The following is a 107,151-nucleotide window of genomic DNA, read 5'->3' on the forward strand; positions in this document are numbered from 1 at the left end:
CCCCTAACCCCTAACCCCTAACCCCTAACCCCTAACCCCTAACCCCTAACCCCTAACCCCTAACCCTAACCCCTAACCCCAGAACCAAGCCGAGGCTGCGATACAGAAGCTGCAGGTCAGATAAGCTCACAACATTCCGACCTGCTTTGTGAAGAATTCAATAAAGTCTCCCGAACCAAAAAGCTTGTACTCTTCGCCTCATCGCTATCCAGCAGCATTTGACCGCTGCAGCTTCGGTCTTTGACCACACTATCCTTGTTCGATCGTGTACGCCATCTGCACACCGGGACTCATGTGCTGGGGTGTATCAAAACGTTCCGATGCGTGCAACGCAAGGATTGGAGCTTCGATATACGCACCGCAACTCTCGTTTGATACGTTACTCGGACTGATAACGTCAGATCGAATCCCTGACTGTGGCGTTCGTCTGTATTTGGATGTCTCTCGATCAATAGATCGTGCAGAGTGAATTCACTAGTTGACGAGATCTGTTGAAAAAAGAACCGAGACGATGATCTCGCGATCACTTGAGTAACACTGCATTGTCAAACCCTGAACCTATTCCTCAGGACATATGCACAGATTCTATGGGCTTCAGATGGGTTGTTCGATAACAGGCTGCTACTTCAAGACTCAATTTATGCGCGACAAGTGTGTGGCGTGATCGTCACCTTTGCTGTCTTGTTGCACGCTACAGGCGTCATGGTAATCTCGTTGCAGTTTTCATAAGTAATCCAGGCGCACATTCCGGATTAGCAACGTGTAACATCGGTTTCAAAGCCGAAGGCCAATCTTGTTCTTCGGGAGCCTAGGTGAGTGAGAGGCCATCATTGGGATGATCGAGCCAACGACAGGCGGAGACTAGCGGAAAGCTCTAGAGTTTTTATCGATTCTCGAGGTTGCCGGCAAAGCTGCTACTCTGGCTCCAATTCTCGAGGCGCGAGGCGATATCATCGATCCTCCTCGTTCCGATCTCGCCTGCGTATGGGATGTCGCAAGACTCAAGGGGGAAGTGCTGAACATAATGCTCCAGCAACGGTATGCAACATTTATCAGCGCCAAGGTAATGACCTAATAACTGAAGATCTAACAGTAGTCAAGTCACGTATATCAAAGATCTTGCCATCGCCCGCTCCAGCTGCTCATCGACATGTCGCATCTTGAAACGCGCTGCCGAACCGCTTACGTCACGCCGACGCTGGCCGACGCGCTCATACCCACGTTTTTCCATACACAATTGACACGTCATATCGAGTCGAAGATTGTTTGACAAGGGGGACTTCGGAGGTCACCGAGTTCGACCTCTTCCTCTTTCCAACGACGAGTAGATCCAGCTTGGGATCTTAGCGATCCTTCTTCTTCCCTAGATCTATTAGGATGGACTTAGAAAATCGACAGCGACCACAATCACATCTACTATAGCTAATATTGACTGGCTGCACAAGAACCAGAAAAATTGCCGGCCTGATTGAGATAGTCGTTACCGCGCGCACTGCAACTTTGTAGCCCTACTGCCTGCGTAGTGAGTTCCTACCGCAGATCCTGTGCAGCGAGATGAGTGGCTGATCGCTGAGGATCTACTTGCTCCTCTCTCCGCCTCCAGTGGCTAGCCAACGGGTCTCGCAAGGAGATCCGTCTGCTGCTGAGACGACGTCGATCTCCGCTGGCCGGTCTTCGACATAGCAACCATTCCACTTCGACAGTCCAAAACGATCATAACTCCCACCCATATCGTCCTTCATTCCCGTCTTTGGTGGACCAATTTACCCGTCCCAATCTCCTATCTGCGGATTGGTGCTCGAGCTCCTCGCTCGAAAATCTAAATCCCTGATCGGCTTCTCCACGAAAGACGGTCATCAACAGCTCGACCTCGACAATATCACCATCCATCGACCTCTTTCTCCACTTCGCCTGTGCAAAGTCGGGCGGTAGACCTCACAACGCTACCAAAGATCGTCACCTCGACGAGATACTTCAGCAAGAAATTCGCATGTGCCGATTGAAACAAGGCGGATCAGGCATGTCATTGAACGGCGAACGGCGGGGGAAAGAGGCTAGGGTGAGTTGAGGTTCTAAGCCGGCTTTTGCAGCCAGGTGTTCAACTCGACGTTAGACTGACCGTGATCTCCTCTTTTTCTCTTCTTGTTCTTGGCTCTTCCTCCGGCATTACAGGTTCCTCTCGGTACGATGTGCAGCATACATCAAACAAGGTCGAGGCTGCTCGTTTGACCGGACCATCATTCGACCTAGACCCAACCCTTCCCTCCGGAAGGCCAGACCGACAACTTTATCGAACCCGGGAACCTTGAAAACACTCGACGGCGAGCTCGGTCCGAACCCCATCATCGCCCTATCTTTCCGGGGTTCTACTTCGACCTTACCCTGCAACCACTAGCTCATCGTGCCAAGACTTTATGTGTCACTTCAACATGGCTTTATCTTGATACTCGATACGACGCCGCCTATCACGCCCTGCTCGAATTCAAACACCCGATTTTGCAATGGAGCTGGGTGCACGATATGCTTGGCATTGCTCGGCACCAAGGCCGGCATGAGAGATAGGATATAGGATATAGGTCAACCTCGTGCCGTTCGTCGTCGATCGCAAGGATCGAAGAAGAGTAGACCGACCTGCTGGTATCGTCACCGGAGCTAGGCCGAGTCGTCTGCTCGTGCTCTCCGTTTCAACCTCAACACGCTTGAGCAAAAAGCCGTTGCCAGTTCCAGCATCTTCAGCTCGATAACGAGCACCCTCCCGGCTCAGCGATAGCAACAGCAGCACCAACAGCAACGGTAACAATCAGATCGTCCTCATCCTCTTCCTCCTCACCAACGTCATCAACCGCAGCAGACGGTGACTCCGTTTCAGTTTGCGGTTGCAAAGCGTAGCAACGACGTCAACGCTTCCTCGGCTAGTGCTGGAGAAGAGTCTGGTCCGGATCTGAGTTCGGACACAGGTGCGGTATTGTCGAACGTTGAAGGAGCAAGAGCAGGAGGTACCGTTGTCTCCAGCAGGCAAGCGTTGGCATCTGGTCTGGTCAAGGTCAAGCGGTGACGGCGGGGACATGAGCAACGGCGGGACGCACTCCTACGAGCCGGGAATGACGATGAGCGGGAACGGAGGGATTAGTGGTTGAGGCGATAGTTCTGGTGGACAAGGTATAGCCGGGACGATCCGTTGCAGCGGGAGTGGTCCCAACTTCGACCAGCCTTTCGAACGAAAGCGACTATCTTCGTTCCCGGGCGGGCATTCTCCTCAATTTCCGTACGGCAGTAACATCACCTATCGCCTCAATGGTCGAGCGGGCGATGACGGGATGAACGGGGACGGCGGGTTGGACGCTTCGGGGGAGATTGGACGCTTCTGGGGGAGATTGGACGCTTCTGGGGGAGAAAAGAATCATTACCAGAACACCACCCTCGCTACCAAGGAGTGGTCGTATCGTTGGACATCGACGTCACCATGACTTCAGTCTACGACGACTCTCGAGCGCCTGGTGGTGTTGTGTACGACCAGCAAACCTGCCTGTTGTCGGCAGCGGCGTAACAGCTGGCGATACCACCATTCCGGAATCTCGCCCAGCTTGCCTACCTCCGAAAAACACATCGATCGTCACCCCTACCCGTACACCAGCCTTCTATCCAACTCTCTGAACAGCCGACATACCGGCAAGTCGTCCGGATTATCAACTTCTCATCTTAGACCGTTCTCGCTTCCGAGGGTTAGCTCGGGCAATGGATATCTCAACCACAGCGGACCCAATATCAGCAACAACAGCAACGACAACAGCGATCCGGATCGTCATCCAACTCGTTCCGCTGCCCCCGGTAGGCAACTTCAGAGCGGAGGCCAGCTCTATATTTGAGAGAAAGAGACTGCGTTCGACGAGGACGTCTTCGATACCGATGCGCTCGGTCCTTCTCGCGTTTAGCGCCAGTATCGAGGCGAATTTATAGACGAGGAAGTTAAACAAGACGTCGGTAGCTCTGCTATCGACGCCCAAGGTGATGTCATCGACTGAGATGTGTCTGAAATCGACTCGGAGGACTGGCTCAGACATTGCGAGAATTGACTCTCGCGCCATGTCCTTCCCGCCTACGTGACCGGAGATCAAGCTGAAGCGCGGAGGTGGATGAGCTAGATGTTGAAGAGGGCCGCAGAGACTACAAAAGCAGTTATGCGCCTTGCATACGAGGACAGCGAAGGGAACGATCGAGTGAGTTTATTCGTGCTCGCGGTTCTTTGTCGAGGCCCGATCCACGAGCTGAACCAACCGATGCCGTTATGTCCCTGCAGATATATAGGCCAAGAAAACAATCGGCCTTTTCCATTCCAGCCTCATGAAGATCATCATCGCTCAACAAGGTCTCAACGCACAGCACCAGTCTCATGGGGAACCGTCCCGGTCAAGAACAAGATCAAGCGATAGATACAGGGCAGCGTTGTAGAATCGCCATCGCCCACCACGCATATCCGTTAGTATGCGACATTGCATGATATGTCGAGTACATTCCGACCCAGAGCATGTCGTCGGACCAATATTCCTCCCAGGCGAGACGACCTCCAAGTGGCCAGTAAGGTGAGTCTGTTCGAGCAACCTTATTGTCATTCCTTCTTTGCATCTGTCCGTTGATCCGCAATGAAACTTATGATATGCTATTGTCTTCCTAGATATGTAGTCAGCTCCGTCGCAAAGAAAAGGCTCTTCTCAGAAGCGAAGATCAGGTCACTAAGTGACTGGTGGGCATGCAGACGCAGCAGCGACTGGTCGCATCGCTAGTTTCATTGCTAGGCTTGCTGCACCAAGGCATCTACATGCCAGATATCACGCCAAGATTAATGACACTCTGCAGCATAACGGAACGTCCTTTGTGAGCCTCCCCGGACTAGTCGCAATGCAGGCTATCGAACATACCGTAAAGCTGAATCACGGTCAGGTATCCGGGAACATGCTTGGCAGCAGACGGACTAGCAACGGCATTAGCAGCAGTGGCACTGACGGCGGGAGAGCATCGATCTCCGTACACGATTCGTTTGAGCGGTCGGAAGGTTTGCGGCGTCAACATGCGGGAGAGTTTGGAAGTTCCGGGCGTACGGATTTCGAGCGGAGGTGGTGAGAATGAACAGGATGGGGACGGTTCTGAAAACACAGGGAAACCCTCGGCCCTCAAAAGTGCTTCGACGAGCTCGTTCATCATCTTGCCGGTAAGATCCTCTCCGCATTCTTCTGTGAGCGTACTCTTGCGTAGCGTCTGGAAGATGAGATTCCGAAACTTCCTTCGGATTTGCCCTCGCAAAGGCGGACCGACTTTCCTCACTAAATGATACATCAATAACACCACCTTCGCAGCAACTGCCTAGATTGCCACCCAAGAATATCTACCTGCTCGCCGTCCCTGCCAACGCTTCGAGCTCGCTCAGCATGGACTCACAGCAAGAACCAGAAGTCGAGCCGGAAATGCGAAAGGAAGGCACGAGGACGGCGAACATTGTGGAAGCGGGATCTCGCTCGATCAAGCTGCATCGCAAGGGGAAAGCGTGCAAGCGAGATGCTGAAGGCCGTCTGGACGACCCCGCTGCTGTTGAAGTTACCGTTGAGGATACCTTTCTCGGTATCTCGGGCAAGAACGATGGTGTGTCCGGGAGGCGATGACATTGCAACGAGAGCGAGAATAGGCGGAGCGACAACAGGTCGAGCGAGAACGAGCTGCGCGAGAGCAGATCAAGTGGGACACCTACAAGGAGCAGCACATTGCAGAAGAATACAGGCTGTGAGTTCCCCGATTATGGTTGTCACAACGAGTCAGCCGCCTGAAAAGCTTGTCTCCCAGATCCGCTCGGACTAGTCGACTCTTAACCGTCGCCTTAATTCGTTGAGCCGGATACTTCCGAGATCGAGGATACCGTTCAGAAGACCACATTGGATAAAGTCGCACCAGGCCAGCTTCAATCCTCTACTGAATCCGACGTTTCTGCGGACGGGAACCTGCAATAATTGCTCGTCATCGACGAAATCGAGCCGGTCGACACCGCCAATCTCCGCTCACGGACAACCCCACCATCAATAAGATGCACAAGGAGGACTTGACAAGACAATGACGATCGAACATCCAGCTCTTGACCTGAATTCGACCATCGATCCGTTCACCCGGTGACATGAAGGCCAGGGCGGCGTTCGTCGGCTCGAGTGCGAGTTTGCCTTTCATAAACCTCGCAACCTTGATAGACGATAGCTCCGATTGATCGGCGGCTGGGACGAATCTTGGGACGATTCTCTGTTTCCAGGTAACCGGACCAGGCTGCCTTACCTTTTTGTACTGACATATGATTGATGCCGTATTCAATGAGCTCGTTTTGTGGACGATATGCGACTGTTCCCTTGAGGATTTGACATGCCCACATGTGTGCAAGACGACCGGACCGGGATCATACTACATGAAAGTGCTAGACACCGAATGGAACATCTCTGCTCCATGGCAACGAAGAATCGACAAAGGTTAATGATAACATGAAGACATGCTTTGACGGAAAAGCATCGCAACGTCGAGAACATAGAAAGAATGCTCTGACGGAGAAGCATGGCGACATCGAGGCTTGGGCTATGACTACACTACTTCTTCAATGGGGCGACTCGCTTCGCAGGACCATGGTCGAGCAGATTCAATTCTTGGCCTGAGATCGCCCTGATAGGACGTTGAGCAACGTTGGTGATGTTGACCTTGTCGAATCCTGTCCGCCTGGCCAGCCTGCCGATATCTGATTGTTCCTCTTCTTTCTGTTGGATTGGGACTGGGGCGAATCGAGCACGATGAAGCACTTGCAGTTGCGGAGGTTACACTGCAAGCGTTCGCCGGTGGGTTCTGCTGCAGCGAACGTCCGAGAGACCAAAGCATCAGCACCGAGTATCTGCACACGACCCGACCGAAGTACAAATCCCGGACCGCAATCAAACTCACTGTCGTTGGCCTTCTGCGAGAAGTGGCCTACAAGAGCTTCAACATGCTTGACCTTGATCTTTGGCCGCTTTCATCCACGAAGGTTTCAGGACGATACGGCCAGCAGCGCCAGTTCTGACATCACCGCCGTGCTTGATGACGCATTTGCTGATCCTGGCGAGACGAAGAGGGTCCCTCATATGCGAGGCCGCCGACGACGTCGAGGTCAACGTCCTGCAAGGTCAGAGCCGTGGGCATCATCAGCTCTTCGGATGTGCCAAGACAGTACAAGACGCGAAGAGACAGAGGAAGCGGAGGACAATGTAAAAGAACTCACCAGCCTCATCGCATCGATCACGTCGATCTCCTCGTTCCCTTTGTGCGCATTCCCGTCAATGATGACGTTCACTTCGAGCTGCGACTCTGTACCACCATTTCCTTGGTTCTTCCCATCCTCCTTCTTGACCTTTCTTCCCCTCCCCACTTTGCTCTTCTTGCTCGGCTGTGGTTGTTGTTCTGACATCGGGTTGAGTGAAAGGAGGAGGATGAAAGTGCTGTTGCGATAACGATAGTGACGGGTGTGCAGGATCCGGCGCTGCACGAGCTGGCGTGTTCGAGTGCGTAGTTCGATGTCGAAGACGACAGACGGATCTGGCAGGTCCAGAGGTCGTGATAGGTGTCAATGGTAAATTTCTCCAGCGATACGAGTGGACAAGTCATACCTGGACGCAATGACCTTGTAGTCGCTTTGACGCTCGATCCCATCGCTCGGAGAACCTGAGGTCAAGCCGAAATGGGATTCAGCTCGATGTCCGTATACACCATGACGTACGGGTCCGAGTCTGCCTTACGAAGACCGTAGAGCTTACTTGATGGGTCGTTCGACGTCTCAGTCTCTTCGGGGCGAACTGGTACCTCCGGATGTTGACATTCCAGTGCGAGAGCGGTGACATCTTTGTGAGATGGACGTGGCTAGCCGAAGTCTGCCAGCTTGTGTCCGAGCTTACAGGGCCTGAAAAGAAAGAGATCGGGGTGGAGAGTCCGGTCAGCGCCTCGGGTGCATGTCGCGGCAAAGTGGGGGGGGAAAAAGACTCACCCCGATCGATTGCGATATCAAGGATCGCCTGCGTGGTCCTGCACGGATAGTCGAGGATATCCCCCCAAGACATTGGTAGGAACCGACGAGGAGGCATCTGATGAGGGGTTCGGATGTCACAAATCGGTGTCCGAGTTAGTGGCCTGTAGATAAATGATTGTAATGGGTCAGACTATGGTGAAGGGGTGATACCGCCCAGGCTGGTTGCTCACTGACGGATCACCTTTCCAACGCTCACCTGTTCAGTAGCCAGTACTTCAGTTGACGAAGTAGTATCTACGGTATCTCACTTCGGTTCCATTGAGTACGATTCAATCAGCAACAAAAAGGTCGACAAACACGAACTGAATCACTCACGAAACGATAACCGTCCAGGGTCTTTAAGCTGATTCAATGTCGAGTGGAAAAGGTATATCAGCCGCTGAGCTGATTGAACAAGTCCGACTACCAGAGAAGAGAGACGAGGAGCTCACATCACATTTAGATCCTGAGTCGACTCCAGGCGAACCTTCGCTTTCAGCCGAACCCCTAAGTAATCGAAGAGGATGGGACTCTGGGTGACATTACAGGGCTTCTCGATCTCGGCCTGATTCTGGTTCGGTCCGGTTGAAAGAAGGTGACGAGTCAACATACTGCAAACGTACTGTAAGTGTAAGGTACTCACTAACAGTCTTTGAATCGAGATGGACTCACCCAAACCCAACGATCCGATCCAGCCAACGATCCAGCCTTCGATCTTTCACGATTCGCCAAAGAAAAAGTCCGAGAACCCGATTCGCCTCCCGCTCGGATCGGATCGCCTTGATCTGGGTCGAAAGGGACTGTACTGTGTTGTCGGACAAGTGGACGAGTGTCTTTTCCTCTACAGTGTGATTGTATTGTCGGCCCTACTGTAAACACAAGAAGGGAATCAGCCCTTAGAAGGTCCGGAAGAAAACCCTCGTCGGTGCAAGCGGTATACGTATACGTACTGCGTTCGAAAGGAAGAGCTGTAATGTGCTGTGTTGTGACATCGGTACAGTAAGGACAGGCTGATAAGCCAGATGAACCTTCGACGAGATTAGCCGGACTCACACAATAGTTCTTTCTTGATACAGTACGACATCATTTGGCGGGTCTCGATGAGGTTAGGTGAAGGTGAGGTGACCTGCGAGTTTGAGGGCACGGGAAAGGGAAAGAGAAAAGGTACTACGAAGAAGAAGAATCAGCTTACGAGCCTCTAACCTAACCTACCCCGGACCGTGAATCGCTCTCAAAGAAAGGAAGAAGAAACTCACCTTACCTTGCCTTTTATGCAATGTAAGCCACTCTACTCCGCTCATCGCACCCATCCATTTCCTTCCCTTTCCAGTAGGTAAAACCGACAACCCATCCCCATACCCTTCGTCCCTGCTTTGGCCGAACGCGGAACGGACGGAGAAGCGAAAGGTGATTCTTGATCGCATCGCTGGTGATCCCTTTATCGATGTAGGTAGTTCCGGATGATCTGGATCTCGAAAGACGTAGCTTGAAGATGATGTATTGTAGTATGTAGTCTGTTCGGCGCGATACGGGGTTGGGATTGAGAAGTTTCTTTGACTTCTGGGAGTTGGTGCAAGTGGGAACGAACGTCAAAGAGAGAGCCTCTCGTCAGATTCAAATCGGGACCAGCGTAGACAAGTAAAGTGTGTAGAGAGACTATACTGACCATCCACCCAAAGTCCACGCCCATTCGATCACTCTTGCTATTACTGAGTTCTACAGACCATTGTCTTTTCCCCTTCTCTTCTCCTACGTCGCCAGTGATTCCTTCGGTTACTGAGGTCTTCAACGTGATCGTGCTATCGTGATCGGCGGACGAGTGCTGCTCGGGAACGATCCTATCGATTCTGCCAGACTGTCTGTTGTCAGGTGCAATCGAAGTGTATTCCCTACAGATCTAGATCCAACGAGCTTGTGCCTGTGTGTGCTCGACCCTTCACACTTGCTGCTCGTCGTCTACGTGTCTTCGAGCTGAACACACCCCCTAAGGGTACCCGCGGAAGCAAATATCATCCGTCCCCTATTTGCTTCCGCGTCGTCACCGCAGCGGCCATCTCCGGCTGGTTGTTTGTTGTTCTCGTTGCTCGAAATTCCTCTCCTCTCTCCTTTTTGCTCAAATTGCCGCCGTCACATCACATCGACTTCGACCACCCTGCTGTCAAGTCATCCCTTATAGCGCCATGGCAGACACGACTTCTTCGCCTCCGCCAGCGAGACGACTCAAACGGAGGCTCAGCGATCTAGCCGAGAAAGGATGCCAATTGTTCCTCCAAATCCAAAGTCAAAGGAGGTCGACCTCGATATCGCCGTACCATCAGCTGGAACCTCGTCCTACTATTCCTCCGGCTACGACGACATCTTCATCTGCATCTACCCACAACAACTCCACCTCGGAGGAAGATGATGATAACAGAACCCCGGTACAAAAACGGCCCCGATTATCAAAGCTATGGTCATCTACGTCTACATCTAAAGACCATAATCTCGCTGTCGGACTCCTCAACAAACCTAAACCCAGATCTCAATCTCGATCTCGATCTATACCTAAATCTCCTACGCCTGACTTTCTGAAAGACCTACCTTCCACCGCTGCGGTTTACGAGAACTTGACTCGGCCGGGTAGATACGTCGGCTTGGACTTAGACTTAGGGGTGGACTTGGACTTGAGGTCGGGGAGAGCGGGAGGATCGGGAGTGGAATGGTTACGGGACACACCTACACCCACTCGTTCTCGGCCTCTTACTTCGACGTCCCCGGGCCGACGTCTAGGAGGACGACCACAATCCCGTGCTTCCCCGCGACGAGATATCCGAAGTCAAACTCGATCTCGATCTCGACCTCCGACTCATACTCAAACTCTCACTCGAACCCCACCTCCACCTCCGTCCACCTCCCTCAGTAATAATAGTGATAATAACAGCAATAGTCTACTCCCAATCGACTACCTTCCCGGTTACGGCTCAACCCTATCTTTCCCTCCACCTCCCGAGACCCCGAATGCTAGTCTTTGGGTACCTATCGATATCAATCCCGACCATCCTTATCCTTACCATCCTTATCCTTATACTTATACGCCTCTCCACGGTAACGTCAATGTGGATGTGGATAAAGATTTGCCGCTCAGGCCGTTGAATATCGTCAGGAAGAAGGGGTACGAAGGGGAACGATCGCTCAGGCCGCTGAATATCGTCCGAAAGAAGGGGTACGAAGGGGAACGATCGCTGAGGCCGTTGAATATCGTCCGAAGGAAGAGGTACGAACGAGGACAAAGGGGATGTCATGGGTTTGAGGTTCAGGGAGACGAGGAGGAGAAGGAAAAGGTGGAGATGGACGAGAAGGAGGTGAAAGCGGGGGAAGAGGTGGTGGTGATGGTGGGAGTAAAGGAGGTGAAGAAGGACGGGGAAGAGGAGGTCAAAATAGAGGAGAAGGAGAAGCCGGTCGAGCTGTCAGACTCGGCGGGAGATGTGGGATCGAAGGTAGACTCGGGAATCGGAAGAAGGTTGACTCTTCGGATCGATCAGGATCCACAGGTGAGCATATCGGCAGGCTTTTCTTTTTCGTTTGTGATGAAGTCGAGCGTCAGAGCTGTTGCTGATATATCGTCTTGTCTTGTCTTGTTTTGTCTGGTCGACCACTCCACTTTCGGTTATCTCGTACCGCTGCAACCTCAATCCTACCGCCAGACCGCGACCGCTACTACCGCTAGTACTTCGACCACTACGACATCTATCACCACCACCATCGGCACTCTCGACCTCCCGAACTCGCAGGTTCACGATCACAATCCACCGCTCGCGGATGCTCCATTTTCATTTCCACCCTTACAACCGACCACATCCACGTCCATATCTACATCAAGGACTTCTCTTCTCCCACCCATCCTCCCTGAACTGCTTATCGACCAAACCCCGTTCAGCTCGCTCGCCGGTGTTCAGTTGCAAGTACTAGCGACCCCGACCCCACCGAGAAAGACTTCGGTTCGTCCGCCGGTCTTGCCTGAACTTCGGATCGATGGGACTTCACTCGAGTTCGGGTTCTTAGGAGAGTTTTCGGGTTCTCGGATGGAAGGTGCTGAAGAAGATGATGGGTGATTCGGTGGCAGACCATCGGGGAAGATTGACAATTCGGAGCGGGTGGGGTGGGAAGGATGACGGGTGCGGAGAGTCAGGGCTGGATATGGAGCGAGAGATGGTACAGCGGTGAGGATTGACTGAAGATGGAAGAGGGGTCGTGGTGACCGGACGGGATGAAAGAGGACTACCCGGTCTTTGACGGTGGGAGTAGGCGTATTTTGAGTGAAATGACTGCAGGATGTACGCTTTGTTGGCTACTTATAATGAAAAGACTGTATATGAGATGACATTGATACCCGGTGGATTCTTGCGTGGTTGAAGCGGACTTCAAACGGCTTGGTCGACCGCATTGAAGGGTAGCCGAGTTGGATCAGAGAAAGTGGCACAGGCAGGAGGACTGTTGCCTATCATCCGACTTCTGCGATCGCGGTCAACGCTTGCTTTCCCTCTTCTTTCCGGTCGTCCGGTTTATCGGCAATCCAATCCTTCGATTTTCGACAAGACAGACAGACGGGAATGTAAACGTAGAGAATCATATAATATTCTGATTCATGGTGCGTATGCCGCGAGCCGATGTAAGCTAGAGTCCCAAAGGCTGGGTACAACAGACTACGAGGGAAGGAATCAATGCGAGGCGATCGATCCGTTCGTCTCGCGGGACATTCCTGTGAGTTTCATTCTCAACAGTGAGCGATGAAAAGACGGCAGCTAAAAGGGTCGGTCGGAACCTGTGATCATTCCGAACGGAACAATATCGATGCTATATACATGTATTCGTTGTCATTGAATCCGAGTCGAGCGTTCTCCTACCGCAGTACGACGAGCTACATAGGGATGGCCGCAGACTCGATAGTCTATCACCGACCTTTTAGTATCGTCGGCTTAATGGTTGGCTCTGACGAGCTTTCTTCGGATGCCAGATCATCAGATTCAACAGAAGTGGCGCGGGGTGATTCTAGGGCCAAGTATCCAGCCTGCGCCGCTCCGCCTGGTCTTGATCGATGAACGGCGGAGTCTACCGCTTTCCCTCGAGTCCATCATGAGATTTATCGCTGAGGTCTTGATACACTTCTGGAACCTCAACCGGACGGTCAAGTGTGCCTATGACAACATCCGAAAGGTCGAAACTGTCAGTCGCTATGAAAGTGGCACGAACAGAAGCTGCCAAGCGCGTCGAGCAGAAAAAGGCAAGAACCAAGTCGAATCGAAGGAGATCGACGTCCGTAGACCAGAACGAATCTACAGCGGAGTATAGGGCGAGATACAGACATCAAGGGAGAAGTAGGAATGAAATTGGAACGGCACAACCGACTCACACAGGTCGCCCCCTACCTCTCATTATCCCTCTTTTGCTTCTGCGTTTCAATAACATCCCTCGTCAAAGCTTAGTCGGGAGGGTCTTTGCTCCCTCCCTCGCCATGTTCGTATCCACCTGTCTGTCGTATCGTATTCACCTAAGATCGATGCGCCTGTCCGCAGTGGATGTTCTGTTCATGGATCTTGGCATTGCGGATCCGGTCGCTCCACCCGTAAGCTCAGCAAGACCCGAGGAGGGAAAGCACGGCGATGAACTGATGGAGAAGACGAATCGAATGCGGTGAGAGGGCTCAAGGTCGATCTTGGAGGTATATGGGCTGATTGATAACGACCGCGATATGCATCGGGGTGGGAATGGAGCAAGGTAAAACGAGGCGAACCATAGCCAAGCGAAACCAGACTGGGCTTGGATCAGCTTTCGTCCGCCCCATCGATAACGAAGTCAAAAAGGTAGGAGAAGGAGATAGACCGAAAACGACAGCGGATCCAACTCACCCTGTGCCCAAGAGCCTATTCATAAGAGGACCAAGGCCGCTCGCACTATTGATGCAGGTGAGAAGTCCCCTGTTGCGAAGGCTCCAGGCGTACAGTCCTGACAAGTGCCAACCCCGAGTCCAGGATCATTGACGATGCTATCCGAGACTCAAGATCGCGCACAAGGCCGAGGCGAATCCATTATTCATCTGCCGGACTTGTACAGCCTCGAGCGAGTCTTGAAGATATCGACCTGGTGATCAGAGCCTCTTTATCGACAGGAGTTTGGATACTATGGAAGGAGGTCGGATTTCGTCCACAAGTCACGTTTCGGCGGTGGCTATTTCCGTTTCGGGAGCGACTAACTCATGCTTGTGTGGGTCTGTACGAGTAGGCTCGGGAGATGGATAGATGGCGGAGATATTTAACGCTTGCCCTTCACCGGTGTCACTTTCCAGCAATCTTCGCGCCTGCTCCGACAGTCGATTATCTCGGCCATCTTGGCTCGAAGTTCGGTCCTGATCTGCTCGTGAGACCTCTGCACGGACTGACTGAAATCGAAGGGTCCTTCAAGGCCTACATAGCTGGGCGTCTTCATCCAAGTAGCCGATCTGTCTGACTTTCTTACTGCTTGCTATAGCTCGTCCCGGATCAAATTTGCCTTGTCCTGGATCCAGTCCAGTAAATGCTATAGACTCATCTAGTCCTCGTACTTGACGGATTCAATGGACCATCCACTCTCATACTCTTCCATAACCGATACAGGGGGTCCTTTCTAGAGATCTACCAACGGGGCTGCCGATCTCATCAGGCTGGTAAGATCAGGACGTTCAGGGTAGCAATGACCGGTTCAAGCTCACTCGTCTCCGGGCAGAAGAGATGAACCGTGCAGCATGTTCGAAGAGGTAAATGTAGTGACGATCTATAAGTATACGGCTGGTTTGCCAGCAATGATACTGAGGATAAAGAAGGGTGACGAATCAGATGGAAGAGGGATATCGAACCTGAAGTTGTGAAGGTAATTCACTTGTTGGCGAGGAGCGAGCTTCTGCGTTCATCTGGACCGTCGCGCTTACAGTAGATCAGCGCTTACGTGGCGACGCCACTCAAGCTGAAACGGTGTACGAGCGCGCTAGCGATTTACTAATCGATGATGGTACCGAGAGTATTGAGAGCGATGATACCCAGAGAACGCAGAAGTGCTAGCCATGATAATGTTGGGAATATGGAGATGGCGTCAATCTGACTGAAGTAGTATAGAAATGACTAGGGATAGAATGGATACTGTCAGTATGCGCTTCTAAGACCCGGCTTGTTCTGACGCGCGCGCCTGATTTTATATGAAACATTCAGTTGCTAGGTAGAAGCGCAATGCGCAATGCGATGTAGCCAAACAGGCGACAAAACGTAAGGCCATCATGTGTCTCATGGCCATGACTGAAGTGTCGAGATGTCCCTTTTCAGAAGAGGTTCGGCTCGCCGTCTCGGTCACACAGAACCCGCTGACTCAAGACAACGTGGTGTGAAGCAAGCCGCCGGGAACTCCCCGCGGCATCGGAACGTGTTAGCGTTACCCGCCGACGCTCGCTGCATTATTATTCCGGTCGTTCTCTGTGGGCAAAATCGCTACAACGTCGCATCTTTTATCCGAGGGGTACAAGACGTATAAACCGACGTCAATGTCCCGTCTGAACATACGAGCCTCTTGAGCAACACCGCATAAGCGATCGCGCGCATCATCATCATGTCACCAAAGACTTACCGAAATCCGATCATTCCCGGGTTCAATCCCGATCCTTCCATCGTCAGGGTAGGAAAGGATTATTTCGTGGCGACCTCGACGTTCGAGTACTTTCCCGGCGTACCGATTTACCATTCAGTCGATCTTGTCAACTGGACCTTGATCGGCCACGCGCTGTCGAGGCCTTCGCAACTAGACATGAGGACTACCGAGCCGTCAGGTGGGATTTTCGCTCCTACCCTACGATACCACGAGAAGCGCAAGCGCTTTTACATGACGACTTCGGTCGTGCATAACCTGGCATGGGGCAGGGTACGAGTCCTCGGATGACATTGTGCGGGATTCGAGATGTTTGTGCTGACACTCTGGCGCGTCTGTATAGCCCGACGAACATGTCGAACCGCGTGGTTTCTACGTCTGGACGGACGATATATTTCAGGAGGCGCGATGGAGCGAGCCAGTTTATTTCGATACTCTGGGATTCGATCAGGACGTGAGTTCCATTTCTGATCCGATAGCTCGCTCGTTCTGATTTGGAACCGGTGGCCCTCACAGCTCTTCTTTGACGATGATGGCAAAGTCTACTTGTCGACCACCTTCAAGACTCCCTTCAACGGGGATCCCTTCGAATACATGGCCGTATATGCCAGCGAGATCGATCTTGATACCGGACGCAACCTTACGCGACCGGTCCTCTTACGTAGACCTCTACCGGGAGTGATTTCTGCGGAAGGCTCTCACATCGTCAAAAAGGATGGATGGTATTACCTTTTCACTGCCGATAACGGCACTTTCGATGGCCATCAGGAGTGGGTGTCTCGCAGCAAGTCTCCATTAGGACCCTACGCGCCTGGAGACCACAATCCGATCGTGTTCAATGACCAAGATATGCACGTCCGGGCGACCGGGCATATGGACGTGGTCCAGGACACCGAGGGTGGGTGGTGGGGTGTGATGCTAGCTGTCCGGCCGCAGACCGGCCCGGATGGCAAGCTGCGGGGAAGCCAGTTGGGAAGGGAAACCTTCTTAGTGCCCATCGAGTGGCCCACGGGAGGTTGGCCTGTGCTCAACGACAACAAGCCCGTGTCGACGAAGGGTTTGACATTGGGACGGTCGATGGCGGATCAGCGACTTGAGCGAGAATGGCGGGACGATTTTGACAAAGGTATGACGGCGCCACGGCTCGCAGGTCAGCCCTACTCTCCTGACTTTATGTATTTTTTGCATACAGAGACCCTTTCTCTAGGCTGGTATCACATCCGCACACCTTTGAAACAAGATTGGAGCCTTACTCATCGACCTGGATGGCTGACTTTGTTCGGTAATCCCTACACCATCGACAAGCAAGAATGTCCGACGGCTCTGTTTCGGAAACAGACTGCATTCTCTGGCACGTGGATCACCGAGCTCGACTTTTGTCCTTCACAGCATGGTGACGAGGCGGGTACCACTGTGTACTATAGTATGTACGCATTCATGGCGATAGGCATCAGAAAGTCGGACCACCCTGAGGTGGGCAGGTATGTATTTCTTCGGTGGGTCGATCCGGACACCAGCGAGCGAAAGGTTAGTCGTTGTTTGCGTGGCGAACATGAACGTAAACGATTGCTAACAATCCTTGCAGGAAAAGCGCCATGACCTGGACGGGCTAGAAGCTGTACAGTTTCGGATCGAAGCGAAACCTGAAAGCTACACGTTCTCTTTCAAGGTCGCAAAGGATGCATCATGGACCGAGGTTGGCATGTTGCCCATGCGGGTTTTGATGGAACAATCGGCACGAGAGTCGGTATTTACGGGCACACACTTGGGGATATACGCTCAAGGATGGGGGAGCACATCGTGTTTGCAGCCTGCTTCATTCAGTTTTGCGAGTTTTACGGAGAATGACGAGTTGTAAAGCCGGCGTCACCGATGTGACCGAATCGAATACGCATATCATGGACGTTGACAGTTGGCGGGATCCAAGATCACCGCCCGACCTAGGTAGGGGCTTTATTATGATGTGCGACAGGGTGATCGACCGGCAAACTGGTAGAGGGTAGCGTTGGAAATGTGGAGATCCCATCTGCACTTGCCTCTGTCCGAGACGTCTTCAATAAGAGGTACATCAGCCGTACAACAAAGTCTCAACTAGAGTTCAGCTTGTAGACGGCTGTTCAGCATCCGCGCTCTCAAGCGCTGATGTCGAGAGTGAGTGAGTGTGTGTCCGCCTCGAACTTTGTCGCCCGCCCCACAGCTCTCCCGCTCTTTCGTCCCCGCTGGGGACCAGGATTCCGAGACGGGAAAGACCGTCGTCCTACAGGAGAGGCATAAGCGAAGGGTAATCAGAATGGTCCGCATCGGAAACTGCGAGTAGGTCGCGCTTGAATGATCGACCGAGTCTGATGGCAGACGATTCTGCAAATCAAAGACATGCGAGCCAAGCCTTTCGCCGGATCCGGTTCCGAACTGCAAGCAACGGCCCGATTCCTAGTTAACCGTATATCCGTAGTGATACCCAGAACTGAATGTGATCAGGACTGCAGGTCTGTTACGATGTCGGTCGATTGCGACTCCGCACGGCGCAGGGGCAGCGCGGGGCGGATGTGCCGACGGGGAAAGAAGCGCGGACAGTGCTGCGGGTTGTACGTTTGAGAGGGACGGCGTACAGATGGACCATCTCCCCTTTCATCCCACTCGGGTTCTTGCGGGGGATACAACTGGTCAAGGGCCATCCCCGCGGGGTGAGAGGGGACCCCGGGATTCACACATAAAGCCCAGGCGAAGACGATCATTCCTTCATCACTCCTGCCGCCATCATCAACGACAACCTAACAACAGTGGTCTAGATTCCAAAGATGAATACCTCCACCATCGAAGACATTGGCAAGGCTGACGGCCTTGTCCACTCGGACGACAAACATGAGGTCGAGATGCTTGAGCATGAGCACAAGCCTTCTGACGCCGCCGCCACCGCCGGTATCGATATGCGCGGTCAGGAACTCACCGGATACGAGGATTTGACCCTGTTTCAAACCTTGATGAAGTTCAAGAAGACCAGCTTGATATGCTTTGCCGTCACTTTTTCGGCTTGTGCCGAGGGATACGAGGTACGTAAAGACCTACAAGGATCTTTGAGCATGCTGTAATCGGACCTCACCACCGCTCGCGCATACAGATCGGAATGGCGAACAATATCAACGCCAACCCCGGTTTCAATCATGCCATCGGAAGCCAGGTTAACCCCGTCGACGGCGAACGAATCCTATCTGCAAGTCAGTTGGCGGTCTGGACTCCTATCAGTACTACCGGTCAAGTCTTGGGCCAGGTCGGATTCCCTTTGTAAGGCCTGAGATGCTTCGCGACTATAAAGCCCACGCGCTGATCTTCAGCGCTTGTTCGATCGATGGCGGTACACAGCATCTCCTCATGGTTCGGACGCAAGTGGTCCTTGTTCCTCATTTGGTTGCTCGCCACTATTGCCATCACGATGCAGACCATTGCGACCAAGGATGCGGTTTGGGCTGCGAGTAAGATCTTCACAGGGATGTCTGTCGGAGCACTTCGTGAGTGAGCCATGCCAGAATGTTGTTCATACGCGCAGACCTTCTGACGAGACGCAGGTGCTTTCAATGATTGCAGAGACGGTGGTCCCTATGTACGTCTGTGAACTGGCCCCGACCAAGATCAGAGGTTCCTTGATATCTTTTTATAACTTTTGGCAAGTCCCGATTCAAGTCTTGATACACGCCTCTCGGCCTGACCTTTTAAATTGCAGGTTCCAACTGGGGAACTTTTTCCCTCCCATCGTGTTTCAGTGCCTCAAGGAAAGCGGCATGGAGAGAGACTGGAAGTTGCCCATCTATACCCAGGTAAGCCAGTGAGAGCGTTGCCGCTAAGGTCGTGATCATGGCTGAACAGCGGGATCGTACCTACAGTGGGCCACAATCGGAGTAATCGGGGTCGTCTTCTTTTTCGCTCCCGAATCGCCAGGCAAGTCGAATCTTTCTTGGCATTCGGGTCCATCACGACCGTGGGGCTGATGTTGCCAGTTCGAGCAGTTTGGTGCGCTCAAAAGGGCAAGCGGGACCGTGGAATTGCCATCCTTACTCGATTGAACGGCAAGATCGATGGCTACAACGCCGAGAAGCAGTACGATATCCTCTCGAGAAGCGCAGAGTATGAAAAGGCCCAAAACGCCGAGGTCCGGAAAGAATACTGGTTCAACGTCTTTCTTGGATCGAACCTCCTGCGACTCATCATCTCGACATGGACAACGCTCAGTTTCCAGATGCTCGGTCTCGGATTATTCTTATCCTATGCGTCCGTGTTCTACACTGCAGCGGGTGTGGACGATCCGTTCATCATCGTGATCATCAACAACTGTGTGACTCTTGGTTCGATCGTGCCGATCATCATCTTTGCGGACAAGATCGGAAGACGTTGGGTGTGCATTATAGGCCTTGGCCTGATGTGGATCGCCTGCCTCCTAGTCGGTATCCTCGGGATTGTCGACAAGGGAAAGGTCGTCAATGCGTTACTTGTACTATTCACTTGCATCTGGAGTGAGTCGAGGGCGCTTGCCCGCGCAAACCCTAACAAAGCGAGTCTGACTCTCTTCCTCATGGTTTGCTTTACAGCTCTTGGTCTGCAGACTGCCGCCACCGCAGCATACGGATATCTTGCCGAGACTTCCACCCAGAGCCTTCGAGAGTATACCGCCGGATGGGCATACGCTTGCTCTACTATTTTCGGAGCTACTTGGGGAATCTTGATTCCTTACATGGTCAACGAGGCGGAATGGAATTGGAATCTCAAAACCGGGTTCTTCTTCTTGTGAGCTTCGCGCTTTCTTCTCGCCCTGCCCTGCACTGCATCGATGCTGATCCTCACGTATCGCCTTGGCCTCGTCATAGCGGTGTTGGTTCCTTCTTCGCCGTGGGAGCCTGGTTCGTCCTGCCGGAGACATCGAAAAGGACCTCTGCCGAGTTGGACGAATTGTTCGCCCGCAAGATCAAGCCTTGGAGGTTCCACAAGACCAAGACGGCCATACAGTTGGCTGCCGAGGAGGAAAAGGAGCAACAGCGGGAGATAGGCGAGATTTAGTCCAGGTATTCAGATGCCTATCGAGATACCGTATGCGTTCTCGGGAATACTGGCACGGCCGTTCCCATCCCAAATGTGGTATTCTCCTGACTCATCCATTCAAAGACTTGTAAACGGTACTAGGAGAGGTCTAGAGAAAGGGGGAAAGAGTACCGACCGAAAGCAATCAGATCCAATTGTATAGTCTGGTAAGAACTCCTGGTGTGTCAATGCCAATTCTATCGATGTATGTCAATTCTCGGTTGCCTATCTCTGCTTCACGACCGGTACTCTTCGCCAAGTCCAGCGGTTGGCGCTTTTTCCCTATACGGCAAAGACTCGCTCGATTGAAGTGTAGAGTACACCTGGCATACACCTTCACATCTGCGCATCTGATCTTATATCTGTGCATCCTCAGCCCGTCTTCAAAGCGGCAGGCTCGGTTGGAGACATGAGGCTTGCAGAGTCAAACGACAGCACGTGAGCTCAGTGCGTCTCCTTACAGTAGTCGTCACCACGTGACCATACCTCATCTCGTTCTCTTCCATCGCTTCTACCCCTTAAGACAATATCACATCCGAACCAAGCATTGGCATTGGTATACTAACGCCTGGCCATGATCTCTTGACGCTGTATCAGATCGGAGCTCTCGAGGACTCCAAGCAGGGTGACGTCTCCACCTTGTCCTTGACCCCACCAAGAGACTCGACATCATGTACGATATAAAATCATTATCATTACCGAAACGCGACCTTAGGCGGAAACTTGGTTGGCGCGACTCTACCCTTCCAGCTTAACCTTCTGAGCATCAACATCTCAGGGCTGAAACACAACTGTCTGCCAGCGTTACATTACAATCACTTTGCGAAGGCCGGATTTGGGTTGTCCACTCATAAGAAACAGATATGCTTACTGTAGGCCACATATGTAAGAAGTGCCGACGGTGGCGCGCTCAACAACATGCGCGCTTGATGTCAAAATGATGATGATATCGAGGACATGCAGAACAATTGAGGATGTCGCTGTATCGTGATATAGACTCTCACTTCCATGGGAGCGAGTTTTCCTGACGTTCCCTTAGATTATGGCATCAGATAAGAACATAAGGAGTGAGGTGGCGTTGCAGGATCGGACTTCCCTGATGCTGCTCCACGTTCGTTCCTTCTAAATGAAATCCGCACGATTAAAACTCGTCGGGAAGTCTACCCCCATGTAAGATGACGCTTGATGATGATGCTGATGAATCATAAGTGATGCACGGTCCAACCCGCGCCTCAAACCCGGTCTCAACAGATTTCCATCACGCAAACGAAGCTTTCGTCACATCCATATACTAGTACGCCCCATACTCGTCATTTCGCCAATCTCCTCCGTTTGTGAAAGCGCTGCCTAGTACTGTATTCACTTCGTGAGATTCCACCGAGCACGACTGATGAAATGGGGTGACGGCAGCGAATAAATCGGTGATGGTTAGTACGCACATAGCTAACAACAGGTGTATGTTGTTGATTTCGCCGGAGTTAAGTATAGATTCCGGTCCTTGATATATAGTTTGACAGATCGTCTGACATGTTACCGTTTCTTCGTATCGAGGTCTGGATGAAACCGAAGTCGACGCCGGGATTTTCATAGTCCTCTTGTCTTGGAATTTTGTATCTGCGACGGGGACCAAGGTGGAGCTCTTGCGGCCTTGCGGATTGTCCTTCTTGATGCGTGACAGCTGCTACAACCGGCCGTAGATCTGTCAGCTGAGGTCAATAGTCTTGACTAGAAGAACCGTGTCGAGAACAAGTGTTGCAAGGTATGAAGCTGGAGCCAAGCCGTCGGGCATCTGGTAACATCTTTGAACAAAAGCATGCTCTCCGTTACGGGACCAGTCAACGGAGCTGCAGGCGATCAAGAGGAGTAGAGTACGCTTCCCAGATCTACCAGACGCCGGTTCATTCCGCACGCTCCTGATGGGCGTCTCGCTTACGGCCAAGGTGTACAGTGAGCAATTCAAGTCAGGGGTTCAAGCAGCGAAATCGATGGGAAATGTAGCTTGCGACAGGTTTCTGATAGAAGCGTACTGGCGTTCTTGCCCAAGCGCAAAGCGACGTTACGTAATCAAAACTCAGGATGCGCGGATGCAAAAATGGACAGAAGAGGTATGACGAACCTCGTCGCAGCTTCGACCTCTGATGTATTCGTTCAACGGATATGGTTCACTCGTTGTCGTCAGCTATACCCTGGTAATTCTAGTCTTCCGCGTCCAGCCTGACCTACGTATCCTCTCGAAAGCTCGACCATGTCCTCGCCCCTGACGGAAGGGTCAGCCGCCCTCTCGCCGGTCCTCTCGCCGACCACAACGGGCGATGAAGATCTCGCAGCACAGATCGATCAAGCCTTGTCCTCCCGTCGTCACATCCATCATCACAGCCGACACAGATCTTCCATATCTCTCAGCCTCTTCCGCTCATCTCATTTACGCAAGACTCGGTCGAGAGCGTCTTCCAAGCAGGGAGATCTGGCTAGGAACTCGGGCAACGGGGTAGACGAAGGGGGTTCGGAGGAGGACGAGGTGATGGAAGCGGATTCTGAGGACAAGAGGCGTAGACGTTTAGGAAGGTCAAGGAGAGCCGAAGTGGAAGTTCCACCACCTATCAAGCTGCTCGTTAGAAAAGCAGACCCAGCCAAACCCCTCGATACGGACGTCCCCGGACTTCCGCTACCTCGTGCGCAGCACATTCATTTCCCATCCAACGATGATCGTCCCGAAGGGTCCACCTCGCAGCCGACACCTTCCGCCTTGTCACCTGAAGGAACACCGGAGCAAGCCCACAGCGTGGATAAGAAGCAGCCCATACCGATCTCAAAGGCTAGGAATGCGGGTTCTGGCCAGATGGTCGACCTGCTCGCACCGAGACCCGAGGAGAGGCATCAGGCCAAGGCGGAGGTACGCAAGCTCAAGAAGGGTCATACCAGGGAATACGTCTGGGATGGTAAGTCACTTCCGTATGCAAGATGTTTCGTGAAGCTAGCAGTGCTGAAGATCTCCGTTGATCTTGCTTGGAGCAGTCCTCTTCGAGAACCAGAGAGGGTGCGTATCATGCATGTTGTCGGGGAAGGGGACAAAAAAACCTGCTGACCCGTTTTGCCATATCGGATCTCGCAGCATCATGTTCATGGGCACCCCACACTTTTCCAAGTCCACCCTCTTCCCCTTCGACCCCAAAGCCTATACGGTCCCTATCCACGCTCTCAAACCCGTCCGAGCCTTCCCCACAACCGACCGAAGCGCATCGGCCGACCCTCCACCGCATAACACCTTGAAATCTCGACCTTTTGCTCTACATCGCCGCAAGCGTGATCAAGGAGAACATCATCATCATCATCAACGGTACGACAAGGCCCATGCGTATTCCCAGCTGAAACATACGCTCCGGCGGCACGAACACGACAAGAAATCGATGACGACCATGTACGACTTGCACACCTTCCAACCCCCTAGCTCTCATTGGATATGGTTGACCCCCTGGTTAGTCAACATGCGGCAAGACGGCGTGACCGACGAGCGCGGGTGGGAGTACAACTACATCTTCCGGAAACATGGATGGGGCCCAGACGTCGGGCGGAGCGGATGGGGAGGTTGGGTACGGAGACGGATGTGGGTGAGGTTACGGTCGCTCAGGATGAACGAGGAGGGGGAGGAGGAGGAGGATTGGGTGGAGGATGATGATGCTAGTCTGGATTTTGTTACGGATCCTTTCGACGACTTGGACCTAGAACGGGGAGACGGAGACGGGGAGGTCGTTTGAGCCACGTCCCGGGGGCGGTCTTGTACTGATCGTCTAGAGGAACCGCCTATAATCGGTTATACATACATAATTCGTTGAGATTCGAGAGCCGCGTACAGTAGGTACACCGATTCAAGCGATCACAATGAATCACAATGACTTACACCGCCATCACCGCCACATCTGAGTAGAAAACCACCAAAGTGCACGAGTCGATCTCGGACCACAACCTCTTACGCCTTGAAGTACAACCGAACGGTCCAACAGAGACATAGAAGAAAAAAGAGTTGTGCGGTTGGCAAGGTTGTCGGGTCTGTGGGTTGCGGACCTCAACGAACCCTAACAGCCGACATGGACCCCATCAAACAAGGATGGAATATCGAACGGCCCATCTTCGATCTACTCTGTACTCCTCAACGGCAACACTCCCCACATCGGCTCGCCCGAATTAGATTCAGTCGACCCATCGGAGCTAGCTAGGAAACTGGAAGAACTAGCCCGAAGCGAATAGAGATCCCCCGAGATGGCACATGTCGACATCCAGACACGAAGGCGACAATGTCGAACGTTAGCACAGGAAGCTCCAGGATGCGATGGTATTGCTCGATCACGAAGAGAACGATACTAGGCAGGCTCAATCCTCTCAGGCCATTCTGATCGAGGGATCTACGGTTTATCAGTGGCCGTCAAGGTGGAGCCGGAGAGATGGTACACGTCTCCTGCTCAAGAAACCTCGCACTCGCCAGCCAGCGAGCTGGACAAGAACTCGGCAACAAAGATGTCTCCCTAGTAATGGGTGACCTAATTCAGCGCACAAGGATCTTGGTGGCAGCGTCGGGATCGGGAATGTCAGTATCGAGGAGTTATCGGAAACTCGGCGGTTTCAGCTTCATCGATACCGAAGCGTTAGAGACAGCCGCCAGCGAAGAAGGCGGAGACCGCCTGTATCTGTTCGCAACTGGCCAGATCCAATGACAGATCCTCCAAACTCCACCGTATTCGCCTTCGAGGAGCTAAGAAATCTATAAAAGCAAGACGCGGCCCGCATATGCAACAGTCTTTTCTACAACTCGACTCAACCGCGTCGCAGGAATCGACGTTTGGCCATGGGAAAGGCTGTCACACGAGAATATATATTTATGGGAAGAAGAAGATAGGGGGATGCAGTCCAATCGATATGATCTTCCACTACTCGAAAGGTCAGGGCAGACTCACCTGGTCCCTACCGATCCCGGAAACGAACTGAGAATGGAGGGGCGGAGAAGCAACGAATGATTCCCTGACAACATGGCGATAGGGACCGGATTAGCATCGAGCCGAAGAAGGTGGTAGGAGGAGGAAGTATGGGAGTAGGGAAAGGAGAACGCAAGGCGGAAGAAGAGACCAAGTATACAGAAGCGAAGACGGACGACCAGAGGAGGACCATTTTGACTTCGAGTGAGCTCGACGGCGCCAAGTTACCATTTTATCGCACTACGATGCCTATTAGCCGAGGAAAGACAATTTTACCTTGGCGATACCCTTCCGGTGATCTCGCAGCCCGCACACAGTACAAGCCGACAATCGACTAACTTGACTTCTTGTTATGCTACAAGATCGCGACGAGGTCAAAGATCAAAACAATCGATCTTCCCATACGATTCACGTACGACCAGCTGGTACCATCGGATGCGACAACGAACTGCGATGCAAGCATGACCATGATCTCGTGGCAACTCTCTACGCTCCCACATGGCGTAATCCCGAAATTGGACCATCCCGATTTCCACTTTCGGCCTGCGAACGGGTCTCAAAATCACAAGCGAGGTTCCGCAACGCTGTTGTTGATTGTGATTTTCCAGACGGCAAAGCGGAGTTCAACATGAAGTCATCAACTCGCAACACTGCAAACACCGCAGGCTCGCAGACACCGCAGACACCGCAGATACTCCAACCTGTCACTTCCCAGACCCGAGGCGCCTGAGACTGGCCAGTCTTGCTCGGAAAGCCTTGGTTGTGGCAAATCAAGGCCCTTGTAGACTACGGCGCCGAAACCCTATCGATCGTGGACGACGGGAAGACGAACACCTGGAAGGTGAAAAGAAGCGAACTCATGGCCAGTGAAGGAGGCTCCGTCTGCCGAACTCCCGAGACGCAGACGCAGAAGCGACCGAGCTTTCACCTCGAATGGAAGTCGCAGCGAACGACGACCATGAGTCAAACCGACCGGACCTTCCACCTGCACGAAGAACACGCGTTCAAGATATCGCGAGGAAGAATCATCGAGCGTTTGCGCTAGACGTCACAACGGTGCAAGCTTACCTCAGGAGGCCACGCAAGCGATCCGCGAGACTAATGAACACCTCGAAAGGGGTCTGACCATGGACAAGCTCAGGAAACCGTACCACCGGACATCGATGAGGAGGGACGTAGACCCCGCGCTCAGCGTATATTCCCACTGCGTCCGCCTTGAACCCGCGCCTGCTTCTGAAGCCGGTTCTGCGTTTCAGCCCGTTCTCGCTAGTCGCAATGGACTTCGTCTCGATGCCGGTGGGCATGAGCGAGATGAATCAATTGCTCGTAGCGGTGGGCTGCTTTACAATCTACAACATGTTTTGGACGCACAAGGAAGGCCCTGACGGTAGTCGAGGCGTTAGTAGACCCACGTACCAGGTCCATCATTCCTCTGACCGGCAACGGTTCGAATTTCAACAACAAAACCGTAACCAACCGGATCGTCAAACACAAAAGCAAGCTGTCCTTTGCCAGTCCTTACGCACATGTAGGACCAGCCGAAATTGCAAACGGCTCGGTACTGGAGAGATTCCGGAGGATGGCAATCGTCGACACACACCACGTCATCGCCATCGACCCTAAGGGGTTCGACAGGATACCTTCCAGCAGGACTAAGTAGGCGGGTCCGGGCCGAAGGACCTCCTGCTCAGAAGACCAGGAGCAAGGACGGGTGGACACAGAGCGACGGCTACTGCTCTTGCCCGCAATTCTTCCAGATGCGTCCGGGACGTACATGCGGGAACAGCTTGCGAGCAGAGCGAACGTTAAGGAATAAAACGCATACCACCCAGAAGTTGGCGATACAGTCTCGGCCTACGACCTGAAATTGTTCATCACTTCACACAAGCTGAGAGCGAGGCGGCAGGGCCTGCTTGTCCTAAACGAGGTCGGATAAAGGTTGGCGCGGCTCAGCACAATCGACGGAAGGTCTAGGGCGAGATGGAACAGCTGGTCTGCTGTAAAGATGGGCGAAGACGAAAGAAGTGTACGATAAGGGGGCAACGATAGGAGAGGAGAAAGGTGGAGTAGATGGAGACGGAGAATAGATCGAGGGCGAACGTGAGGGTGAGGGCCTGGAAGAAGGAGACGATAGAGAGGTAGAAGATCCCGAGAACGACATCAAAAGGGACAAAGCACTGTTGCCGTCAGGATCGCCCAACAAACATAGATCGACAGCAGCCAAACAGTACAAGGGCAACGGCAGAAAGCACGATATCATTTCTTTCCTGGGCTTTCGCAAAGCAGTCCAGTAGCGAGGCGATGCGAGGGAAGCGCGCGCTCAGCGGGTGCGACCTAGAGAGCCGAAAGTTCAGAGGGACATCCTCCCTAGCACCTTCTATGCGATACAGTCTTCCTGTTTATAATCATCCTCCTAACTTGATGGAAACCGTCCGTATCGCATATCGTATCGCTGCGGACATAGCTCTCATCCTGCAAACTAGACGTTGTCTTCACTTCGCGAACTTCCTCGATCGGACTTTACCCTTCATACAGTTTTACGGCATACATGGCTACGGTGCCACTGCACTTATTACACGCCAGACTATAATCAAAGCTTTCACCCATAACTCGCTCACATGAAGAATTTGAGGAACTAGCTGTTGACGAGCTCGCGCAGCGCTTACATCCATCTGCCTTACTGTGATTCTCATACTCTATCATCTTCGGCTACTTCCGCGCGGCCTTCACTGTACAGTATCACTTCGAGCGCCGCTTATCGAAACTCGGTGTTCCTCGTCAAACCGTTTTCGCTCGCCGGGGCGTCGGTTCGGAATTCAGTGACTTCTTCGAGGCAGCACGAGTGATATTTATATCCTCGTGTTCGGATGCGGCAGTTCCATATTTCGTCCATGCATCGCTTGCCCCCCTCCTTTGGCGAGCGTAGTGTTCAACAACCTTTACATAATTGCCAGCCTCCTTTACAAAAGCACTCGGAGATCCCTTCGAACGCAGTCCTCGGCATAGATAACGACGGGACAACGTTCCCGCGGTGTTGACGTCCCGACGGCCTTCTAGCTTCTAAGAAGATGGTATATGGTGGTCTAGAGGTATATCATTATCATCTTCGTAAAACAGTCGCACGTATGAGTACAAACCTAACAACCTTGTATACACGAGGCCCGCCAACGAGATCGAATGGATTAGTGATGGATCTACTACTTTCAATCAATCTGAACAGGAGGTCTAGGCTGTGCGCTGTTCCCCCGAGTCTCTCCATCTCCAATCGGGCAGATCGTTTAGAATCCTTCTGCTCGACGATGACCCCTCTGAAGCTGCTTTGTAACCTCATCGATTGTCGCATCACTCGCACGGACCTCTCTCTCTCTCTCGACAGCGAAAATGGCTTCTCGATTGGACGATTTGGGCCGGACCTACCGGACGGGGACATTCGGTACAAATCAACAGCCACGTTGAGGAAGACGCGCTGGGAACACCTTCCGACAGGGACAGGGACTGTAATGTAGAAACATACAATCTTGTAATACAGTAGCTTCGAAATCTAAATCGACGGAAGGGTTATAGGGATCATGTCAAAGTCGATCTCGATCTCGAAAATCATCCAGAGCAGGGTCATTTGACTAAAACTGAAATTGCAATCGGGATTGGGTTGAACGATGTTGGACGTAAAGTATTGTATTGTATTGATTGGGTTTTTGGGTTTGAGTATGGAGAAGGAAGTTTGTGAGATATTATCGTAAAGAAGAGCTTGAATCGCAGGTACAGTAGGAAGTAGGAGGGAGTTATCAGTAAGGACGCCGGCCAGTCATAGTCATACTTTAACCTCGAAGCGGGGCGGGACTTGACTTGAATTTAGGGCTGTCGCGCTCGGCTTGTGTGAGCTTTCAGATTGATCAGAAGGAGCAGGAGATAGGTCACACATGGTGTGAGGGATTGATAGATCGTCGATGAGAATATCGAATCGAAGTAGCGCGCCGGGTAGCGATGAATCTTCAAGATATTATCATTAGGACGGCGACGTCGATTCGACAAGCCGACGCGGCTTGACCCTGGCTCATATATACCTTCCCGATTTGCGCGACTGCGGCACCTTATCCAGTCGATTCTGCTAAGACCCCTGGAGCCTCGGCACAACCACGACAAAACCCTCTCCATCTCTTTCCTCCTTGATCTGATGAGCGTTTCGTGTTTCAAAGTGGGTCGCGTGGCACGATGACGGCAGGAGAGCCAGAGGGGACCCTCGAGGACCTCCACACCCCTTCCTGGACGCGCGTCGCCCACTTTGCGGATGCAAAATTGTCCAAAAAACACGTCGTTTGATCCGAATCCCATCCACCCCCATCTCGACGGGGATAGAGCTACCTAGACTTTGGAATCCAAGCTGATTGCTGCTGCAATCGGATCTTCGTCGTAACGTAGCGTAGCCATAGCCATCATTGATCGTGATATGATTCAGTCCTCTTCGATTCATCAAGTTCATCAATCGATCAAGCTGCTAGCTGCACCGTATGGTCCAGCAACGCGAGGCCCGAATCGAATGACGTAAAAACGCAGATCATCGAAGCATCTTTGCCGGAAAGGTCATGGCATGGAGAGAGAGGAGAGAGGCAGCAGACCGAGAGGCCGCTCGAAAACGATCACAACAACAACCCACTCGATCAGACGCGATGCCTTTGAGGTGTAGAGCTTGGCTCGGTGATGGCTGACTCGGAGGGACATATAAGGACGGACCAGATCCTTTCGACTTTCAATCTTCGTTCTTCGACCTCAACCATCCTTCCACTCGCCAACTTGCGGTCTTCAACCTACAAGTCGCTGGCAACCATCCTTTACTAGACAATAGACAACCTCCCCTTTCGCAAAATACCTCAGCGATGCCCAGCGTTCCTTTCATCCACCTCAATGGGTCGAACAAGAAAGGCATTTCGCAAGCGGCGACCTCCTTTCGATCGGGATCTGAAGAGGGAGACGGCTTTGAGGTCTTGTAAGTCGTCTGGGAAAGACACGAGTTCAGTAACGGTCGATCCTGACCAGGGATATCCCGCTATGTCGTTGTAGAAAGGATACCGCAGACGGAAATATCGATGAGGCGCCTAAATCTCGTCGTCGTCTCGGATCCCTTCAAAACTGGAATCCTTTCGCTAAGAAGCAGTAAGTCGTCTCGATATCTACCCTTCCATAGAGCCATAGAGCTGGAAGCTGATTCGTTCTTGTTATCGCAATGCTCATCTCAGTAAAGGTCAAGACGAGGAACACCATCTCCCCGCTCCTTTCCCCGCCGACGAACCAGAAAAACGACTCCGGCTTGAACATGAGCAAAGCGAACGGGAACCTAAGGCGAAGCCAAAAGGGACTGAAGTTCCTCCTCAGAAGATCCGAAGGACTTGGTCTTTCTCGCCTTTACAGCTGTGGAAAGACGAGCAGGACCAGGACTTAAAGGAGAATCGGGATACCAGTCACCGCCAAAGTCCTCCTCTTACAGCTCAAGGAGATTTTGTCAAAGTCACCAAGAAGCCGAGGTTGCGAGGGTCGACTTCTTCGCCTTTCCTGAATTCCTCCAGCCAGGATCCTTTGAGTCGTCTTCGAGCGCCTCCGCCTCTCCCTCCACGGGATCCTCCTCGCCTTCCGCCCCGAGGACCTCCTCGGCTCCCTCCACGGCTTCCTACACAAGACCCTCCTCGGCTTCCACCTCGAGACCCTCCTCCCCCGCTTCAACAAGACCTTTCTCCCGTCGCTCCGGAACCTCCCCACCCATTCGGTTCTTTGATGGGGAAGCTCAATGCGTCTCTCGAGGAGGCTCTCTTGGCTGCGTCGCTTCGAGAACAAGAAGCTTTCTTGGATGCGCCGGAGCCTAGGAGAGAGTTCGAAGTCGGCGAGATCGTCCGACCTCAGGAGCTCGAGTTCGGCCCTCGCCGAGATCTAGATCTAGACTCGGGGATGTATCAAGCGGAAAGACAGGCGGTGGTCGCTAGACCACGAGAGACGCGGGTCAGGTTAGAGGTCAGTCCCGTTCCCCATCATTCTCTGTCATTGGTGTCGGTGACCTGATCCAATTATCCAATTTTCGCACAGCCGTATTTACGCGAAGGCCTCCCTTGTGAGGACTTTGAGCCTCTTCCGCCGATCGACCCTGGCAGCGATTCTCTCTTCCTGATGGGCAGGTCCGCCGGGGAAGATTCTTTGGAGGCGGTACCGTACGACAAGGACGCCGAGTATCAGTTGCCTCCGATCGACTTGGGCGACGACCAGCCTCTTTTTCCCGTCGACTCTTTCTTCGCCAACAAGGCCGGTGGGTTGGTTTAGGGCTGGACGGGATTAGAAGGTTGTTGCAGGTGTAATCTCGATTGAACGTGATTGTAATAGTCGGTGTTAGGGGATGTGATATACGATGGGCATTCATGAACGACGAACGGATCACATTTCGGAATCTCGGGTTCGAAAGACTTCTTCGGAATCTATCCTCGACTGAGCGCCGGCTTATCGAGACGAATGCTTGCTTGAGCGCCGGCTCATTCAGCTTGCGAACATCTTCAAGTCGTCTCGCAAGAATCCTGAAGCTCAATAATGTAATGTTCATGTGGGTGGGTGTTCGATAGACAAGCCAAAGGCGGACGCTTCCAGATAGCAGAAATGGTGCGATGATATCGGCTCGAGCTGAGATTCGGAAGCTGCCTCGTCTTGCCTGCCCTTCCTGAGTACCTATCGTCAGAAGGAATACAATTCGATCAGCATCTGCCACCTCCGTGTTATCTGTCCGGGGTGCGTACCGAATTTTCTGACAGGAGCGCCAACAGTCGTCGAACTTCGGTAGTTTCGGGACAGCATCGATACCATCATTCGAACGTTTCGCTGACCATTGATTAACGACTTGTCGCTGTACGCAATGCTCAACGACACACAGCCGTACGTGAGCATCTGGAAAGTGATCGGCAAGATCAGCTTGATGCCGTTGAAAGGGACAAGGAAGGCAGCCTCAAATTCCAGCCTACTCACCCGCATGCCCTCGAGAATGTTCGAATATGACGGTGGAGCGATGAAGCACGTCATCGTAGCTCCTCTCTCTTAGCTTCGTCAATTCGCTGCAAGCTGACAATGGACCGATTAGCGAAAGAATCTGTCCGAGATGTCAAAGGTGAAAGCAGACTCACCCTTCGATGGGTTGCCCAAGCTATCAAGGCGATTCCTCCTCTGGACACCCGTTCGAGTCTTCCATCAACATGGCGGTCCGGGTTGCAAGTCCTACAGATTTCCGCTTCGATTCGGGTCCGGTCGGCTTAGGCGATCCGTTGTGTCACAGGATTCGGATGTATCGTCTTCATGCCGACGATACCGTAGTAGGAGCGCGAGAAGTACCAGACGGCTTGACCCTGTTCTCCTGCGTAGGTGTTGTACGAGGTCCGTCAGCATCGCTTGGCAGGTGAACAATTGGGTGCGCCAATCTAAACTCACAGAAGCCGAATAGCATTCGAAGCGAAACCCAGATGTCCTTGCAGCTTTTAAGGTGGCCGAGCTCGCAGACACAAGGGTAGCGGTGTCACGCAATTTGATGATCTTGTTGCCGATATGCGCTGAAAGTTGCTCAGGATCTGCGCTGTAAGAACATGTCTGTTTTTAGAGACGTCTGGCTGATTGTAATGTCCATAAACGAACGCACTCTCACTATCAAAGCCCCGGTATGGCGTAAAGTCGGGCAAACAGAGCTGAGCGACGTCGGGTTTGGGCTTGGGTGGCTTGCGACATTGTTGGGCTGCGGTTTATGCCGAGCGTGGGCCATGGGGTCGTTGAGTCAGTTCCAGCACGGAACATGACGCACGAGAGGTGGAGACTGACGCATTATGACTACCTGTAGACGAAAAGGCTGGATAAGCCAAGATGGTGGAGGCACGAAAGCGAGGTCAACTCGACGTCCATCTGGCCGAGTCATCCGCTTACCAGTCGCCGTACGAAGCCTGACCATGCCGCCGCACTGTTGATGACGTCGAGCATGTCTTCCCACGTTTGATGGCGCCACCGAGAAGGTCACCGAGCTGTGTTTCACTGTGCAGGATCACAACCGGACATAGTATCGTCAGGTAACAGGACCTAGACCCTATAGGATAGAACAGTAGAGACTCACCGCTACCCCCAAGATGAGATCCAGCGAACTCCCATTCGCTTCGACGCCCAATATTCGTCGAGCGCCTCGAACGTCTCGTACCTCGGCTGCGGGTCTGGCGTCCTCTAGATTTGGGCGAACATCCCGCTTTGATCCTTTCCGCTCTTTCCGGATTCGAGGCAAAATCTCTAACCGTCCTGGTCCTATCATCGACGAGTTCCAAGGCGCCGAAATCCATGTTGACTCGGATGCGGCTCAAGTAGCACCCTCCGTCCAAGGAAGAGCCGGTTTGAACGTCTTGTCGTATGACTACCAACCTGACCCAACCTCTCTCTTGCCACGATTCGCGTTTGCGTTTGCTTCAAGACCACCAGTAGGCCCGTAACGTGATGTAACCTGCAAACAAACAAAAGCGAACCCCAAGACCCGAACCTAAATCAACTTCACGAACGCACATAGACCTAGATCAACCCCACCACGTTTGTAAAGTACTGACCAGTATCTTCGCCCACAATGTAACATCAACTTCGCCTCGACGGCGTTGCCTTGCGGTCCGAATCCGAATCCGAATCCAACTGCGTCCCTTCACCTTTCAACAAAAGAAGGCAAAGCGTTCAGGTCAGCTTTCGAAGTGCAAATTCGATCTCAACCAGGCGCGAGAAAAGCTCGGGAAATCCTCCACAACTCACCTCCTCGATCTCGGCCGTCGGAACGACCCTTTGATTAGGTCGATTTAGGTGGAAAGCCCTCTCTGTGCGCCTTGTACCCTGTAGACTTTTCGACGCCTGTAGTGGTGTAGTGTGGTCATCGAGGTTTCCGGGTTCCGGGGTGATAAAAGATCAGATGGGTATCAATATCGATATGATGGAGAGGTCCCGCAAGCGGAGATGGAAGGAGGGAACGGCTGGGTGGGGTGAGAAGAGTAGAAATGACGTAACCCGGGCTGGGGAAGGAAAGACCTTGCAAGAGGAGTACGAGTACAAAGCCGGGGCCGAGGGCGAGTTGAAGCAAAAGATTCAAACCCAGGTTCAGCTCGTCTACTTCCACCAAACATAACAAAACAGGGATGGATAGCAAGAAAGTTTTCGAAGTGATGTGATTGATTGTGATGGGGTGACAGCCAGCGTGGAGGAATTCGTTCGGACTTACCTTGCAGCGATTTATCTTCCCGCATTACCCGGATCTTAGTCCCACTCCCACCATCGCTCCCACTCCTACTCCACTCCACTTTCACTCCTAATCGACTCTCGACTCCGCTTTTTTCATCTTCATCCTCCTCATCATCTCCATTCTCATCCTCATCTCCGAATCTCCAGGATTATGTACCCCTTAGCGAGACTACTTCATGGGCTAGCGTAGTCGACCTCTTCGTTCTGTGGTAATCGTTTTGTTTGGATTTGAATTGCTAGGAGTGCGGGCAGGTCAAGGTCGAGGTTCCTCTTTGAAAGTGGGTGAAGGCGATTGTTCGAGTTTATGCGTTCTTGTGGTTCGAGGCTATGGTCGGTTTCGGCTTGTTGATAGCAAGTGAGATTGGTAGTGATGGTGTGACGGAGACCATTGTCGATAGGTCGAAAGCGTCGGATCCGAGCCAGGAGGGTGGAGGTGGAGGTGGACCGGATCCGGGGGGCTGAAGTGAATTACGTAATCAAGATACGTCATCATCTCACCCAACGATGGGTCACCGCAGCCCCAAAACTGGGTCACCCAGAAGTTGGTTCCCCATCGAAACGATTCACAAGAGATTGTTCACCCACATATGGTTGCCTCAGCGAGCAGCGAAGCTATAGCTGATCCAAACCCCCTGCGGTCGCCCTAGTCACTAAGATCCAGTTGATCGACAACAACGCAGCGAAATATGCACCACACCTCGCTGAATCGAGAAATAAACTCGCCAGACTTCCTCATACATCGATCCGGTGCTCTCTATCGCTCTCTGTTGCGCATCCGTCGATCTCTCATCTATCGTTCACCTATATGACTCCCACATCGAGCTGCGAATCGGGAATCGTCCCATTGAAGACTCGTTTTGGTTATCCTGTACGAGCTATCCAACCAATTATGGTCAAAGAATTTCGTCTCGACCGAAGTTCGAAGGAGAGTCAAAGCGCACATCCCAAGTCGGACATCCAGAATTGAAATCGAAATCGAGCTAGCTACCTACGTGCGGAGCGAATACGAATCCGAATCGTGAGTCAAAAGTTCTTGTCCTGCCGAACCTATAGTAGCAGTAGTGTAGCATACTCTCGTTTTTCCCGTCTATATTCGTGTTTGTTTCACATCCGACACTTAAAGACAGGAAACCGATCCTGATCTTCTGCTTCTCCTTGCAATACAATCAGCGAACTTGAAGACGAAGTGGGGTGGAGTGGAAGCCACGCTCGGGCGGGAGATTCAGGTTCAGATCTAGATTCAGGTTCAGGTTCAGGTTCAAGAAGAGTCAAGACGATCTTCATTCGAGCTCGAGTTCGAGATCACGTTGGAGTTGGAGTTTGGCTATACCTATAGCTATAGCTATAGCTATAAGCTATAAGCTATACCTATAGAAGATGTGCAGGACGAAGACGAAGAGCGAGCCATCAAGGTAAGTCCTTCTATCTGCAAACGATGATACAACCAGTTTCGCTGAACAGACTTGCTGTTTTTTTTTTCTGTTGCCAGTGAAATAAATAGGTCTTCTTTCCACTGGACTATCGGGGAATCGGGGTGAGTGGTTGTTGTTATTACCATGACCACACCACTTCACGAGCATGACGCCAGACGACCACGACAACGACATTGAAGTGATCTGCTGGATCTGAATGAGCGGAAGGACGGAGTTAGAGGGCGATCCCGTGAACATCCACATAGCCGTCGACATCTTAAGCCATCACCTCGCACCCAAGCATCGGGCTGAATCCCGGAAGTGCAGAGCAGGGCGCTTACAAGCCGCTGTACATGAATACAAGAAGGATTGTATTGCATGGCAAGGAGCTTTCAACTCCAAAATGAGTGAGTCGGTTTTGTGGGCTTGTTGCATTACACTTTGCGTCGCACCCGAATCGATGCTTACGGTCATTGCTTATCATCCCCCCGCTGCCGGGGATTACCGCCAATCTAGACACAGGTTATGATATATCGAGGTCAATACCGAGTCGCCTGACAAACAGGAACAAACAGGGCAGAGTGTTTGTCGTGCGATCGATGCTAGGGAGCTCACTTTCGGTGAGTACCTCCGGTTGCCCACGGCCGGGGGCATGCGTCGTACAACATTCCCGAACTGACCGGGCCTGTTTTCGTATATCGTCTGACAGTTCTTGAGCGAGGACGATCGAAGGGGGCTTGCCGCACCGCATCATTATCGAGGATACTGGTGAGTGCCCTTCAAGCCATTCTGTTGTTCGCCTTCATTCGCATTGGACTAATTGCTAAATTCGGTCACTCACCGCAGGGTCTCTCGACTCGTCGGATTGGTGCCTCACATGTCGGCTTACATCCAGGTCCGTCACACCACAAGGATAATTTCGGACTTCTATCACCAGCGCTGATGGGAAAGACGATGCGATGGTACATCGGTGGAACAGGTCTGTCCTGCGCCTATCCAACGTCTCAGAGTCAGTACAAATACCTCGCATTCTTGGCAGTACTCCGTTCGCTGATGGTCTTGGAACGCGATCTTGTCGCTCACTCTGATAGGTGATAGACAAGCGCTCGTGATGCCATTCTTGGTGAGTCCGATTGGGAGCACGATATTTATCATATACGATTCTGAATTTCCCTCGGTACACATCTCCCTCCGGTCCAGGCTGAGAAATCGCGGAAGGGCTCGGAATGGTTAGTCACACGGCCATGTACTGTATCTGCGATTTACAGTTTCCAGATCACGTTCAGCTTCGAATGGATTCCCCAGTGTCAGACCCGCCAATTTTCCAAAACTGCGGTTCCAGCAAGATCAGGCTGCGCCGTCAACACTAGGAACAATGAACGTCATGACCCGGGACGTTGCCACGATATTTTGCTACAGGGCTTCCTTGATTCATCGCGAGGTCATCGACATCCCGGTACATATACCGTCTTGCGCTATCGAAGAACTTGATGCCAGAACTGTTACTGGGCGACTCGTCCTACTGTCTTGTCATCCAAGCTGAAGTGATCGAGTCCTATTATCAACCCAAAAGATGGATGCCATCGACTTGCACTCTGGCGCGAAGGAGGCGCGAAGGAGGCAGCAAGCTTGTCAGGTAATTCCTATGACGCCCAATCGAGCGAGACCAGCGCATCGCTTCTGATATTTATTCTGGCCTCCCATATACACAGTCCCAGCTTCTGCTAGCAAACTTTGAGATCCCGGAGTTCGATAGCCCAAACAATACCCGTTCTTCGGGTGCCCATTTTCGATTTCCCCATTTTTGGTATCCCCATTTTTGGGTCGCCACTTTCGGCCCTCCCATGCTTGGTAGCGCCATCCTTTATGATATGGTGTTTTCCATCCCAAATGTCCGACAACGGGAATAAAAGACAAGAGAAACAGATTAATCGATTGTCGGCTAGAAGGAAAGCGCATGGCGCGTTTGCGATTTCCCTAGGTCGTCTCCTATTTGCCACTGTCTGTCAAGTTGTCTTCGACAGCGTCACACTCATGCCGGAATCGTAGAAATTATTGATTTACGAGAACTTGTGAAATAGCTTGCGATCTAGCAATCAGGTACTCCCCAACCGAATGTATAAGATATGGATCAACCGCGAGGTCCTGATCAGAGGTATACCTAGGGCGTGGGTGAGGAGGCGCGCGCTTGCGGTGACATCACATCGCGGTGACAATGACCTTGCGATGACATTTACAGATTGTACGAGCGGTGAAGCTTTGATCGATGCTGGGATTTGACCAAGCGTCTCATCGCTTTACCAGTCTTGGATGTCAACTTCAGGCCCCGACTTCCTCGATTCATTTGGGGACGCAGGGGTTTCCGTCACGCAAACGGTATTGACAACTACAGAGTAGAGGCTAATGCACTTTAACTAAGGGGTGTCGAATACAAGACGAGCCATGGGATCAAGTTCAGCCAGTCCTTCTTCCTTTTTGGCTGTATTGTATAGAGGCAATTTTGTGCGTGGGAGCGCCGCTAATGACAATGGCATATAATGAAGATTGTTTGCATATTCGGGCATACCTTTCGTCGACGGCTCCACATCCTTATGGAGAACATGCAAAGATTCACCTTCATCTAGCTATTAGCCGTACTATGTTTCGACTGGACAACACCATCCAGATGGGTTGTCGATTCGATGGATCGATACAGCATTGACAATTGTGATGTCCTTGATCAATCGATAGAGATGAGATATTCGTGGCCATAGCTCGATTGATCTGGAAATGTCCAGTACATTATTTTCAGTTGTCGACCAGGTTTCGTTTGGAGGGGAATAGAGGCGAATTTCCATGAAGAATGATATTGTTCGTAATCGGCAAAAACAAAGACCAGGATAGATAGCACAACGTGAAATATGCGAGGTTGAACCTCCCGATTGCTGCCGTAGGTGGCAAGAAGAAGCGCTAAGCATGTTAGAGATCCGAACAGGAAAGCGCATATAATGTCACAGTCAATGTAGGTATCCGTAACGCAAACAGGTTCTCATAACGCAAACGGCCAGCAGTCGCGAACCCTTCGTCCATGTGCTTTACGACATAATCTCAGGCGTCGATACGTAGCAGCAACAGGCGGCTTTCTGAAGAGGGAACCACGAAATTCACGGCTATGATGCCATGCACAACGACAAACACACAAGCTTATATGTTACGCTTGCGACTTGACTGAATTGTCGAACTCCAAACACCTCAACCTCGTAGAACGCCTCGAATCTTCTACGCTGCACACGTTCAAGACATTCGATCGCCGACGCCTGACACGGCCAAGACGTTCATTCGATGTTTGCGTTCTACACTTTCTTCGAACACGTTTGAGACATTCCGAGCGCTCGCACTCCGGTTCATTGATAAGGGTTGGGGTAGCGAAATATGAAGATGGGGATGAGAGTACCAGAGTATGGGCATGGGGATTGGGCACCTAAGTATGGGGATGGGGATGGGGATGGGGATTGGGGTACCGAACTATGGGAATGGGGATGGTGATGGGGATACCGAAACATGAAATGGCAAACACCCGCCAAATACATCACGTCTCTTAGTGGGTACACTTCGTCTGGCAGCGAGAACATGGGATCGATAGGCAATTCATAGGCGGCTGCGGTACAAACACCCCAACCCGACCCTGTACCGACGACAACCCCCAACTTAGATGTCCTCTTTACCCCAGAGCTGCCTCTTGCGTTCGGCCATCGAGCGCAGGTGGTAACGACGTCCGGAAGGACCGAGTTCTCGTTCCTGAGTGGTCTGGCCTTCGGCTCGGTCGTTGGTAGCGGGTCCGGCAGTCGCTCCTTCAACATGGTCGTTGGTAGCCGATCCGGCTTTGTCGTTGGTAGCGAGTACGGGAGGCGCCGCTTCGGCTTGGTTGTCGATAGCGCCGGTGGTAGCTTCGGTAGTCACGACGGCCTTGGCGGGTTCCTTCATCTGAACATCGAGAGTGGGCTGTTGTTCGACCTGGACGGGGGTGACGGCGATGTTGCCGACGCTGTGTTCGCCGTCGGTGCCGACGCTGAGGAAGAGAATGAAGGGGAGACAAATGACGAATCTAGATCAGTTTCGTTATCCCGAGAGTCGATATGATGAGAGCTGGGGAACCAAGTCGGTGAATGGAAGACTCACTCATCGAGAGCCTCGCCTTCAGCGGCTTCCTTCTGACCTTCTTCCTCTCCAACCTCTCCGACCTCTCCAACCTCTCCAACCTCTCCCGCGACATCGGCATCGCCATCGCCTTTCCCCTCATTCTCATCTTCGCCTTGGGTTTCCTCTTCGCCTTCAGAATCCTCTCCGTCGGTCCAAATAGACCTTAGGGACCCCTCGTCGGTCGGGGTTGAGGGTTCGACCTTGTTCTCGTCACCGGAGACGGGGATCTGGGCGTGGGGTCTGCAACACCGAGTTTAAAGTCAGTCCTTCGTTTGATGAGAAGAAAACAGCGACGAGGAACTCACTCGGAAGTCGAGGACATGATCTAATTTGTTGCGATTCGAAAGGACAACCAGGATAGCTGGAGTTGGGAGCTCGTTGCTGAATCGAGCAAGACGAGGATGAAAGGATGGCGAGGGGGGATCGTGAAAACCGGACGGCCTGTATATATACCCTCCAGGGTCGAGCCTCGCCCTCGCCTTCATCGCACGGGGGTCGGAAGGGTCTTTTGATCGACCAACAATGAAACGCGGTCGACATCCACGATTTCCATGGCTCGTACATGGCGGAGCAAGCTAGCAATATTCGAGCGAATGGTATACGCTTGACCGGCTCGTCCGTGGCTTTTCAACGAATGGCATTTTGCTAGGGTTGTCATATGAGACTATGGCTCTGGGCGATGAAAGATCTATTTGATGGGGATACTTTTCTTCTTCTTCTGATCAAAATCCGAGGTCGAGGTCGATCCATCAATCTCGCTGCCGACCTTGCTGGCGCGGCATCGACCGTTCCGCTTTGTTCCGATCTGCTTCCGCGCGGTGTCACCGACAAAACGCAATTCATTTTGACCGTGAGTATGCGAAATTGGTGACATGTCGACATGCGGACGATCGCATACCCTATGCGACGATCGCAGACCGCGCCTCTGACCGTGTATCGCGCTCGATCGAGCTAGCCAGGCGATGCTTCGGCACAATGATGAACAATCACGACGAGCGATCCAGATTGGAAGAACAAGCATTTTCAATATAACATGGGACGTGAGGCTATTACAAGGCAAATCTGATCGTCTCCGACCCCGGGCGTCCAAATCTTCCGACCCCGATCTGATTCTTCCATCGCGCCTCGCGCGAACCCTTCGAAACCCCTCGACCTCCCTTCCGTAACCGCTCATCTAGTACGTCCGAACCCTAGTCTATCTTTCCTGACTTCTTTCCTTCCCCTGGGATTGACTTTCACCTCCCGGCCCTTCCTCCCCTTACGACCTCCCACACCCACCTCCCGCCTTCCCACATCCACCTCGGCATGAAAAACCAAATAGATAAGATACCGACGACCGTCTCGGTAGAGGTGATCATCAAGACTCGACACAAGAAGAGGAGGAGTCGGCTGATCAACCTGTAGATCCAGAATGGGCGGCGGGGTCGATGACGTTGGAGGGGAGGCTGGGCGTAGGTGAATTGGGGAATCGTCTGAGCGAGCGGGCCTTTGGGAGGAGTGACGATGGACGAGGTGGAGCTGGTGAAGGTAGGAAGATCGGGTTCTTCGGCAAGAGGTGCTTGAAGAGTGATGGGAGTTGAGGTGGTGTTGGCGAGGATAGAAACATTGGGCTTGATCGATCTCTGCAGTGTGCAGCTCTCGATTCCGGGTTGATGAGTGTCATTTTGGTTGCCTTGGCCTTGGTGAAACGGATCGACCTCGATCACCGCTCCTGTTGAGGGATAAACAAACACGAGTGCGAGCGTCAGTGCAGATTCTAGACACAAGTTCCGTTCCGAGCAGCGAGGTGAAGCAGAAGAAGAAAAACAAGAAAGTCTTCGATTCGGCGACTCACCGACTCTCCCCTGAAACCCAGTAGTATTCGCCGTCAAACTCCCAGAACCCTGGTCTACTCGCTCGAAGGGTACCTCAACGACGTCACCTTGCAGCTCATCCCGCGTACGCAGCCCGTTTCGTCTTTGCACTTCGATAGGCGGTTGAATCTCGATGGCCGGCCCAAGCTCCATAGGTTGTTGGACCGGATTCGGAGGTATGGATTGTTGAACCGAATTCGAAGGTGAAGGTCGCAACCCAACTTGTTGAGGCCTCAAACGAGGTCCACGAGAAGGAGAAGGAGAACCCGAAGGAGCTCTTCGTTTTCGACTCCCATTCCCAGCCGTAATCTCCGTCACCAAAGGCGTACCGGCGGGATCGCGACGGCCAACCTGACCCTGACGTTTCCTCGGCGAGACCCGTGGAGGTGGATTGACGAAATTGCCGTATCTCTGAGGTGTGGCGACGGCTGATCGAAGTTGGCGAGTATGATTAATGGTTGAGAGGAGGTCGTCTTGAGTTCCCAGTGTGGTTGAACGCGAAGGACGGGTTGGGGTTGTTGGGGATTGCATTTTCGAGGTGGTCGCAAGGTGGTCGTCGGAATGGGTGGAGAGTGGGGCGATCTGGGATATGACCTTGACGTTGTTTGATAGGTCGATGTCGATAGACAGAGACTCTAGATCGTGAGAGGAAGGACTTCCGACTTGAGAAAGGATCAGAGGGTCCGAGTCGAGTTGGTGGTCCGCGTTTGTTTACATATCGACAAGGCCGCGGTCATCAAAAAGCGAAGCAGGAAGAGAGAGGGGAACGGCAGCGAGAGGAGGGGAATTCGAAATGATCACTTCGATCCTTCTTTCTCCTGCTCTGGTTCCTCTCCCGCGCTGATGGGCAGCGAGACCGAGGGGACGCGTTTGGAAGCTAGAAGAGCCTGGAAGGTCCTTTTGATCAACATGAAACGCAATCTGTCGCACGTGCGCGCGTGGCTTCGCCGACACCCGGGCCGTAAGCGCTTGCGTTCTGCGCTTCCATTTGGCTTCAATCTTCGTCTGTTGTTGTTGTTGTTGTTTACGATTACGTGTCAATTCGCGCAACTCGATGGAATCGGTCTCTGATCTCTAGCTCAAAGGAGCTCGACGTTCCGACTCTTCCAACAGATATACAAGCCCACAGCCATATAGCACACTCATACATACGATTAGATCCAGGATAGAGACTAGAAATTGGACACCGGAGATCTACTAGCTATCACTGAGAATCTGGCCATGGAGCAACCTCGTAAGCACCTCTCCCATCCTCGCGCTTTCCTTCCCGCATCGCTCACCTCCTCTACCTCTCTTTTCCTATCGCTCCTCCTCCCGCCTATCTGCTCTCCTTTGCGAAAACATGTAGGATCACAAATCAGACGTCTCCGGCTGGTGGAAAAGCTGGAAGCCGAACGTCGACCTAGCGTGATGACCAAGTTCGGTCCGGATGTCACCCCGGAATACCGTGCTGCGCTCAGAGCTCGGCCAGGCGCTTTTGGGACCGCCGACGCCGACGGGGGTGAGTAACAAAGAATCGGGTTCCCGATCAAAGGTTTCTCATTCCTTTCGACTTCGGCTATTCTATAGTAACGAACTCATCGAATACCGCTATCATCCAAGCACAACCCACCCAAGCCCAAACCGACCTCCCTATTCCAATCTCCAAGTCGAACTTCGCACGAGACCGTGTTCCTTCCTCCTCCTATCATCATCATCATCATCAACATACCTCGTCCACCCAAGCAAATCCTCTTTCATCACCATCTCCACCTCCACCTCCAACTCAAACCTCGCCCTGGCCATCTACCGTCCCGGAATCACGAGTCTTGAACCAAGCCGTCATGGCTTTCTCTCGACGTTTGGAACGGCTGGAAGGGAGTCAAGATCGGCTGCAAGGGCGTCTTCTACAGTCGGTCGAGGCGACTGATCGGAAGGAGAGGTCGGATGATGAGCGGATGGTTCAGAGGACAAGGTTGGACGAGCAAGATGATCGGAGGAAGAAAACCGTTCCCCGCTTCAGGCTCATACAGGTCGTCAGGCTAGACGTCCTCTTCGTCCTCGCCCTGACGTTCCTGCACTGGCCTCTCGCCTTGATCCGATGGATCGACCAGCTCAAAGTCGTCATGGTAGAGGAACTCGTAGAACCCTTTGCCAGGTGGTTGGTAGAGGACGAGGTCGAGTGAGGGGATCGTGAGGGGGGGGGGGGAAGGTCGTTGGGCGGGTAGTTGGAGGTCGTATAGGGACTTCGTAGTTGGAACAGGGTTTCGTAACTTGGTCGACTCGTAGGATGGTTCGGTCTGTTGTAATAGATCTGTTTTTTCTTTCCTGCTTGTATGTCATAATCATACCCAGTTTCATTCGTTTACTTCCTGTATTCTGGTTGACGTGCTTTGAGGTTCAAAGAGGTCATACGGCCCGCCAGCCTTCATACTAATGCGGTGACATTGGGATTAGCAAAACAAGACTAATGAAAAGCGCGTCTGATTACTAATAAGACGCGGGCACACGCCCTCGGATTTCTAATTGATCGAATCAACTGACCTTCTTCCCTTGCCAGTCGTTGTTTGCATCGTCCATCATCGTCATCTTCAACACCTCAAACCACCTATCGTCTTGCTTCTTCGTCAGGATCCCGAGAAGTCGTCTTCTAGCCTCTAGCAACAACGAAAGCAATACTAGACCAGACTTGGTCAATTCGAAACTAGGAATTCCCGTTCATCCCTCTTCCCTGCCTTTTCCAACTCTCTCATCTTTCCTTCATCAACATGCTGGATCCCATCACCATGCAATGGCGATCAGCGAACTCGGCCCTCTTGGAGGGTCTCCCCTCGATCAGCCAACAGATCCGTCGATCTCGTCTCGAAGACAAGAAGAGACTCGACGAAGCTATTCATCACTACCAGTCCGCCGAGAGCGAGAACGAACAGCTCCGTCAGAGGGTTGCCGAAGGGGAAGCGAGGACTCGTCAGATGGTGGCCGATGGGGAAGCGAAGGTCCATCAGATGGCCGCCGAGGGAAAGAGCAGGACGGACCAGCTCTTCAAAGCTCTCGGGGAGAAGGACGAGCTGCAGACCCAGTTGGCTCTAGCGTTGAAGGAGGTCAAGGATCATGCGGAGAAGGTGTATAGGTTGGAAGAAGGAGGACGGATGAGGGAGATGGAGTTGAAGTTGGAAAACCGGGATAGGAACCAGGAGTATGAGCGTCAGATTGCTCAGCTCCAAGCTGAACATCGACGTACCCTCGATCAATCGACGGCTCGTTACGAGGAGACGCTTTCCACTCTTAAAAACGATCACCTTGCCCTCACCTCTACTCTCGAGAACGAACACCTCGCCGCCATCTCTACCCTCAAGAAAGACCACCTCGCTGCCATCTCTACCGTACAAGACCACCTCGCTGGGAGCCGTAGCCGGATCTCTGACCTAGAGAACGATCACTCCGCCAGCATCTCCACACTCAAAGCCGATCATCTTTCCACCATCTCTACCCTCAAGGAAGACCACCTCGCCGCTATCTCTACCGTACAAAGCGACCTCGCTGGGACCCGTGCCCGGATCTCTGACTTAGAGGCGGAACTCCGGGTCACCAACGAGAAGCTCTCGATGTCTCCTCAGGGATCATCATCGGAGAACGATCTACGTCGAGAGCTGGAGACCACCCAGAGCAGCGCGAGGAAATACAAGGACTTGGCAAACCTTTGGAAGAGTCGGTCTGAAGAGCTGCACGCTAGGTTGATCGGTGTAGCCGAGGGCAACGTCAGGTTGGTCGAGCGTCCGATGGATGGGAGATAGGGTTTTCGGGACGTAGGGACGTGGAGGTCTAGGACATCCGTTGGATGTATGGCATACGGAAGGCAGGGTTCGGGAAACGGAGGGATGTAGTCGTATAGCCGGATGATGAAGGAGAGACGCATGTAGGAGGAAGTCAAGTAATTTGTACGAACAACAGGACATTTCTCCTAACCCACATAGTCGATTATAATGATAGATACCCTTCCTACTATACGAGAACATGATACAAAGCGAGCAGCAAGCGGACTACCTTACAAAGCTGAAGAGCTTGCCATCCGGGGACTTCAAGTAATCTCCGAGTTCTTCAGGCCGGCCCGGACTGGACGAATCGGATGGGGGAGGGCGTGAAGCTACGATCGGTCGGTTTGGGGTCTTCATCGCATCGAACTCGGGGGTATAGCTGGTACCCGTACCGGCCATATAGCGGATTGCAGCCGTACGTTGTTCCTGGCAGTCCAGCGGGGAAGGATAGTTTTCCCATACGACCCTCGGCAAGATCTCGTCGTGAAAGACGTGCCGGACGAACTCGGTAGGAGCGACCTGTGGGCTGTTGTCGTGCTTGAAAGGATGTTGCAAGGCCGGAAGAGACCAACCCTCGTCATGGAGACCCCGCTTGACTACTTCGTTCAGTATCAAGGCTGGCCTCACGGCTTTGTAAACGCTCTCGTTGATCTGCAGGATCGAGTGCGAGAAAGTCCATTTCAGAAGCGGCCAAGTTGAAGAAGGAGCGGGTACGGAAAAGTTGAAAACCAAAGCGCTTCATTACCTCGTACCCAACTAAATTTTTGTGATCGCATCTCACCTTCATCAGATTATGTTGATGCAACGGCCAGAATTGCCAAGAGGTATGAACCGTCGAGGAGATCTGCCCCTTTTCAGAATCCAGTTTGTAGACGAAAGTGGCAGCCAGACCGCCTGTGATTCCCGTGACATAGCGCATCTAGATCGGTTGTCATAGCCGTAATGTTCCCCATGTAAGAAAGAAAACGAAACCACTCTCAGTCTCAAGGAGGTCGGTCAAGGCAAGCAAGAAACAAGGCGACTCACGTCATATCCCGCATCCCTCGCATCCGTCCCTTCGGCGACCTTGCTGGCCCCTTCGTACAAGTACGGACCAGCCGGCTGATGACTGCGAAACCGAGCTTGGTAACGTCTCGAGACCTCGTCGTCCCTCTGGCTGCCCAAGGGATGGGTCACTCCTCCCGGATTGGAGCGAATCAGGAACGAGACGATCTGGCTCAGATCGCCGTCTGTCATGATAGCTGTGGCGAAGGCCAAGCTCGAGTTCAGTCTCTCACCCGAAGTTCTTGGTATTGGAGTACGGATCGACTTACCAGCTTTCGGTCCTGGTCTTTGCGAAGGATAAACGAAATGAGGAACGGTTGCTGCGACGGAGGATCGAGTCAAGGAGTTAATCAGCGTTTGAAAAGACCTTGCACCTTTTATCTTAATGAACTCACCCGGACGGCCATGAAAGACGGCCTCGAGGACCGCCCGATGACGCCCGGCCATACCCCTCTGCCACCCATCCTGCGGATCAAGCGGATCGACGACGACCCGCTCCATCTCGCACGTATACTCGGGGTTCCCCTTGCCCGGGTTCGTCCACCACCGTTGCGGATTCAACAGGTGATCAAAGTTGTCCTTGAATTGGACCGCGGCTTCGCCCAGCTGGGCACAGTCGACGGACATTCCTGGAGTCACGTAGACGTCGGTCAAGAGGTCTGCCGGGTCGGAGGATCGGTGCATGGTGACGATCATCAGGGTCCCGTTGGATTGGGCGGCAAGGTGGTGGGCCTGTCGCAGAAGAAAGAAGGAAAGACGACGAAAATGCAAAAGCGAAGCGAGTCAGTTCCACCCGGTTAGGCGTTGTTTTGATATAGGAAAATAGAAAGAACTCACCCTCGAGAACAAGTCCGGCAACTCGGCAAACTTGAAAGACCCAGTCTTTTGCTTCTCCTTCCCTCCCGCTCCTTCCGCTCCTCTGGGGTACCTCGTCGTCTCCTTCACCCATCCCGCCAACCCAGCCTCTTCCTTGCCCTCCATATCTCGATGCAGCTTGTCCAACCCGGCAGGAAGGAAAAACCCTTTTGGTCGCTCGTTATGATCCTCTTCTTCCTCCTGCTTCGGCCCCGGACCTCTCGCTTGACGCCCGTCCACGTCGTCATCGTTCTTATAAGCTCCTTCCGTCGAATGCGGTGAGAACGGGACCGCCCACCGGAAAGCCGGTACGAGCTCCGGGTGCTGGACTCGTCTCGGACCTCGATGTTGGTCCTCGGCAAAACCATCGAGGACGAGCCTAGCTTGGCCCAAGATCCGTTTGGCGAGCGATTCCACCCGGTCTTTCATATGAAAGGCCCCGGGGTCTGGCATGATCGGGGCTGTCGGGAGCCGTCGGATGGTGGGTTAGGACCGAAGGCGGTGAGGGTGATATGGCGAGCGGTGATAAAGCGAGCGGTGTGAGCGGTGTGACCGGTGTGGCCGGTGCGAGCGGTGAAAGGTAAAAGTGCAAGCGAAAAGACGAAGAACAAAAGAACCATCATTCAGCTTCCTCCTCCCATCTCCCACCTTTCCTAACGACCCCGCCTTTCGAACTTCGACCTAAACTCAAATTCGCAACTCAAACTCAAACCCAAACTCACCTTCCGGCTCGAACCTCAAATGCCTCCCCACCCCAAGTTCCCGCCGTTCCGGTCCTTTCTTAGGAGGCTTCCTATGAAACGCCGTGCTAGTGCTATTGGTGGAGGTGTTATAGCCAGCGGTACCGTGGTTGTAGCCTGCGGTACCGGTTCTGTTGTTGCTGGTGTTGAGCTTGGGAATGTTGTTGCCGCTGTTTGAGTTTGAGTTGGAGTTGGAGGTGGAGTTAGCGTTGGTGTAGTTGGAGTTGGGGTTGGAGCCGGTGACATAAAAGGAGGGGTTGGTATAATTGTTTTTGTTGCCGGTATTGGAATTGCTAGAGTTGGGGTTGGTGGGGTTTGGGTTGTGATAACCGAACCGGGAAATATAACCCGAAGGCCCTGATCCGCCCGTCCAGGTCGAAGTCGACATGGAAGACATCATGGAAGTTGAATTCGATCTCGGTGTCGCCGTCGCCGTCGATACCGATGTCGGTGTGGATGTAGAAGTCGAAGCCAAAGTGGATGCCAAAGTGGATATGGTGGACGTAGATGTTGATGTAGAGGATGGCGAAAGCAGACCATCCTCTATCACACCACCTCTCCCAGCTCTCCCAGCTCTCCCTGCTCGACCTTCGCCTTCCCCTCGACCTGCCCGACCTTCCTTTTGACCTTCTCCTCGACCTTGCCCTTGAGCTTCCCCTCGACCTTGCCCTTGAGCTTCCCGTTGCGCTTGGATCGCAGCGAGATCAAACACCTCATGCGATCGACCTTGAGCTTTCTTATTGCCTACTCCTAGTCTGGATCGGGAACCTGAGCGAGCCAACGCTCGGCCAGACCCAGACCCCAATCCAGATCCAACGCTTGAGCCAGATTCAAGGGTTTCGCTGATACTAATGCTATTGGTATTGCCATCGCTATTGATATTGGTATTGCTATTGGTATTGCTATTGCTATTGCTATTGGTATCGCTAGACCCAGATACAGATCCAGATCCAGATCCTGATATAACGCCTTTATTCGAGCCGGAGGTCGATATCGGACCGCACTCGATCTCGATCTGGTTCCGGTTCCCGTTCGCCGGAGTTTGAGGAATCAACCTAGATTGAGATCTAGATTTAGATTTCTGGGTTCGGAGGTCGGCCGTTGAGGGTCGTCCTTTCAACTTCGAGTTGAGATTGGAGTTGGAGTTCGACGCAGGGTGGGAGTTCGAGTACGAGTCCGGTCTTCGTTGTTGTTGTTGTTGCTCCAGGTTTGGGTTCAGGTTCAGGTTCAAGGACGAGATCGAGGTTGAAGTGGGAGCTGTGGTAGGCGGTTGCTATGATCCGAGAATGAGCAATCCGTACGAGTACGAGACAAGACGAGATGTTGGGTAAGGTAGGTAGGGTAGGACGTGATGTGGTGTGGTTCGGTGGATTCAGGGTTGTGGTGGTGGTGGGGTGGATTTCGAGGATAGGTCGATCAAAGTAGTTCGAGGTTGATCGAGGTAGTTCGTATCGACGTGCAACGTGTCGTGTCGTGTCGTGTAAAGGAAGGGCCGACGAACAGGGAGTAGAGAGGCAAGCAAAGCAAACGAGAGACAAGAACTATCAGCCAACGACCCCTTGAAATTTGAATCTCTTTTTCTGATGAGGAACTCACGTATGAACCCGTCCACGGAAGAGGAGGAGCCAATGCAGAATCTTGGGTGTTGTGATCGTTGATGGCCTTGTTCAAAGCGTCTTTTCGCGATTTGACCTTTCTCAATGTCCTCGGTGGGTTGGCCTCGGGGGCGGTGGACGACGACATGGTATTCGTCTCCGTGAGAGGTATGGTTGATTGAAGAGATGACTAGGAGTGTAGGAGGATTTGTGATAGATGATGAGAGAATTGAGTTGAAGGGCTCGATCAAAGGTCGGAGACGTGTAACTTGTGGACAAAAGGGGGAATCGCTCGCAATCACATCGCTCGACCACGAACAACAAGGTCAGCGTTGCCCTACGTTTTGCTTCCGAAGGTGTGTGACGCCTGACAACCTAGACTATGCGATGTGGGCGACACGGCGACGCGCAGACTTTGCCGGAAGCAAAATGACGTAACGCAGGAACGAAGCGACGCGCATATACAGCACCGAGAGCGGCCCGGGGATGTCCGAATGACGTAACGCGAAGCGAGCGACGATCACAACAATCCCGATCCTCCCCAGCCCTCGACCTCGACCTATCCTTTCAACATCTACCTCCCTCGTCCTCTCCCTCGCTCTCCCCTCCGGGCCCTGCCTATCCTTTAAAGGACCTTCTGGACCTCCTTTGCGAAATCTCAAAGGGATCCTCACTCGAACCTCGTGCTTCCTATATATACCCCCGACCCCCTCGAGGACCAACTTCCCCGCCCGCTTTTCGAATATGCTCGACCTCGACCACCACCAAACCCGGACCCGGACCACATCCTCTCGCCCGGCTTTACCTTCTCGCCTCTCGGCCTCATCTCTCGCTTCAACCCGCGCGAGCCCTTACCTTACCTTACCCTTCCATTCGAGGTAAGTGGCACATATCACCCGAGACCGAGATCGATGTCGTGATTCTGATCATCACGCGTCCTTTGGCCTCCTTTCCTTTCGTTTAGCTTTCACATCAGATCTCGATCGCCGTCGCCATCGCACCCGGCCCGACTCATCTACCGGCGAAGGATAACTATATCGGATCCGAATCGAACTAGATCTAGCTCGTAGAAGTCTCACGGTCGCCATTACCCAGAACCTCCATCATCGCCAACATCAACATCGTCATCAACATCGTCATCATCGTCAACAACCACTACTCGTCGAAGAATGTCCTTTACCAACCCCACTAACCCCACCCATCCCACCAACCCCAACGTCCCCACCAACCCCACCAACCCCACCAACCCCACCAACCCCATCAACCCCATCAACCCCACCAACCCCATCATCCCCGCCAATCCCCCCACCCACCTTACTCATCCCACCCAGCCCACTCATTCCACCTGGCCTACTCGGCCTAAGAACGGACTAGCCGCTCTCGCTCAAGGCCTCCAACATCAGTATCAAGCACAAGCTCATGCACACGGTCAAATTCAAGCTCAAGCTCAAGCTCAGAGTCGGGGACAAGCTCAAGCTCAAGCACACGGTCAAGGACAAACCCGAGGTCAAGGTGAAGGAAGAGGACAGGGGCTGGGGTTGGCGGAACGGAAATACGGATTGAACCACGATCACGATCACGATCACGGTCATAACGGTCATGGGGATAATGATAGTAAGTCCTTTTTTGAGCTTCGGTCTTGGGTCTTGGGTGTTGGTCCTTGGGGCCTACGGTCCTCAGTCTTTGGCGTATCCGTATCACCCTCTCCCCTTTTCTTACCCCTTCATTTGGTTCCCCTCCGGGTTCTCCATGAAAAAAACACCTCTTCGTTTTACGACTTTCTCTCTTATCCTTTCCTTTCGCTTTGGTTTCGGTTTGGTTTTGGTTCGGGACCTTTATCGGTTCTTGGGTCTTCTTTTCTACGATTACGATTGGGACTGTTTCTAGAGTACTTCGACTGCTACTTCGTTTCTTTGACTTCGGAGTGTTCAACGACCTCGGTTCGACTTCGACCTGGTTCTTCGACTTCGACTTCGACTTCGACTTCGACCTGGTTCTTCGACTTCGGCGTGGTCCTTCGAATCTCGATCCCGATCCCAATCCTCATTCCAATCTCGGTGTGATGTCACGTTGATCTCGAAAAAGTGGAGGAACGGAAAGCTGATCCCATCCCATTCTCTTCTCTCTTTCTCTTTTCTCTTTCTACTTCTTACGTCGGTCGACCGGCCGGACCCGCCGGACTTGATTTGTCTTTCTCGTAGACGGACCTCACCCTCAACCTCAACTTCAATTTCGTCATAATCCCACCAACCCTAAATCTCAATCGAAATCTAAATCTCAAACTAAAGGCGATGGACATGGAGTTGGATATCCTCAACAAGGTCAAGCCCGAGCTCAAGCCCGAGAGCGAGTCGTTGTCGATGTTGACGATAGCCGGGATGAGGCCCGGGTCGGGTTGGTTTCGTCCCGACTCCAGCCTCAGGCTCAGTCTCAAGCTCTCCGCCCTCAACCTCAACCTCGAACTCAACCTCAACCCCGATCTCTACACCATCACCATACCCACGATACTCACCATACCCACGATACCCACCCAAATGACCAAACTCAAACCGCCAGCGCCAACGCCAACGACACCTCCACCGACAGCCTCGACGAATTCTCATTCACCCGATCCGGTCAGGCTGGGGATTACGAGTATACTTATTCCGGGCTAGAGGAGGAGGGTCGGACGTATGAGCCGCATTTGGATGGGTGTTCGGGTGGTGAAGGCGGCGGCGGGCATGAAGACGAAGGTACCTTTCTGGAGGATCAGCAAGAGGGAGAGGGAGAGGAATATGTTTCTGGAGTCGATGAAGATGAAGACAAAAGCGATGACGATGATAGAGATCCTTTGGAGCTCGCCCCGCTACCTCCGGTAAAGGCAAAGACGAAGAACCTCGAACGGAGCAACAAGGGGAAGGACAAAGTCACCACCACCACCACCGGTACAGCCCGACTTCCATCTACTCGTTCATCCTCGGCACCTGCTCCGGCTCGTCTTCCTCCGGTCCCCGCGTTCAACCTCAACCTCGACCTCGACCTTGATATGAGCGGCTCGTTCACCCAAGGGATCGCCTCGGGGGATACTTCTTCCCCTCAGCCTTCAAAGGCGAATACAAAGCCTCGGGTTGGGGCTGGCCGGAGCGTCGGGGCAGGAGGACAACATGGACGGGGGTACGAGAGGCGCAGGGTCGATGGGATGCAGCTCGATGGGAGTGATACCGATAACGATACCGATAACGACGACTATAACGACGACGACTATGAGATGGCAAAGGAAGACGAGGAGAAATCCGACATGGATATCGACGAAGATGACGATGATGATGCCGAAGAAGAATTCGATTTCCGGTCCTCGGCTCCTCTCCGGGTGTTTGAACGGGGAAGGCTGCTATACCCGAAAGACGGACGGGGAGGTCGAATCCCGCCCAAGTATACGGTCGAGCCGAGGTTGGGGCAGGATGTCAGCAAGACGACGAAAGCGGTGAGTCTACTTTGTCCGTGTGTTGTTCTCTTATGGGCGTGATTACGGTTGGGCTGACTGCGAGTTGTTTCGTGTTGTCCGTTTTTCGGTCTTTCTCTTTTACCGCTTCACCTGGATGTCATCCCAAATCCCCTGATTCGATTCTTCGGTCTCCCTCACCGTCGACTTTTCACGCCCATCTCCAATCGCACTCAATCCGCCGCCTTCACTTTCCTTCACCATAACCTTCACTTCGATCGCACCTCCTCTCCCCTGACAGAAAGCCAACAAGTACCTCGGCAACAAGGAGCTCAGGTGGATACGTCTCGAAGGCAAGGACGCTTGCACCGAATGCCAAAAGGCCGCCAAACAAGGCTGGACCAAGGGCGTGGGCGAATACATCGGATGCTGGGTCTTGGTCCCGCTCGACTGGAGGCAAGGCGACCCGGTGCCCACGTACGCCAAGGGAGGATGTGGAGAGTGTCGTGGACGTGGCAAGGGGAGTCGACCGAAGGAAAAGGGAGGATGTAGCCTCAATCACGCTTCCGCTTACGGACCCTGCCATCAACGTCAAAAGGTCAAGAAGTCTCGGCGGGTCGACTCGCCTGGACCTGTCCGACGTCAGCAACACCAACGCAGCGAACGAAGTCATCCCTACGCCCGACGCTCATCGCCCGCGGACGACCTTCGATCGGATTACCTCGCTCATACCCGCGACCTCTTCGAAAGCTGCCTCGGCGATAGGGACGACCTGACCGCTCACCAGGACCTGCGACGAGCGGTTTCGAAACTGAAACAGCAAGGCTGGGCAGAGGAGGTCGAAAGACAAACCTGGTACGGCAAGATGTGCGCCTACTTGGATGCTCGGTTCCAGGCCGGGCAGATGTAAGAAGGGCGTTTTTCGTGCGAGGGACTTTGATCAGGTTTGCCTTTGATTTTCGTAGTATTTCGAGTAGCTCGGGTCTCTACCCCATTTTTGTGTACCAGTACGATCGCCTTGTCGGAACGAAATGCAACGTCATAATGATATAGATTCGATAGATGAAGCCTAGACTGTACAGTTTTCGTAACCCATTACCTTGACTCCACGCTAAACCACCGAGACCCTGTCTTTCGCCTTCCAATCCTTGACGCAGTTGCCCAACCTCTGCCTGTACCTCTGAATCCAGACCTCGTCCTCCCCGGCCTGCCCTTTAGCCATCCCGTCGACGAGTTTCAAGTTCGCCTTGCACGTCTCGTAAGTCTCCCGACGAGGATCGTTGTAGTACTGCCTGATCGAGTTTTCAAAGACGCCCTCAAAGGCGTGGGTAAAGGTGCTTTCCGCGTCGTTGTTGTCGGTCATCATCGATAGGGTGCCCTGGGTCAACTCGGCCATGGTATCCATGACGGGTTCGGGTTCCCTTTCCTCCTCCTCCTCCTCCTCCTTTTCCACCTCATTCTCCTCCTCGGTTTCCGCCTGGAACGAGCAAGACACGTGGGCGTATAGACAAGCCGTACAAGCTTCCCGGTGAGCGCTGGCCGATGACATGGCCTCGTGCAATACGGCCGGGTCGAGGTCGTTCGGGATGACAATCTTGCAGTTGGGCCTGTCGATCAGGGATTCCGAGATGCACCGGTCGCAGGCGAGGTGAGTGGGGAGGAGGTGAAACATTTTGCCGTCTTCGACGAGGGAGTAGACGCTGTTCCGCAGGACCTGGTTTGAGCGAAGAGTAGAAGTGGAAAACAGAAAGAGATGTCAGTGACGATCTCTTTTCACCCGCAATACGTTCGACTCCCGCTAAAACAAACTCACCTCCCAACTCGTCCTAAACTCGAACGCTGGATCGTACTCGTCACCCTCAAGCTCGGCACCATATCCATGTCCATGATCATCGACCATCTTCGATACATCTCCCGGTTGTGCGTCGAAGATACTATCTTCTCCCCTTGCCGAAGCCGACCGAGTCGAAAACCTTCGTCTCCCATTCAAGGTATCGTGGAAAGCCGAATCGTCGTTGTCCTGGTTGTTATCCTTGTCGATCTCCGCCACAATAATGTTGTTATGAATAGAGGAAGACGAAAGCCCTTGCAACTTTCTTCCGAAATCCGAATTGCTAGTAGCGGCATTAGTGTTATCGCTAGTACCAGTGCCAGGACCGGCCTTGTTGAAGTTGATATTGGTATTCCCCAAGGTCGACGTCGACGTCGAAGCCGAAGTTGAAGTCGGAGTTCCTCTCTGAATGAACGGGTTACCAGGCGAGTCGCCTATGAAGATCGCCGAGGGCCGATAGAACGAGCCGGAAAGGATGAGGAAAAGGGAAAAAAGAGGAAGAGCACCACATGTTCAACATCAGCGAACTTTGCTAAGCAGAAACGACGTTCGGGAACGGATCCGTTCTGGGAGGGCGGGGTCAGGAGTTATGAAGAAGTGCGGTACGAGAGGCAGGAGGGGAAGAAACCGAAGTCGCCGGGGAAAAAAAAGGAGCGGGTTGGAGGAAGGTATAGGAAAAAAGTACAAGAGGACAAGGCCGACTCACGTTCAACACTATTCTTCCCCCTTCCCTTTGACCCGGATCGACCTTCCCCAAGACCACCTCTATCCGTGCCACTAACACTTTTCCTCCTTCCACTACCATCATCATCGGCAGGATCACCCGAGAACGTGGACGTGGAGGTGGTCTTGATCCCCGGAGTAGGCGTAGGCGTAAGCGTAGGCTGGGTGACCCTCGGCTCGATCGCCCGAGGTAGTTCTTGAGCCTGAGTTTGGGTCCGAGTTTGAGTTTGGGCAGGAGGGACGACGTGGAAGGAAATATCGGGCCCCGAGTTGGAAATTGAAGTGCTGATAGCGATAGGGACAGGATGGGCGGGAGGTTGAGCCTGAGTCTGAGGCGGAGGTCCAACACGAGCTTGCGCTGGAGCGTTCGCCGGGTCAATCGAAGGATGAACGGGGGTAAGAGTATAACCCCGAGTTGGGGTCTTCTCGATATCGTTATCGTTGTTGTCGTTATTGTCGTGAGCATCCTCCTCATGTTTTTCTTTATCGTCAAGGTCGTGCTTGGACCAAGTCTTTGGCTTTTCCCCAACCTTGAACCCGTCCCGGACGACCCCATCTCCGAGCCCGACCTCGATCTCCCCGTCCTGCTTGCGTTCACCTCCATCTCCATCTTTCATATTCCCACCCAGCTGTCCTTCGAAGACCTCTTCATCCCGCCTTTGCCCGAATTTCTCCCCAACCGTACCCAGACCCAGAGCCTTGCTCTTGCCCTTTCTCGTACCCTCACCGGTACCCGCTCCTGCACCTGCACTTGCACCTGCACCGGCGTTTCCGGCCTCAATCTCACCCTCGACCTCACCCTCATCCTTGTCCTCAACCTGGACCTGCACGGCTTCTCGGTCTTGGCCTTGATCCCTCTTCCCTCGAACCCCAACCCCACCTCCGTCCCCAACCCCACCTCCGTCCCCACCTCCACCTCCACCTCCAACCCCAACTTCACCTCCGCCTCCAGCTCTACCAACCACCGACAACCCTTCCTCCCCAACCCGACCCCGACCCTCCCTTTCCCTTCCAAACGCGTCCCACCTCTCGCTCCACCTCTCGCTCCCATAATCGTTCCCATAATCGTTCCCATAATCGTTACCCCTGAGATCAACCACATTCTTCTCTTCTGCAACTCCAACTCTAGCTCTAGCTCGGACTCGGAGGTCGGCTTCTTCCTTTGAGCCTTGGTGATCGTCTCCTTGATCACGATCGCCTTCAGGTTCATGATTAAGATCACGATCACCATCGCCTTTATGACCGACGATTCCGATAGTGGTATCGGTAGTGGTAGTGATGCCCGGATGAGGAACTCCGTGATCAAGTTGATGATCGTGATCGTGGTCGTGGTCGTGATCGTGGTCGGCCTCTTGGATGGTGCTCAGGCTCATATCCGACTCCGAGCCCTCATCAGAAGGCGAGATTGAAGGCGAAGGTGAGGTAGAAGGTGAAGGTGAGGGTGAACCAGGTCTTCCGTCCGACATTTTTTCTTCTTCTTCTTTTTCTTGGTGGCCTTTGTTTTCGTCCTGCAGAGAGGTTGTGGGAGCGGGTGAGGGAGAGTAAGAGGGGGAAGTTGTAGTTGTAGTTGTAGTTGTAGGAGGTTCGAATTGAGGTTGAACTTTCGGAAAGATGGGGGAAGAGGACATCATCGTCGTTCTCCAGGATATTTGGGTGGATGATCCGAGGTGAGGTAAAGGGTGCACGGAAGAGTAGATGGTTAGGAATAGTGGTGGTGGTGGTGGAGGTGGTGGTAGCAGCGGTCCAGAAGTCAAGTTAAAACGATGTCGCTATCTCCAGAGAATGAAAGGCCGAAGGTAGGTTCGTACTTCGTACGGGGTAGTAAGGTGGTCGTATATGGCGAGTAGCGAGTAGATAAGGTCGACCACCCTCCTCGATCAGGGATCAGAAGAGAGGGAATTTTTCGTCGATGACGTGCATCTCGTTGTTGAGGTGGCAGGTTCGGCAGGCGACGGAGGGGAAGGGATTTGAAATCACTCCCCTCCATCTCCTACCCCCCCTTCCTCTCTCCTGCATGCTGGCCTGTTGCGAATCGATTGAAACTCCCAATCGATCAATCGATCAATCTTTTCGATGAAACGAAACACATTACCCCCCCCCTCTCCTTCCTTCTGCTCGCTGTCCCATGGAAGCAACCCCGTGATTGCGCGTAAAGTCTCACCCCTAGCCCCGGCCCTCGTCCTGCCTTCGCTCGCGCGCGTTTCAGAAAGTGATTGATCGCTCGCATGATGATGGAACGCCGCTCTTCTTCTTTTTGTCTTCCCCTTTGGGATCGAAAGAAGGAGGTCCCTCTTGGTCCTCCTTGGCCCCTCTGGGCCCTCTTGCGATAACGCCGAACGATCGAACTTGCTTGTCGAATTTGATTTGGGAAGCGTCGTCGACGTCGTCGTGGGCCAATCGCAGCGAACCCAGCAAAAGCTTACATTACGGGCATCACTTGTCACTTGTCACATATACTCAATCGCGATTTCCACTTTCACATTCCCACTGCTCCTCTTTTCCACGCTACCTACCTTCACCTGGTATCTTACCTCGATTCCCGGGCTATCGACAATAGATTGCCACACTCTTCGGAAAACCCACAGACGACAACAAACACCATACAATGAACCCACCTCGTCCTCGTCCGCTCAGAAGTCAAACGTCGAACCAGACCCAGGGTTCCAGAGGAGCGGGAGCGGGAGGTACGGGAACGACGAGGTCCGGTGAGTTTGCCTTGTTTGACCGTCTCTCAGTTCTAACTACTATCAGCTAGAGAAAACTGATTGATTCTTCGAATGAACTCTCCTCTACCCTATATTCATTTCACCCTTGCTCCGATCTTTTTCTACGTTTACACCGCCTACTTTTCTTGGTGTCGCTCGCTCGACGATAGTAGACGCTCGGAGGCCGGATCCTTCGACCGTTCCTCAACCTCAACCCGAACCTCAAGCTCGCACCCGACCTCAACCTCGAACTCGACCTCAACCCCAACACCAAAATCACCATCACCATCACCATCGCTCTCAATCTCAATCCCAACCTCTTCAAAGATCTCTTCAATCCCAACCTCCCCAAATCGAACCCTCCCCATCCCCATCCCCATCCCCATCCCCCGGCCCAAACGCAGACTTCGAAGCGGACTTCGAAGCGGACCCAGACGCCGATCCGGGTCAATCCACCCAACTATACATCCAACAAGTAGCTCGACGGTTCGCTTTCGCACCCCAATCTCAGCCTTACCACTCGGTCGGATCAGGATCGGTTGGGTTGGGATCAGGATCGGCTGGGTTGGGATCGGCTGGGTTGGGATCGGCTGGGTTGGGATCGGCTGGGTTGGGATCGGCTGGGTTGGGACCGCGTAGGGGTGTTGGTGGGGGTACTGGTGCTGGGGTTTCCGCTGCAGGTGCGAGTGCTGGTATGGGTGCGGCTGCGATAGGGCAAGCTCGCCCAAGGCCAGAGTTGGGGCCAGTGCCAGGGTCGAGGTTGGGGTTGAGGACGGGTTCTCGTTCGGATTCAAGGGCAGGATCGGATTCGGGTGCAGGGTCGGGGCTGAGAACTACTAGTAGTAGAGCCGACTCGGGAGATGGAGAGCGAGAGAGAAACATGAACACGAACACAGGTCGGGGGCAAACAGCCAGGTGAGTTCGGGAGTTCGCGAGTCGGAAGTCAGGGTGTCTAGGTATCGTTTCGCTTCTTAAGGGGTATTGTATGGTGTGATGTTCGGTGGTGTGTTTGATCAGGCGTAGTAGTCGGTTGGGTTCGCTTTGGGTTGGGTTGAGATTGGGAGGGTGATCGAGCGGACGGAAGGTTGGGATGCGGGATGGGGGAGATCGAAGATCTTGTGTGGGGTGGAGTTGGCGGAGAGAAGAAGAGAAAAGAGTGAAGCAAAAGGGAAATGAAGAGGCAGAGGCTGTAGAGCGGACTTCAGGGAGAGAGAGCTTGTCGATCTTGCAAAATACGTAGGAATATTGAAAGCTGATCCGAAGATATCCCGTATCCTTTCCTTGTCTTCATTCAATCTCAATTTGGGTCTACCTCGCTATACCCTGATCTACCAACAAGCAGACAAGTGTCGAACTCTTCGACCTCTTCCAGGATCACCAGATCTGGTACACTCGCTAGCGGAGCTACCAACAGGTCTGCCGGGAGAGCCGCTTACAATCCCGGCGAGAACTCGATGGAGCAAGACCAGACCATCTCGGACACGACCTTGACCCCGCGGGCAATCACAATCCCGCCTACCTCGTCCTCATCTACATCCACCTCCATTCCCGCCTCGTCAAACGAAGTCGCCGAGCTCACCCGTCTCGTCCACCATCTCCTCGGCCGGATCTCAGGCGATGGAATTCTTATCGACGCTCTCGGCCAGGAACTCGTCGCCCAACGCGCTTTGATCCAAGAGTTGAACCTTCGATGGGGACGGTCCGATGGGGCTTACCGGGAGGCTATGGAAATGTTGCACAGGAGGGCGGGTGAGAGTTCGAGGCAGCTCGCTGCGCATCATCAGTTTTTGGAGGATATGCTCGTCTGGAGGGACAAGATGGATCCCGAGTTTGAGGATGATGAGCAGATCGAGGCGTCGCGCTTGGGTTGAGAAAAGGTGGTTGTGAAAACGGCTTGATGGTTTCGTTTGATATTGTAATATGCAGATATACGAATGGATAGATATTATGTTTGACATGCTTTCGCTCCTACACGATTTTCAGACCCTCGCCTCGGCTGGTCGCTGGTTCAAGCCTTCAATTCAAACTACTGCACTGATCTGCAGAGGTACGAATGGACAGATACTGTTTGACATGCGTTCGCGATTACAAGTTTCTCGTACCCTCGCCTCGGCTAGTCGCTTTGTCAAACTTCATGAAAACAGGTCGGGTCGTGAATCTTGGGCCGCTAGTACGAGTAGCCTCCACACGTTTGACGAAACAAGCGCTTCGCAGACTTCGGGTGACATTTCGATACCAAAGGACCGGGCTCGAAGCTCTGTGGCCCCTTCGCAAAGTGTCGACAGCGCGAGTATGGTATATTGAGCCTCCAAGAATGCAAAGACCCGATCCACCACGACTTCGAGTTCCGGGGAGCTATCGATTTGTTTGCGCGACCCAGTTTTTGTCCTCCGGCATTGCCGAGTCGCATTGAGGAGATAGTCGTGGAATTCAAGGGCGTGCTTTTTGCCAGCGTCGACGCCCGAGCTATACATTTTCTTTTCGATCTCGACCAAGATCGTGCATTGGAAACGCTCTTCGTGGTGCCAACGTGTCTTGACGTCGGAGTTTCGGCTCCAGTCTTCCAGGATGGAACCCAAGATACCTTTGAGCCCTGCTTCGGCGGCGTTTCGGGTCGAAAGCATTCGAGCAGGCGCAGGCGTAAGCGCTGCCTGTTTGTCACCGCGGGATGGGGTAGGTTCCGGTTGAAGCTCATCGACAACGGTTGAGGATGCAGCAACGGAGACCCTCGAAACGGCGCTCGAATCGGTAATCGCTGTGGGCTCTGCGGCGACCCGCTCCTCGTGGCGTCGCGCTTCAGCCTGTTTCTCCCGTTCGATTTCCAACTTGCGCTGAGCTTCTAATTGGGCAGCCTGTTTCCCACGTTCAGCTTCTAACTTGCGCTGAGCTTCTAGTTTGTCAGCCTGTTCCGCCCGTTCAGCTTCCAATTTGCGCTGCTTCTCTAGCTCAGCGGTCCGTTTGCGCTGCGCCTCGATCGCCGCCGCCTCACGAGCAGCGAGCAGATCTCGAAACGTGTTTCGAAGGTTGGCAGAATAGTACACGATGCCATTGTGTTCCCTGATCAACTCCGAGGCGAGACGTTCGCCGACCTTGAGTTTCGAGATGTCGGATAGCTTTCCTACTCGGCCTGGACCGTCGATCGCCAGCGACCCGAACTTGCGCTCGAAAACGTCGACAGTGTCGCTGCAGCGTCCGGGAAGGTCGCGCAGAAAATCGAGAATCTGAGCGACTCCGAGGCTCTCTACTTGGCGCTGCACCAAGTCCTTCTCCGGTGCCCAAGGTTCGAGCTTAGAATGAGCTTTGATGCAGCGGAGGAAGAGCACTTGTTTGCTAGACAAGGTTGCTTTCAACTTCGTCCAGTCGCGTTGATAGTTGCCCACGACGTCTCGGTGCGATCGAACTGGCGCTTGTGAAGGCTGTTTCCCTCGATTCTCGTTGGACAGATTCGATGACTCTGCCGCTCGGCTTTCGCTGACAAAAACCGCCTGAAACGCCTTACAGGCGCCGATACGATCCTTGCCAGGCGCGTCGATCTTGTCGCCCAAGAACGACGACCAGAGGTACGGAACCTGGCCATTCGCATGGACGACTTTGAGACCGTTTTTGGCCTGGAGCTCTTTGGGGTTGTACGTCACGTTGGAGCCTTTCGTCCTACCCTTGTACTTTTCGAGCGCGCTCGACATGTTCTTGTTCGAAGAACACGCCATTATATCCCTCAAAAGGGTTTCTTTTGGAGTCTCGGACGTAAGGGATACACCGCTGTAGGTGGGTACGCGCTGATGTTTCTTGATGCCGGGAAGGTGGCTAATAGCCAGGCGTTTATACTCGGCATCCATCTTGTCGTTGCAGTCGTTGATCAAGAGTTGTTGCAATCGATTTTCCCTGAGCACCTCGGCTCCGCAGATATCGACGAAGAACAAAGACGGCCCCAGCGTTCCCTCGGGTCGGTCGGGTTGATGTAACGGTACCAACAACCCGAACAATCCCCGGTAGACGCATTTGGAGAAGACGAAAATGGCCTCTCTTTCATCGACGTTCATCTCTCTCGCGAGTTGAGTGAGGCTCTTCGTGAGGTTGAACTCCGGGTCCATCTGCAGGTATGTACGAGCGAGAGCGATTTGCGGCGAAGAGAGCTCTTCAGCGACAGCCAACAGCCAGGTTGCCGCAACCAGATTCCAAACGACGTCGACGTTCATTCCCAAAGACTTGATGGTAGCTTCCATCCAGCGCCAGGTCTCGGGGTCCTGATCCGCTTCGACGTTATCGAGCAGTTCGGGGAACTCGTCGAAGACCGGATGACCCTTCGTAGCGAGATGAGAAAATATATGAAAGCTCCTCTCCGGTGCAGGAGGTTCTTGCTTAGCATCCTGCTCCTTCGAATCGCTAGAACTTTGAGATGCGGGCTGCTTTTTCGTAGGCCGAAGATAGCGAAGACGACCTTCCTCCAACATCAGCGGGCGTAGGATAAAGTCGAGTCCCTTTGCTCCTTGAAAGATCTACAAAGCGAGCATCCAACGGAAGTCAGCGGGGTTTATAATAGAAGAAAAGGCGGACCGAAAACTACTGTACTACTCACCTCGATGAGTTTGCCCATCCTACTGGAATCGTCGTTATTACTCGTCTTCGCATTCCCCAAGATCTCCGCCAACTTCATCCGCTGGTCCAAACGCTCGACGAGGGTGTCTTGCAAGAGATTCTTGGTCACGAACATCTGGTTGATGGTCTTCCTCAGTAGCGTGCTCTTCCCTGAACCGGATTCTCCCAGAGCGATGATGGTCTGGTTACGTCGGGCTCTGTTGGTCGAATCCTGTGGGTCGAAGGAGAACATCCTGAAGAATTTGGATAGAGTCGTCTCCCTACCAGCCGAACGCAAAACCAGCTTCGATAAGTTCTATATTTCTTTCCATAAGGAAGAGATTGAAGAACAAGCTGGTACTACTCACATTATCGACGTATCCGAGGGAGGGTCGTGTTCGCCTTGGTTGATGGTTCCCGGATTGATCGAGATCAAGGCTTGTTCCCCCAGCCGTTGATAGACTCGCTTCTGGAGGAAAGCCGTAATGAGGACTTTTGTGACTTCAGTAGCTGGAAAAGACGAAACACATAAGCGAGTTTAAGTTACAGATCAGGCATGGTCGACGAAAAACATATGAGACTCACCATCCTTTGCATTCAGCAACGACTCGTCGACCGATTGATCTTCTTCCATGGGTGCCGATTCGACAAGAGGTATGGTGGGAGACGGCATGTTCGAGTTCACCCAACCGTGAGATCCGAAAGCGGTCTAACTTTATAATTTCGTGAACTTGGTAGACTTGGATAAGTCGAATTGAACGTTACAGCTCCTTGTCGAGGAATCCGCACAAGATCGAATGATCGAGGTCGATGGAATGATCAAAAGATTCAAAACCCCCTCCTGGCCCTTCGAGGGTTGAGCATGGACTTGTCGTCGACGAGGCAAGAGCCACAGCGGATCCCTGCCCGCGCGCGTCTGTTTCGTGTTTCAGGTTGCAAATCGGCCGAACAATCCTCCGGTCTTTTGTTCCCCGGCAGGCGTCCAAGGATGAGAGGCGCATATCGTTCAACCTCTGTTTCATGGTCAAGTATATAGACGAAAAGCAATGCGGCGGTCCTCCAATCCTTCAAGCTGCTTTCGACCTTAATCTGATACCGAGCATGAGGGTCTATGTGATGAGACGCCGCATTGCGCGAGGGGGTCAAGATGACAAAGTAAAGAACCCGGCTCAGCAGACACCGCAGACTATGAGGCGCCAAAAAGACCACTTTACACGTGACTTAGTAAATCTCGTAATCGTTTAGTCAGCAACGTTTAACCCACAACGTTTATTCGTTTACTCGACAACGTTTAGTATCAAGCTCGACATCGTTTAATCCTTTACTCTACATCGTCTTCATCGAACTTTACGTACGCTACATCCAGCAGCCAACAATCTACCTCTCGACATGTAGGGTCAATCGTTTTGGCCGTTCCATCGGCCAACTCCAGTTCATGACCTTGTTACATATCAATAGTCACATCTAGATTCTTCACACGTACTCTGCCATTCAGTACCTATTCTATTCGCTCCCCCTTACCATGCCTCAGCACAACGATTCACACCAACAAATCACCATAAGTCAGGCCGACCTGGCCGCTGCTATACAGCAGGCTGTACAGACAGCTTTACGACAAGCTGGACCGCCTCAGCTACCATCTACACCAGGCCAAGGGTCGTATAGCCCCATGATACCCGGCACGACCCATAATACCGCAAATAATGATAATACAGGTCCTTTTCATAATCGATTTCCTCCCGCTCCTTCCATTACCCACAGCCCGCATAGCTATGGTCAGCTACCCCAACATAGCACCATTTCTGCTCTGCAAACGCTCCGCAACATGCCAGGGCATACCCCCCCAGGAATTAGTCGAAACACCATCCAGAACTTTAATTCAATCAACCCCTCCTCCGCTTCGTCTTCGTCCCAGAACATCCGACCAGGCTCTCCTTTCGCTTCCTATCTCACCAGTGGCCGCAAAGGGAAAGCTCCGGCCCGCCAAACACAGATTACACCTGGTCCTCCCGTCTCAATTTGCAAAGAGAAGGAGACAATTGTCAGTGTTACCTGAGTCGGCCGGAGTCGGCCGACTGTCGGTCAACTTGACTTTCCCTTTCCAAATCGACTGACCGATCTTTGCATCTAGGTGTACTACCTCAAATCCTCGGCTGTTATTTCGGACCGGCTGACACTTCGCAAGGGTGCAGAGGCGGTCAAGGAGTGGTTGGCTGCTGAGGGTTTTGGGAAACCTCTCTGGATATCTGCAAACGCACATGCCTCCGCTATCGCCGCAACGGTTCAGGAGCTCTTCCGGCGTGAGGGTATCAATGAACAGTGGTGTTGGGCCAAGACCAATCCTCACAGCCATCGGTTCGAGCCTGCCACATGCCGACCATCGTCGAGCTCGTTCAACCAGGTAAAGGCCCTGTTTGAACGTTCTGGCTGCGCCTACATCGTCGATGGACATGTCAACGATCGAGATTTCACCTACACCGCCCCGGACTATACCCACCAGGAGGAAGTAGCCTCCCGGCAGTTCTACACGACCATCCGAAACCTCCAAAACACTGCATCGGGCAAGGACGATGAGGACGAAGACGTTGAGGATGATGACGATATGTGGACCTGCATCGCCTGTGGCAAGTCTGTCAAGATGATCTCCAAACGTCGTCATACGGGTCACTGTCAACGTTACAAGATTTACCGCACTGAACGGAACGGTCGAGACGGTCGAGAATCACCAACACCGTCCGTTTTCACTGAAGCATCCACTCCCCGGCTGGTACCGACCCCTCGTCTTGTCGATGCCTTTCCAGATGCTATGCCGGTCCCCAGGGCTCATCAATCGGGTCCCTCTACATCCAGCAGCACTGGTCGAACTTCAGGGATGGCGGACATGTCCCTCGAGACTGCCGGTTTCGTTGATCGCGCTGAGCCACTGTTCTTCACTGACCAGGCTACACCAGCTCCATCTCCCCTGGCGTCTACAGCTACACTCCAGACTCCTAGCATGGAGGATCTAGCCGGTCCCCTACAAGAGGATCTCGCCGCAGTGCGGCAGAACCGATGGAATGATCAAGCTGACGAAGGTTGGAGTGGATTCGACCTTGACGGACGTCAGGCATCTCTCGAACGAGAGCGGTCGATCGACGCTGACGTCTTAGGTTTGATCAACCTGTCCCAGGATGAGCCGCCCAGAGGTAGCCAGCCTCGAGCTCACACCCCCGAGGACAGGCAGGCTGTCCAAAGCGCAAGAGACCGACCAGATGACCGACCGGTCGGTGAGGTCGTCGGTGAGGTCGCTCGAACCGAACATAGCCGTCCAGATCGTTTGCCAAGTCCGATTGAGGAGAGCCAACGGACTGTCAGGGATAGTCCTTCTCCCGGACCCGCCACCCCTGCGCAGAGGAGTATTCAGAACGCCTCTGGCAGGACAATTGCGCAACCTCAAGAACGTTCCGTGACTCCCGAAATCCAATACGCGGGAGAGACAGGTCGGCCGATAGCGGCAAATCCCGCCCGACCACAACCTCTGGGGGGTAGACGACGTGCCATAGAAGCCACCCTGAGAGATATGCAAGCACTGTTGCAAGGTCTTGATGAGGGAAGTCGCGCTAGGGCGTTATCGGCCATCCAGCAGGGTGATCCTCTGCTGGCTTCACGTCACATCCGTAATCGGTTCCGGTCGGGCAATCTGGACAACCCAGAAGGAGATGTCAATGATCCTGTACCGCCCTATGCAAGAGAGGTCCGTATTGGGGAAGTCCTTATGCAAGCAGGGCCTCCCGAGGGATTCGGTCTTGCAGCAGAAGCCGGGATGACGCCTCCGAGGGAGATCCCGCACCAAGTCGAGCCTGTCTCTGGCCCGGGCGTTCCTCCCCCGCAGGAAGAACGTCCAGCTGCGTACTCAGACCGCAGTGGTCCGGTTCCTCCGTTGCCGCCTCCAGTCAGGCCTGCAGTTGAGCCTTCGGTCGATCAACCTCCTCCTCCCTCTCTCCCTGCAAGGGGACGAGGCTATCGCCGACGACGATCGCCCAGACCTCAGGAGGGTCGCCCTCGTCCTGAGCCTGCCACTGAGCCTGCCACATTGGCGAACAGGCGTGAGCGCCGTGACACTGGCAATCGGTGTTACCGCCCAAGGTGCAGCTGCGATAGTGAGTCTACCCCCCCAGTTTGCCCGCCAGTCGGCCGAGGGTCGGTGAAACCCATGGGAGAGCTGAATCGGGCTTTCCTTCTCACAGAACAACATTCGTAGGGGTCGGAGTGGACCGTCTGAGAGGGGGAGAGGGAATCGTGCTGGAGAAGAGGGTCGTTCGAGGATGCTGTCGGGCGTTGGGTTAGGGCGTTGAGGGTGAGGGTGGTCCGAGGATGCTGTCGGGCGTTGAGGGTGTATGCCGATGTCGACATGGGCGGGTAGTTCTGGGATGTTGTCGGACGTTCAGTGTGTATGCTGATGTCGACATGGGAACGGAAGGGAGTCGTTCGAGGGTGTTGTCGAACGTTGAGGGTCGTTCGAGGATGTTGTCGAACGTTGAGGGTCGTTCGAGGATGTTGTCGAACGTTGAGGGTCGTTCGAGGATGTTGTCGAACGTTGAGGGTCGTTCGAGGATGTTGTACTCATACGTTGCCGCCTGTATAGTTGCCCCTTGATCGTCCCATGCAAAGTTCATCGTCCTGCAGCGCAGGGGAACGTCTTGGCCGACCATGTGCTTGTTCTTCAGTGTCGTAGCGCTTGGTCACGTTGGGTCGGTGCGCCGATCATGTCCAAGCGGCAGTCAGATAGGTGTCCGTGACCAATCGCAATCGGTTTATGTGCTTGAGCGTGCGCAAGTGGGTATGCAGAACAGATGATGAGAGATTAGGCGAACCCTGGAAGAAGTACTGCCCTTGTAAGCCGGGGATTTGGGCGAGGGGTTCCGAGCGAAAGACAATGGTCGGTGACATTGGGGTGCAGGCTCGCGAAACCGTTGGTGTTGCCGTCGGTGTTGCCCTGAGGTAGAATGCGCCCTGGTCGAACGAGCGAACAGAGGATTTAGGGGATATGGTGAATGTGAAGAAGTACCTCTTGTTGATGTCCAGGACTTGACACCGAAGGTTCTTTCGTGCCGTCTTCACCAACGCCCGTCGTCTGAGTCGAGTCCGTTCCACCCACCCCGCAGTTCACTCCCTCAACGACCGCCGCCAAACTACACCGACGGCTTCGACCCGCAATGCTTCTTGCTCGTCGATGTCGATGTCGATCGTGCCCTCTTGGCGACCTTCCAAGTTCTCGGCGATTGCCACCATTCGGTGGTCGGGTCAATCATCCACCCACCCCAGGAGCGTTCGTTACTATGGTAGCGGACCCCCACCACCCCTACGAGGGTCTCGCTGACGATGATGAATATCTTTCGAAGGATCCTTGATCTAAAATGAAATAAATAGAAAGAATCTGAGTCTTAAACCCTCTCGGGGTAGAATACAACCTATCCTATAAGAACAAGAACCGGAGGCGTAGACCTTCAAGGTCCTACTGTTCGTCCTCCCCCTCCTCCTCCTCCTCCTCCTCCTCCTCGTCCTCGTCGTCCTCGTCGTCGGCCTCAACCTCGATGGCGGCGGCAGCGGTCGACCCAGAGGGACCACGGCGGAGGTCCGCGCTCACGGCCGAAAACTCCTGAATCCGCTCGGCCAACATGTTGTTGGCCGGCTCTCCAAGAGCAGTGGCGGCCATCGAGTTCAGGACTCCGAGACCCACCTCCATCCCTCCGATCGCTCGGTCGAGCCGGGCAGCCAAACCGTTCACCCACTCCTGGCTCAGCCCAGTTGTACTGGGACCTGCCGCGGGCGGGTTGACGTGCCTGGGCTCGTCGTTGAACGAGCACTTCGCACGAACCGCCACGCAGTGGGAGCAGGAGCGCTCCTTCTTGGAGTTCGGGTTTCTCCAGCAACCCCACCACGGTTCGTCCCCACCCTTCGAGGCTCCGAGGCTACGACAGGTGTCGCACCTCTCGTCTCCGAGAAACTCGACCGCACCGGGATCTTCTTGGCGCCGTTTCGCCTTCTGAGAGAAGTCATACAACAAAGATCAGCTCCACCGACTCTTGACCGACCAGTCGGGGAGGATCGGTCACTTACCGCGTGGTTGAGGAGCGTCCCCGCACTCGGCTCCTGCTTGACCTCGGGCTTGATCTCAGCCTTGGCCTGGCCCCTACCACCCTTGGTGGATGTCGCCCTACCTTTACCCTTGGTGGGCGTCGCGGCAGGGGACGAGGTGGCAGGCTTGGGCTTCCTGCGAGGAGACTTGGCCGGGGACGAGGCGGCCGAGGTGGCAGCGCGGTTGGCGCGAGTTTGAGATCCAGGACCAGCCTGGGTGTTGTTGTCGGGGCCAGCCCGGGTGCCCTGCTTGGTAGGGCTGAGAGGGTTCCGGGCGGGGACCCTCCTGATCCTCTTCGTCGGCGTTGGCCTCGCCCGATCCGAAGCTAGGTAGATAGAGGAATAAATAGGAATCATAAGCAACATGAACGGTGAAAGCCATGTGATGAGTCCTAACTTACACCCTTGAACCGACTCAAGCTCATCCTCCTCCTCCATTCTCGCCCGTCGTCTCTGGGACCGGGTCTCCGGATACCCCGCCCAAATCTGCCCTTCCTCCCGTTGGTCGGGATCGTCCGACCCTTGTCGAGCTCCACGTCTGGCTCGAGGAGATGTCGCCGACCCAAGAGGGGCGATCGGCCGGGTGCCGGAGGGGGAAGGACTCTCGGGAGACCGAGAGCGAGGGCGCTGGGAACCCTGAAGCTCCGCGAACTTCTTCTGCCACGCAGCCTTCCTTTCCGGCGAGATGGCCGGGGCCGCCACCTCTTCCGCCTCGCTTACGGCTACGTGACACAATCATCCTATTCATTAGTAAAACGAGCCGGAATGAACAAGCGCAAGCAAGTGAAACATGAACATACCATCGTCCCCAGCCAACTCCATCTCGTCCATCACCCCTCCATCATCATGCCCCACCCCGCCTGGCGTTGGCGTCCTGACGGCCAGAACAACCTCCTCCTCCATCGGCACATCGACGTCCTGTTCGATGTCCTGTTGAGGACCCTCCATCCCTACATCTTCGGGGTCCCTTTCGACAACGGGCTCCGCCTGTTCTTGCCCGTTACTCTTTATATAGCAAAGAAGCAATGACACAATCATTTGAATCAGTGACATATACAACAGCGAATAAACAGAACCAAACACACCCGCCGAACTCGTCCCGATCGAGAGCGCCCGAGTCGCTAAGCTCATCAGACCAGCTTCCTCGTCACTGATCTGCCCATCGGCCACAGCAGCCGCGATCTCCTGGCCCGCTCGAGCACGTCCCTCATCGACTTCCTCGCTAGGTTCTCTCCGTATGGGAGAGACCGACCCAAACATCTGTCTCCGAAAGGTAGGAGACCGTCCATATCCATCCTCAGATTCTACGTCGATTTGTAGGAGATCAGGATCATCATCGCTACCGAACTGCTCGGGATCCAGGTTGGCGTATCGATGGGGGACGCCTCCACGTCGACCTCGACCCCTCCCACGAGTCCCTCTACTTCCTCTTTCACCCCGACCTCCGCTACCTCTTCCTCTTCCTCTTATTCGCTCGGGAGATGACTCTGCCGCCGTAGCAGGACGTCCTACACCCCTACGCATCATCACCCGACTTCCTCGATGTGTAGAAGCTTGATGTCACACCCAAAAACGAACCAGAACAGCTCAAAGGATGTCAAATTTGCACTCACGACCCAAGGCCGACTCACGACCGCCAGTCGGCCGACCCGCCCTTCTCGAACTCCCCTCCCCTCGAGCGCTGTTGCTCGGAAGCTCGTTTTCCTTGTCTGACATGGCGATTCTTGGAGAACTTTCAGGATTGTATGAAGGGTAGTAGGTTCGTATAGGTGGGCAATACGGGGAGTTGAAGGCGTCGGAGTTTTGAAAGCGACGGCAGGGGTATTTACCTATAAGGGAATCGACTAGAACGTCAGCAGTTTTTTTCTCTCTTTGTTGTTCTTTGATGTAAGCGACAGGAACAGAACAACAGCAACGAAAGGGTCCTTTGAGAACCTAGTTTGCCTAAGCGATCAACCTGAAACGTGAAACACAACAACAAACAACGCGTTATCGTCATCAATGACATCATCAAACTCGAAAATACCTATTCATTGCAGGGCCATGTATGGTTTTCACACGGTAGCAGGTTCGGTGAGCAGTTGTAAGAAGGTCTCTACGAAGTCTAGCACCGCTATGTAACGTTCTTCGCCAAATTCCCCGAGAATTGGCGCGACAAACGGGAATTTGGCTTGGAGTTCGTCTTGAAATTCCCTGTCGAACAGTTGTTGAGGAACGTGCCGCCCAAACTGCGGGACCACAACGTGAGGGTCTTTGTAGTGAGGCTGACGTCTTTGCTCGACCACAGGAGTGTCGTCCAGGAATAGGGAGGCGTCGATTGCTGATGAACGGCAATGGGTATTTTGGTCGCGCTGCAAATGTTCCGGTCGAGGTGGTAGCTCGACAACATCGTCCTCTACCCCTAGAGCGAATGCTTCGTCCTCGTCCTCATTGTAACGTAGATCCGGTGACAGCTCGATGTGAAAGCCGGCCGCTTTCGCGTCTAGTAGGCCTGCTCGGGACGAAATACATTTAAATTTATCAAATCAGTACTGTTTGATTAATAAGTTTCGGAGGTTCGTCGCAGGGAGATAGAAACATACCTCCCACCCATTGCTGAATAGGACTAGCACCGCCCAGTCCCTTTGAGCTCATCCCGTGGTAATTCCAACTATCTCGGAATAGATCGAGAGAGTAGTTGATTTGTGGAAGATAGACGTAGTGGAGGCAGAATAGATGTATTGGGTCGTTGCGGTCAAGGACGCCTGACTTCTCCAAGAGCTCGAAGGTGCGTGCGTACTTCCTGGTCACCTTCAGGCCGACATCCCTCCAGAGGCGTTCGATGCGTACATTGTGTACAGAGCGACCCTGCATGAATGAACCTCTTGTACGACCTGTCGGCCGACAGTCGGCGATAAGTTAGGCTCAGTGAAGTCTGGTATCAAGTGGCATGCACAAAACGTACCTTGTACCCTCTCCATATGCGCTTTCACCCCAAGATTCTCTCCCCCGTAGTCCGCTCGAATACGGCTAGGCCAGCCCCACTGATCTACGGCTTCCAGAAACAGCCCTTCAACCGTTTCGGCAAAGTTGTTCGGACTAGCATGAAGCCAGGTAATAAGGTGTGACTTGCCATCGATGGCACCGTGTATCACAAACTTCCAGTTGATAAGCTTGTGCTGACCATCGATGTGCCAGACTGAGTTCACAAACGGTACGTGGTACCTTCGTCGTTGTACTGTATGCGTGGTACGACTGGCAAGATTTGCTGGCTCCAACTGCTGCAAGGTGCTCCTTACCTCGGCTCGTGTTACCGAGAGACCCCAGGCTTTGAGCTGGCCCCAAACAGTCACTGCTCCTACCGTAGTCTCGTCCTGGCCCCCAATCGCTTGTAGAATAGCTTGCTCCACCTCTGCCCGAGACAATCGGTGCTTGGGTTCCTGCTTCATGAGTCCAAGAGTGCGACGCCGACGCTTGATAGTCGAGGAATGACAGTCGAACATCAAGCCGAGCTGCTTGTCCGTAAATCTGAGGCGTACCATCTGCTCAAGGTTGACAGGATCGATAGGGGTTGCATGCGAACGACCACCGACAGGTCGGCCGCCTGTCGGTTGGGAAGCTCGAGACGTTCGCGCAGCCAGGGAAGTCTCGACCGAGATCAGCTGTTCTCGAAGGTGTGAGGTAGTCTGATAATAGTGTGCGTAGAGCTGTTTGGAGATCTTGCTGTAGACGTGGAGGGTAAGGAAATGTAGGAACTCGTCGAGAGAGGAGATCAGAGGCGATATGCGTAATGGGTCCCTTTGATGAGGTGGCGAGAGGAGGTATTCGACAGCAGGGTGGTGGGTAGTATAGGCGATATCAGCCAAGAACAGGAGTCGTGCTTCTTGAGTAGACATAGCTATGGTGGGAATACGGGGTGGTGGTGAAGGAGAAAGACTAGTACGGAGAAAGTGGAGTGAATCTGCATAGTATCGTTCATGTTGGGTCCGGTCGGCCGACTTGAGTATGTGACGTATGGTATATGTATGAAAACAGTATCAGGGAGTAAACGATATTGGGTATCAGGTAAACGTTGTAGTGTAGAGGACTAAACGATGTCGAGTAAAGGACTAAACGCTGTCGAGTAACGAGTATACGTTGTGTACTAAACGTTGCTGACTAAACGACTACTAGCAAACGGAAGTGGTCCAATTGGCGCCCCGTAGCAGACACCGCAGACACCGCATCGACCGCAACCTGTCACTCACTTAGGGGTTGAAAACTAATGCGAAGCGACGCCGCATGTTGCGGGAGTTTAGCCGCTATACCACATATGGCTGCGCCCAAGATGTGTAAGTTTCCGAACTTCGCTCGGTCGATGAACCTAACCTCTTCTCGAATACACCGAACCTCCCCGCAACGTGCGATAATTCCTGCAGAGGAACGTTGGCTTCGAGTAAAATGGCCAGGAAGCTAACCGCCAATCTGGCACTTTCGAGGACTACTTTCTATAATGTATGTTTTCGTCTATAATATCGCCATCACAAAGACTCGATATCGCGGCGTGGATGACAGCTGACGTTTCAGATGTTTGATATATTGGTCATCCACGTGATACTGCCAAACGAATCTAGCGAGGAACATTCAGCCGGGACCTGTGGTCGTAACCTGGTTGAGAGAGAAACAACCCGGGGTCCTCACAGGCAAGGTGGAACCGAGTACCAGGAAGAGTAGCTGCGAGTCTGAGTAGAGGGACGAAACCTTCAGTCACCCGGCGGTTTGACTTGGCGGAAATGGTTCCGGATGTGACGGCGACGTTTGGTGAAATGGACTTCAAAGGAATGGAGCGACTTTGCGGAGATGCAGTTCGATTCCGCGAGTGTGTCATGCCCTGAGGCCATGGTGGTAAAAACAGAAGAAGTGAAGTGGTAATGCAAAAAGGCAATTCGATCTCGCGTTGTACCAGTACCATCTTCAAGCGGGCGCAATCCGACTATCCCGTGAACTGCATTATGATAATGCAATAAAAGTCAGTGCACCAGTTATCCCTCTGTCGTTTGTTATACTTCTCCCGGATGCCTACAAAGTCAGGATCACAGCGAACAGGAACACACGCGGATCGTCTGGAGCTCCCCATGAATCCCAAGTTCGAAAGTATATGATGTTCAAAGCTAACCCCTAACCCGTACGTCATACAGAAGTGGCTGGCAGTTTTGTGTCCTTAGGGGTTGATACTGTGCTAGGCTAATGACTGATCTGATACAGTACCTTTGTCTGGACGTTAAGGTCAATATCCCTTCCGCCAATATGACAGGAGCTCTGGCCAATGTGCCAATCCTGTCGCACATTGACATCTTTCACACACTCGATCATTCACCTCCTGGATTCAAAAGGTAAGGTCTGATTAATGCGCAAATCCTATCACAGACCGACATTTTACATCTGAAGCGGCACATCATTTCGTTCGTCTCCTGGATCGAGAAGATGTTCCTGCATATGGATGAGGAAAGAATGGAACAAGGCTCCTGCGGGATTTGAAATGATCTAACAGTATTATTCAACATCGAGTTCGGGCTTGTCTCTTTCCCCTACACCTGTCCTAAGCAATATACAATAAACGTGATGTCATTATTCATTGCAATAAAATGCTAGACCGCTCGTTCGAAACTCAGCACCGTAGGCGTCTTCTTCCAGCTTGACATGAACTTTTCTACTTGGATCTGCAGAGATCGTACCGATCTCCCCGTCTCGACACAGCGGTCAAGTCGAGCATACGCTTCGCTCGGCTGCTCAATTGTGTATTGGTATTATCGTATACAGTTGACATACACGACGTCAAGAGCATTCTATCGGAACTGACTAATCGACCAGATACTCTTCGCAAACATGAACGCACGTCGGCCTTATCGGATTTGGATACCAATCGACGACATACTTGAGTACTGATCACCTACTCGTGTTCAATTGCTCCGCACAGTTCATCATCCTCGTCCTTCAGAACTACCCTCTACCTGCCCGAAACCAGCTGAGGGTTTCCAACAAAGATGCATCCGCATGCTGGATCGCCGTGAATGGCAGACCCAGATACATCCTGGGAGAAAGGATCCAGCGACACAAGTCTGCCTTGGGATCCCGGTGCCGGAGCGCCTATTTAATGTCTGCAGCTGGGCGAGAACCCAGATCCCACTATTGTATTGACGACAGCTCGGAGAAGGTAGCTGGAAAGCGAAGGGATGGATTTGGGTGTTGACGGGGGACTTACGGGAATATCCAGGATTGGGCTGATGATGAGACAAAAGGTGGAACTGTAACGAGAAGCATACTCAGAATGAGGAGTAGCACTGGAGCGGCCTATGAATCTTATCAGCATGTATTTGTTCTTCCGCTGACATTATCCTCTACATCACAATCTCCGCCGCGTTTCTTTTGTCGCTTCACATCTCGTTCTTCCACTTCCTGCCCTCCGTGCATAAAGTTCGGTTCTGGCGCGGCTGAGGTGCAATCATCGATGATTACTTTTAGATAAGAGGCGACGGCGAAGGGAAGGTTGTTTCAATCGAATCCATAGTGATGAAATCTCTGGGAACGCTTATCTGCAGCCGAGCGTCTGGTCGAAGTAGGAGCCGACGAATTCGACAGCGCGGTTTTGGCGATAAGGGAGTTGAGCCTTGCTTCGGGTTGAGAAAGGGGGTCGAGGTTGGTTTCAGATCGACGCGTTTTAGGGTTATTAACGCCCGGAAGCGCTGGACGCTCGACCTTTCCATACGATATCAGTTGTATACTTCATCTACCATAGCTCATCATCTCTTCTCCCGATCGCTCTTTATTGACCACCCATCACCCCTGACCCGTACATCGAGTACATGGCAGATTGGCACTGAATGTCTGTTCGGCTTGGTCAAGAGTACTTGAACCTTGCGCTCTACAAACCATGCACTATCGTCGTGGCTTCCTTTCCCCGTTACGTGAATACGATTTCCGTAGCGCAAACGGAATTTCCGCAGGCGATTGGATCTCCAAGCAGGTTGCGTCCTCTTCAATCGTACCTGCGGTGACAGAACCCGCTGCCGTATCGTTTCGTTATGCAGTTCATCGACGCCCGTGCGATAGTGCTGCGAAGCGCAAGCGGTATCGAGAACTGGAGACTCGCTGACAAAGACTCGATAACGCTAGATACTATAGTCGACGAGCATGATGGATGGGGTAGAGTACCTATCTAGCACAGGGCAGAGCTGAACCTGGCTGCAAGTCGAAGGAGAGAGGCCGAGGTGACACCGCGAAGCTAATGCGAAAGAGGCGCGCGCTGGTTTAGATAGAACGAGCCCGTCTGCTGAATGACCTCGAGCCTCGTTCTGTGTGCTTGTTTGACGCCCTTCTTTTCAAAGCACGTTTCCCAATTATGGATGATGGAACCCTCCTGCTTCTCTTGATATATTCGAGCCCAGTCTTCTGCCAGTTCTTGTGTTCGTGCTCTGCCTCTGCGGTGATCTGCTGAGATCGCGCTCAATCGGCTTGCACAAGAAATGGATGACCTGAATTCCTGCCAAGAACCTTCATGATGGAGATAGCAATCTCTGAGATGACACCATCAATTATATCCATCGTACGTTGATCGCCTGTGACTTTTTTGACTGCTTCTCGCTTTGCCACCACGAATTCTCTATTTGGGCCAGAACATGCGACCGGTTCAGGGTCGACAATTTCGCAGATCGCCAACTCGAATCAGGACTCCATAACGAACAACCTGTTTCTTGAGTGTCGCGTCCACTGTTGCCATGTGGAAAGCGCTGCAAGTCAGGGAATATAAGAGGTTGCAGACCGGGAGCGGAAGAGGATGTACGATTATCAAGGGATGACCCGCGGTGACGATGTAAAACGCGTGGAAGCCGGATGTTGATTCCTAGCGCGCCGCCACCCAGACACCGCACACCGCCCAGCCGTAATTCATGGTGAGGCTGCCACTGCATAACAATCTATGAAGTCGCTGGTTTCGAGTACCATCCACTGTTTGACATGAGTATATCAGCCGACTAGTAGCGCTCAAATCAGTGGCGAGGGGGATCGAGCAAATTCAACCCTACGCCTCTTCAGTCTCCTGGCGAGCATGCCCAATTCTTGCCTTTCGAGATGTTGTTGCCGTTGCACAAGGTTTCCAGGAGTCCCGTCAGTATCACAACCTACGTACAGACTATACATATGCATGCGCATGCAATCTATGTCGGAGCTCAATCATCCTTAGGTACCGCTCGAGCAGCTTGGAAAGCGATGGCGAAGGAGGAAATAGCATTGACAGCGGTCGAGAGATTGCAAGTGTCAAAAAAGGATGATGCAGGATTGAGCGCCGCCATGAAACACAGGACAAAAAGCCCGGTTTATAATCCAAGGCTATTGCAAGAAGACGACACACTCGCCTTGTCTTCTAACACGACCGTATTCGCGAGAGCTACAGAAACAAATCAAAAGGACCTCCTTGATCTTCTCTTGGCTGCGGAACAGCATTACGATGCCCTATGATAGCAAACGATTGAATCAACTTCTGGATCTCGATGGGTCAAGCCAGACACGGATAGTCTCGAATGAATACTGTATTCCCTGAAGTGTTGGCTTCGGAGGAGGGTTCTCCCCCTGTAGGTACAGACATCGAGCTCCATGTTCTTCTACAACAGCCACCCTTTTTGTCGCGCTCGATGATCTAGTATCCGGTTCGACCTTTCTCTTCTTTTCAATCATGTCAAAGTGTGTTTTACACAAGGATGTCTCCGGAATTCATCCCTTCCTTGCATGTGGACGCAGAGCTACTGTTCCCCGGTGGACAACGTAGTTGCACCTAAAGAAGTGACATAGGGATGCAAGAACCAAATCAGTGCGAGATATCTTTAGTAATAAGCCGGCAACTCATTCTTTCCTGAACCTTTGAAGACCGCATTATACACATGCAATACAAGTATAGTTACCGGAACTTTCCCACCGTCCATATGTGTCAAGCTCAATCGATAATGAAGAAGTGCGGAGCATTGACGATCTTTGCCCGGCCTGCTCCCTCTTCTTCTCCAGCCATCTCACCCAGCTACAAGATCAAACAGTCCTCGCGACCGTGCTTTCATTCTGGGTTGTTTCTGTTCACATCACCAGTATTATTGTAGCACCCTCGATTCCACGTCACACTTGCTACCGACGTGCTACGGTACCGCGCTCCTCCTCGTTCAGCGACACCGATCATCGTACCAGATGTGCTTTCCTGCGAAGACCATTCTGGGAATCTGCTGTCGACGGGGGCTACGTATGACGTTTAGGTAAAGAGTCAAGCTGAGATAGCCCCGAGGTGAAAAAATCACCGCAGACACCGCAGACACCGCAGACACCGCCATGACCAGACACCGCGGGTACCCAAGCCATTGCTATAGACAGTCCTAAGTAGCATCGACGAATAACGGGGTCGGAGAGAGAAGGTTTAGGGGTTAGTGATCCATTGTTGAATGGACGTAATGGAAAGGTTCAGTTCGCTACAGTGACGCGCAAGCCAGGTCTGCATTGGGTATATGGATCAGCGAGACATGTCCTTGAGGATCTCTTACAACAGGCTCTCCAGTATCGTTCTTCGTTTGAACAAGGCCATCAGACTTCTTCGCTAGGTGCACGTGGGACCACGGCATCATCACTCTCACTTTCCTCTTCATCGCTCTCCATCGGGTCATCCCTGTCCTCTTCAGCACTCTCTGAGTCGTCATCCTCATCAACCTGCATCTGTTCGGCTTTCGACCCATCAACTCGCCCCACTCGTCCATCATCAGGCCCATCCCTTCCCTCCGCAAACATCAGTCTACTGTCCTCGGGTTGTTCCTCCTTTCCGTCACTTTTCCGATCGCTTTGTTCGTTGATCATACCATTGAGATCGAGGTGAGTTGACAAAGGTTTGGATATCCGGGACCGCCACGACTTCTGGAATTGCTCTTCGTATAAGCGCATCTCTTCCTCAAGCCCGACATTGCCGCTCGGTTTAGCTTCGTAGGAAAGGCCGAGGTGGCGCATGCCGACGACTTCCTTCAGGCGAGGTTTCGAGGTATCAATTTCCTCTGGATGAGGACTGTCGATCTCTTCGAACGCCTCTTGACGAGGTCTGAGGACCTGTTTATGGGCAGGTTCGGGGTTATCGGCTTCTTCAGCCTGGCTGCTAGCAGCGTTCTGTCGCTCCGAGCTAGGTCCAGACGCAACAACTTCCTCTTGCCGACCGACGATGGCTTTCTCGGTTTGCTCTCGACATGTGCTGTTGACCTGTTCCGAACCAAGTGCTGAACCATCGGCGGCTTTGGCGCCTACATCGCTGACGACCTTTTTCCTCTTCAACGGGCGAGAACCCGGGTCTATCTCATTTTCGTCCTCGTTCCCGTCTGCCTCGCCCAGTCCGTCTTCAGCTTTCCTTTTCTGAACCGTAGACGACGGGTCCGCCGATGCCTTTTCGGCTTCCCTGTCCTTCTCCTGAAACGTCGAGAGCGGTTCGGTAGGTCGACTCGGTCCGGTTTCAAGGGAAGGCGGTGCTGGACCAGCTTTCGGCGGGATCGCCTGGTGAGCCGGCGGTTCGTAGGCGGGGTAGGCATCGTCGAAGCCTTCGAAGAACCCGTCGTTGTCATATCCATCCCAGCGAGCTGACACTGTACTCGTATCGGTGTGGTTTACCGTCGATTCTTGCGACCGGGTAGGCATCTCCGCGGTGACATTGCCCTTAGCGATGTGACTATCCGTATGAATGGCATCCGGCTGATCCAGTTTGTCCTGGACCATTACGGCTTTGCTCGGCGGCAGGTTGCCATACCTAGCGAGATCTGTTGCCTCCTTCCCACCCGGTCTACCGTTCTCCTGTTCCTTCTCGACCCCGCCAGCCTGTTCCTTCTCGATCCCGCCAGCCTGCTCCGTAACATCCAGACGGGCATTCTCTCCCCCTGCATCGAGATCGGCGTCGATGTGAATCCTTTCGTCAGGTATCCTTCCGTTGGTAGCGACTCCTTCTCCTTCATCATCTCCATCGTCTGACTTCGGCAGGACCTTTTTCTTTTGCGAGTTCGGGCTGACGGTTCGATCATTGCCCTTGACCCATACCCGCAAGACCTTGCCGTACTCATCGTCATCTCTATCCCCGTGACCAACTCCATCCCCGTCACCCGTGACAGGAACCAGAGCGAGCTTAAGCATCTGCTCAAAGGTTTCTGGCTCGTACAAGGATTCGTCGTCGTTACCGAAGGGGATCTGTGAACCCGAAAGGCATGGCTTGCCCACGGCTACGCAATGTGCGCACTTGGCCGTCCCAATCGACCTGATGAGTTCGCATGATGAGGAAAGGTTAAGGGGTCAGCATGAACTGTTGTGATAGAGTATGATGTGATGGGTCGTTCTGGAATGTAATGGTCGAGCAGAGATATAGAGCCGGAACTCACTTGGACTTTTGGACCACCTTGATACACCTTTCTCCGGACTGCTTACACTTGGAACACCTATCCCTCTGGCTCGTTCCGTGAACCTTGATATCTGTAGCTGCCTTCCTCTTGGAGGCCGAGGAGTGAATGCTCCTGCTCTTTTCCGCTTGCGTCAATTCGCGGACGGTCTTTGAATAGTCGATGCGGTGATGGAGAGCCTGAACCGTATCGGCATTGAGTTCGTCCGAGGTGAAGGCGAAGAGGAAGGGGTCTCCGGACGGAATCGACGAGAGACGAGTGAGGAGAGGTTGGACTGATGAAGAGGTGTCGGTAGCAGCGGCTTTCTGTTTGGTGGGACGGCGTTCCATGATCTTGTCGTGTCTTTCACTATAGTGTTGATCATCAGGGAGAGGTAACCTCATCCCGTTCTTGTCAGGTTTTGGAAGAGCGGATCTGAAAGGTTTGTTGGCCTTCCTGCGAGACTTGACAGGTGGCATCTCGTTTATAACGCTCTAAATCATGCTGTGACGATTTCGTACAGATTCATCTCAAAGAAATAGGACATGAGTGCAAGCAAAGGGGAATGGTTAGGTACTAGTGGATTGAGCAGCGACACCGCGCTTTTCCGATACCGCGCTTCCCTGACACCGCACGATCCCATTCCATCACCCGTCGAACACATCAATCAGGATTGCACTACTACTAGCTACTAGCTAATAGCTTCATTCAATCAACCATTTGCATGTTCTAAAATCTATCTTTCATCCATCGCTAGCCTGGCAATCTTTGATCAATACCAATTTCAGCCTCTCGCCAAATCGCACCTGAAGTTCCATCGCTGATTTGGCCGATGCCGAATCCTTCCCGATGTCAATGAACGTGAGTTCAAGGTCGTAACGAACACCTTTTTACAACGAGATAGTCCTGACTTTGATACCAATTGCTATCTTGCAAAGACACCGAATCACACAGGTGGACTGAATAGACCACTTGCTAAGAATATCGCTAGACAGTCAAGCGTGAGTTCTTCATCTTACCCGGCCCGATCAGCGTATCTTGTGTTCCAACTTGCTGACCGGAGCTACATCGTTCTGATCCTTTGAACTTTAGACACCGGCTAGCGAACGACACAATGGGCAGGGGAACATTCCCTCAACTAGCCAGGAAGGAAGGTCCACAGACGGGAATCGAGACAGCGACAGCAACCAGGCGAGAATCAATCACAAGGAATCGCAACGCCGTTATGCATTCGCCCTGAAACAATGCCGCCAGATCGAAGAGGATACCAAACACTGGCTTCCGGAACACAAGAGGTTCATTCCTCGTCTCGCCGCTGACACCGCATGGAATCAAGACGCGATGGGCCGGTACAGCTTTGACCTCGAGACTGTCCGGCTCGTCATCGCTTTGGAAGAATACATGCCCACGAGCCTGGCCATCAGGCGTGTCTTTGGTGATGAAGCGGAAGACGTCGACGATCCCCCTGATCCTGAAAAGCTGCGCAACGTGCGGCTCAGACAGGCAGGCCTCTTCCTGGAGCTCCTCAGGGACGCAGAGGGAAATGTCGACGGGACGCTTGCCGACGATCGCAGGATCCAAAGTTGTTTCTTCAAGGCGACCGAGTGTCCCCTCAACGCGTACGCGGACAACTTCGAGTTCGCCGTCTTCATCTTTGAACAGGAGGTGGAGAGGTTCCAAAGGAGATCCAGCGAGAAGGTTTTGTCCGAGGAGGTCATCTTCGAATACTTTGCGCCATCGCCGACTGGGAATGCCAACTAGACCGGAATTTCTCGATCCCGTCAATCGGCAAAAGATACTCTTACCACATCTGTCACCGCGCGGTGACCATGATCGCGGTGACTTTGAATAGAATCCGACGACGTGGCGTGTATACTTATATTACCGGCTGCGTTATAATATCATGTAGGGATTCAGAGCCATCACAAGGGATAGATTGTCTTCCAATTCGCCAATCTTTTCGGCTATGAACTTCGGTGGTGTATAACACGATATGCTTGATCGCGTACATTGCGCGCTGCGGCGGTGTGCAACCTGTTCGAGAGGCTTGACCTTGTCAGTTTAGTCGATCGCTTGTACGATGCATTACTCCCAATTCATCAAAATCGACCAGTGCAAAGCGACAAGTCTTATCCTGGGATATAGCCACAAACGGCTTCCATCCCCGTCACCTAGAATCTGCTGAGATATACCGAATGACCAAGTGGCCGGCTCCTTGCTAAATGACCGCTGACGCCCTTGATGAAGTCAAACAGGATGACAGGTTGTCACCTTCGAAGACCCAGTGCGAACTCTGGTTATCTCTTTGGAGAATTCTATCATCATGCTGAACAGGACCGGCTTGCTGTTGACGGAACGGGGTCATATCACCGCGGCTCTTGTCGGTTCATCGGGATCGCCCCTGAGATGCGCAATCACTCAATCGATTGAATCGCCACAGAAGTATCGATAAGCTGATAACAACAAAGATACCTTCACTATGAATATGAATCGAAGTCAAACAAAATTCTAAGTCGCAGGGGGTGGGCACGACCGCTGACCGCATAGAAAATCTGTTGCGCCGCAGAGAGCCTCGCGGTGACTGCGGTGACCGCGGTGGTATATCAATGTGACAGTTCTTCGTCTGTGTGTAGCCAGCAGATAGGCGGATGGACGATTTCTTCCGATCGCATGGGTGAGAGAACCCTATGCGGACTGGCCACTCCAATGCTTAGGACGGGAGATGGCTTACCGGATCGCAGGTTCATATGTTGGGCTAGGTCAAGGAGCAGAACGACTCGCAAGTCCGTAACACCCAGCGTGATTTCACTGGTAGCAGCCGACGAGATGACAAAGATTTGCATCAATCTGGATATGTACATCTACAAACCGGAAGATGAGTGCTTTATAGCTGTCCGGATAAAGCCCTCAGACACCTCCTCCGAAAGTCACTTCCACCGGTTCGAGATTGAGGATTGTCGACCCTTCCTTGCGCTGTTCGAGTTCTGCGCGCGGTGTCCGAGTTCTAGGTTCGCAAGAGGGAGTCGCTTCCGATTGAATCGATAGAAATGGAGTAAGCATCGACAGGTGAAGACCTGTCAGTGAGTCAGGTAGTGATCGACGATTTCATCGCTCTTGAGAGGAAAGCTCGATATCTCTGGCTCTTCGGCTTTTAAAGGCTGAGTGATCGGTACCACCTCGAAAGTTATTGAACAGAGCTGGCAACGGTACCGATACTCACTTCAGCTCTCCGACCAGCGTATCGAGGAACGATATCACACTGGCGCCTGGGCCAAATCCTGTAGTCGTCCAGGTCTACCAGCCGTATCTGCTACGTCGCTCCGAACCCTCCACCGCCAACCTAGTCGAAGGGGTAGACGTGGATTCTTTTGTTCGTTTGGAATTCTCGCTCGTCAATCAGCCCGGTTTCGACTACGGGTAGTCTATCATCACTGATAGTGCACGCAATTCATGCAATACTCATATCATGGATAGATGCTTGTAAATCCCGGAGAGTCTAGGATCCTTTGTAATTGCCAGACCCACAGAGTGTTTTTGAACGGGATGGGACTTCACTCGTGTTTGAGGTAGTGGCGAAAGAACACTGATCTTCATCTGTTCGCTCCGTTACGAATCATTGACGAGAAGATCAGCTCAACTCGATAGGTGGTGAACCGGCTTTGCAAACGTCCTGTCGACTTACCTGCCAAGCTTCCCCTACAGCGTCGTCCATACCAAGTACACCGTCCTTCTCAATCCGACATGTTCCGCTTCGTCGCTTCCTGATAGAGACAAGGCTGTCAGCATTTTGCCGACACGAACAGCTTGATCGCAGAGGAGTACATCGTTTGTAGACTCACGGTTCGAATCGTTCTACGGCGGCACACCAGAGATCAGTCGGGTGGCCAAGGGCCGCGAGACGTCCATCAAAGAGCGACTTTCCTGAATTCATATCGACGCAACGGCCTGAACCTAGAAAATCCGTGAGGGAGTTCCGCATGCGATACCGAATTAGTAGAATTGTTCTGATTTTGATATTGACACTGACAAGCGATTGACCTGATACGTAGCAGCCGATGCCTCCGAGAATCCGCTCAAGCTTTCCCACGGAGGCCTGGTGGTCAAGCTCAGACGGCATCGAACACAGGCATTGTGCGTTTTGGTAAGTCGACGGTGATGGACATGTCATTGACATCCCCGATGGCTGCAGTCCAATTAACCGAGGAAGTCATGCGTTTTGAGTTTCGACAATGCCTTTTGCCGAAAAACCCTTTTGTGCCGGAGCGCTGAGAGCAGAGACAAAAATGACAGGCCACCGGCCGCACGGGTTGTGATCAGCTTCGTATTTGACCTGTGCGTAATCGTGGCTTTGGATTGGAATCCCTCTCACTGATCGAATCAGGTAAGTCCGTTCTGTACCCGTCTCTTTCCTCCATCCCTTGCCGTCCCCCAGACCTGGTCCCAATGGCATTCCGCTCGGCTGTTCAAACCCTGATGGTCATCGCCGACCCCTTCTCCTCAATCCCGCTTGACCCTCAGCACCAAGATCACTGGCGGTTCCAGATCCTTCCTTCCTCTCGCTCTTCCCCCTGCACCTCATCGTTGTGGTATCCTGCCCGCCTCGTCCGGCTCGTTTGTCCACTTCACATGCCTCTCTTGAACCTCCGGGCTGCTTGTCTTGGAGACGAGATACTGCACTCTTGCTTACTGGGTTGATCTCGGTGTCGGAGTTGGTTTTCGAATTCCTCTCGAAGCTGTAGTCAATAACAAAGGTGAACGCTGATTGTCGAAAGCCAGAAGATTCCTTGTGATACCGCGTTCCTCCTAGTTGCGACGTCACTGAACGTCACGATTCAGCCGATATCAGGCGAGTTCGAGCCGGCATGATCGTGGGCGTTAATGTAGGGCGAGCGTGGCGACGAGAGGTTATGGGTCCAGCGGGAATGCACAGCCAGGCGGGAGCGACATGGTATGGCATGACGTCCTAACCCCGGTTGAGCAAAGAGGTAGTAGTGGCGGTCGAGCGAGTAGATTGACGTAGAGCTGGAGCTTTAGGCAGAGCTGGAGGTGAAAATCGAACTGCGATGTGCAATGTACGAAGGCGGAGGGGAAGAAGCGCCGGATGATAGATCAGATCAGCTTAGTTTCACTCGAAAACGTCAAGTCGTCAAACGATCGGTGAGAGAAATCGGAAGGTGGAAGGCTGATGTAGAACGTCGAGCTGAAGGAAGAGGATGTCCACGCTCGAAATGGAGACGAAACTCACTCCGTATCCCATCTCGTCTCGCAATCGTGACCATAATCGCAATCTTACGATCCTCTTCAGCTCGGTCCCGATGATCTGCTTGTGATGCTTGTTTGTCGGAACAAGTTGGGCCGAGGAAAGGAGTGTCCCGTATCGAGTAGAAGTTGAGGAGGTATTGGGAGCTTCAAGCGGGTTATCCCCTCTAAGACAATTTCCGCCGATCATCGATTGAGCTCGGTCGTACGATCAAGGAAGGTTTTCCGCCAACGAATCTCAGCTCCGAGCCAAAGACTGAACGACGTGAAATTCCAAGCGCGAGTACTGGTAGTCTTGACGGCGAGAGAGCGATAGGTACTTGTCCTCCAGGTTGTTGAGCTTGCTATATGTATAGCACGGCAAGCTGAATACTCGTATGAGCCAGAGTCCAGAGAGGTCAAGGTCCGAGGTCGGACCACACCGCACGCTCGTGTGGGTGGCGGCTTCGCCTCCATTTTGGAGACGACCCTGTTTCCTCTCCTTTCTCAGGATTCCCGCCATCTATCGCTTGAGTCTGTCGACCCAAATTTGATCCTCGTCTACTCCTTCGCATCGCCATACCGCCTCAGATCCTGCTTTCAATATGGGACGTATGGCTTAGATATGAGGGTCGACCGCCGCCAAATCGGCCTCCGGAGATCCCGTTTCTTGCAAAGGTTGAGTATGTCGTGAGGAGACGTGTCGTGATGAACGGGAAGCAGTTGTGAAACTGTGACGTGTGCTTGCTGTGAAGCTCAAATTCGATCCCCAAGGAGGAAAACAGAAAAGTCAGTCCCGTGGCCACGATTAACCTAATCTTCTGATTCCGCAAGCTCACCGATACTTGATCGTTGCCGCAGTGCTGACCTAATCACGTCCAGTCATCGAGAGATAGGGCGAAAGCGTTGTGATGCAGACGTGGTGGAGTCAACAGATTGTTGGCCCGATTGCATAGACAGAGTGAGGCACTCCGAGGAGCATGGGACTGAGAATCGCGCGAGACCAAGTCACATCGTCATCGTGAGTCGCAGCAAGAGGCGAGGGGATATGCGTTCGAAGAACAACTCACCTGCAAGTTCCCCCTTTAGGCAAGTGAATGATGTCCGTCTCCGTCTGTTCCTCGGCACTCCCATTATTTCGATAGATAGACCATATCTCGGTTCCCGACAAGCCCTCGACTGATGTCGACCAACCGGCAAAATCCTGATGCAAGTCGGCTAACCTCAGTGGAGTAGATAGCAAATACGCCCCTTCGACCGTTCTAAAGGGCCGTTCGGTGGCAGCGATGGAAGGGGAGAGTTGCGGGTAAATTCCGACAAGCCCCAGGCATTCTTGTTGAGGGATTTCGAATCCGAAGTACCCTCATTGGACGAATCAAGTATGATCCTCCATCCTGGAAATATCACTAGTAACCGTTCGAGACCGATCGGTTAGCTTTGCTGATCAGACATCGTATTGAGTCAAGGAGGGTCATTGCTCTCATACATTCAGTGGAGCAGCGACTTGAACGTGCGTATAGTTGAACCCCATCAAATCGCTTGTTTCTTCGTCCCGCCCAAAGTCATGCGATGGGATGCAGTGCTGTAAGATTAAGCGATGCATCCTTCTTGATCACTAGAGATTTTCGGTGTTTATTCTTATACTACGGTGGCACTGAGAACTGACGGATCGAAATTCCAGGGCTCGCTTCAGTTCGGGGGCAACGAGCGATGATGAGCGTATACCATGAACACTCACCATCGCAGCTCAGGTCCGACCTATCCTTCAGCTTAAACAAGAAGGTACTGAGAGCCAGATCGAGGTCAACCTGTGCCTTCATATGATCGTGGGTATTGGCAGCGTCGAATCCGGACTCTACTCGGCCCAAAAATAATCGTATGGTTGATCGCTGTTGTGTTCTGTGGTCATGACCGATGGCGAAGGCTCGGGGAGCGGGGAGCCTGGAGTACGATGCGGCGACTCGGTCGAGTTCGACGACATGTAGAGACACCTTGATGTGTAGGGCAAGGTCCAGCCAAAGAGCAGGACTAGGCGTCCGGGAGCGGCTCCTGTTCTCGCCTTCTTTCTAGATCGGAAGGGAAGGCTTAACGTATCCTCTTTTCCTTTCCGAAACAGTGCGGACGGTCCTGGGGGGGGGGGGGGGGGTTCCCATCCTTTCGGCTATCGAGGAGTCGTTTTCTCGGAAGATACGTCCTTGTGTCGTCCCAATCGACTCGAGATCAGGATTGCATTGACGAGCTACCATCTTGTCCCCTTGTCATATCAGAAGCAACTCCGTGTGGAACGTTTCTACCTGGCGTTGGCTTGAGAGACGGGCAAGTATGTGATTCTTGAGAAGTCATTTGTGAAGCGCTCGAACGAGCGGCCACGTTTTCGTCTGAAGCTTGATATGTTCGGCTGCCGAGTCTCGCCGGCTAGGCTCCATTGCTTGCAAGACGTTGATACACCCACCCTTTCGACCCTTGAATACAGGGACTTTGACCCACTGCCTATCAAATTCGTATTGAGGTTCAGTGATAAGCGGATTCGTGATTCCAAGCGTATCGTCACGCAAGCTTACCCTGAAACTTCAGGATTGAAGCCGTTCCGCGCGTGTTTCAGATACAGCGATAGACGATATCCGTCTACGGGCCTGTACGCCTGCCAAAAGCAATGAGAGGGAACAGGAACTGACCAGCCAGATTCTTCAGCTCGGACCCAAGAGCTCAAAACGGGAAACTCGACTGACCGGCTCAAAGCAGGTTGTCATCGAGCGCACCCAACGTCATTGTAATCTCCGCCTGAGGAATTTGTGGACTATATTAGCAGGAGCTGACAATGCCAATGACAGCGAAATTGCACATACCGCTTGTCCCCATTGTCCGGTGGAGAAAGGAACGACGAACTAGCATTGACAACCCTTTCTCCTGTATGGCCATTGCCAATCACAAAAACCCTGTGCGCAGATACGTAGACTGATCAGCCGTCCGCCTTGCCCCGTCGCTGAACTTGACTGGAAAAAACTTACCAGCCTAGTCGGTATTACCGAGTTCTTGCGCAGCAAAGCTTTCCGCGAGCGATTCCAGAGACTCGTCGAAGCCACCGCTCAGGAACACGACATCACCTGTCGGGAGAGAGCATCGTTCATATAAGCTATCAATATCAAGTAGCTTTACCCCGCCATCCTTTTCGCTGCTGGATCGGCTTACGTGAACATACAGTATCAAAGGCTTCGATCCGGTGTTGAAGTGACCGACTCCGAGCGAGCCGCCTCAGATCATGGCGCACATGAGACCACAGGTTGCTGCGCATGTGCATGTGACTCGAAAGTCCGCACCGGGCGATAGATAATCGACGACCGACGATACCCCCAGACTTCCGACCCACCACCCCGAGTCCGGTAGCGGTAGCTTGCCCATATAACATATCTTCTCCGCCTGTTTGAATTCGACGACAAGACATGTTGCGCCCGAAAGTCCTCCTCTCCGCGGAAACGTAGATTTCCTCGGAATGCGATCCGATCCCCTTTCGTCTCTCTTCATCGAGCCTTGAAACTTGAAACCCCGGAACCCTCGTAGACTTGAGTTCGTGTACTGGCGTCCAAAGGAGAGGAACGTCTCGGATTCATATCCCCTAGACTGCATTGCAATGCAATGTCGTGCAGTGTATGATAGTCGTCCGAGGAGAGAGCGCGGTGTGATATGGCGTGGTATGGTGTGGTGTGGTGTGATACCGCCCAAGCCGGGTCGACTCAATCGGGTATGATCGCCTAAACAACGACAATAGCAATTCTGAAGCCATACCCTGTGATCTCCCCGACGAACTCCACGGTCCCAAGTATCAGACTGAAAGGCGACAAATAGAATCAGCTCCGAGCCGGATCAAATTATATCATATCACCCGAGACTCAGACCTACCCTCACCAGCCCGGGGGATTCCTTTTAAAGCTTGCCATCTCATCTAATCTAACCCCTAACCCCGAAGGAGACGGGGAAGAGGTGGACATATACAGAGGGAGACGATATTCCCTTCTCGCTCGCTCGAGGTGTAATTTGACACATCGGAGATTAGGCCGGGTCGGGTCGGGTCGGGTCGATATCGGGTAAGGACGATGTTGGTATTGGTATATGTTACGGGGGTAGTTGGTCCTGGCCATGTTATCGTTCCGGTACGCCGAGGTACGAGTACGAGTACGAGTACGAGTGCAGTGCCAGAGGTGCTAGTACGAGAAGTGCTAATGAGCAGATGATCGTGCCTCGATAGCGCTCGTAGATAGCATCGAAGGTGAAGACGATCTATTCTTGCCGTCCGCGAGTTGCCGTTTGCCGTTTGCCGTTTGCCGTTTGCCGTTTGCCATTTGCCGTCTCCCGTCTGCGGTTTGCAATTCGCAGTACGGCCTTTGCCATCAAACAGACTCGGGGAAGCGTAAGGGTAATGTCCTCGGTATCGACAACGTAACAGGTCCACGGCGGGAACGCATTCGAAAGGTCCTCCAGGATCGACGTCAAGGTCAAGGTCAACGTCAAGGTCGACATCGACGTCAATCAACTTCGAGGTCGATCTCAACATCAACGTCGACGTCAAAATCGACGTCGTCCAATCCGGACCTGGTACGCCTCCTCGCACGTGTACGCCAACGTCCCATCTCCTACCAATCCCCCTTTATCGTATCGTGCTAACTTGATAGCTGACGCTCTTCTCTGATCGTACTAGCTGGAGCTGAAGCTGAAGCTGATAGAGCTGAGCTGAACCAGGTCTGACCGAGTAGATGGGGTTCTGGCTTGAGGTGTTCCTTCTTCTTCTTCTTCGTGCTCTTTTTTGTCCTCTTCTTCGTCCTCTTTTTCGTCCTCTTCGAGAATTCGACGAGAGACGGATGGAGGGATGGTTCCCGGTTCTCGGGATCCTGATCCTGTTGGCCATGTTGGCCCTGTTGGCCTTGGAGTTATGGAGTCGTGGAGCGCTCGGGACAGCTCGTGCTTCTTCGGGCCGCTAAGAGGCTAGTTCCCGGTCAACCCGTCTCAACTGCTCTCCCCTTCGACGAGCTCAACTCGTCGTGTTCCATATTCCAAAGTTCCCAAGTTGAACGAGAACCCCTTCCATCTCGTCCAGTTCCAGTTCCTGTTCTTGTTGCTTTGCGACCCGCTGATGATTTCTTTCCGAATGGAGGATCCCCGGGTGTTCTTCTTCTTCTTCTTCTTCTTCTTCTTCTTCTTCTTCTTCTTCTTCTTCTTCTTCTTCTTCTTCTTCTTCTTCGCGTTCCCTCTCGAACTCGATTTCAAACTCGATCTCGAATTCGTCTCCGAGCGGTACGTCTTCCAGTCCCACTCTTCCCTTCCTCCTATTAAGGTTGCTCGGATCGGAGACTGAGAAGCTGGAGGAGATACGATCGGTCCCCGTCGATGTTAGATCTCGAGGGGTCGGCAGGGTCTCCGAAGGTTGAAATCGAAGTTCGAGGTCACGATTCGGGCTCGGGACATGGGATGGGTCCGGACCCAGGAGGGAGTAAGAGAGCTGGAAGGTATATTAGAATTCCATGGATCTAGTTGCTAGTTGTCTGTTCTTGAACAGCAGTGTGTACACGTCTTGTCCTGCGATTGATGATGCAAGTTGCAAGTTGCAAGGTTGTAAGGTTGCGAGGTTGACGATATGACGGATAGTGAAGCTGTCGACCTCCACTTCCCGTCTCTCGAAACGCTCTCACGTAATCTTACGTGACTGATGACGGCAGAGGTGGAGGTCGAGGTGGAGGAGGAGGCGGGCTCTTACCTCGTAGCTCGCCTCCACCCTCGTTCATCCATCTAGCAACGAGTGCGAGTATCATCCACAACCCATCGCATCTCGCATCCTGCCCTACACACACAGACCGCTTCGAAATCAACATCCAGTGATTGAGTGACTTAGCAAGCTCTTCAGATCTCCTCTGTAATCACGAAACATGGGAAAACCACCCGACGGTCAAAATAATAGTTCGGATCGGTGAACCTTCAAGACTTGCGATGAGCCTGACCTCGGACCGTACGTGTTTGCCGCTTTCCGGAGGGACAACCAAATATCAAGGAGGAAGCCTGTGACAGGGTCAAGAAATACACAAGAGTAGTAGTACATTAGGACGACAAGGGGGGAAAGGAATGAAATCATACGTGACACACATCTGTGCGAGCAGGGCAAAACGGGTGGTAAGGGCAAGGGCCAACATGTGATGTGCGATCTTTTTGCTTTTGCGTATACAGGAATACGGCTTCCAGTCTCTATATTATGTGGATTCTACGACTCTTCCGGGTATCTCCAGACACGTCCTTCGGGATCGACTTATGGGCAAACAGCACAGCACAGCATAGCATAGCACAGCCCCGCACAGTATGATACCGGGATCTGGTTCGGAAAGAGGATGTTTTGACTATAAGCGGTGTCAAGATAGGGAGACACCGAGACCATCACATCCTACCACACCTGATCGGGCTCCAAGTTCCAAGTTTCAGGTTCAAGGTTCAAGAACAATCTTCCCATAAGACCCACAAAGCGAAGCGAAGCGACTCCTCTCCTCAACATCGCACGTAGAACAATACTCGGACGAATGCACCGAACAATATAATATGAACTTGGTCGGCTTGGGATGGGATATAATATAATATAATACCACGACCACGGACCGGGAGCTGGGGCGAGGGTTCTTAAAACGTGCACTATTATTATTGTCATCAGCAAACAGTTAGCAAATAGGGATCAGGGTCTTCTCTTTCGGCCCCTGCTATCCGATTATCCGATTGGTCTTCAACGGCAACTTCGACGTCGGAACTCCCTCTCCCTCTGTCCACCTACCTATCCGAATGCCTACCTACCTACCGACATATGGAAACCAAACCGAACATCCTTTAAAGAAGATCCGGAGTGACGAGATGACGAGGTGACGGAGTGACGGACGCTGAACTCGAAAGATACCGGACTCAGCGAGAACGAGAAGAGCTATAATATAAATATAGAGGAACATAAACATCAAAGCGGACGGGGATTGTTCGGGCGGTCGATTTGACGGATGGGTACTGGCTTATTGGCGACTGCAATCTTATCCGCTCTGGTGGAAGGGGACTGTTCATCGGATCGGGGACAAGTCTTCTTTCTACGGACTCCTCAAATCCAACGTCATCCTCGTCTCCATCCTCATCGGTAGTAGGAAGGGAGATCCCGAGGCTCTCAGCCAGCCTAGCTCGTCCCGGCGGGTCTCGAGCTCGTCCCTCCCAGCCCACTCAACTCAACTCGACCCGGTTCGAGGTCGTCTCGTCTCATCTCATCCCTCATTTCTCGGCTTCAACTCAACCCAAACCCGTCTGGGTCTTCGAAATCCCCAACCGGACCGGACCGACCTGACCAGGCCTGGACCCGGATCGAAATCGGATCACATACCCTATACTAGTGCCTAGGACTGGGATTTGACGTACGGATACACACCTTCACACCCATACGCCTTTTGTGTGAGGATCTGTGTGGTTCGTTCGGATACGTTTCACGGGGATCAAGGGGAGGGATTTAAGACTCGGGATTCGAGATTCAAGACTCGAGATTCAAGACTCCAGATTCAAGATCCAAGGGCGAGGTCGAGATCGGAGTTGAAAGAGATGGAATATGGAGAAGAACCGCTTAAGTGGTGGGGGGACACTGTTCACTGTTGTGAACCGGGACTTGAAGCGGACGATAATCTCGGAAGGGACGGAAGAGGTGAGGGGGGGAAGGCATGCCGACAGCTCTTAAGGGGAAGACGATTCGATATACAAGAAGGGTTATCAGACCGGAAGGCCGGGACAGGTCGGGACGGGACGGTGTGTGGTGGGGCGTGGTGTGGTTTGGTGTGGTGTGATGGGGTGTGGTGTGGTGTGGTGTGTGTGCGGGGAGAGGGTCGATTTTGGAAGAACGGTCTAGACTACTGGGAAAGGGTCGATCGGAGCGTACACAATGTGTTTCCCCAGGAAGGAGAAGGGGGAGGTGATGGGTTTACGAGCTGGATCGGGCGAGGCTACCTCTTGGAGCTTCAAGGGGGCGAGTCTGGGGCGGGTTTTGGGGGTCGGCGTAGAGGTTGAGGCTGGGGTTCGGGTGGGATCTGGGACGGATGGTGGAATTCAGCCGCGAAACCTGGATCTGGTGTCACGTCGCTTGAACTTCGACTTCGAAATATCTGAGCTTGTCGAAGTTCGACCTTAACGGAAAAGGCCAGATCTAGGGTTGTCTAGGTACAACACCGCACACCGTACGACCTCGCCGACTTCGCAAAGCGGGTTATCAACGTCATTCCAAAAGGACCTGAATCGGCACACGTCCTTTTGATCGACCTCACCCCCGCGAGTGACCTCGACTCTACGGCTTTTTGAGCATCGCCTGCCCCGGTTTCGATGAAGAGGAGGATTTCAAAAGATTCGCTCGCATTGCCAGGAAGGGACGAGGCAAGGAAGGGAAGAGGCGATCGCGTCTCTCAAATTGGCGAACAGGACCCACCGCTCGCTTTATGGTTCATGAGTGGATCGTCTTCGAGATTGAACGGAGGACAAAGGTGTGAATGGAGAGGGGAAAATCGAAGGAGACTCGAAAGAAAGCGATCAAGATGACTTTTGCCGGGGAAAGTTCAATTTAAACGTTTTTGGCAGGCACGAAGACGGAGGCTAGGAGAATTTCGTTGAGGAGGAGATGATGGATACCGTGGACAGATTTCAGGGTGCGGAAACTTGGGGGGACGAGGAGTTCCCGATCGAGTTGGAACGGATTCGGACGAGGTGGAAAAGGACCGTGGTGTCCGGGAAGAGTGTGAGGGACTTTCGCTTCCTTATTTCTTACGGACTGGATCTGCTCATCCGCAATGACATGTGCGGAAGTCACCTTGGCCTCGATTCGGCCCGTCTGGAATCATGACTTGGCTCGGCTCAATTGACATCGCCGGTTACTCTCGCGGTTATCGCATGCACATGCACTTCCGATCAACTCGCGGTGTCGGCTGGACAACATGCTCGCTTCTAGGCTACTCCATTAACTGGATAACACCGTTCGGCATCAGCGAAGGTTTCTGCGGTGATCCTAACGTGATCTTGCTGCCGCGACTGCCTTGAACGGAAAACGACGGTCCCTCGCAAAGTGAGAATGGCGGGATGAAGAAAGGATTAATCCATAAGACATCAATCGCCTGCTTGAAAAGCGACATCTTTGAAAGCGTGCGGCCGGTCGAGAGTTCAGAGCAAGGACTGGCTACGTTTAAGGAGGAGAATGAAGGAATGTCTGAAAGGGCGGGGCAGATTGAGAATCCGGAGAGGGCAAAGGGAGGGATGATGCGTCGGGCTGAGACTTGCGAAAGGGATTTGACGGCGGTCGTCAATATTCTCCATTCCAACATGGCTCTGGCACATCACCGATCGACTCAAAAAGGGTTTTACCGTTGGCCGGAAATCAGGAGGGACGATAGCTATCAGGGCGATGGGCTTGAAGTACAAGCTCATGCAGAAGATTATGCTGAAGAGGAGGTGGCTCGGACTTGGAGGAAAAAGAGGAAAAAGCCCGGGAAATCGAAGACCGTCTCAATCGATCTTCGACGACACGGTGACGAAAGTGAGCGATATGACAACTATGATACGGACTTGGGAGCTCGGAAGTCAAGAACTCTAAGGCAAAAGAAGAAACCCAACCGCTTTGTATGTCACCATGTCAGATCTGGTTCCCAGACGATGTCATGACATCGACTCGTTCAATGCCGAGTTCTCATCCGCCAGATACGATATCGAGACTCGTCATGCGGACTGCAGGTTTGAACCTTCCCATTTCTCCGGCTTGCAATGTGGTATGCCGGAGTGTACCGTTGCCTTCTACGGCGGGAGCGTGAACGTATGGATCGTGCGCTGTGTAAATGGGGCAACTTTACGTGACACCGTTCTGGTCGGACTCTCACAAAAACGATCAAGTGGTATTCTCTGATCCATACGATTGGTATAAGTTGGGCTGCTGCTAGACACCGTTAAGTCGTTAATCCCGATCTCCATAGTTGGACGCGTAAAGCCAACTCCCTTAGCAAGCTCAAGGTCCAATCCCAGATCATATGACTTTTATCCTGGACGGTAATCATGGCTAGGAATCGTATGACAGGAAATAGACCCGAAGCGCAGTCCGACGGAGACCTGGGAATCACCTCTCTTGAGAGACGCATGATACGTCTAGGATTTGGCTGTTGGGTCCATGATGCCTTTGATCCAAGCGCTCGATCTAGATCAGTATTTTTCGGTTCCAAACTGAACGGGAGGTACTCATTCAATCAGACGAGAATCTAGGAATGTCTGCCACCCATAGACGGAATGTTCGACCTAGTACAGCTCCAAGGCGACTCCTGACTCGGCGAACAAGGATTCTCCACCGGGAAAGGGCATGCGGGTCCGGGTCGAATGTATCACCGCATATGCCGCGCAAGAATCATGCCGTTTGTGACCCTGAGCTTTGGCCCGATCTCGACGTCTTGCTTCCACATGACCGGTTGTCGTGCGTTTAAGTGAGCCTAGAAAGCCCTTTGCATGATATCACCCCGGCAGGTTACAAGTCGCTACGCCGTGACCCCGAGCGCGTCCAAGATACAGTAGCCTAGACCATGCTGTGGGGACGTAGACTTTGCGTGCACTGTCCGATCAAGCGTGGCAGCGTTCTACTGCGAGGAGCAAGGATAGGGTCAGACCGCATGCTACATGCGCTACGCACGAGCGTGAGCTGTCCAAACATACTATTTCTTTGATCCCCAACCGCCACGTACAGCTCCTCCCTTAATCGCACGGTCTCTTCGCCCTTGGCTTGCTATACTCAAGATCTGGAAGATCCTGATGACCCGCTCGAGATGTGAATGTTTCATGTATTTTGTTCCTGAAGTTGGACAGCAAGGCATTTGTGTCGAGTGCTCAGAGATCATTCGGCCGAATCCCGTAAACTGTTCATCGTTGGAAACGATCTAAGCCGTGACCTTGAGATGATCCTGGACGGAGGTGTCACATCTGACGGTTCCCTGATATTCGGAATTGGATGCTGGAGTCTACGTGGAACCGCTGAGCTTGATGACTTGCTGCGCCACGACGGCGATCTGCTCTTCGAGCTGTGGATGCTCCCCGCCTCCGACAAGATCCTCGTGTTACTTGATCTACCAAGACAGATTCGGGTATGAGTTCCTGAAAGAGCGCTTCGAACTCCGCGTCGTCATGAATCACCTTTTGTACTTTCAAACCGCTCCATAATGATATCGCCTCTTGCTTCCTTGTGACCTCTTCTCGGGGTGCCACAATCCTTCCGCCTTGGAGCCATGCAGATCATTTTGAGCTAGCCGTGGCTACACTCTTTCAGATCTATGGATTCCGGAACATACACATCAGCACGGCCCTGACCAGACACTGACCCCAAACGAAGATAGGCCTACCACAAGCTGTCTTTAGACCCATACCGCAGTTGTCTGCGTTGCACGCTGTATCCGAGGTCTTGCGACGGTTCAAATCGGGAGGAGTCGGTCCTCACACAGGCGATCGAAGGGCCACTCCGACCTGACGGTCTGCTTAGCTCCCAGGTGGCGAGCTGCCGCCACATTGTAGGCGATCCTGATGTCAAGCGGGTTCGCAGATTTTATCTGGACCAGATACACAGGAAATCGATCAAACGATCAGCCGGCATACTTCCACTTTACAAGCCTCGCAAGAAATACTGACCTGGGTAGTTATAACGAACCATCATTGCTCATGGTCCTTCCTCCCGGTCGCTTGAACCGTTCGCGAAAATCCGCCAAGGCATGCTGCACTGCAAAGTATGATGCAAGCGGAGAAGAAAGAGAGGTCAGCATTCAGATCTGCTGTCAACGCGCAAGATATTCACAACCGTCCCACCCACCTGGAATCGGTGTGCAGTTTTGCCACTTCACGTCCCGAACACTCTCCTCACCCTCAAGGATGGCCAAAAGCATGCCACACAAGCCTTACTCCCGTCAAACCCAGCCCAAAGCAATGCGCAAGAAGACAATCAGCCTTCAGGAAAGGACCAAGTCATGAAAGCGAAACCTGCTTACCTCCTCCGTAAAGCAGCGGAGAAGAACAGCATCTTTCGAGGGTCGCACGCGAAGCTGGTCTATTTGGTCACCGGAAGACGGGTCGTTAACGAGATACAAAGCGGATCGCTTAAGCCAAAGGGCTGCAGGCTAGACGTACTGTCAACGCATGGAGGCTTGATCCAGTCCGGTAACGGCCAAGGTCGTCTGGGAAAGAGCTATCGCTCTGGCTGGGGGAGTTGGGTAATAAGAGCTCGTCTTAAAAATAGGAAATCGAATAGAATATGGATATCAGATGGGCCCACAGGTCGATTCCATCCGCGAGACTTGCGAAACGAGACCGACCGTCAAGCCTTTGCTGTCTAGCCACACCACAGATCCGCTCAAGGTGAAAGAGCATAGGAGAAGAGCTGAGAGATTCACGAATGGTATGGCCCTGGGGGCCCTTCTCCTAGGCGGAAACTGCATCACGGTATCCTCTCCGCTTACACCGATCCGGCACAGGGCTTCAACCTTGTCCTTGAGAAAAGTCGTCTCGAATAACGGCAAAGAGATGTTGAAACGAGAAGACAGGTTTAGCGATGGAGCCGCGAGGAGGAAGCAATGATCTTGGAGGCAAGTCGAATCGTTTGGTGGCCGGCATACTTCATGGTTCACGGATAAAGGTGCCTAAACAGCCGCCGAGGTGGAGCCTCACAAGGGGACCAGGAGACCACCGTTCCAGATTCGCCAGAACGTGTACAGCCGACGATCTTCTTCGTGTCCACCTTGACGAAAGCTTGAGGTAGGAATGTCACTTTCGCAGTGGGTTCGTGTCGGCTGCCGTATTTCAGTGAATGCACCTGTGACTAGGTTGCAGGCAGCAATGACAGAACGTAAGCGGACATTCTTTTCGGTCTCGGCACTGGCACTATGCACAGACTCCAGCCTCGCTCACTTTCTGGTCTCTTCCAACTCCTTTACTCGATGCCGGAGCGCTTGCAAGGAAGGCGGCACCGTTGACGGGATTCAGTCGTTCTGCTGAGACAGTTGTGCAACCTGACGTCGGCACGGCCCGTCGCTTGCATCCACGATCAGGTGGATTGGTTGCAGCCGCAGCTCTTACCACCTGGTAGCTTGGCCTTGAGCTTGCGGTGACCAGGAGGGAGGACTTCGCTTGGTCCGACCGTCTTCAAGGCGATGCCGCCGGCTGACAGTCAGGACACCGCAAGCGACACGAATTATGCCGGAATCCTCCGCTACTGGATGTGGCACTCGGAAGCCCCAAGTCCGAGATGGAAGAACAGCAAACCTATGGCACAGGATACGCAACGGACGGTCAGCAACGTTATGGAAGGAAGGCGGGAATAGAGAAGGACCGTACGGGTCGACTCACTGGTTGTTAAATCCGAGTCAGAGCTTGGAGACGAATCATGTGCCCATCAGAGGAGCTTTACCGCATACGGGAGTGAGAGACCAATCGAATTCGGTGATTTTGTGTAGAACCGGTTTTTGACCTTGAGGCGAATCCACCTGGCAGACACGATGATCAAGGTTGGAGGATGAGCAACTCGTCAAGATACAGTACTCCCAGCTTGCATGCATATACATCGAGCGCGGGTCTGATTCTCAGCTGTCCCTGACGAACTCACTCTTGGCCAAGAACCCTCCTCGATTCCCTTAAAACGTGCTTCCCCTTCTGGCTCGGATCGGCCTTGCTTCAGCGGCTCGTAGCTGATCCCCGTATCATATCCCGCTTGGGATTCCTTCCCCGACTTTGACGTCATCTGGCTCTGCTTCAACAGCTCGGTACCGCCTTTTCCTTCCCCGACTCCGAGCCATTCTGCTTCGGAGACCCTCACACCTCGGCGTCGAATCCCTCCTTGCAGGTCCGGACAAGTCTTCATAGCTGTGATGTGAGACGGCGGTGGCACGGAATACGATTTGTAGTAGGGGAGAAGATGATGACGAGGGAAGGAGATATTGGCGATGCAGTCGCGAGGCGCTCAAGAATCCGCTAGGCTAATGCTAGTGGTCCGGGTAAAGCTGATGACCTTGTGTGGAACGCTGACGAGGTGAAGATCGATGGGTGAAAAAGTCCTATCTTGACGTCGCTGGCAAGATCGGCAGCGGTGGAAAGAGCTGAAGAAGATCCCGGCAGAGGACCGATAAGGGTCGACTGGCCATGCGATGGTTGATAGTGACAAGAACGGGTGGGAGCTATCGCGATTCACAAGAAGAAGATGGGTGGAATGTGGCCTTGGTCGACGATCCTGGCCATGTCGATGATGATGAACCTGGAGCCGAGGTGAGATCGAAGTCGAGGTCGAGATGGAGGTAGCGAGCCGAGATCATCAGCCTCGAGCGGCCCAGTAGCCATCCACAGATCCACAGTAGGAATCAGCCGGAAGACGAGACGAGACCATAGGCCATAGGCAGGTATGGAGGTATCGACGGTAATACCAGCCGTCCGATCCCGATCCCAGAGCTACCAGAGCAACCCTCCCGCACAAAACTCCTTCGCCTGTCCCCTTGACCTCGACCGCTTCTTTCTCCATTGAGTACTTTGTTCCTAGCCTCGCTTGTCTCCTCTTCCCTCCACGTATTGTAGTTTCCGCCCCGTTCTTCCCTCTGATTCTGGGAGCAAGATGGTGATCGGGCGCACTGTAGGGTGAGTGGACCTGAAGTACATCCTTCCTCGGTCGTTTATTGTACGTTGTAAGGATTGAGAGGGAAATATCGTCTTCTCTGCCATCAGGCGGGTGATGGAATATCAATGCCGAGAATTGCGGTCGTGCATCATATGAACGAGGTGTACAGCATTTGCCGCCCGTCTGGTCTCCGTCTTCAGTGGATTTGCTGCTTCATAGCCGACGTCGGAGGAGGCGGGTGCTGTACGGTATCGTCGCCACAACCGACTGTATACGAGTCGGCGTATGAGTGTGTAAAGACAACGATTGATCAGCTTCGGTACGGTATTTCTTATACATTCTCCCCCGAAAGGACCTTCCCGCTCCCCATTCCTTTCTTCTGTTTCGGAACTTACCAAGAAACCGACCTTCCTCAACACCTCCTTCAACTTCAACCCCAACTCCAATTTCAAGTATGTTACCCGAACAAATCACGTCACGATAATCCATCCTCGATCCAGGGCGGAGGGCGGGGGACGCCCTTTCAGATTTAGATTTAGATGCAAGACGTCCCGGAAGTCTTCAAAGAGTCGGATCCCACCCATTTTTAGTTCAAGGTCGGCTGCGGTGTTAGCGGTGTTGACGGTGTTGGCGGTGTTGGCGGTGTTTTGGCGGTGTAGACGGTGTCTGCGGTGTTGCTGGTGTTGGCGGTGTTTGCGGTGTCGGCGGTATCTGCGGTGTTTTGGCGGTGTGAGCGGTGTCGGCGGTGTCAGCGGTGTCTGCGGGGTTATACTCACCCGGACCCTCACCCGGACGACGATGATGCCTACAGTAAGGCGTAAGGCGAAAAGGGCCATAGGGCGATATCTTGATGTGAATGGCACCTTTTCCTGGATTAGGGGTTGATTTTGATTTTGATCTCACGTTCCACGTTTCGCGGTGCATCGAGTCGTGACGATCGTCAACCTGGCGGCCTGGCGCTGGTGTGTGGTTCGGCAAAATCTCAATCTCAATCGCAATCTACCTTCCAAACCCGATGCGGTGTACCCGGTGTGGTGTGTGACCCGAGGTTTCGAGGTTTTCGCCGCCTGGCTAGGTATGGGATGGGATGGGAGAAGAAGAACTACTGTAGACTACCCTACGGGACGGGACACCTTGCGTGTGGATGGTTGGCATGTTGTGGGCCGATAAGAGACCAGACGAGGGGATTTCCTCTGCCTCCGTCCTTAGGCCTTCGGTTGATCAAGACGCCCTTGAACTTGAAAATTGAATAGCGTGTGGAACCAGGGGAAGAAGTAGGTAGGGAGGGTTGGATTTGAGAGTGGTAGCGTATAGTTGAGATTTGATCTGCCTCAAGCGAGCAAGCGATGACGAATCGACGAATCTCTTGGGTCGGGGTCCTCCTCGTCGATCTCTCAAATCCCGGTTTTGGACGCAAGGGAGGGTAAACGGAACACAGATGGCATAGTAGGAGTATGTATTATCACAATCATAATCACATCGCTATTGAAGACAAGAGAGAGAAGATGTAGGGTAGGGAAGTGACATAGGAACGTCATTGCGAGCTCGTAGCTGAAGAACCACCACAACCGTCGGCATTCGCCTGTTTTGCATCCGCACCGATGCCGTCATCACCGCAAGGTGGAGGTCGGAGGTGGAGGTCGAGGTAGAGATCATGCAATCGTCGCCCTTGACCTCTTCATCCCAACGTCCACCACCCCTGAGCTTCACAGATCACAGAGAGACACCGCACCATCCCTTCTATCAAAGAAAATGACGGTATGATCTGAATTAGCAACTCCTCTCCGCCCACCCCACCATCGTCCTCGCTCGGCTTGAGGAAAAGGGAAAACGGAGGACGGTGATGAGGTCTACCGCCAGACGAATCGGGTCCGGGAACGAGACTGGTCGCAAGGGTTTCATATAAGGCGATTATATTGGGGGATAGATGAAGAAAAGAAACGAGGAACAACAAGTAAGTGAGTCGGGGTTGATATCGCGGGTCCTCTATACTACTGTATAGAGCTTGAGTTTGGAGAGAGAAAGATCGCTCATCGAATCGACTTTTGTGCTCGGCCCCCCTATGTTACGCTACTGTTCCTCCCTTCCCCGGTGACAGTGAACCCTTCCGGATTCCGGATGATGTCTTCCACCTTACCTTACGGCCTATCGCCCACCCCTACTGTACACCGACTTGATATCATACCGTCGATTACATTACAACTCCCGGACCCCTCTTGCCTGCAAGTCGGTGATCGTTCGGCTCTGTCTGTCCTGGATATCGGTTCCGCTGGCCGTCCATCTACCACCTCCCACCACTTGACCTATCACAATGACGACCGGCACCATCACCGCCCGGCCCACCACCGCTTTATATCCGACCTCTATTCGTCTCCTATTCTCTCATCTCAGCTCTGCATCGGCTACATCGGCATCTGTCTCTGCGTATGCATCTGCATCTGAAAAGAGTGAAAAGAGACCCGGCGGACAGACGAAAGTCGATAGTCAAGATCGACCTCGAAGGAGCACGAGAAGGAGCACGAGAACTCGAACCCAACCTCCAACCCCATCGACCTCGACCTCGACCTCCAACTCTCCAACCCAACCCGTAGCGTGGTGGCCTAAGATCACACACACATTCTCGTGTCCCCCATGGCGGGGGTTGGGAGAGAAGCAGCAAGCGGTCTTCCGGATCGGATCGGCCCGGGTTTCGGTTGGGTTATTCGAGGGTTGTTCAAAGGCTTCGGATGGAACGGGGGAGGATTGGGGGAGGACGGGGAGGAGGACGAGGGAGGTCGAGGGAGGTCGAGGAAGAGGATGAGGACGAGTATGGAGGACAAGGGATGGGTCGAGGAGGACGAGGGAGGACGGGTCTCGGTTGAGATTTGTCTAACGGCGCTGGACGGAGCGAGGAGGAGGATGGAGGACGAGGGGAGGAGGACGAGAATAGGACGAGGAGGAGGACGGGGATGGGGATGGGGATGGAGGACGGGGATGGAGGTGGAGCTGGGAGGGAGTCAAGAGGGAAGGGAAGGTGGAAGGGAACGTGGAAGGGAAGGTGGACCTCGATCGGGAAGGTGGACTTCGATGGCGGACTTGAGCAGACCAAGATGAAGATGAGGAAGGCCGCTTGCCTGTGTTTGAGGATCTGGACGTCCACTTCGATGTCCACGTCGATGTCGATGTCGATGTCGATGTCGATGTCGATGTCGATGTCGATGTCGATGTCGATGTCGATGTCGATGTCGATGTCGATGTCGATGTCGATGTCGATGTCGATGTCGATGTCGATGTCGATGTCGATGTTGGTGTTGGTGGCGGACATGGAGAAACCGCACGTGAAAACACCGGGTGCAGGGGTCTAGTCGACATCATACCAAAGAGGCTACCGTCAACGTCGACTTCGAAATCGCTGTTGCTATCGCTGTCACTGTTACTGGTACTCCCACCCGAGCCCAACCAGCCCGCTCCGGAAAACCACCGCCAACTCCGCCGTTCACGCCGACATCCCGGACCCACGTACACATCTCCGGATCTTCCATCACTTCCTTGACATCGAATTTCCTTCCGATCCCTCGGCTTGAATCGGATCTGTACCTCCTTCGAATCAACGGATGGCCGATGATGAAAAGTCCCCATAGAGACGTCTGGGCTGGAGGGAATTGGGTAAAGGTCCTCTATGCCCGGACCCCGATAGAGGTTAGTGAGGGGACGGTCTGGTGACGATCTTCCCACTATCACTACCACCACCACCACCACCACCACCACCACCGCTACCATCGCACACGCCGTACTGTGATGAGCTGATGGATTTGTTCATCTTCTTCGTCTTCTTCGTTTTCTTCGGTTCGGATTGTGTTGCGTTTCGTCTCAGGTCGGTATACTGATACTGATACTGGACATGGCGTACGCTCGACGAACCCGGCGGCTTCTTACACGGTACTACCAGCCTGCATCATCGGGTGTGGACAGAGTTTAATGGCGCTGTCGCTCTTCTCGATAGAGAGAGGGATACGGCTCAGGAATACGAAAGACAGACCAGCGTGTCGTATCTGCGCGGAAGTACCACCGTTCAACGTCCGGCATGTGAGTGTACACACCCTGAACTAGCCTTTTTCCTGGGTATCGGATCGCAGAACTGATTTTAGACACCTTTTATGTTCCCCCACTTGATAGGTGTAGGAGTATGAGACGAGATCGCCGACTTTTCCTTTTCGGTTAACAATACGATACGATACGATACGATACGACACGATGGCGATCAGTATGGTATTGTAATCATCGTTCCCGGCCTGCCTGTATCTATTCTCGATAAAGAGATGAAGAGACTATACTATGACCGAGCATCGCAACTAGATAGATACGGCCGGGTGTACTGGTACGTTGTAGAGTGATACACACTTGATCCTGGTTGGGGTAATGGAAAGGGAGTCGAGACTGGTGTATCTCTGAGCTGGTGGGTGTGATATGGGGTACGTGAAGGTGTTCCCCGGTCGTCCCCGTGTCCCCAGGTACGGCGTACTGATTGAAGCAGTGAATGTTCCTGGTTGATGAGATTATCCTCGATTCACAGCGATGCCGCTCCCTATTCGAGATCAGCAGACGAATTTTCGGAGTTCGATGTACGGGCAGGAAGAGCAGGTGGGTAAAGTAGTGGCCTGGTGTGATACTGTAGGCAAGAGACTGTACTGCCGTGGGTCGTTGACTGTGGACTTCCGTATGCTTTCAATAATGTGATATCATCCGTGAACGGTAGGTGTCACACAACTACAACTCTATATTTTCCAAGACGAGGCACGTGTGTATCAAATAGGCCAGACTGTATTTGGGCTTTTTGAGCGATCTTACTGTAGCGAAGAAGACCTTTACGTTTCGTCGGTCTGTCTGCAGGAGATAGACAACATCGACAACGATAACGACAGCTCCCACCGTCGCTTTGGGCCAAGACCTCCTTTGGAGTTAGAGTGATCTAAGGGTATCGTCGCTTCGATACATTGAAGTTGAAGAGCGAGTCGAGATCAGACTTATGAAGGGCTTGCCTGGCAGGTCGATCCGAGCGAAGATCGCGCCGGTATTTATGAAGAGATATCACTGTCGGAGTCAATATGTCACTCGCCGGGACTTGACATAAATATACCAGGATGAGGGATCGTATCAGTGGAACCGGTTGAAGGTAAAAGGGAAATTAGTGACTGAGATACATAACGGGAGGTAGGGATATCGAGATGTATATTGGGTAGACCGGGTTCCCGCTGCGGTTCTTCCCTACTGTACGTTCTGGTCGCCAGACGAAAGACGAACGAACAAAGATCAGAAAGGAAGAGGACATATATTCCCAGACAGTCGATGCTGCCTAATATCCTCTGATTACAAGTCGATTATATGTTCCGGACATGATAAAGAAGAAGAAAGATCTCGGATTGCGTTCGGAGAAGCCGACTCGACTCTGCGTTTGGGTGAGGGGGTTCGAGAGGCGTCAAACCCCTTGTGGTCGATGCATGGATGCAGCAGCTTTTCAAGCACAAAAGATCGCTTTGACTAAGTGTTTTTTTCTTCCTTGTTCTGTTGTAGAGTCTGTTTCTCGATCCAGTTCGTAGCTGGATCGCGGAACAGATCTTCCTACGAAAGTCTGGTCTTTTGGGGTAGCAAGCGGAGGGAGGGGTTATCGGTCCTCACTACCTCACACATGTGGTAGGTATCTAGCATCCCAAGATGGTCACAGTCTATCCACCGACCGTGCTGAGGAAATCAGGAAGAGCGCCACCGTGTCGACAATTGCGAGTCGCCGCTATGAGATGAGCGCCACATCGAAGCCGCCCGTCGCCGATGAAACGTGTCGCGGGATGACGTGAGCGACGCGTATCTGTTATCGCATGCGATACTAGCACTGATCAGCTTCCGCCCGGTTCGGCGATCTCGATGGAAGGGGTCGATCGCCGACCTTGATCGATCTTGCTCTCTTTTCTTTAGTGATCCGCGGTGCGAGCCGGGGCGGGCTGGGGGCTTCGACCTTCGACCGAGAGAGAGATCACTTGCTCGGTAACCTCGACATCACCTATCTGGCCTATCA

The 107,151-nt window shown here is 52.9% G+C and overlaps 28 protein-coding genes across 28 annotated transcripts; 13 read left to right on the plus strand and 15 right to left on the minus strand.

The window, feature by feature from the left end:
• Positions 1-4,887: 4,887 nt before the first annotated feature.
• Positions 4,888-10,066, minus strand: HD553DRAFT_327226 (uncharacterized protein; the record flags this gene model as incomplete). The annotated part of the gene is made up of 22 exons (XM_046181785.1): positions 4,888-5,318; positions 5,434-5,519; positions 5,860-5,987; positions 6,049-6,309; positions 6,402-6,432; positions 6,616-6,790; positions 6,958-7,024; positions 7,274-7,490; positions 7,659-7,713; positions 7,806-7,908; positions 7,944-7,948; positions 8,033-8,175; positions 8,245-8,270; positions 8,390-8,417; positions 8,506-8,664; positions 8,726-8,858; positions 9,004-9,063; positions 9,107-9,220; positions 9,246-9,261; positions 9,310-9,567; positions 9,720-9,912; positions 10,035-10,066. The coding sequence occupies 22 exons, from the start codon at positions 10,064-10,066 to the stop codon at positions 4,888-4,890; spliced, it is 2,721 nt and encodes a 906-aa protein (XP_046032453.1).
• A 1,186-nt stretch (positions 10,067-11,252) lies between these two features.
• HD553DRAFT_320638 (uncharacterized protein) lies at positions 11,253-12,428 on the plus strand. Its single transcript, XM_046181164.1, has 2 exons — positions 11,253-11,583; positions 11,737-12,428. Exons 1-2 carry the CDS (start codon positions 11,380-11,382, stop codon positions 12,142-12,144), a joined length of 612 nt encoding a protein of 203 aa, XP_046032454.1. The 5' UTR covers positions 11,253-11,379; the 3' UTR covers positions 12,145-12,428.
• Positions 12,429-13,576: 1,148 nt separating this feature from the next.
• Positions 13,577-15,510, minus strand: HD553DRAFT_337844 (uncharacterized protein; the record flags this gene model as incomplete). The annotated part of the gene is made up of 7 exons (XM_046182307.1): positions 13,577-13,760; positions 13,939-13,953; positions 14,284-14,468; positions 14,778-14,853; positions 15,011-15,028; positions 15,062-15,163; positions 15,425-15,510. The coding sequence occupies 7 exons, from the start codon at positions 15,508-15,510 to the stop codon at positions 13,577-13,579; spliced, it is 666 nt and encodes a 221-aa protein (XP_046032455.1).
• A 29-nt stretch (positions 15,511-15,539) lies between these two features.
• On the plus strand, positions 15,540-17,555 carry HD553DRAFT_353366 (putative glycosyl hydrolase; the record flags this gene model as incomplete). The annotated part of the gene is made up of 5 exons (XM_046183767.1): positions 15,540-15,970; positions 16,041-16,151; positions 16,214-16,823; positions 16,890-17,224; positions 17,283-17,555. The coding sequence occupies exons 1-5, from the start codon at positions 15,662-15,664 to the stop codon at positions 17,553-17,555; spliced, it is 1,638 nt and encodes a 545-aa protein (XP_046032456.1). The 5' UTR covers positions 15,540-15,661.
• A 799-nt stretch (positions 17,556-18,354) lies between these two features.
• Positions 18,355-20,985, plus strand: HD553DRAFT_167946 (general substrate transporter). The gene is made up of 9 exons (XM_046176875.1): positions 18,355-18,747; positions 18,816-18,979; positions 19,058-19,203; positions 19,280-19,358; positions 19,416-19,509; positions 19,576-19,630; positions 19,699-20,202; positions 20,278-20,473; positions 20,554-20,985. The coding sequence occupies exons 1-9, from the start codon at positions 18,496-18,498 to the stop codon at positions 20,741-20,743; spliced, it is 1,680 nt and encodes a 559-aa protein (XP_046032457.1). The 5' UTR covers positions 18,355-18,495; the 3' UTR covers positions 20,744-20,985.
• Positions 20,986-22,924: 1,939 nt separating this feature from the next.
• On the plus strand, positions 22,925-24,898 carry HD553DRAFT_167949 (uncharacterized protein). Its single transcript, XM_046176876.1, has 4 exons — positions 22,925-23,703; positions 23,780-23,801; positions 23,877-24,616; positions 24,690-24,898. Exons 1-3 carry the CDS (start codon positions 23,010-23,012, stop codon positions 24,517-24,519), a joined length of 1,359 nt encoding a protein of 452 aa, XP_046032458.1. The 5' UTR covers positions 22,925-23,009; the 3' UTR covers positions 24,520-24,616; positions 24,690-24,898.
• A 2,332-nt stretch (positions 24,899-27,230) lies between these two features.
• On the minus strand, positions 27,231-28,275 carry HD553DRAFT_320643 (uncharacterized protein). The gene has a single exon (XM_046181165.1). The coding sequence runs from the start codon at positions 27,989-27,991 to the stop codon at positions 27,650-27,652; it is 342 nt and encodes a 113-aa protein (XP_046032459.1). The 5' UTR covers positions 27,992-28,275; the 3' UTR covers positions 27,231-27,649.
• A 1,852-nt stretch (positions 28,276-30,127) lies between these two features.
• Positions 30,128-32,158, plus strand: HD553DRAFT_353369 (uncharacterized protein). The gene is made up of 4 exons (XM_046183768.1): positions 30,128-30,715; positions 30,790-30,882; positions 30,966-31,731; positions 31,804-32,158. The coding sequence occupies exons 1-4, from the start codon at positions 30,606-30,608 to the stop codon at positions 32,032-32,034; spliced, it is 1,200 nt and encodes a 399-aa protein (XP_046032460.1). The 5' UTR covers positions 30,128-30,605; the 3' UTR covers positions 32,035-32,158.
• Positions 32,159-33,046: 888 nt separating this feature from the next.
• HD553DRAFT_346588 (uncharacterized protein) lies at positions 33,047-34,064 on the minus strand (the record flags this gene model as incomplete). Its single annotated transcript, XM_046183215.1, has 6 exons — positions 33,047-33,106; positions 33,181-33,317; positions 33,386-33,478; positions 33,562-33,570; positions 33,664-33,768; positions 33,848-34,064. The coding sequence occupies 6 exons, from the start codon at positions 34,062-34,064 to the stop codon at positions 33,047-33,049; spliced, it is 621 nt and encodes a 206-aa protein (XP_046032461.1).
• Positions 34,065-39,989: 5,925 nt separating this feature from the next.
• HD553DRAFT_168098 (uncharacterized protein) lies at positions 39,990-41,270 on the minus strand. Its single transcript, XM_046176877.1, has 3 exons — positions 40,892-41,270; positions 40,566-40,826; positions 39,990-40,455 (listed from the first exon to the last, which is right to left on the minus strand). The coding sequence occupies exons 1-3, from the start codon at positions 40,906-40,908 to the stop codon at positions 40,095-40,097; spliced, it is 639 nt and encodes a 212-aa protein (XP_046032462.1). The 5' UTR covers positions 40,909-41,270; the 3' UTR covers positions 39,990-40,094.
• A 4-nt stretch (positions 41,271-41,274) lies between these two features.
• Positions 41,275-42,970, minus strand: HD553DRAFT_327237 (uncharacterized protein; the record flags this gene model as incomplete). The annotated part of the gene is made up of 3 exons (XM_046181786.1): positions 41,275-41,485; positions 41,865-42,297; positions 42,421-42,970. 3 exons carry the CDS (start codon positions 42,968-42,970, stop codon positions 41,275-41,277), a joined length of 1,194 nt encoding a protein of 397 aa, XP_046032463.1.
• Positions 42,971-43,660: 690 nt separating this feature from the next.
• On the plus strand, positions 43,661-44,604 carry HD553DRAFT_346591 (uncharacterized protein; the record flags this gene model as incomplete). The annotated part of the gene is made up of 2 exons (XM_046183216.1): positions 43,661-43,940; positions 44,009-44,604. The coding sequence occupies 2 exons, from the start codon at positions 43,661-43,663 to the stop codon at positions 44,602-44,604; spliced, it is 876 nt and encodes a 291-aa protein (XP_046032464.1).
• A 582-nt stretch (positions 44,605-45,186) lies between these two features.
• HD553DRAFT_346592 (uncharacterized protein) lies at positions 45,187-46,212 on the plus strand (the record flags this gene model as incomplete). Its single annotated transcript, XM_046183217.1, has 1 exon — positions 45,187-46,212. One exon carries the CDS (start codon positions 45,187-45,189, stop codon positions 46,210-46,212), a length of 1,026 nt encoding a protein of 341 aa, XP_046032465.1.
• Positions 46,213-47,019: 807 nt separating this feature from the next.
• Positions 47,020-50,615, minus strand: HD553DRAFT_327239 (uncharacterized protein; the record flags this gene model as incomplete). The annotated part of the gene is made up of 7 exons (XM_046181787.1): positions 47,020-47,127; positions 47,260-47,474; positions 47,547-47,597; positions 47,673-48,009; positions 48,115-48,593; positions 48,855-50,145; positions 50,469-50,615. 7 exons carry the CDS (start codon positions 50,613-50,615, stop codon positions 47,020-47,022), a joined length of 2,628 nt encoding a protein of 875 aa, XP_046032466.1.
• A 516-nt stretch (positions 50,616-51,131) lies between these two features.
• HD553DRAFT_337852 (uncharacterized protein) lies at positions 51,132-54,932 on the plus strand. Its single transcript, XM_046182308.1, has 5 exons — positions 51,132-51,345; positions 51,636-52,081; positions 52,393-52,524; positions 52,669-53,930; positions 54,190-54,932. Exons 1-5 carry the CDS (start codon positions 51,212-51,214, stop codon positions 54,796-54,798), a joined length of 2,583 nt encoding a protein of 860 aa, XP_046032467.1. The 5' UTR covers positions 51,132-51,211; the 3' UTR covers positions 54,799-54,932.
• On the minus strand, positions 54,933-57,345 carry HD553DRAFT_320665 (uncharacterized protein). Its single transcript, XM_046181166.1, has 3 exons — positions 56,426-57,345; positions 55,702-56,153; positions 54,933-55,602 (listed from the first exon to the last, which is right to left on the minus strand). Exons 1-3 carry the CDS (start codon positions 57,057-57,059, stop codon positions 55,000-55,002), a joined length of 1,689 nt encoding a protein of 562 aa, XP_046032468.1. The 5' UTR covers positions 57,060-57,345; the 3' UTR covers positions 54,933-54,999.
• A 1,702-nt stretch (positions 57,346-59,047) lies between these two features.
• On the plus strand, positions 59,048-61,041 carry HD553DRAFT_365886 (uncharacterized protein; the record flags this gene model as incomplete). The annotated part of the gene is made up of 3 exons (XM_046184086.1): positions 59,048-59,147; positions 59,318-60,062; positions 60,520-61,041. The coding sequence occupies 3 exons, from the start codon at positions 59,048-59,050 to the stop codon at positions 61,016-61,018; spliced, it is 1,344 nt and encodes a 447-aa protein (XP_046032469.1). The 3' UTR covers positions 61,019-61,041.
• Positions 61,042-61,083: 42 nt separating this feature from the next.
• On the minus strand, positions 61,084-64,083 carry HD553DRAFT_320668 (P-loop containing nucleoside triphosphate hydrolase protein). Its single transcript, XM_046181167.1, has 2 exons — positions 63,724-64,083; positions 61,084-63,643 (listed from the first exon to the last, which is right to left on the minus strand). The coding sequence occupies exons 1-2, from the start codon at positions 63,973-63,975 to the stop codon at positions 61,280-61,282; spliced, it is 2,616 nt and encodes an 871-aa protein (XP_046032470.1). The 5' UTR covers positions 63,976-64,083; the 3' UTR covers positions 61,084-61,279.
• A 1,161-nt stretch (positions 64,084-65,244) lies between these two features.
• On the plus strand, positions 65,245-69,047 carry HD553DRAFT_327244 (uncharacterized protein; the record flags this gene model as incomplete). Its single annotated transcript, XM_046181788.1, has 7 exons — positions 65,245-65,763; positions 65,854-67,807; positions 67,848-67,861; positions 67,949-68,043; positions 68,347-68,456; positions 68,555-68,702; positions 68,867-69,047. 7 exons carry the CDS (start codon positions 65,245-65,247, stop codon positions 69,045-69,047), a joined length of 3,021 nt encoding a protein of 1,006 aa, XP_046032471.1.
• Positions 69,048-69,216: 169 nt separating this feature from the next.
• HD553DRAFT_346599 (uncharacterized protein) lies at positions 69,217-71,555 on the minus strand (the record flags this gene model as incomplete). The annotated part of the gene is made up of 6 exons (XM_046183218.1): positions 69,217-69,747; positions 69,822-70,165; positions 70,241-70,561; positions 70,640-70,844; positions 70,923-71,392; positions 71,471-71,555. The coding sequence occupies 6 exons, from the start codon at positions 71,553-71,555 to the stop codon at positions 69,217-69,219; spliced, it is 1,956 nt and encodes a 651-aa protein (XP_046032472.1).
• Positions 71,556-72,359: 804 nt separating this feature from the next.
• HD553DRAFT_278536 (uncharacterized protein) lies at positions 72,360-72,704 on the minus strand (the record flags this gene model as incomplete). Its single annotated transcript, XM_046178054.1, has 1 exon — positions 72,360-72,704. A coding segment is annotated over one exon (345 nt), but the record flags the coding sequence as incomplete, so codon positions are not given.
• A 236-nt stretch (positions 72,705-72,940) lies between these two features.
• On the minus strand, positions 72,941-73,180 carry HD553DRAFT_261664 (uncharacterized protein; the record flags this gene model as incomplete). The annotated part of the gene is made up of 1 exon (XM_046177418.1): positions 72,941-73,180. A coding segment is annotated over one exon (240 nt), but the record flags the coding sequence as incomplete, so codon positions are not given.
• A 1,121-nt stretch (positions 73,181-74,301) lies between these two features.
• Positions 74,302-74,798, minus strand: HD553DRAFT_320670 (uncharacterized protein). The gene has a single exon (XM_046181168.1). The coding sequence runs from the start codon at positions 74,767-74,769 to the stop codon at positions 74,428-74,430; it is 342 nt and encodes a 113-aa protein (XP_046032475.1). The 5' UTR covers positions 74,770-74,798; the 3' UTR covers positions 74,302-74,427.
• Positions 74,799-76,728: 1,930 nt separating this feature from the next.
• HD553DRAFT_327248 (uncharacterized protein) lies at positions 76,729-78,311 on the plus strand (the record flags this gene model as incomplete). The annotated part of the gene is made up of 3 exons (XM_046181789.1): positions 76,729-76,848; positions 76,886-77,005; positions 77,835-78,311. 3 exons carry the CDS (start codon positions 76,729-76,731, stop codon positions 78,309-78,311), a joined length of 717 nt encoding a protein of 238 aa, XP_046032476.1.
• Positions 78,312-79,317: 1,006 nt separating this feature from the next.
• HD553DRAFT_320672 (uncharacterized protein) lies at positions 79,318-81,759 on the minus strand. Its single transcript, XM_046181169.1, has 2 exons — positions 81,227-81,759; positions 79,318-81,105 (listed from the first exon to the last, which is right to left on the minus strand). The coding sequence occupies exons 1-2, from the start codon at positions 81,700-81,702 to the stop codon at positions 79,413-79,415; spliced, it is 2,169 nt and encodes a 722-aa protein (XP_046032477.1). The 5' UTR covers positions 81,703-81,759; the 3' UTR covers positions 79,318-79,412.
• Positions 81,760-81,920: 161 nt separating this feature from the next.
• On the plus strand, positions 81,921-83,316 carry HD553DRAFT_168157 (uncharacterized protein). The gene is made up of 3 exons (XM_046176878.1): positions 81,921-82,084; positions 82,162-82,224; positions 82,316-83,316. Exons 1-3 carry the CDS (start codon positions 82,073-82,075, stop codon positions 82,982-82,984), a joined length of 744 nt encoding a protein of 247 aa, XP_046032478.1. The 5' UTR covers positions 81,921-82,072; the 3' UTR covers positions 82,985-83,316.
• A 13,686-nt stretch (positions 83,317-97,002) lies between these two features.
• On the minus strand, positions 97,003-100,358 carry HD553DRAFT_327254 (uncharacterized protein; the record flags this gene model as incomplete). Its single annotated transcript, XM_046181790.1, has 11 exons — positions 97,003-97,101; positions 97,207-97,313; positions 97,837-97,902; positions 97,953-98,061; positions 98,494-98,622; positions 98,962-99,116; positions 99,170-99,314; positions 99,410-99,510; positions 99,578-99,661; positions 99,909-99,984; positions 100,104-100,358. The coding sequence occupies 11 exons, from the start codon at positions 100,356-100,358 to the stop codon at positions 97,003-97,005; spliced, it is 1,326 nt and encodes a 441-aa protein (XP_046032479.1).
• A 3,375-nt stretch (positions 100,359-103,733) lies between these two features.
• On the plus strand, positions 103,734-104,804 carry HD553DRAFT_346604 (uncharacterized protein; the record flags this gene model as incomplete). Its single annotated transcript, XM_046183219.1, has 3 exons — positions 103,734-104,115; positions 104,186-104,385; positions 104,439-104,804. 3 exons carry the CDS (start codon positions 103,734-103,736, stop codon positions 104,802-104,804), a joined length of 948 nt encoding a protein of 315 aa, XP_046032480.1.
• Positions 104,805-107,151: the final 2,347 nt, after the last annotated feature.

Source organism: Filobasidium floriforme, assembly GCF_021052385.1.
Source record: "Filobasidium floriforme strain CBS 6241 chromosome Unknown HD553scaffold_32, whole genome shotgun sequence".
NCBI classification, from domain to species: Eukaryota; Fungi; Basidiomycota; class Tremellomycetes; order Filobasidiales; family Filobasidiaceae; genus Filobasidium; species Filobasidium floriforme.

What these genes read in the sequence shown, in the direction of transcription:
- HD553DRAFT_337852 (XM_046182308.1), top strand. Translation starts at nt 51,212, where the DNA reads ATGCTCGACCTCGACCACCACCAAACCCGGACCCGGACCACATCCTCT. An exon ending in ACCTTACCCTTCCATTCGAG is followed by an intron (nt 51,346 to 51,635) that starts GTAAGTGGCACA and finishes TACTCGTCGAAG; the next exon opens with AATGTCCTTTACCAACCCCA. An exon ending in CGGTCATGGGGATAATGATA is followed by an intron (nt 52,082 to 52,392) that starts GTAAGTCCTTTT and finishes TTGACTTCGGAG; the next exon opens with TGTTCAACGACCTCGGTTCG.
- HD553DRAFT_320638 (XM_046181164.1), top strand. Translation starts at nt 11,380, where the DNA reads ATGGACGAGAAGGAGGTGAAAGCGGGGGAAGAGGTGGTGGTGATGGTG. An exon ending in GGATCGATCAGGATCCACAG is followed by an intron (nt 11,584 to 11,736) that starts GTGAGCATATCG and finishes TCCTACCGCCAG; the next exon opens with ACCGCGACCGCTACTACCGC.
- HD553DRAFT_168098 (XM_046176877.1), bottom strand. An exon ending in GAAGGCGAGGCTCTCGATGA is followed by an intron (nt 40,456 to 40,565) that starts GTGAGTCTTCCA and finishes TCTCTTCCTCAG; the next exon opens with CGTCGGCACCGACGGCGAAC.
- HD553DRAFT_320672 (XM_046181169.1), bottom strand. Translation starts at nt 81,702, where the DNA reads ATGCCACCTGTCAAGTCTCGCAGGAAGGCCAACAAACCTTTCAGATCC. An exon ending in AAGGTGGTCCAAAAGTCCAA is followed by an intron (nt 81,106 to 81,226) that starts GTGAGTTCCGGC and finishes CGAACTCATCAG; the next exon opens with GTCGATTGGGACGGCCAAGT.
- HD553DRAFT_320670 (XM_046181168.1), bottom strand. Translation starts at nt 74,769, where the DNA reads ATGGTACTGGTACAACGCGAGATCGAATTGCCTTTTTGCATTACCACT.
- HD553DRAFT_167946 (XM_046176875.1), top strand. Translation starts at nt 18,496, where the DNA reads ATGAATACCTCCACCATCGAAGACATTGGCAAGGCTGACGGCCTTGTC. An exon ending in GGCCAGGTCGGATTCCCTTT is followed by an intron (nt 18,980 to 19,057) that starts GTAAGGCCTGAG and finishes GGCGGTACACAG; the next exon opens with CATCTCCTCATGGTTCGGAC. An exon ending in ACTATTCACTTGCATCTGGA is followed by an intron (nt 20,203 to 20,277) that starts GTGAGTCGAGGG and finishes TTTGCTTTACAG; the next exon opens with CTCTTGGTCTGCAGACTGCC.
- HD553DRAFT_320665 (XM_046181166.1), bottom strand. Translation starts at nt 57,059, where the DNA reads ATGAAAGATGGAGATGGAGGTGAACGCAAGCAGGACGGGGAGATCGAG. An exon ending in GGGGAAGAATAGTGTTGAAC is followed by an intron (nt 56,154 to 56,425) that starts GTGAGTCGGCCT and finishes CGATCTTCATAG; the next exon opens with GCGACTCGCCTGGTAACCCG. An exon ending in AGTTTAGGACGAGTTGGGAG is followed by an intron (nt 55,603 to 55,701) that starts GTGAGTTTGTTT and finishes CGCTCAAACCAG; the next exon opens with GTCCTGCGGAACAGCGTCTA.
- HD553DRAFT_167949 (XM_046176876.1), top strand. Translation starts at nt 23,010, where the DNA reads ATGTCCTCGCCCCTGACGGAAGGGTCAGCCGCCCTCTCGCCGGTCCTC. An exon ending in CAGGGAATACGTCTGGGATG is followed by an intron (nt 23,704 to 23,779) that starts GTAAGTCACTTC and finishes TGCTTGGAGCAG; the next exon opens with TCCTCTTCGAGAACCAGAGA. An exon ending in CTCTTCGAGAACCAGAGAGG is followed by an intron (nt 23,802 to 23,876) that starts GTGCGTATCATG and finishes CGGATCTCGCAG; the next exon opens with CATCATGTTCATGGGCACCC.
- HD553DRAFT_320643 (XM_046181165.1), bottom strand. Translation starts at nt 27,991, where the DNA reads ATGATATCGTGCTTTCTGCCGTTGCCCTTGTACTGTTTGGCTGCTGTC.
- HD553DRAFT_168157 (XM_046176878.1), top strand. An exon ending in ATATCGCTAGACAGTCAAGC is followed by an intron (nt 82,225 to 82,315) that starts GTGAGTTCTTCA and finishes TTTGAACTTTAG; the next exon opens with ACACCGGCTAGCGAACGACA.
- HD553DRAFT_353369 (XM_046183768.1), top strand. Translation starts at nt 30,606, where the DNA reads ATGCCCAGCGTTCCTTTCATCCACCTCAATGGGTCGAACAAGAAAGGC. An exon ending in GGAGACGGCTTTGAGGTCTT is followed by an intron (nt 30,716 to 30,789) that starts GTAAGTCGTCTG and finishes ATGTCGTTGTAG; the next exon opens with AAAGGATACCGCAGACGGAA. An exon ending in AATCCTTTCGCTAAGAAGCA is followed by an intron (nt 30,883 to 30,965) that starts GTAAGTCGTCTC and finishes TGCTCATCTCAG; the next exon opens with TAAAGGTCAAGACGAGGAAC.
- HD553DRAFT_320668 (XM_046181167.1), bottom strand. Translation starts at nt 63,975, where the DNA reads ATGTTCTCCTTCGACCCACAGGATTCGACCAACAGAGCCCGACGTAAC. An exon ending in GGATGGGCAAACTCATCGAG is followed by an intron (nt 63,644 to 63,723) that starts GTGAGTAGTACA and finishes CTCGCTTTGTAG; the next exon opens with ATCTTTCAAGGAGCAAAGGG.